General features: G+C 46.1%; 2 protein-coding genes across 2 annotated transcripts; both read right to left on the reverse strand.

Moving 5' to 3' along the window:
* Positions 1 to 1,755: 1,755 nt before the first annotated feature.
* GJD3 (gap junction protein delta 3) lies at positions 1,756 to 16,680 on the reverse strand. Its single transcript, XM_030221387.1, has 2 exons — positions 16,649 to 16,680; positions 1,756 to 3,143 (listed from the first exon to the last, which is right to left on the reverse strand). The coding sequence occupies exon 2, from the start codon at positions 3,119 to 3,121 to the stop codon at positions 2,234 to 2,236; it is 888 nt and encodes a 295-aa protein (XP_030077247.1). The 5' UTR covers positions 3,122 to 3,143; positions 16,649 to 16,680; the 3' UTR covers positions 1,756 to 2,233.
* A 6,553-nt stretch (positions 16,681 to 23,233) lies between these two features.
* Positions 23,234 to 93,050, reverse strand: TOP2A (DNA topoisomerase II alpha). The gene is made up of 35 exons (XM_030221053.1): positions 92,964 to 93,050; positions 82,726 to 82,878; positions 71,433 to 71,523; positions 71,232 to 71,295; positions 70,023 to 70,168; positions 69,774 to 69,871; positions 69,350 to 69,562; positions 68,899 to 69,072; positions 67,787 to 67,888; positions 67,138 to 67,275; positions 65,295 to 65,433; positions 56,088 to 56,245; positions 55,232 to 55,357; positions 53,749 to 53,859; positions 52,840 to 52,945; positions 52,048 to 52,157; positions 50,429 to 50,521; positions 49,499 to 49,613; positions 49,271 to 49,392; positions 48,558 to 48,706; positions 48,211 to 48,442; positions 47,867 to 48,001; positions 46,868 to 47,068; positions 39,810 to 40,005; positions 39,453 to 39,544; positions 31,505 to 31,651; positions 31,204 to 31,287; positions 30,801 to 30,998; positions 29,901 to 30,027; positions 29,430 to 29,594; positions 27,632 to 27,785; positions 27,090 to 27,157; positions 26,493 to 26,630; positions 25,296 to 25,534; positions 23,234 to 25,042 (listed from the first exon to the last, which is right to left on the reverse strand). The coding sequence occupies exons 1-35, from the start codon at positions 92,982 to 92,984 to the stop codon at positions 24,899 to 24,901; spliced, it is 4,749 nt and encodes a 1,582-aa protein (XP_030076913.1). The 5' UTR covers positions 92,985 to 93,050; the 3' UTR covers positions 23,234 to 24,898.
* Between the last annotated feature and the right edge of the window lie 40,829 nt (positions 93,051 to 133,879).

A 133,879-nucleotide genomic window follows, 5' to 3' on the forward strand; every position in this document is an offset into this window, starting at 1 on the left:
TGTGGTCTGTTAAGCCAGCAGCACATCGTAGGCATGGAACCTCTTCAGTATACGCATCATGGGGTGCTGACCAATGACAGGGCAACATTGACAATGACCAGTGACATCACAATATGCTCTAGTTTTCTGCAAAAATCAAAGCAGTCAAATCACATCGTGGGCATGGAACCTCTTCAGTGTACGCATCATGGGGTGCTGACCAATGACAGGGCAACATTGACAATGACCAGTGACATCACAATATGCTCTAGTTTTCTGCAAAAATCAAAGCAGTCAAACATTGGGGGAAAGGTGGCAAGAGGGAAAAAGAACAATTAAAGTTAATTTCTGATATTTATCTTTAAAAAATATGTAAATCAGAGTTTTCCTATTGGTCCTAGAAAATGTGAACAGTGCAACAAGCCAGCTTAGGGGTCCTTTTACTAAGCTGTGGTAACAAATGTCCTTAGCGCACCCCTTATACGGGTCATTCCTGCGTGCTAAGGCCATTTTAACCATAGCCATAAAAAAACCCTCAGATTTTCTATTTATTTCATTAATGGCCATGTGCTAATGTTACAATTGACGCAAGGCCATTTAAAAAAATTACTGTGGGAACATTTACCGCCACCTATTTTGTAGATGGTAAGGGTTGCCGCATTATCTGTGCATTATCTGATTAGACACTCCACAAAATTTAGGGAAAACTTCAGCTAACAAAAATCATAGTACATAAACACAAAATCAAAGCTGAAAATGTTCTCAACTAACTGCGCATTGAATAATAAAATTATTTTTTTTAATTTTCATATAAAAGGGGAAAAAGACCTGAAAAGTCAGCTGTGACACTTTAATTGTACCAGGGGGTGGCGTTCAGGATAACATAGCAAGCCATTTTGTATGCAAAGAAAGCGTCAAGAGTGAAAAATATGGTGATTTTAGTTCTCCTGAAGAAGCTTGAAATAAGTGAAACAGTGATCTCCGTCGAGACCTTAACTATTATGCTAAGTGCTTGCTCCTTCCCCAACTCTTTTGGTGCGCATTGTTTATTAAAAAATAATAAAACATTTTTTTATGATCAATGCTAGTAACGGAGTCAAGCCTATGCTGACACATTGATGACATGATACAATTAAAGTGTCACAGCTCACTTTTGAGGCCTTTTCCCCCCTTTATATGAAAATTAAAAAATCGTTTTATTATGCAATGTGCTGTTAGTTGAGAATATTTTCACTGACTGATTAGTGCACGAATGCCCGCTCTCCGCCCCTGGCACGCCCCCTCAAAAACTACACCCCATAACTAATGCAGAACACATTAGCACAATCCACGTTAGACTTTTTTTTGCTATGCTAGGTACACGTTAGCGCCTAACGCAGCTTAGTAAAAGGACCCCTTACAAACCGCACTGCTGAATTTCCAGTTACTCACTCATATGCTGCAGGCACCATACAAGACACCCCAGGCATGTACAAAAATCCTTCTACATATATTGTTGTGAGCTCCTTAGTCCCATGTGGATTCCATGATCTAAAGGCAGCCTCACATCACTGCTTGCACTGAACGCTTTTCGATTTAAGAATTTGGCCTGGAAGGGGCTGGTGGCATTTGTGCTATTGGACTAAGAGGGATGACAAATGTATGTGGCCAAAAGCAGGCCTCTGATTCATCTTGGAGACAGCGGGTGGGGGGGGGGGGGGGGGGAGTGGGTGGAATTCTATTCTCTGAATATTAACCTTGGAGGGGGGCAGTGGGAAAGTGGTCAGAAACAAAGAAAAACCTGGGAAAACCCTCATTCCCCCCAAAATTAGTAACACAGCACAGCATGAGAGAAGAGGGATTTGGCTTCTCCTTCCCAAAGCCCCAAAAAGCAATCATGTCAACATGCTGTTCTGTAACATCAGCAGGCAGGAGCAGGGCAGCCCTCTGTCACCCACACATGACTCCAGTTACCTGCAGTCATGGGTACATTGTTGTTCCCTGCATACTGGAAAAATAATAACTTTGCAGAATCAGAACTTTAATTTTTACTTCAAACACGTCCCAGGTTAGGAAAACTTGAAAAGTCTGTTCCATCAGGCAAGAGTCCTTGGTGCCTGGACTAGAGAGCTTAGGATGCAGAGAAGGCTCTGTTCAACCAGGCTAGAGGTTATAACCCCTGGCAGAATTACTGCCCCCATTGCCTTGCTAAACCCTCCCCATGAAACCTGCACATCCAGGTGCTGAATGCCAGAAGCAGCAGGAGAATACTGGGCTACACTGTCAAGTCTCCTCTGGCTATGGACCTAGAAGATTTGTTGCTGCTGATAGCAGTGGTCTTTGGCTTTCCATGGAGCACAGCACTGGGGCTGTAGTGATTTGACAAGGTGTGGCTTTCTCCAGGTCTTCCTGGGCGTGCCTGCAGCAGATACTGGCAGGATTTCTCCTGCTCCCTGTTGGACCAGTTCTCTTGTTCATAAGTGGCTGATGTCCGCTTCTTGCACCTGTCCTTGAAGAGGAGGTGGGCGAGCTCAGCGAGACTCAGGACAGCTGAGACGATCCCCACCACAAAGTAAAATTGGACAAAGATAGTTTTTTCAGTGGGCCTGGAGACAAAGCAGTCTACTGTGTGTGGGCAGGGCTCAGTCTCGCAGATAAATTTGGGTTCCACCCAGAACCCATAAAGCATCCATTGGCCCACCAGAAAGCCTGCCTCTGCCAGGATGCGCAGAAGCACATTGACGATGTAGAAGTTACGGATGTGCTGGAGTCGTTGGTTTGGCTGCAGCATAGGGCAAGGGAGACCTTTTTTTTGGTTCTCCTCTTCCGGAACAGCCCTCCCCTGCTCCTGGGCAATTTTAGTGTTCTGATGCATGGAGTAAATGACAAACAGCACAGCAGGGGCTGAGAGCAGCACGATGTGGAAGACCCAGAAACGGTAGTGGGAGATGGGGAAAGCCTTGTTGTAGCACACCTGTCGGCAGCCTGGCTGCAACGTGTTGCACACAAACTCCTCCTGCTCATCTTCAAAGACGTCGCTCCCCACGGTTGCCAGGATTAGGATACGGAAGATCAGCATCACCACCAGCCAGAAGCGACCCACCATGGGCGAGTGCTCCTGCACAGAGTCCAGCAAGGAGCTGAGGAAACTCCACTCCCCCATGGTAGATCCACCTTGAGCCCCCCTGCAAAGGAAAGAAAGCATCAATGAGACTGGCACTGCTCGGACCTGAAGGCAGGACAAGGGGAAGCCCATAACTACACTAACAAGGAAAAACAGCAGCATGTCCAAGAAACGCAGGAGAACATGATGTGCAGAGCAAGGGGCAGTGAGGCACCCTGGAACAGCCTAGGGTTACTAGAAACTATAACATAAGCAGCCGAGACCCCTCGGGCCTGCCGGGGATTTGTAATGTTGAAATAATAACAGGACTCACAGTATTTGTTAACATGGCACAACTTGGCTGCAGCTTTATTTTAATACAAACACAGTTACACTGGGCATACCCAAGCCAACCAACCTTCCGGCTTACTAGCCAACACAGTCCGCCGCCATTAGCAAGACTGACCAATCATATACAGAGCTCCCCGCCGCACAGCAAGGGAGCTCAACCATAAGCGCAGCTGTCCCAGCTGCCTAGCTTACTCCCTCAAGCTTGGGTACCCCGCCAAAGCTGCAACATAATACAGATATGTTCGTGTGCTCATTATTTCGGGAGGGGGGGGGGGGGCTGGGTGCAGGCAGATGCCCAGACACCAGAAGAGGACGTCTGGGCTCCGCCCGAGGGTTATAAACCCCTTCTGCTTCCCCACCCATCCCAGCGGGGAGCTGCTGTGCGGCGGGAAAAATTCCCCCGCACTCAGCTCCCACCCCACTGTCTCACGCATGCCCGTTGGGGCACAGCGCCATGTTAATGATGGCTCCGTGCACCTGGGGGCACTGCGCCTTGTTTGAAGCACTGAGCAGAGCTACTGGAAGCATCAGGCACTGAGTACCACACAGAGACAACAGCAAAAACCAATGGGCTCAACAAAGATCAAGCACTGAGAGGCAATGGGTACAGATGACATAAGAACAGGTGAACAGTTCTGCTAAAAGAGGGGCTGATGCAGAAAGCAACCAAGCGGTTATCCACGAGGTTACCATGAGTTGAATGAATGGTAACCTCGCAATGCAGAGTGGAATTGTGCGTGGGTGGGTGTTAGCCCATGCGGGAAGACACAGCACAGGTTGTGTTAAAATGTATGCTAACAGGCTAATGAAGATATCTCGTGCAATGCCAAGAATACGCCACTCACATTTGACATGTGCACAGTTCTGGGGCTGTGTGGTAGGTTTTGCAAAGAGGATTTCTTATCGATCTCTCACATTCAAGTGTTGGCTTTGTCTTGTTGTGCAAGCAGAAGGAAGCCCGTGCAAGTTTTAAATGTGGATGGTACGCAACCAACATGTGTACATGTCCAAGCACAACCTAAAGTGTCAATACACATTGACACCAGTTCTTCTACACTTTAAATATGAGCCTTTCAAAAATTTCAAATGCAAACTTTGAGAGGCTCATATTTAGGGGCAGAAGAACAGGTACCGATGTGTGCTGATGCTTTCCATTTTGGTTCAGACATGTGCACTAGAAGCTGTACTTACTGCAAAACCTCGTGCATATGTGTCCAGCATACTCCCCCCACTTGCTGCAGGATTTCTGTGCATAAAATTTGCATATAATTAACTTACAATACCCACAGCTGGAAAACTTTTTTCTGCAACTAGGGCCCTGTTTACTAAGCCATGCTAGAGGTGCATTAGCATTTTTAGCTTGCGCTGTGTCGGTGCCCACAATAGTCCTATGGGTGCCTACACAGTTAGCGTGTGCTAATTTTGTGCATGTGCTAAAAACGCTAGTGCACCTTAGTAAACAGGGCCCTTAGGAAATAAATATTGAAGTTATTAATTGTGCTCAGGAAGTGCCAAAGAGACCAACATGGGCTCGCTGACCATAGGCTTGAAGGCTCCTGACCTTTCAATCATTGCACATTCAGGGGTCCTTTTACTAAGCTGCGGGAAAAAGGGCCCTGCGGTAGTGACAGGTGTCGTTTTTCGGGCCCTTTTTACCGTAATGGGTAAAAAGCCCCTAAAAAAATGGCCATGCAGTGAGTATTCTTACCACATGTCCATGTGGGGGGGGGGGGGGGGGGGGACACCTACTGCCACCCAGAGGCGTAGCCAGACTTCGGCGGGAGGGGTATCCACAGCCCGAGGTGAGGGGGCACATTTTAGCCCCCCCCCCCCGCCATTTTTGACCTCCCTGCTACCACCACTAACTTTAACCCCCCCTGCCCATGACCCTCTCGACCCCCCTCCCGCTGCCAACCCTTCCCCGCCGCTGCCACCGTCGCCTACCTTTGCTGGCGGGGGACCTCAAACCCCGCCAGCCGAGGTCCTCTTCTTCCGGCTCAAGGCTTCGTTCTGTTTCTGTGAGTCTGACGTCCTGCACGTCCTGCAGAAACAGAACGAAGCCTTGCAGATCAGCCAACAGCCATGTTGCTGGCTGATCTGCAAGGCTTCGTTCTGTTTTTGCAGGACGTGCAGGACGTCAGACTCAGAAACAGAACGAAGCCTTGAGCCAGAAGAAGAGGACCTCGGCTGGCGGGGGCTGGGGACCCTGCCAGTAAAGGTAGCAGACGGCAGGAGGGGGGCCAAATCTAGGGGGGTCCAGGCCTCCGTGGTCCCACGTAGCTACGCCCCTGCTGCCACCCATTAACGTGGCGGTAAGGGCTCCTGCAGTAACCCAGTGGTAACTGGGCAGCACACAGCCTATGCCTAATTACTGCTGGGTTAGTGCCGCACTATTAAATTAAAAAATATTTTCCGGCCCGCCGGAAGTGGCGCACACTCAGGCAGGAACTACCGGCGGTAGTTCTGGGATAGTATGTGCCTACTAAATGTGAATATTCTCAAATTAATGGTCAAAACTCTTAAATTGCTTCACATCACATGTATATAAGTAATCTTTGAAACAAACTGAAGGGACTCTTCAGTTTGTTTGAAAGATAAGTATTTATAACTTCAATATTTATTTACTAATTGTAGAAAGTGTTTTTTTTTCCAGCTGTGGGTTTACTTTTGTTTATTGTGATAGTTTTTACTATTCAGTGTTCTTTTTATAAATATCCCCAGATTGTTTTTTGGGTATAATTTTACTGCCTTCTGCGGTTATTAGACTCGTGATAGAAGCCACATGCTCAGATATCCGCACATGGTTCTACTGTGAGCCTTTCCGCATTAGCCCCAGAATTTGAGTGGGAAGCAGCATTTGATTTTAAATTGTACTTCTGAGAATGTAGATGTATGTTTTGAATTTTGGTAAGGTACTACAGAGTTGAATAAGAGAGCTGAATTATGTTTCTTTAAATGGAAAAAAGGAGAAAAATATGAATCCCATAAGGCTTTGAGATCTACCTGTGTTTTATTTTATAATACTGTGGTTTTATTGTTGGTTGTTTTAATTTATTGGGAGTTTGTTTTCTTGCTCAGAATGGTAGATGATGTGGTTACAAGTTTTTCAAACAAAATAAATATATTACCTAAAATGTTCCATAACATGCAGCCTGAAGGGATTCATAACAAAGAAGAGAAATTAAAATGCTAAACTACTGGTGAATCCAAAAACCATTCACAACTGTAGTAGTCACTTCCAAATAAAACTGGATGATTTCAGTGCCAGTTTTCTTATCTGGAACCATCTGAGGGGCCCTTTTACTAAGCCACGGTAAAAAGTAGCCTGCGCTAGTTTGGACGCGTGGAATTCATGCGTGCTGGCCCATTTTTTACCATGGCAGGTAAAAGGCCTTTTTTTAATGGGGCGGTAAATGGCCGTGAACTAATATTAAAAGTAGTGCACGGCCACTGACTGCCTGAGCACTTAATGCCACCTATTTACTTGGCGGTAAGGGCTCACATGCTATGCCTGTCGTAGAAAATAGAAAATGATTTTCTGGCACGGGAAACAGAGCATGCTAACTTCGAAACTACCATAGGGTGTCTGTGCTACCCTGGCAGTAGTGTCGATCTAGCGCAGGCTACCCGCGCATTAGCTCTACTGCGGCTTAGTAAAAGGGCCCCTGAATATTTACACTGGGAAAAGGGCAGTTTGAGGAAGGCTCTGCTCTGTGCTCTACAGTCCTCACCGACCTATAAGAACATAAGATTGTGCCATACTGGGTCAGACCAAAAGTCCATCAGACTCAGCATCCTGTTTCCAACAGCGCTCAATTGAAGTCACAAGTGGCCTGCAGGATCCCAAGATCCAGGAGCATAGCCAGACTTCGGCGGGAGGGGGGTCCAGAGCCCAAGGTGAGAGGGCACATTTTAGCCCCCCCTCGGCGCCGCCAACCCCTCCATTGCCGACACCCACCCCCTCGCCATTGCCGACTTTGCCCCACCCCTGTCGCCGACCCTCTCGACCCCCCCCCCCCCCCACCCGCTGCCAACCCGCCGTCGCCTGCCTTTGCTGGCAGGGGACCCCAACCCCCGCCAGCCGAGGTCCTCTTCTTCTCGCAAAAGGCTTCCTTCTGTTTCTGACGTCCTGCACGTTGTATGTGCAGGACATCAGACTCACAGAACGAAGCCTTGCAGATCAGCTGATCTGCAAGGCTTTGTTGTATGTGCAGGACGTCAGAAACAGAAGGAAGCCTTTTGCGAGAAGAAGAGGACCTCGGCTGGCGGGGGTTGGGGTCCCCCGCCAGCAAAGGCAGGTGACGACGATGGTGGGCTGGCGCCGGGAGGGGGGGTTGGGTGGGTCGTCGGCAGGGGGCCCAGGCCCCCTGGCCCCACGTAGCTACGCCACTGCCAAGATCCACTCCTTATGAAAAACTTTAAAAATCTGGTGCAGTGGTTCTCAACCCAGTCCTTGGGACACATCTAGTCAGTCAGGGATTCAGGTTACTCACAATGAATATGCATTCTTTGAGTGCCCTTGGATGCATGCCATCCAGCCCAGGTGATTTACTACTCTTTAACTAGTTGATTTGACTCAGTACGTCTTCTAGGTTCACCGAGATTTCTTTCAGTTCCTCCCAATCATCACCCTTGAAAACCATTTCTGGAACAGGTAGATCTCTTAGATCTTCTTCATATTTCCCCTCATCCGTCTCTTTTCCAAGCTGAAGCCTTTCCTCATACGAGAGGAGTTCCATCCCCTTTATCATTTTGGTCGCTCTTCTTTGAACCTTTTCTAATTCCACTATATCATTTTTGAGATACAGTGACCGTAACTGAACACAGTTCTCAAGGTGAAGTTGCACCATGGAGGAATACAGAGGCATTATAATATTTTCAGTATTATTTACCATCTCTTTCCTAATAATTCCTAACATCCTGCTTGCTTTTTTTGGCTGCTGCCGCCACACACTGAGCAGAAGATTTCAGTGTATTATCTACAATGACACCTAGATCTTTTTCTTGGGTGCAGACCCCCAAGGTGGACCTTAGCATCAGGTAACTATGATTCGGACTATTCTTTCCCTTTTTTTTTTTAAATTTATTACAAATGTTTAACAAGTACAATACTTGAAAAGTAATACAGGCGTATTAATTGACTAATAAATGAGTCAATAAGAAAATTAGTAAAGGAAAAATATAAGCCTTCTTTAGACCACAACTGTGAGGGAAGGAGATACATTTTCAGGAGAGAATTTAAGGAATATTGGTTGTATATAGTTTAACACACAATGCACCCGAATCTTTATACATTTAAATCAATCCATAAGATGCACTATCAAGCTGAAACCAACTTTTTTTGATTAACAAAGGCATTTAGTTGTTCTGGTAAAAGAAAATATATTTAAGCCCTAAATATTTAATCACACATTTGCAAGGATAATTTAAATAGAAGGAGGCTCCTACCTCTAGGGCTTCCTTCCTTAGGGCTAGAAATTCTCTTCTTTTTTCCTGAGTTTGTCTTGTATCATCCGGGTACATCCATATCTTTTTCCCATAAAATAAAGATTGTGATTTTTTGAAAAATAAACGTTTAACTGCTTCCAAATCCTGTTCAAACATAAAGGATACCAACAAAATCTTTCTTTCAGAGTTTTCTGATATGGATGGTTCAAGAATCTCAGTTAAATTTAAGTTCAATTGTTTTTCATTTCCTTGGAGTTTGAGATTCCATCTCTAATTGAAGTTCTGGGGACTTTTTATTTGGTGCATAAATATGCGATTTAATGGAGGAAGAAAGTCAGAGGAATATCCCAGAATTTCTATTAGGTACTTTTTAAAAGCATCAATGGAAAAATCCCAATCGAGTACGGAAAATTCAAAAAGCGAAGATTCATTCGACGATTATAATTTTCTCTTTGTTCTATTTTTCTGTGAATCAAAGTCTTATCTTTAGTAGTTGTTGTAGCAAAGTCTTGAAGTTTTTTCACTTCCTCATTTAAGACTGTCATTTGATTCATAGAGTCTGCTTTTAAGGTTTCAAAGGAGTTTGAAAGAAGTTCAACTGTATTTACTAATGTTGACATTTCTGTAGTAGAGTTGGTTAGTTTTACATCTAGCTTCTGGAGAGCATCCCAAATGCTCTTCAGCGTTACTGTCTCTGTCTCTGGTCTAGTTGACAAAGATCTCATTGTCTGCAGGCCCTGAGGCCACAGACCTCGGTGAGTTGAATTTTCTCTAGAGCCCCTAGTCCAGGGTCCTGCATCTTCCATAAAGACTATGGCCTTGTCCTCCCTGAGTGTCCCTTTTGCTCCTTCATGATCTAACAGCCCCATGGATTCCCTCGCAGACTTTCTGCTTTTGATGTTATAAACATTATGGACTCTTTTTACTCAGCCGCGGTAGTGATTCCCGTGTAGCAAATGCAACAAAGCCCTAATTCCTAACTCCTATTTATTTATTTATTTATTACATTTGTATCCCACATTTTCCTACCTATTTGTAGGCTCAATGTGTTCAGTACCCATGTCTGTTTTATCATTCCCTCCTTAAGTAATTCCCTTATCCCTTATTAGTCCTATTTGTCTGTCTTGATTAGATTGTAAACTCTGTGGAACAGGGACTGTCTCTTACATGTTCAGTGTACAGTGCTGTGTACGTCTAGTAGCACTATAGAAATGTTAAGTAGTAGTAACAGCTTTTAACTGAGGTCTTTTTCCTTCCATATCTTATATAATAAAACTCACCCTCAATGTTCTGAGGACACTGAAGTCACTTCCGTCATCAAAACGGGTTCGAAGGGTTTGTGGTGGTGAAGCCACTGAAATCGCCGTCTCGAGGCCCCGCTCTCAGGTCAAACGTGATGACGTCAAGGGCGGAGCAATGGCGTCACACAACGAGGGCGGAGCAAAGGCGTACGGTGCGTTCAGGAGCTGCGGAGCAATGGCGTCAGAACGACGAAGGGGTCGGTAGGTAGGTAGGTAGGGAGAAGGGGGGTGTTGGGGAGGAAAACCTTGCTAGCGCCTGTTTCATTTGCTCCAGAAACGGGCCTCTTTTACTAGTATATATATAAAACCATGAGCTCAATTAAGATGAATTTATTGCTTAACTTGGACTATTTGGGAATCATTCCCCGAGTTTTGGTTTAAATATCACAGTGTGATTTTTTCCTTTCCCGGCATTTAAAAAGGAGCTAGAGCAGCTTTTAAACTAGAAACGGGGGGAAGGCCGACAGTCGCTCAAAAGCGCATGGTTCGGGATAAGGTATCTTTCAAAGATATCACCAAAACAGGGAAGATAGGGTATCCTGATAGTGAGGTTGCAAAAGAGACTGTAGTAGATCAGGTGTCCTTAAATAAAAATCAGACAAAAGATTGCAAATTAATACTGTCACGTACTAAGCATGATGTAAATAGGAACAACAAACATGAAATGTCTATATGTGAATGCCAGGAGCCTAAGAAATAAGATGGGAGAGTTAGAATATATTGCACTAAATGAAAAATTAGATATAATAGGCATCTCTGAGACCTTGCGGAAGGAGGCTAACCAGTGGGACACTGTCATACCGGGGTACAAATTATATCGTAGTGATAGGGTGGATCAAATTGGTGGAGGAGTAGCATTGTATATTAAGGAGAGCCTTGAATCAAATAGATTGAAAATTCTGCAGGAAACAAAACACTTCTTGGAATCACTATGGATTGAAATTCCATGTGTAAAGGGGAAAAGGATAGTGATAGGAGTGTACTACTGTCCACCTGGCCAGGATGAACAGACTGATGCAGAAATGTTAAAGGAAATTAGGGATGCAAACAAACTGGGCAACACAATAATAATGGGTGATTTCAAATACCCTGATATCGACTGGGTAAATGTAACATCGGGACACGCTAGGGAGGTAAAATTCCTTGATGAAAAGGAATGGAAAACAAAAATTAGGATGTTATAATGCCTTTGTATCGCTCCATGGTGCGACCGCACCTCGAATATTGTGCTCAATTCTGGTCGCCGCATCTCAAAAAAGATATAAAGGAATTAGAGAAGGTGCAGAGAAGGGCGACGAAAATGATAAAGGGAATGAAACGACTCCCTATGAGGAAAGGCTGAGAAGGTTAGGGCTCTTCAGCTTGGAGAAAAGGCGGCTGAGGGGTGATATGATAGAAGTCTACAAGATAATGAGCGGATTAGAGCGGACAGATGTGAAGCGTTTGTTCACGCTTTCCAAAAATACTAGGACTAGGGGGCATGCGATGAAGCTACAATGTAGTAAATTTAAAACAAATCGGAGAAAATATTTCTTCACTCGACGTGTAATTAAACTCTGGAATTAATTGCCAGAGAATGTGGTAAAGGCGGTTAGCTTAGCGGAGTTTAAAAATGGTTTGGACGGCTTCCTAAAGGAAAAGTCCATAGACCGTTATTAAATGGACTTGGGGAAAATCCACTATTTCTGGGATAAGCAGTATAAAATGTTTTGTACATTTTTGGGATCTTGCCGGGATTTTTGTGACCTGGATTGGCCACTGTTGGAAACAGGGTGCTGGGCTCGATGGACTTTTGGTCTTTCCCAGTATGGCAATACTTATGTACTTGTTATTTGGTTACAATTTTGGGAAGATGACACCCACACCCGACAAATTAGTCACAGTTATTCAAGTGATCAGGTAAGCAGATTTTAAATATGACCTTCTTTATTAGAAAATGAAACAGGAACTCAATGGACAGACATTTTGAATAATTAAAAAGGTTGGAAAATATGCAGCTGATGAGATATATTGATAAATGCTTCCACATTGAAGATTTTGAAACTCAGTGAAGATGGGCATTACTTAAACATTGCCCAAAGGGCCATCAAGCCCAGCATCCTGTATTCAACAGTGGCTAATCCAGGTCAAAAGTCCCTGGCAGGAACCAAAACAAGTAAAACAGAGTTCATGCTTCTTATCCCAGAAACAAGTCATGGATTTCCCCAAGACCCTTTTAATAATGATTTATGGACTTCTCTTCCAGGACCTCATCCAAACCTAAACACTTTCACCATATTCTCTGGCAATGAATTCCAGAGCTTAATTATATGACGAGTGAGCAAATATTATCTCGGATTTGTTTTAAATTTACTACTTAGTAACTTCATTGTGGGCACCCCAGTGGCATTCCTAGCCTGGATGGCACCCAGGGCGGATCGCTGATGCACCCCCCCCCCCCGCGCAAAATGACACCCCCCGGGTGCACACCGCTGGGGGGGGGGGGGTGCCGCGGCGAGCGCCTGTCAGCTCCGAAAAGTTAGCTAACTTCACTTATTCGCTGCAGCTCCCTCTGCCCCGGAACAGGAAGTAACCTGTTCCGGGGCAGAGGGAGCTGCAGTGAACGAGCGAAGATAGCGAACTCGGAGCCGACAGGCACGCGCCGCAGCACCCCCCAGCGGCGTGCACCCGGGGCGGACCACCCCCACTTGGTACGCCACTGGGGCACCCTAGTCCTTGTATTTTTGGAGAGAGTAAACGAGTGACTGTTCCATTCCACTCAGGATTTTATAGGTCTCTATCATATCTCCTTTCAGCCATCTCATCTCCAAGCTGAAGAGCCCTAACCTCTTTAGCCTTTCCTCAAAGCAGTCATTCCACCCCCTTTAGCATCTTGGTCTCCCTTCTCTGTATCTTTTCTAATTTCACTATGGGGCTCATTTTCCAAACAGAAAAACTTCCAAAAATGCCACAAAGTGGCACATGGAATTTTTTTTCACAAAAACATCCAAATTGCTATTTTCAAAACATATTTTAAGATGTTTCTCTTAACTATGCAGTTTGTCTAAATCTCAAGGGGGCATGTTGGAGGTGTGTTTTGGGCGGGACTAGGGTGGCCTTATGAATTGGATGTTTTTCTGCAGTAATAGAATATTGTGAAAATGTCTAGGGCAAAAAAAAAAAAGGATGTTTTTGGCTAGATCTGTTTCAATAAGTGCCAAAAAAGTGCCCAAACTGACTAGGGAAATAAGCATGACCCTCCCCTTAATCTCCCACTGACTCCTCCCACCCCCCGCCGCTCCCGCCCCCCTCCGTATCGGGCCCCCTGCACTGACCTGACAGCGCCTCTCACCTCCGTGTGGTTGCGCTGCAGGCAGCAGCAGAGCGATCTGTTGCTGCCTGCAGCGCTTTCACACGGAGGTGAGAGGTGCTGTCAGGTAAGTGCAGGGGATCTGGCACAGAGGGGGGAGGGAGGGAGCGGCGGCGAGGAGGGTAGCTGGACATGGGGGGAGGGCAGGGGGGAGAGGGCATGGCTGCTGGACATGGGGGGAGGGGGGAGGCCAAGGGAAAGAGGAGGGTTGCTGGATATGGGGGGGAGGATCGGTGGACGGGGTGAGGCCAGGGGAGAGAGGAGGGCTGCAATACTCGCCCGTTTTTACGGGCTTAACGGCTAGTATAATATAAGGGGGTTATGATATGATATGTATCTGGGACCTTTTATGTGATGTTCACTGCACTGCCCTTTAGGCTGCCCCACTGCTCTGCTGGAATGTCTACGTGGCCAGACTAGTAAGACTGCTGGCCCCCAGATATCCCAATGGCTTGTTTTTGTGCGTTTTCCCCTTGGACATTTTTGGTTTGAAAATGTCCCTTAAAGAAAGATGCACTGACCACAAAAACATCTAACATAGGGTGACTTTCAAACAAAAAAGATGTTTTTCTGGCTCGAAAATGACCATGTTTGCCACTGGATTTCTGGATGCTTTTTGCAAAAAGTCTAAAATCGGATTTGGATGGCATATTGAAAATGCCCTTCTATACCTTTTTTCAGACGTGGTGACTAGAACAGTAGTTGATGTGTGGTCACACCATGGAGCAGTTCAAGGGTATTATAATATCTGTTTTATTCTCCTTTTCCTAATGTTAGGAATTATGTGCTTTCTTGGCCTAACACTGCACACGGAGCAGAGAATTTCAAGGCATCATCAAAGATGACACTTAGACCCTATTCTTGGGTGGTGACTCCTAATGTCGAACCTTGCAGTGGGGCTCCTCTTTCTCACATGCATCATTTTGAACTTGCTCACATTGAATTTCACCTGCCATTTGGAGGCCCAGTCGCTCAGTCTCGGAAGGTCTTCTTGCAATTTTTCACAATCATCTTGTGACTTAATGAATTTGAATAACTTTCTATCAGCAAATTTGATCATCCCAATCATTATTCCTGTTTCCAGGTCATTTATTCACAATGTTAAAAAGCAACAGTCCCAGCACAGATTCTGGGGAACCCCATTAATTACCCATCTCCATTGAAAATATTGGCCATTTAACCCTACTACTACTTAACATTTCTAGAGCGCTACTAGGGTTACGCAGTGCTGTACAGTTTAACAAAGAAGGACAGTCCCTGCTCAAAGGAGCTTACAATCTAAAGGACGAAATGTCAAGTTGGGGCAGTCTGTTTAAAAAAAAAAAAAATCTTTTAACTAGTTCTTAATCCATAACCATAACAGGACATTACCTCTTATCCCATGACTTTTTAATTTCCTCAGGAATCATTAATGAGGTATTATGTCCAATGCTATCTGAAAATTCAGGTATAAAATATCAGCAGGCTCACCATCCATATATGTATGACAAACTACCTGTGATTTTGTAAGTTATTTAAAGCAAAAATGGAACAAATTTTTAGGGAGGATTTTTCTAACCACTGATTTCGTCAAAACAAAGCATAATATTTGTAAAGTGACCTTCATAAATGAGGTGTTTCTAATTCCCATCTGCAGAAATTTAAGATGTATTCATTACTAAATTTGGACTATTTGGGAATCACTTCCCGAGTTTTGGTTTAAATCACACAGTGTGATTTTTCACTTTCTCACATTGGTTGTATTTCATTACCTTATAGACTAAAACCAATTTATTGAGGCATAAGCTTTTGAGGACAAGGGTGCTGCCTGCCTCTGTCAATTCCATTTCATGTAGTTCCTACCCAGAGATAAGTCTACATGGTCAGGGCCAATGCAAGGGTAATGGGTATTTGAAAACTGAGCACTCTTCCTGCAGGCAAAAATCTGCATTGCTGATTCCTTTTGTCTGTCAGCACCTGTGTTTGATTTCAGTACAGCTGCTCACTGCTGCCCCCCTTCCCTGGAAGCTACTGCTCAAGGACACCTCCTAGTTTTGCCTAATGGCTGGACCAGCCCTGTACCTGGCTGCTAATAATAGCTTATGGAAGAGTTTCACAAACTGTGGGTTGCCCCCAAATGGTTTCACAAACCCCCACCTTTGGGGCTGCGACCTGAGCAGGTGCTCCACAGGATGTTATTGTCCTGCACCGCCTGGGGGTCGTTATCCTTTCCATGGCCACACAATTGGGATCATGGCTGCTGAAAGATTGGGGATTGCTGGTTTATAGACATTTCCTCCAGGAACTTGTGCAAACCTTTTTTTAAACCCTGCTATGCTAACTGCCTTGACCACTTTTTCCTGCAGCAAATTCCACAATCTTTTCTACTGATCCAAGAAAAGACATCATATCCTCCAGGAACTCAGGGTTTCTCCAGGATGAACAAGCCCACTGGTTCCAGACTGGAGGATTTATTGCTTTGGTACCATTTCCTCACCACCCATTGCTTAAATAATATTTTATGATCAGGGTAACTTTGTGTAGACTTGAACTTTGCGTGCTTTTCAAGTCAGAGCTCTACCACTTTCGCTTTCATGTGGACAGATGTTTGTCTGCCCCTTCCTTCCTCTTCCCTAGCCCTTTTCCTTTGCTTTATCCCCAAATGCTCCGTTTGTACTTTACTGCATAGCCGAGATGGGATCGTTTATTTCTATATTTAACATGGTTGCCTGGATCTCAGGGAGTCAAACTTCAAGGGTGACCGAGCAAATGAAGCAGCTCTGGGGCAGGGCGGGGATCCACCGGGGAGACAGAGTTTTACTGGAGTCTGGAAACAAACTTGAATCCCAGCTGTGCTTTGCAGATTCTGAGACGTTCGGTTGGGAGATGTGCATTGCCTTTAGAGGGTAGCAGAGTGGAGTGGGAGGATCCTTGGAACTGGAGGTGCCCCCCCTTACCCCAAGTGAAAGGATGGGGGGGGGGGGATCCTCTTCCTGGCAAAATTTCAGGTGATGGAAATGTGAAAGGTGATGCTATCCAGCTCAGCGCTCCGTGTCTAGTACATAAAAGAGGAGAACCCAGGAGACCCTTTCATCCCCCAAACTGTTTCAATAGCATATCTGAGCCAGAGGGTTCCAGTCCCCTCCCTATCCATCTTACCTGCACGGCAGAGCCCGGAATCCGGCCGCTGGGTCCGCTTCCCTCGACTGCAGTTTTCCTTTCGCTTTCTTTCCCTCTTCCCCTCAGAATCAGCAATTGGGATTTTTCCCTGTCCTTAACTCCGCCTGAGGGGGCCTCCAAGTGTCATTAAAAGGCCAGCGACTCTGGACCCCAGCGATGCCTCCACCCCACCCCGAAACTTCCCTTCCACTGACAAGCACGAAGTGGCCGAAACGACTCTCGTTCATGCCGGGGAAGAAGAAATGTACACAGTAATGTGTCAAGCTAGGACTGGAGTTTCCCTTCCGTTGATGTGCCTGACCTTGTATCAGTCGCTTCACTTCACCTCCCCGCTCCCCCCCCCCCCCCCCCGGTTTTTATTACCCGCGGGGGGGGGGGGGGGGAGCTCACTGCTCTGTCGCCTGTAAAGTTTGAATGATCTGGAAGAGACAGTCCTAGTTCTCTAATCAGGGCTCATCTACAAATCTTAATCCCTAAAGTTAAACATTACTTCCCGCTATCAGCTCCTTCAAGGAAACGACAGATTATTGCCCCTTTTCTTGGAGGGGGGGGGAGGGAGGGAGGTGGCCGAGGCAGGCAGTGACACTTACTGGCATTATATACGTGTCTGGAGGCGCAGATCGGGAAATGCACGCGACGCGAGCCCAGGCAGCAGCAGCAGTCCAGAGAAAGTGCAGAAGCTGCAAGGAGGCAGGGAGGGGCTCTGGGACCCCACCAGGGATCGATCTCCTCCCCCAACCCTTCTTCCTAGGTGCATTCCTTACATACACAGGCTGCTGCTGATAAATGCATTATCTATTTGCCTGCGGCAAGGCTCACTGCGAGCAGTGCCCTAAACCGAACTTTTTCCACGCTGCAGGGCCCGAAAGAACTGGCCAGAGCCGAAACTGGCACGGATCGCTGTACACTACAATGAAAGGAATACGCAAAATCTACTAGAAAATATTCCTCCTCTACGTGAAGCCTCTCCTCGCATTTCCCACTTTTATTTATATATATTTTTAAAAGCAGGAAGCCATTCTGCATCGTCTCTGACCCCATCTTTACCTAGCAAGTTCTCATCAGGAAACCAGGTGCGCAGTTCTGCTCCTCTGCTGCCACGTGAAATAGGATGCAATGCCCCGTGGAGCCATCCCCTCTCTACGGTTGTAAAATCCTTGAGGTTACAAAGGTCAGTAACTGCGAAAGGGCTTTGGAATCTATGTAAGATGCATCGCATATATATTGCGCCTTTCTGTGATACAACCAAAGCGGTTTACGTATTACTGTCTAGTCAGGTACTTTTTTTTTTGTCCCTAGTGGACTCACCAAGCAACCCACGCAGAGTCCCAAAGAACCGCAGTGGGATTCAAAGTCAGTTGCCCAGGCCCACTGCACTCTGTTTGTGGCTCTAGGAACTAAGCGCCCAAAATAGACTGCTGCCAAGTGACAGTGATGCTGAGCAGAGCCCATGACCCTTCCCAGACAATGAAGAAGAAGAAAAAAAAATCTGACAGCTCTTTCCGCACTTGACTCCCTTCCAATAATCACTTCAGGAGCACTGATTAAAAGCTCCCAACCACACAACTGGGAGCAGGAGCAAAACTTTGAATAGAATCTGCACTCCTAGAAGACGGAATAGGTAGTCGAATACGAGTCAGGAACACAGTGAGAATGTGTTATTTAAAAAAAAAAAAAGTCACGATTACCAGCTTTTTATGCCTCTCCAAACTGTGCACAAGTAACAAGAGAAAGTAGCATTGGGATGTTTCCCATTTACTTATGACACTAAGGATGAGCATAATGGATCCTTATTTATTTGTTACATTTGTATCCCACATTTTCCCACCTATTTGCAGGCTCAATGTGGCTTACATAGTACCGTAAGGCATTCGCCAACTCCGGTATAAACAGTTAAAGAAGTCGATACTGGTCCACACTGCAGACATTATAAGAGCCTAATGCACAACCCAGAATAATAAAGCCCATGTTACTGAATGTGAGGACTATATGCTCTGAAAAATTACAATCAAGAGCCTAGTGGTTAGGGTGGTGGACTTTGGTCCTGGGGAACTGAGTTCAATTCCCACTTCAAGCACAGGCAGCTCCTTGTGACTCTGGGCAAGTCACTTAACCCTCCATTACCCCATGTAAGCCGCATTGAGCCTGTCATGAGTGGGAAAGCGCAGAGTACAAATGTAACAAAAATAAAATAGATACTATTGGAGATTCTACATGGAATGTTGCTACTATTTGAGATTCTACATGGAATGTTGCTATTCCACTAGCAACATTCCATGTAGAAGCCTGCGCAGCCACATTGGTGATCTGCAAGGGCCGACTTCTACATGGAATGTTGCTGGTGGAATAGCAACATTCCATGTAGAATCTCAAATAGTAGCAACAGTGGAGGAGTGGCCTAGTGGTTAGGGTGGCGGACTTTGGTCCTGGGGAACTGAAGGCGATTCCCACTTCAGGCAAAGGGAGCTCCTTGTGACTCTGGGCAAGTCACTTAACCCTCCATTGCCCCAGGTACAAATAAGTACCTGTATATAATATGTAAGCCACATTGAACCTGCCATGAGTGGGGAAAGTGCGGGGTACAAATGTAACAAAAATAAAAAAAAAAATAATATATAAATGCCATTTGATTGCGTTTCCCTACTAACACTACAAGCTGACCAGTACTCATGCTTCAAAACAATCACGGCAACTTGCTCTGATAGGATCTAGCTTCCCCAAAGTTTGATTAAAATGCCTGCATCTTCATAATAACCAGCAGAGCCTGGAAATTCTTTTACCACCAGCCAAATAGTACCCAAGCAGGTCACCTGAAAACCCAAAGAAGCAACTTCAAAGGATTGCCAGGCATTTTCAATGTTCCTGCCCTGAAGGTCCTTGAGTGCAATCCCATCTTCCGGGGGGGGGGGGGGGGGGGGGGGGGGGGGGAAGAAGGTGGTTGTCTTAATCATCACTGTCACCAGAGAAGCCACTTGAGGAAGCTTGAATTTCTTCCTCTTTCATGCACTAGAGTGTAGGCGAGCCATGGCTCTCCCTACCCTAAATCCAGCACTGGTTGTGACCCACTCTGCCAAGATTAGGTCCCGAATACTGGGGTGCATAAGAAATACCTTTGATGGATCCCAAAGGCCCTTTATAATAGATGAACCTTGAGGTGGCTGCTGAAGGGTCTTCACTAGACAGGACAGCCAAAGCCGCAGAAAATCAGAGAGCTGAGCTCCTCCTATGAAAAGAGCCAGAGCACTTTTGGGTCATCCCCCTCCTCAGGGGGCAGTTCTTCTTCAAGAGGCTCCCTGAAGGATTGCTCTACTGAAGCCACCTTGGACTGAGAACCTAGCTCAGTCAGAATGCACAGAAATGAAACCTGCGAGATAGGCTGACCCTGCTTCCATAAGTAGACCTGATGTTAACAGGACAAATTCAGGGGGAAACACAGCCTCTGCATCTACAAAATGGTGACTGTTCTTGTGCTCTAAGAGTTGGCTAGGTTGAACAGAAGACACTGAACTGAGCAGCAAACCTGCCTGAGAAGAGCTCTCCCCTACTTTATCTGGCATTTCTCTGGACTGTCTCGGCTTGCATACCTAACAGCAGGCCGAGGACTGATGCTGCACTCACTCTGCAACGGGAGGATGTCTTGAAAGACTGCACTGGATCAGCCATATCACCAACACCCACACTGCTGCACCCCTGACAATAACTGTGTGCAATCTGTCCCCTTAATCCAAATATCCTTCTGTCCCAAATTGGCACCAACAGAAATAACAAGTCAGACTTACCACTGCTGACTGGTTTCCCCACAGCACTGTCTGCTCAGAGTAGCAATAAAAGGCTGATCATCTCCTCCCAGCAGAACTAAAGTTGTCTGTCACTGGTTTTTTTTTTTTTAATTCAAAGGTGCTGTGTGCTAGGGGCGTAGCCAGACCTCAGTGGGAGGGGGTCCAGAGTCCAAGGTGGGGGTGGGAGGCACATTTTAGCCCACTTCCCCCAGCCGCCGCTCCCCCCTCCCACTTTTGACCGCCGCCGCAAGGTACTTTTGCATCTTCAGCGCCAGTCTCTGGCACGTTCGCTCACTTCGTTGATCTCTGCGAGTCCTGATACACAGCACAGATCAGCGAAGTGAGTGAACACGCTGGAGACCGGCACTGAAGAAGACTAAGGCTGGCGGGGGTTGGGGACCCCCGTCAGCAAAAGTACCTTGCGGGGGGGGGGGGGGGGGGGGGGGGGGGGGGGGAGTGGAGGGGGCCAGGACTAAATCTGTGGGGGCCCATGCCTCCACCTAGCTACACCCCTGCTGTGTGCCACTTGCTGGAGTGAGGGGGAACTGCAGGCTGCCAGAGTCAATCTGAAGACTTGCAGATTTGTCCTCCCAGGAGCCAAAAACACCCATCTGCTCAACGGTGAGCCAGCTGACAAACCAGGAGTACACTATCCAGAACCTAAGGCTGTAAGTATGACCATCCACCCATCAGAGATAATAAATACTGAAGGGCTGCGGAGCCTGACAGAGGTCTCAGATGCAAACAAGGACACTAGAGAGGCCATTGGCATTGGACTAGCACCCACATTTGCCAGCGTACCACTGCGGGGAATAACAAGTGCACCAAGGATTAGTGCAATAGGATGCAAATCGTAGTCAAGAATATGCAAATAAAGGGTACTACCTATTCCCTCCAATGCTCAGCATGCAGCGAGGCAAAAGGAGGGCACCCTTACTGCTGGAAACCCTATGCCAGCTCTGAGTTGGCAGTAGTGTGTCCAAACAGGCAACTCGTGGCCCCAGACCTTGGCGGCAGCTGCTCCCTCTGCACAGCACAGCCCTCCTTCCTGGCTGCCGGGCTCTTCAAAAAGAGCAACTCTCAGCCCCTGGGTCATGCGAGACCAAACAGCGGAGAATAGCCCAGTGGCCAAGAGGAGGGCTGTAGATAAGAATCCAAAGCATCTCTTCTGTGAACTAAGGCTGTCAAGCTCAGTCTTGGGGTGTTGGAGGACTTACCTCAAAGTTTTCTTCATACATGCAGTGGCCAGTGGAGAACCCCAGTGCCTTTGCACAGGTCTTGTACACATGTGCTGGGCACGGCCCCCCCCCCCCCCCCCCCCCCCCCCTCATTTACCAATGCTGAGTGCTAACAGCGAACATCAAATTTTTATGCCATTAGCACTGAGCTTCAGGAAGTACTTTGCTGCGCTGTAACAGCGGTACATTTCAGCACGGTTCTGTACAGCACCAGAGAGTTTTGAGCATCTGGCCAAGAGGGTTATATGCCACAGCTCAGTTCAGCGATATCTATCTCCACCTGCTGGTTGATGGGCATAACTATCCCACAAGCTCTGGAACAGTGAAGGGACACTACAGAAAGAGGCATTCCTTTCGAAGCTCTCAGGGAATGAAGGATGGTGCTAAGGGACAGTTTAACTTCTAAGAAAACAGTTTCTTTTACATAAACCATTCACAGCTCAAATCCTGTTGGAAGAACCTTACCATAGTAGATGACGGCAGAAAAAGACCTGCACGGTCCATCCAGTCTGCCCAACAAGATAAACTCATATGTGCTACTTTTTGTGTATACCCTACCTTGATTTGTACCTGTCCTTTTCAGGGCACAGACCGTATAAGTCTGCCCAGCACTATCCCCGCCTCCCACCACCCAACTCAAACATTTCTTAAAATGTCTTGCCATAAGCTCCACCCCTTACTTTCCCCTCTTTATCCGTACACAGCAGGACCAGCGAAGATTTCTCAGACCTCCTTCTCCCCCAGAAAGGTGAATGTTTCCCCATATTCTAGTTTGGCCACAGATTAACTTCTCCTTACTGCAACACTAGGCAACTTTGCCCTGGGCTGCGAGACTGCCAAGCTTCTCTGTTCAAACCTGCAGAGTCCAATACATTGAAATCCAAAATTAAAGTTGTTGGCAAAAAGATTCAAACAGGCGAGGTTTTGTTCAATAATCAGTGAAAAACATTTATTACAAAACATTCAAAAAGACATTATAAAACTATTGAGCAAATATTTACAAATACAAAAAAGAGTTAAAGATAGCACAGGGAGCATGAAAGGTCTGGAAAACAATTTCATATTTACAGCAGTTTGGGGGAGGGGCTAGGAAGTGCTTGATACAAGGGGAAGCCACCACAGGGTGCATTTGGGGAGGGGGAGCAAAGAACGAATAAGCCAAGATCAAAACTCTCACTGATAAGGGCATGTGTTTGACATCAGTAAGACAGTCCAGCAGGGAAAAGTACAATTATTCAGGCCACATGTACCAGAACTATTTTCCCCATCCTGTATTGAAACCTTCCTGCTTGGTCTGGGCTGAGACACAGAATAAAAATACACAAAGAAAAATGGAAATAAATACAATATGAACCTCTAGTAGAGGCAGAATCATGTAAAATGAGTGTGTTACATTTAACACAGAGAGAGGAATGTATTTCTGGTCCTCTCTTTCCAAGTTGGGGGGAGGGGGGCTAAAGGAGTCACAGTAAACTTCCAGAGAAGGCATTCTGGTGGAGTACGGCCAAAGGCCTAGGAAAAGTCTGAAGATGGTGGAGGATTTTTTTTTGGGGGGGGGGGGGGAGAAGAGAAAGGAGCTCTACCTATCATGAACTGCTAAGAAAACCAGGAATAAGCCTTGAGCAGCTCAGGGAAAGCAACCCACTATTAGATGGGCCCCTTCAGGAAAAGAAAGCTTATGAGGTTCTCCCCCCCTCAAACATCTGTTTTCTTTTTATAAAGAAAAAGTCGTCTTTACAACCAGCAGCTGGACACTAGTCAGCAGCTGTGAGTAAAGAAGATCCTGATGCAAACTGACCCCTCTCCTTTCTAACCCCCAAACTGCCCCTTTTCTATCCACCCATCAATCCTGTTTGCAACAGGAACACCATACGAGCCGAAATATATGCAAAACAAACAAACAAAAAAAAGATTAAACATATAGTCCTATGCTATAAAAACAGAGGGGCAAACATTTTCCCCTCCCCACTGACCATGCAAGTTCAGGACAAAAAAAACCCAACCATTCCCTCCCTCCCTGCTCAGGCAAGTGCTTACACCGCCAGCCACAGCACTGTAGGGGGCTCTAGAGAAGAGAAACCCCCCTCCCCCTCCTTACCAGAGGAAGGAAAGAGGACCAACACCCACCCTCTCTCAAAAACAGTAATGATAAAAGCACAAAATGAGATCTTTTGGTATCCATAACCTGACCTCTCATTGTCCCAAGCATGAATGTTATCTGGGGTGGATGTACACTTAGTGTAAATTCTCTAAACCTAGAAGACAACCAGTGGCAGTGACCTCATAGCATGAAAAGGCAGCGTGTGGTTCCCAGAAGGAAACAAGCAGGAAGCTACGGTTAATCTGCCTTATAGTAAGGCGACACTCAGATCAGAGACATAGCAAGGGGGGAGGGGGGGGGGGGGTTGCCAGGGGAGCAACTGGTCCCCCAAACGGACTTCTAATGGTGCCCATGCCTATTAAAATGAACAGCAGCAGCAGTCTGCTCCCCACACGCCTTCAACGTGGATATGCTTCTGACTCAGATGACTCAAAGACAAGTCTGACCTTGGCTCTCTAGATCTTCCACTGGGGCTACAGAATCATACGATTCCATTGGCTGTTATGCCAGTTGCCTCCCACCATTTTTATCCACCCCCCCCCCCCCCAAATGTAACCAGCAATCTACTGCACTGTTCTTAACCAGAAACCACAACTTGCACCCCAAAGCTTGGTCAACTGGTCCTACTGTTGGTGCAGGAACACCTCTGCAGATTCCCCAGGTCTTTCCAACTTGAAGAGCAGGACCTGGATGCAGGGATCAAACTTGGATATCCCCCATAACAGTGCTATCATTGAACAAACTGGTCCAGCCTAAAAACTTGCTTTAATATTACAAGTTCTGAACCTCATGTTTTTCTCCTATCTACTCTTGGAAACTCCTGGTATAAAAATCCCAAGGGCCACATGTGCTTCAACAGGCCCATTTCTCTAAGGAATCTAAAGTTACAGAAGTCTCATTAAAAAAGCTAATTATTGTGTCAAGTCTTAACTCGGGGAGGGAGAGAAAATTAAGAATTGTATATTTTAAAAAGCTTAAGGACACTAGTCTTTCGCTGATAAAAAGTGATGTGCTTCAACTCCCAGTCTGGGAAGTGAAGGGGTTGAGTGGAGAAGCCTCTACGAGCAGATGGACTACCACTACTCCCGTAAAAAGTGGAAAGAGATGTCAATTAAAACATGTCATCATCTGATTCTTCCAGGTACTGAATTGGTTTCCTGATGCGCTGCGGCTGTGCTCGGGGGGCCATGGCCAAGCTCGTATCAGAATCAGAGTCCAGGTTGAAATGAAAGCTCTCATCTGCCCGTTTGGTTTTCTGAAAAGGGAAAAGCAGGAGATAAGCCACTCTAAATAATTCAAGTGACAAGCATGTGGTGAACTTCAGTGATTAAAAACCCAAAAGACAATGGTAGCTCTAGCATTCAGCCGCGTTGTGGCTTTTAAGACCTGCTCGTTCATACTGCTTAAAAATAAATGATCACTTAAACATTAGGAGTCCTTATACTGAAAATCCCCACACTGTAAAGTACAAAAAGAGCCTGTTCAATGTGAAATGGGCAGGTCTTTACCTTAATGGCTGTTGTCTTCTTCAGCCCAAAATCTGAGTCAGAATCTTCTGAATCTGAGGTCTTCCTCTTGCGCACTTTCTTCACCTTGGCGGGAGCAGCTTTCTTTGGGCCCAGTGCCTCAGCGTCAGAGTCCATGGAATTGGCTTTTGGAGCTGTAGCCTTGCTGGTTGTGGCCTTGCTTGGCTTCACTGCTGCCTTGGGCTTGGACAGGGCCTCCAAGATGGACGGCTGTTGCTTACCTGAAACAGCAACAAAGTAGCACTTCAAGTCCTCTGCTACTCTCTCCTGCTGCCTCTTGTGAACGTGGTCTCAATATGCTGCTCCAATCACATCATCAGAGCAGCCACAAAACCTCCTACTAAAAAGTATTGCAGGTATACAGAACTAGAGGCCCAAGAGAAGGGTGAGGCTGCCATCTTTTGGCATAGACTGGAGGTGAAGTGGCTTATAAAGACCGCTTGTCTACTTTAGCCCCTGACGCAGCCCTTATGTGGGCGAAACATGGTCAGTGTCGGACTTTTTTTTTTTTTTTTAAACAGACCCCACATGAATAAAGTATTTCTCAAAGGACCTTCTCCTGTGTGATGTGCTCCTTTCATACTGCCATCCTTTCTTGAATTCAGAATCTGACTCCACCACTCCACACACCCACCACTCTTCATAAAGGAATATTTTCTTAAAATTACTCCCAAGCCTGAACGGGAGGATAGTGGGAGGAGGAGGGGTGGGGGGGAAGGGTTGGGTAGGGGGAAAAATACAATGTTGATTATGTATTACAGTTGAGTTTGAGGAATTTTGGAGAGTTGGTAGCCTTGTGGCTGCAGTTAAGTGTATTGTATGATTTTCTTTATTGAAATGTTGAATAAAAACAATCAAATTAAAAAAAAAAATTACTCTCAAGCCTACCGTCTTTCACCTTCATGTGATGACCCCTCATTCCAGAGCTTCCTTTCAAATGGAAGAGGACTGCCTCCTGTGCATTTATGCAAGGGAGGTATTTAAAACGTGTCTCTCTCCTCTCCCTCAGCACTCACTGTAAACAGCTGCATGAGGTGTTGCAGATGTTCATTTTATCACGCTGGCCAAGGAAGCTGAAGCGCTGATCAGATTTCATATTTGCTGCTCTGTTAGACTGACACCACATCTCAAATCTACCGTTACCTTCCACCCACAAAAACAAGACAAGCCAAATCTTACCCTGTTTGCTGGTGGCACTTGCTGTGGTCTTTTTGCCAAGTACACGCTTCTTAGGGGCCGGTTTCTCGCTGGGCACAACAGAGGCCGAAGGTGGTGCAACAGGTACCCTGTTCTCACTGTCGCTGTCTAGGATTTCAACTGTGAAAACACGAGCAGTCAGGAAAAAGCTGCAGTGCTTACAATCAAAGCAGTTTACATAGTATATACACAGGTACTTATTTGTACACGGGGCAATGGAGGGTTAAGTGACTTGCCCAGAGTCACAAGGAGCTGCAGTGGGAATCAAACTCAGTTCCCCAGGATCAAAGTCCACTGCACTAACCACTAGGCTACTCCTCCAAACATTCCATGTAGAAGCCTGCCCTTGCAGATCAGCAACGCGGCTGCGCAGGCTTCTGTTTCTGCGAGTCTGACGTCCTGCACGTATGTGCAGGACGTCAGACTCACAGAAACAGAAGCCTGCGCAGCCGCGTTGCTGATCTGCAAGGGCAGGCTTCTACTGCTACTATACATGGAATGTTGCTAGTGGAATATCAACATTCCATCTAGAATCTCCAATAGTAGCAACATTCCATGCAGGACACTTGGCATACGTACTGGTGGATGCGGTCACAGCTGGGGCAGCCTCTGCTCTGCGTTCTTTTGAAGTTTCTTCTTTCTTTTTCCTGCAGGATAAAAGTAACTGTTGGGCTTGACACAAAAGCCATCAACACCCACCTCTTCCTTTTCCCCCCCCATGGCAATTCCAAAACTTTGGCTTGGGACCCTAATTGGGGTCACAGAATGAGAGCTACTCCCCCCCCCTCCCTCATTGTGATCTGTGCCCAACAGTGGCAGTCAACATGGGGCCTTTGAGTCAGTAAATGTTCAGAGACCCTGCTCCCGTCCCTCCTATGTGGGCCTAGTAGAAATCACACAGCACCGGGGTCTGTGTTAACTGCTGCTGCCTTCATTCCTTGGATAAGTATGAGGAGGGGGAGGGATGCGGGTCCTACTATTTCATCATCTGGTATCATATGATAAGTGCTAAAATAGGGTCCTACTGGATAAAAATTTGAGCAGCACTACCTTACAGGCACCTCATCCTCCCACCTTAGCACTGAAAAGTTGCTCCATGCCCCACAGCATGCTCTACTCACTTGGGGGCCGCTTTGGGTTTAGTGACGGGGATGGTGGGCTCTAAGGTATCTACTGGCGTGGGGATGTACTCGTCCTCACTCAGCTCCTTATGGCAAGGTTCCTTGTCTTCATCGGAGTCCTCTTCATCTGAGCTGAGCACATATGTGGCTTTTGCTGTAAGGAGTGAGTGGAAGGCGCTTTAAGTATTATCAGAGCAGATCCTTCAAAAACACTCACGCTCTACTGCACCAGGCGCACTCCCCATTCAAAGAAGAGACCTGGGTGGATTTCCTATCTATTAAACAGGAATCAATTACATCTAGAAGATCAGACCTAAAGACACATACTGTCACAGTCCTCAGAGCCACAAACATATTGGATGCCAAAACAAGCTAAAGCGATTAGATTATAGCTTCTGTCTCTATTTGCATTTTCAACCAGATTGTGAAATTTGGCGTTATGCCTTCCTCTTATTAAGATCGTGTGTTTTTCTAAAATTGCTTATATTGTGGCGAAACAGGGAATTTTCCTGCTTGTAAATTGTATAGCTATTTTTTTTTATAATGTGCATTTCCCTTGTTTGGCCAGCAGATGGTGTCTGCCCTTTGTTTATAAAGTTGTTACAGAAGTGACTGTTTTCTACTTCCCGCCTAAGCTGAGAAGTAATCTGCGTTGCTATTGGTCAGAAGCTCCCCTGTGTTTATGCTCTGGGCTCTGATTGAATAAGCTGGAAATCTTCAGTCTCAGTATGGGAGAAGAGACGTAAACATCTCTGTCCTGAGACCCTGTTCAAGGCTTGTGAGCAGTTAATTTCCTGAAGTTTCCCAGGCGCTACCCAGGTAATGACAAAGTGTTTAGACAGTTTTAACATTGATCCCAATTCAGTTACCTGTTATTGTCTGTTACTTTTCCATGTTTCACTATTCTAATTTTGTGACAATGAACCTTGTTACTTTATTAGCTCTGTTGCCCTGGACTAAGAATCCTGGTGGTTTATGGTTTAGGTATGTGGGGTGTTTTCTAGAACTGTAAGACTCGAGTGTGGCCCAAGTACCTACAAATCACCGGGGAATAACTTGAGAATGGGAGACTCGCCCATAGGCAAGCAAGACCCAGTCAGTGGTGAGGAGGGTGCTTGTACAGAGCACAAGTGGTGTAGCCAGACCTGAGAAGTGCTGGAGACAGACTCTCCAGGTGGCTGCAGGGTTAGCCCCAGGTGAGTGTGCTAGGCCTTCTGTGGCATATATTTTCAGTTAAGGGGTGTCACTATGGAATTCTTTAACATCTTTCAATTAGAACAGAAACAAGTTATCTAAAATTCAGAAAGAAGTAAAAAACTTACTTGTTCCCCGGAGATTCTTTAGTTAGGTGGATATGACTGTTTGTTGATTTATAACTAAAATGTATTGATGTAGTATATTGTAATATTAGGCAACTTAGTTTGTTGCTGAATATTTTTTCTATTGTAAACTGTACCAGACCTGAAAGGTATATTGTGTGTTGCTGGTTTTGTTTTTATGTGCCACTGTAAATCGCATTGAACCCTGAAAAAGGGGAGTTTATCAGTCTATAAAAATAAATTTGATACTGATATTATATGAAAGCACATGATAAAAGGTGTAATACAAGTGTGAAAATAAAAATGTATATTAACTTGTTTTTCATCTAGTTACTTATTGTTCTACAGTATTCCCAGTTATGGCCTGGCTGTTTTAAAGTGAACATGAGGCATCAACATGAAATCCCTGCAGGCTTCACTTTGCCCCAGATAGCTATCAGCACAGTTGTGCAAGGAAAGCATATATAAGTGGTTCTGACCTGCTGCCCGACGGGGAACGTGTTCCCGTGATGCCACCTCAATTGCATTTAGTTCATCACTGTCCACGGACTCGCTGTCTGATCCAGACCAGAGGTTGTGTTTCTCTTTTTTCACTGGTTTGAATGGCAGCTTGGCCTGTTTTTTCCCCTTGGTACCTTTTGCACCTGAGGACAGTAAAGCATCAGTTAGGTCATGTCACCTGCAGCAGCTACTCTGTAACAAAGCTTAGTTACTATGATATAACTAATTCTACCCTCCTCTGTTTTTTTTAAACATTGTATCTGTGTCTCATCCTGTTCATCAGGAGTCAACTATTTTGGGCCCAGCAGTTTCAGTCTTTAAAACAAAATGCTTAACGTGCCCAAATAGAGAGATCTGGTTTCCTTTTGGGCCCCTCCCACTCTTTTCCGATGATGCACAAGTCTCCAGGAAAGAGGGGAGGGGGGCGGGGGACAGCAAATGACACTTACTTGCATCAGTCTTTGCATTCTTAGATAACCGTTCAGCCAGGCTCAAGGGTTCCCGATTGCTCTGCTCTGGGGAGCTTCCCTCAACTTCCTCTCCGAACTCCATTTTTATTGCAATGGGATCTTCGCCCTAATAGAGAGGACAGAAACTTTATCTTTTTTGGTCAGCATGTAAGTTGCAACAGCCACCCAGTGCAGGTTGAGGAAAAAGCCACACCAGAAGCCTTTTGCCACTCAGCCTGAAGCTTAAAAAGCCACCTTTGCACATCAACAAGGGACAAAAGTGTTAGGTTTGGGGAGATGGTGTGTGGAATATAGATAGTTTGATAGAACTACTGTATTTTTTTATGCTTATAATGCTCATATGTTTTTACAAGCCACACCTACCCCATGAGCAATATGCTTAAGTACACTATACCAGTGTATTTTTACTAAGAACTGCTAATTGCAAAATTAGTGCATTTGTTAGGGTTTTTTTTTCTTTTTTGGCAAATTTTGTGCACCAAACTTGCAAAAACCTAAAATGAAAAACCCTTAAACACAAATGCTTTAATTATGCAATTAGCACGCCTCAGTAAAAAAACTAGAACAGCGCACATTATGAGTATTTTTACATAGACATGCAATTTACATGCATTGTGTGCGTACATTATATGTGTAAAAATACAGTAGTTCCTGGTGTCTGCAGATCCATCTTTCAGAAGTAGGACAAGGCGATAGCAAAATAATTCCAAACAGATGCAGTGAGACACATACAGCTCCCTGAAGGCCTACATGCAATTTCTAGGCTTCAGGATCAAGGGACCTTGACAGAAAGCAGAGCAGTGCTTTTTCTGGGGGTGGGAAGTTTGAAAGGGGGTAAAGTGAAAGGGCAGAGACAGTTGATCAGCCTGGCCACTTTACCTTGAGTCTCTTCTTGACCTTTTTGGTTGCCTCAGCCTTCATGGCAGTGGTGACTCGCGGTATCACACGCCTCCCGTGCGGTGACGGCATCGTCTCCTGCAGCTGTAGCTTCTTCAGTTTTGGCTTCCCTACTTTGCCCTTGATGGGCTTCCCAGACATACCCACCAGCTCATCCTCTCGCTCTCGGGCTTCCAATTGCTGGAAACAGAAAGGCAGAACAAATCAGAGGGGAAGACAACACTGTGGGCCAGTCATGCTAAGCTGTCTGATTGAGTCACAGCATAATATAAAACACAAATAAAAAAAAAAAAAAAAATGGATGATGCCAATTTAAAGTTCAAAATGAAAACTAGTAAACACTAAAGAGAGAGACAAGGAAACGACATGTCAAGAACATACATACCTCCAGCTGTTCGACAAACAAAGCCAGATCTTCCTTCCAAAGGTCTGCTGGATTCTTCTGCTTGATATCCAGCAGTTGTTCTTCCTAATACCCCCCCACCCCAGCACAAAAACAAAATCAGGAACACATTAGCCAGAGCATTCGCACAAAATCTGCTAGTCTTTTTTTTTTTAAATCTTAATTTTGTTTAGTTCCTGCTTTCAGAAAGTTAGTGTGTGATCAGAACAGACATGGATGGAGAAGTGAGTGTGAAGCAGGAAGGGCTTCTGTCACCACACAGTTAAAACCTGTCTGCATATACCTTGGCGTCTCTCTGCTTACACAGTTCATCCTTCTTTTCTTTGGTCAGGTACCAGAGGGGCATCCCCAGCAGGTAGTTGAAATCTGGACCGGATGAAGTGGCTGTGGATTCCTCCTCCTCTTCTTCTGTCATCTCGCCTTCATTTTCCTGCAGATGGAATAAGATGAACTTTGATGCAGCTGCTAACACTTAGTGTGATCAGGCACTCTTCCCGAGTAGGAGAGAGATCGCAAGTACTATGGTTAAAACAGGAGCACGGGAATATAAATTTCTCTCCATTGGTTGAAACATGCAGTACAGTGTTTCACAAGCATTAACCTGCTCCTCAGAGATCAGCATTCTCACATGTGGTTAAAGTAGAATACTGAGAACCAGGGAAGCCAGAGTTGAATTTTCTATTAGTAATTCCAGTCAAGACAGTCCACATAAAATAAAAACACGAAAGATACACATATAATTTGCTAGATTAATCTTTAAGGAGAAGGAAACAAACCCCTTAAGAGCTTTTCTAAAATGAAAAGTTCTTGCTTTTAACACCTTAGTTCAAATCTTATTTCTCCACTGATGCTTTAAAAAAAAAAAAAAAAAAAAATTATTTACGCATTTCAAATTTTTTTTACAAGATTATCTCTTGAACAACAAACAGAGTCATACTATATAATAAACAACTTAGAAAATTATACAATGATTAAAGGGCTCATCTTAGTCATGAGAAAACTTCATAGGGGACCCTGGAGCTACAGACCCCACCCCCTCCCCGAGTCCAAATCTTCCAGGTCTGTTCTGCTAACCACACAACTTTTCTTGGTCTCTGAGGACCCCTTCAGCTCCTGGGCCCCAAAGACATCCACCTAAGCTGGGGGAGGTAATCTGTTCTTGAGACAGAATGCCCAATGTAACAGTAAAAAGAGGAAAATAGCGATTCTGAGGTCTTTGAATTCCGGGGACCCAGCATAGGCAGTTCCCTCAATAACTGCAGGCCATGGCAACGGCATCCAACATGGTGGACATTCCCCTGCAGACCTCTGACCAGAGTCCCCCGCAGAAGTCTGTATCTGTGGGGCCGCCTGCATGGCTTAGCTGCCTCCGAACGGGGTCCTGAGGATCCCAAAGCCTTCCTAGATGTGGCAGAGACCGCTAGGAGGATGAATGTAACAAGAGAATTCAACGAGCTTTCTCTGGTGGAGCCAGCATGCCTGGTGCCCAGAAATCCCAGGCTTCCCAACACACCAATGGCTGCTCTTCTCAGCTCCCAGCCCCAACGGAGGAGGCAGCCTTGACACAGTTCTGCAAAGAGGACTGGGGGGGGGAGGGAACCTGAAGCTTCAGCATATGCACTCCCAGGCTAGAGCCCACACGGTCAAAGACCGTACTTCCAAGCAGCCAGAGATACCTAAAGAGGTAAAAGTTACTAGCAAGAGCAAGTAAGCTGCTTCTTTTTGTTTTCTTTTTTCAACACTTGTGAGAGGATCAAATCAGCACACCCTAAACACTGTCTACCAAACCAGTCACTGGGCCACCAAAAGTGCTCACCTACCATCTGCTGGAGATACTGAGGAATACTAACTGGGGCTGGGCTAAAATACACAGGACCCATCAGTGTATCTCAGTCTCCCATTTGCTGGTAGGAGAGCATATACCCATTCATCAAGACTGGTCTAGAATGGCGGAAAGGAAATTAACAGGTATGACTAAATTTCATATTCCTTAGCATTTCAGCTACATGAATCTGTATAAATGGGAGGTACCTAAGCAGACTCACACTCAGAGCAGCAAGATAAGGGCCCCCTGAATTACTGCCCAGCTGAAGACCAAGCAGTCTCTGGCTAACACATTGTTACTGTAATATTTCACAAAAGGAGTGAAAAGACAAAGATGCCACCATGCAAATATTTTTGGCTGCAACTTCAGATCCCTCAGAACAGGTTTGTTTGGATAAAGGTACATTACTTTGATAGCGACTTTGGTCCAGCTCACTATAGTAGCCTTGGAAGCTACCAAACCCTCCTTCAGTCTATGAAAACTACATACATAAAAATCTTTAGTCTCCTACAAGTAGCAGAGCAATGCCTGCCACACATCCAGACTGTGGAGCTTTCTGGACCATCTATTCCTCGTACCTCAAAAGCAGGAAGATAAATCTTCTGGTCAACATGAAATGGAGAAGTCACTTTTGGCAGAAAGGCTGGACAGTGTTGCTAGAAACAGCCCCGTCTAAGGAGAATGGGCCCGTACAAGATGAAGCTTGTAACTTTAAGCCCTAAAGCAATGGTGTCCAGAAAGACAGTCTTCATTGTAAGGTCCTTCAAGGATATGCATGTAATACCTCAAACAGGACATTCAGCACAAGGTTCAAATCCTATGAATGCAGTGAAAGATGTATTGGGGGGGGGGGGGGGGGGGGGGGGGGCGGTGAGGGTTGTCAGCTACACCACTTTCAGAAACCATCCAAACACCTGGGTTCACAATCAGTGAAAGGCCACCCAGCTTCCCTATGATGCTGACACCTGAACCTTCAATGGAGCTGACAGCAGGTCATGCCATCCTCAGTGCAAAAGCAGTTAAAGCAAGTAAAGTGGGAACGGCTGCATCACTATTTGGGCACGCCCACCCAGGCAAGTTCAACCTGATACCACCTGCATTTCTCCCTAAAGCTGCTCAAGAGAATAAGCAAATCAGCTGAACCGGAACCAAGGGCTTAAAAACAGCTTAATATGCAGCATACCATGTGAAAAATGAATTGGGGGGGGGGGGGGGGGGGTGGGGGGGGGGGTGTTGCTTGTGAAAAAATCAAATATTAAAAAGCTTGTCTCCTAAAATGTCAGCTCAGCAGACTTGAAATAGAGAAATATTTTATTGCTAGGAAAGGTCCCTACAGGGTGGCAATCTGGATTCATCTGCTGTGAATGAAAGGAAAGAAAATTATCAGGTAAGACAATTTTTCCTTCCTTGTCATCAGCAGCAGATGAACCCAAAGACTTGTGGGATATAGCAAAGCTGTCCGTAAGTAGAGTGGGAACAAGACACAGCTGTGGAAAGAACAGATGCCCCGAAGGATGCCTTAAACATATCTAAAACCATCAACCGGACAAGGTCTGGCAAAATGCGTCACAAGGACCACAGGGTACCTTTATAGAAGGGAATGAAGAGGAGTCATGACCAGAGAACATATGCCTAAGCAACAGGCATCCGACTCCAATGATCTATGGCTACATATGAGGCTGCATTGCCCCGATTGGGTCCCACCGGTAGCAGGAAGGGAGACTCCAGACATCCACTGGTGGCCTGAAGGTACCAGAAAGGTCCACAGCAATTGTGATACAGTGCCATGAACAGGCCAGCAAAGATGCTACATGCTGTCTTCTGCTGCTGATCAGCAGCAACAAAACAGAAGGCTGCGACCTGGGGGCATCCCACCTGGCACCTACTCTACGTCACAAGGCTACAGTCGCCCGAAGGTCAATAGTGCACGAGCTAAATAATATGAAGGGCAAATGCCCGTGCTGGAACAGCCCCAAGGTGCAGAGAGCTGCAAGGCAGAAATGCCAACACTACACAAGAAGTCTGCAAATGCAATTGGGAGCTGAAGGCCTTAGGGAGGCCATGCCAGGATGACCGATGTGCCAAAAAGGTGACTGATGAAGCAGTGCACCACTAGGTGCTCGTGTGGACACAGGCCACCAGCTGACCCCGCCACTGGAGATGAGAAAAAAAAAACAAAAAAAAAAAACAAACAGTCCAAGTGGCATAGAGCCACAGCTACCAATAAGGAACTCAACAATCCAGTACCTGGAGTAAATGTAGCAGAGGGCTGCAAACCATGAGATGTTGCCCCTTAGCTTGAGGTGAGAAGAAAATACATTCCCCCAGGAAAAGAGGGCAGCACAAGCCAGCATAGCCAAGGCCTCTAAAAAAGAATTGAGCTGCAGAATGAAAACGTAGCAGGGAGTAGTAGCCTGGAGAAGGCTACAAGGGCTACTGAGAGTGGACCTGGAAGCAGCAAGGTCTAGGCTTCGTATGTGGGAATTTGCCATGCGAGGAGCCAAGACCCGAAACCACAAAGGCAGACAAAAAAAAAACCCTCCGCCAGCCAAGAGAACTGGTGCATCAGAATGGCCTGAAAGCTGCAAAGACAGAAAAAGAGAACGAGCAATTATGGCAACCTGTGACCAAAAAAGGCTGTTGCTGACTGGAGAGGTACTGTGATAAAGCACACTAAAATCACTCCCACATTGGCCCAATAGTACTGTCCTGAAAACACAGGCGAACTCCCACAAAGGCTGCTCAAAGAGAAAAAATAGTGTACTGCCACAGGAGCACTAACCCAAACCTGACAGAGGGGAAGAATGAAAATTCATACAATTTTTATGGCGTTATCAGGAATCAGTACTCACAGGCCTTCTGATGCCAATCAGGTGGCTGAATCCAGACAGTGCACAGAGACACCCCCTCTCCTCCAGAACACCACATATGCAGAAATCTGCTTTTCCCAGCAGTAATATATTTTTTTTGGCTTTTCAAAGTTCTGTGAGTATGAAGCAGCAGGAGAGGGGGTACCCCAAGTCAGGCACCTCTACTGGCCTAGACATCCCCAAGCTCAACTGAACTAGGGAACCCAGAACAGGAGCCACCGAAACAGAAGAAACCAGGAGTTTGTGAGAGACCATCCACCCCCTCCTGGAGATAGAGAATACTGACTGAACAAGGGAGCATATCATTCTATGTGGCAGAGTTCAGTTTGGTACGATCTCCACCTGCTGGTAGATGGTCATAACCTACAAGTCTCTGGATTTGTCTGCTGCTGCTAAGGAATGGAGGAAGAATCAACTTTGATCTCCCCAGCTGGCTTGACAGGGGAGGGGACCCAAACTCCTCCAGATATCCCTCAACACTCAGATGCTCTGAATAATTCTTTAGCCAGTTAAGCTCAATTGGTTGACCAGTTTTCTAGTTGGGCTCAAGAACTACCTCACTAGCCCAGTCCAGAGCTCAATGGAACGTTTGCCACCACATACTCGAGACAGAGCATACCGAGGCTGATGAACTGCGAGGTCTTCCCCATAGCAGGCATCACACAGGCACAGCTCAAGTCTATATCCACTACATGTTCTGGCAGAGGCAGACTGACCATTGGGACAGTGCCCAAGGACCCATTCTACTTTAGCCTCCATCTAGTTTAATCCTTTTTGATAGGCGGTTAGGGGCCCATGACCCTTATTGCCCAGATCACTGTCAGTCTGCACCTGAGTTCTGGTTAGGACATAAAGGGAGTCACTCTGTCCTCTACTGCTCTAGGTACCAGGTTAGATATCTAGCCATGCCACTGATTGTATGGCTTGCTATTCAGCACAATTTTGAATAGGTTGTAAACTGTGCAGGCAACTACTTCTGGGGGCCTGGCAGCAAAATTTTGGCATCTGAACTGGGTGTCTGCTTCCAAAGGGGCAAGGAACCAGGTGTTTATTACTACTCGCAGTGCCCTTCAACTGCATTTTGGGTAAAGGTAGGCCACAGGGAGGTAAGGGCCTGATTCAGTAAATGGTGCTGGAAAGATCCGTATTAAAATCCGCATTCAATAAAGGCGCTCCGCACCAAGCGCCCTTTATAGAAAAGCAACGTGGTGTCAAGCCCAGTGCCCAGGAAGGACTTACAATGCCGAAACCTGGTGTAAATCCTGGCATGCAAGTTGGGCGTGCAACCTACATATTCTATAACACTGCCTAAATTGTTGGGATGCCCCTGACCTGTGAGACACTTTGGGCACACAGCGTTTGTTTATTTATTTAGATTTTGCTCACACCTTTTTCAGTAGTAGCTCAAGGTGAGTTACATTCAGGTACTCTGGATATTTCTCTGTCCCAGGAGGGCTGACAATCTAAGTTTGTACCTGAGGCAATGGAGGGTTAAGTGAGTTGCCCAAGATCACAAGGAGCAGCAGTGGGATTTGAACTGGCCACCTCTGGATTGCAAGACTGGTGCTCTAACCACTAGGCCTGTACCCTTTTATCCCCACCTCTTTAATTCCATTTAGTTGTTCTGTTTGTCCTATTTAGAGTGTGAGCTTTTGAGCAGGGACTGTCTTTTCATGTATGGTGTACAGCGCTGCGTATGCCTTGCAGCGCTATAGAAGTGATAAGTAGTAGTAGTAGTAGTAGAAGGAACCTCTCTCTCTCTGCACTTGGGTTGCAATTCTTCAAACCTGAGCTCAAAAAGATAAGGTGATTAAATCTAAGATCTAAATCCAAATACAGTGGTGGAAATAAGTATTTGATCCCTTGCTGATTTTGTAAGTTTGCCCACTGACAAAGACATGAGCAGCCCATAATTGAAGGGTAGGTTATTGGTAACAGTGAGAGATAGCACATCACAAATTAAATCCGGAAAATCACATTGGGAAAGTATATGAATTTATTTGCATTCTGCAGAGGGAAATAAGTATTTAATCCCTCTGGCAAACAAGACCTAATACTTGGTGGCAAAACCCTTGTTGGCAAGCACAGCGGTCAGACGTCTTCTGTAGTTGATGATGAGGTTTGCACACATGTCAGGAGGAATTTTGGTCCACTCCTCTTTGCAGATCATCTCTAAATCATTAAGAGTTCTGGGCTGTCGCTTGGCAACTCGCAGCTTCAGCTCCCTCCATAAGTTTTCAATGGGATTAAGGTCTGGTGACTGGCTAGGCCACTCCATGACCCTAATGTGCTTCTTCCTGAGCCACTCCTTTGTTGCCTTGGCTGTATGTTTTGGGTCATTGTCGTGCTGGAAGACCCAGCCACGACCCATTTTTAAGGCCCTGGCGGAGGGAAGGAGGTTGTCACTCAGAATTGTACGGTACATGGCCCCATCCATTCTCCCATTGATGCGGTGAAGTAGTCCTGTGCCCTTAGCAGAGAAACACCCCCAAAACATAACATTTCCACCTCCATGCTTGACAGTGGGGACGGTGTTCTTTGGGTCATAGGCAGCATTTCTCTTCCTCCAAACACGGCGAGTTGAGTTCATGCCAAAGAGCTCAATTTTGTCTAATCTGACCACAGCACCTTCTCCCAATCACTCTCGGCATCATCCAGGTGTTCACTGGCAAACTTCAGACGGGCCGTCACATGTGCCTTCCGGAGCAGGGGGACCTTGCGGGCACTGCAGGATTGCAATCCGTTATGTCGTAATGTGTTACCAATGGTTTTCGTGGTGACAGTGGTCCCAGCTGCCTTGAGATCATTGACAAGTTCCCCCCTTGTAGTTGTAGGCTGATTTCTAACCTTCCTCATGATCAAGGATACCCCACGAGGTGAGATTTTGCGTGGAGCCCCAGATCTTTGTCGATTGACAGTCATTTTGTACTTCTTCCATTTTCTTACTATGGCACCAACAGTTGTCTCCTTCTCGCCCAGCGTCTTACTGATGGTTTTGTAGCCCATTCCAGCCTTGTGCAGGTGTATGATCTTGTCCCTGACATCCTTAGACAGCTCCTTGCTCTTGGCCATTTGTAGAGGTTAGAGTCTGACTGATTCACTGAGTCTGTGGACAAGTGTCTTTCATACAGGTGACCATTGCCGACAGCTGTCTGTCATGCAGGTAACGAGTTGATTTGGAGCATCTACCTGGTCTGTAGGGGCCAGATCTCTTACTGGTTGGTGGGGGATCAAATACTTATTTCCCTCTGCAGAATGCAAATAAATTCATATACTTTCCACAATGTGATTTTCCGGATTTAATTTGTGATGTGCTATCTCTCACTGTTACCAATAACCTACCCTTCAATTATGGGCTGCTCATGTCTTTGTCAGTGGGCAAACTTACAAAATCAGCAAGGGATCAAATACTTATTTCCACCACTGTATAAGCACCATTCAACCCAAATCTAGACTTGTCTGATTATAGGGGGGGGGGGGGGGAAAGAGAGAAACAAAAAACCTCCTCCTCTCCTTTCTGGGAACTGCACACCCACCTTCTCCTGGGTCACTTTCCAGGCTTTCACGGGATCAGAATCATACCCTCTCTGGATCAGAACCTGGATCAGCTCCTTCTTAGGTTTGTTTTCTGCAAGAGAGAAAATTTTTGATTGCTCAAGAAACCTGAAAGATATTGCTTCTCATGCACAGTGAACACCCTAAACCCAGCTGCCTACCTGCCTTATATAAGGCAAGAAAAAGATAAGACTAGAAAGTGACATGAGGTTCATTACCATCCCTAACATGAAGGCGGAAAGTAAAGGGTTAATACAAAGTAAAATGTTTAGTATAGGTGCCATGTGAACATCTGTACTTCTCTTACAGGACACAAAATCCAGCACCCTCCCACTTACCAATAATTATTATTCCTTCTATCTTTTCCAGGATAAAACGGGCTTGGTTGTTCAGCTTCAAGGACTCTGCAGACAACATCCCAACCAGCCACTCCTTCCTCAAGCTGTAATAGCGGAGTCGGAGGTCAAAGAATTCCTTCAGGATATCCTGCACGCTTTCATACTTCTTCAGGCACCCCATGTGGTCAAAGAGCACCTGGTCAGGAAACCCATGTTAAAAAGGACACAGCAAGGAAGCTGCACATTACACAGGCTGCTGTTCGGCTGGTATATCACCGAGCTCCACTCTGCTTAGCATTATACCTTGTGATTAGTATATTTTGCATTTAAAAATAAAGCTTCCTGAAAAATGAGAAATTAGATCTTATCTGCTAAATTTGCTTTCCTTTAGTCCCTCCAGACCAGCACAGCAGGGTTATGCACTCCAACCAGTAGATGGAGACCAGGAACCACCAACACTTCAGAATAGAGAGTTGCACGGGGACAGAAATCCTACCCATCCCCGCCCGTCCCTGCTGGAATCTTACCCGTCCCCACCCATCCCCGCTGGAATCTTACCCATCCCCACCCATCCCCGCAAAAATTTAAACCATCCCAACCCGTCCCCACCCGTCCCCGCAAGAATTTAACCCATCCCCACCCATCCCCGTAAGAATTTAATAGTACATAAAAGAAAGTTCCAGTCAGCTCCCTTTCTGGATTTGAGCCACAGCACTGTAGGCAAGGAAGGAACGGAAGTTGGAACTTGGAACACTCTGGTGCGCACATGTAAGATTTGTCTCTGATTCACTGGCAGTGTGTGCTGAAAGGTCGCCACATGCACGCGCCAGTAGGTCAGGTGACATCTGATTCTCGTGCCTGTGTCAGAGCTGAGGTCTGTGCACCAGCCTGGGAGCAAAGAGGATTAATAGTAACATAGTAAGTGACAGCAAATAGACCTGAACGGTCCATCCACTCTGCCCAATAGTCACACTCATGATCAATTCATCATTAAATCAACGAGTGTGATATTATATACTTGATTATGGTCTTTCTTTCGTGTTTCTGGAACAAAGACCACAGGAGTCTATCTGGCCCCATCCTTATGTTCCAACTGCTGGAGTTGCCATCAAAGCCCACTCCAGCCTATTCATGTTCTCATTTGTGGAACACAGACCGTAAAAGTCTGTCCAGCACTGTCCTCATGTTCCAGCCACTGAAGTTGCTGTCTAAGCCCTTTCCAGCCCATCTTACACCAGATTGCCATGTATGAGACACAGAACATACAAGTCTGTCAGGTATCAGCTCTAGTTCATCACAGCCAGAGTCGCCATCTAAGTGTCACTTGAGATATCCACACACATGCAGCCATTTAAAGTTAGCTTTTATATAACTTCCATTTTCTAATTAGAGATCCTCTGTGTTCATCCCACGCCTTTTTGAATTCCGTCATCATTTGTGACTCTACCACCTCCTTAATGGAAGACTTTCCACATTTATGCTGTTAAAGCAAGGAAGAAGAGGAGGAGGAGACAGCACTCAAATAAATTGGTATTCGGTAGATGAGAGGCTAGTGCAGGTGCAGCTTACACTTCCACGGGAACCCCGCAGAACTGCTTCCATCCCCGCGGGAACCCCGCAGAACCGCTTCCGTCCCCGCGGGAACCCCGCAGAACCGCTTCCATCCCCGCGGGAACCCCGCAGGAACTGCCTCCGTCCCCGCGGGAATCCCGCGGGTTCCGCGGGATTCCCGCGGGGACGGAAGCCGTGCAGCTCTCTACTTCAGAACACCTATAACTGTACTATGCAACTACCTGCGAGTCAGTAATTGAATAGCAAAGCAGAACCCCCCCCCCCCCCCCCCAAAAAAAAAAAAAATGCTTCCTCTCAGAACTGGAGCACTGGACTATTTAAAAAAAAAAAAAAAAAAAAAGTAGCCTGCTGTGCTGCTGCAGCTCTGAAATCTTCCTCATGAAAGAAATAACCGTTTTCAAGGAGATCCATCAGAGAACATGTTGCCAACAGCTCAAAAAAGCACAGACACCAACATTTGTAGAATCAGGTCGAGATGAAGGCCGAACCGGAGGATGAATAAAAGCCCCCCCCCCCCCCCCCCCCCCCCCCCCCCCCAGTGAAAACGAACCATGTCCAGATGTGATGCCAAAGCCCTTCCCTTGATCTGGCCTTGAAAACACGCCAAGGCCGTGACCTGACCAGGCCCTTCTCCAGCCCGTCCCGCAGGAATTCCAGCAGCTGTGGGACTGAAGAGTGAACTACTACTACTAATCATTTCTATAGCATTACTTGACGTATGCAGCGCTGTACACTTTGAGGCATATTTTTAAAGCACTTAGCCTTCCAAAGTTCCATAGAAACCTATGGAACTTTGGAAGGCTAAGTGCTTTGAAAATATGCCTATTTATATGCAGGTACTTTCTCAGTCCCTAGAGGGCTCACTAATCTGTTTTTGTACCTGGGGCAATGGAGGGTTAAGTGATTTACCCAAGGTCACAAAGAGATGCAGTGGGAACTGAACCCAGGTCACTTGCCTCAAAGCCCACTGCACTAACCAACAGGCTACTCCTCCACTCCGTCGAGTGAAGGAGAAATTGATGCTCTGAACACCGGGCCTTAAAAGTGCTCCGCTTACACATATGCAAGGGATGTAAATCTCTTCTTGGAATGCAGGAGCAATGCTATGACCCTGCCAGAGAATCCTCACTTCTTCAAGGGTGACTGCTCAAGAGCCAACTGTAAGACAGACGGGTTGGACAAACACTGGACCCTCCCACAACAAGCCCGGTGCTCCCTGAAACCGAAGCAGATGATCCAACGCCAGCCTCCTCAGATTGCTGCTGTACCACAGCCTCCACTGCCAATTTAGAGCCACTACCACCACTTGACCCTAGTGACTTTCAATTTTCTGAACGACTGTCAGAGGTCAGAGGAGGAGAAGAGAATATATAGGAAACAGAATAACGGTCAACCCTGCACCTGCGCATCAACTCCCTCCACCCTGCAATCTTGCCTGCAGCTGAAAAACCTTTGGCATTGCAGGAAGTTGCTATCAGACCCATCTCCGGTAGACTTGTCTACCAACAGACCTAAAGCCTCGTTGCTTAGACTCCATTCTCTGGGATCCAGAGCATTCCTGCTGAGAAAGTTCACCTGCACATTCGACGCCCTCCCCCCCCCATGTGGGCTGCCAAGAGATCTTGCAGATATTGCTCCATCCAAGATAAGAGCCGCTTCCTCCGCAAGAGCTCTTGGTATCGCTCAGATTTCACATAGGCCACCGCCGTGGCATTCTCTAACAGAATCTGCTTTGCCTTCTCCACTAGCAGCCCCGGAACTGCTCTTGTCCTACAGCAGATTGATCGCTGGCTCAGACAGCGGAGCTCCCCAGTCGAAGAGACTGGTGCCTGTCGAGAATCCAAACTCTAGCCCGCAGACAGATTCCGTGTCCACAACCAGCACTGCAGACTGTGCCTTGCCTGGACGCTCAGCACCCACCACTGCGGACTGTGCCTTGCCTGGCTGCCCAGCACAAGACAAACCTCCAATGACTGGAGCTAGGGAGACCACCTGGACAACACTTCTTGAAGCAGCTCAATGAACCTGTGCTCATTGAACCACCAACGATGTCACTACGGACTCCACCACCTGCAAGTAATCCTTGGCCCAGGGACATTGACGGCTCAACAGAAGTCACATCTGGGGCTGGAGCTTCAAGATCTGAGCCTCGGGGAGAAACACCCTGCCTACCCAAATATCAAAGTGCATTCCCAGAAACTCCAAGGACTGAGATGGTACTAGATGACTCTTTGCTAAGTTCGCCACGCAGCTCAACGACTGCAACATCAGAACCACCTGTGCCGTGGCCGTAAGACTCTCCTGAAAGAATTTTGCTTGAATCAACCAATTGTCCAGGTACGGATGAACTAAAATGCCATCCTGTTGCAGAGCTGCTGCCACAAGTACCACCTTGGAAAACGTTTGCAGCACCGTAGCCAGCCCAAAAGGGAGCACATAGAACTGATAATGCTCGCCTAAAATTGTAAAGCAGAGGATGACTCTGTAGAATAGGCAAGTGCAGTTAAGCCTCTGTCAGACCCAGCGAAGTTGGAAAGTCCTTGGACTGCACCGCCAAAATGCCGACCAGTGTCTCCATATGAAACTCGGCACCTGGAGATCCCAGTTCATTCCTTTCAAATCTAGAAAAGGCCGGAATGAGCCCTCCTTCTTGGGCACCACAAAATAGATAGAATACCAACATGTACGTTACTCCATGGTGGGCACAGAACTGCCCAAAGGCGGATCAACCTGTCCAGAGTCTCCCTAATCACAGCTGCCTTCCGTTCGGCTCAGCAGGGGGATGGGCGAATTCTAGGGTGTAAGTCTTGAACTACCTCACGGACCCACTGGATCTGTAATAATCTGGGTCCACCTCTAGTAGAAGTCTCGTAATCTTGCCCCTACAAGAACTGGAGGGTTGGACCCCAACACCTTCATCAGAAGCTACATCTGGGCTGTACTGAAGCCTGATTCCAGAGGTGCCCCCTGCCATGAAAGGGCTGCGCTCTCTGAAAAAAAACTACTATGCAGAGCCCTGCCACCTCTGCCATGACAATAGCAACACGAATCTTGAAAGCAACCTGAAACCAAAGAACCATGCCCCGAAGCTTTAGGCCTATCCTCCAGCAACCGGGGAAACCTTCGTCTCCTCCAAACTCTTCACCAGCTTATCAAGCTCCTCACCAAACAAGAGGGAACTTCAAAAGAGAAACTTACCAAGCTTCGACTTAGAAATTGCATTCGATGAGCAACACTACAGCCATAGGGACCACAGAGCTCCCACACTGAGGGCCATAGACTTGGCCGAAACCTGAAGACGATCATATAGGATGTTGCAAAGAAAAGAAGAGCCCATCTCGAGCTTGGCCACCTCCTGGTCAACCAGAGCCCAATTGTAGGAGAAGCAGTCAAGAACCCTCTCAGACCAGCGAAAAAAGGTTCTAGCTACCAGACCACCACAAATAGCTGCCTGCACCGTAACAGTGGTCACATCAAAGGACTGCTTCAAGAAAGATTCCATCTAATGATCCTGCAGATCTTGCAAAGCTGTACCTCCGTCCACTGGCACAGTATTCTTCTGAGTGACTGAAGACACCACAGCATCCACCACTAGAGGCTGGAGTGTCCGGCACATTCCACTGGCATTGAATAATGTCCCTGATCCTGGTGCATAGAAAAAGATCGGAAGGACTTCCAATTGTCCTTCAGCAATGGATCATTTGCTTTCTCCTCAAATTGCAACACTGAAAAAAACCTGGCTAATCCGCTCCTGCAGCTCTTCCCTATGAAGGCAAGAACCACTGGGGAATCCTCCCCCAGGAGGCAATTCTGCCATCCAAAAGTCCCCTTTCTACTTTGTTCTCTATTTGCATCTGATCCTCATCTGACCATCTGGGGACCTCCTCATCCCCCAGGAAAAAAAAGTCTCCAACACGTCCTTCCTCCCCCCAGACGTTTAGGTCACATGGAAGAGGGAGGTGACTGGCCAAGCAGTTCCCCTGGGGCTGAAGGAGCTAAGACCCCGGCCTGGCGCGTGCAAAAAACCTTGTATGTAGCAAGTACAAATTCTGGGGGGAAATCCAGAGAAGAAACTCTCAGAGAATCCCTGACTGCTGCCTGGCCCTCCTCGGAAACTATCAGATCCAGGCATGGGAACTGATTGCAGTTCGACTGAGATGACAAGATGGTGGCGGTTCGTACTGAAGGCACTGCCAGCATCGCCTACCTCAGAAGCATCTCCACGGTCCTCCTGCTATTCAACATGAAGGCGGATGCCACCCCCCCCCCCCCAAACACAATACTTGCAAGCTTCCATCGTCAAGGGCGCTCACAGGAAACTCCCCCCTCCCCAAAAAACAAACGAAGCAACGTGACCAGCACACTGCAAGGGGAACACCTCAATTAAACAGAGCTTAAAAAGAAGCACACCTGTCCTCTTTTTTTTTTTTTTTTAAATCAAACTCTAGTGGCAGACCTCGCTGCTCTCAAGCTGTCTGCACCAAAGCACAGCTGAGGCAAATGCTTCCCAAAGACCCCAAAGGGGATGTGAAGGAGGAACCCGGATGCGGCATCCCAGGGGCTAAGTGAGGCCCCATTGGACCTCAGTCCCAGTATGACAGACGGCACTGGCAGTACAGAGGGGACACTTTTTTTTTTTTAATCAATAACCCAAAATTGAAAGAGACTCCAACCTCAGAACTGGGTCTGCACAGGTTGAGCACAACCACCAACTGCTAGAGACTGAGAACTACCGACTCAGGGGACTGCACAGTACTTATAGGTGTTCTGAAGAGTTGGTGGTTCTCAGTCTCCATCTGTTGGTTGGAGTGCATAACCCTACTGTGCTGGTCTGGAGGAATGCTATGGAAAAGCCTGTGTGTGAAAATTGAGATAGTTGATAAAAATTGATGAGCAGTGGCCTATCACATTGCCCTCAATCTCCAACCCCTGCTATGATTCTGGGGCATGGGGGAAGTGAGGCATACTCCTCTAGCTGAATTTTGGACAAGGATTTCAGTATATCAAGGTAGTGCAGTTTTCATGGCTAAAGAAGAGGCATACTTATCAAGCTTCAAATTGATTGTCCTTTGTTCAGCATTTTTTTTGCCCTTCAATGCATTTGTTCCTTTCAAATCGTACTTGGATCCCTCCCTTCTCTGTACTCTTCTTCTCTCATCTTGGACTACTGTAACTCTCTATATGCTGGCCTTTCCCTATACTCCATCAAACATCTCCAGCTTATTCAAGCAACTGCAGTTAAACTTCTTCACTCTGCCTATCGTTTTGACCACGTCACACCCCTCCTCTGTTTTGAGCACTTGTTCCCAGTTTCAGCACGCATAAAGATTAAAATCATTTGTCGTGTCTTTAAATCACATCTCCCATCTGCCCTAAATAAACCCTCTTCAATCTACACCAGCCTTAACCTAGAAACCAATGACTAGAGCCTAATGGAGATGGTAAACCAGCACATGTGGCAAGTACTCAGTGAAGCATAAACATACCATAGAATTACAGGTCAGGGAGGTCTGGAGTTTGAAGACTTTGTGCAGTCCCACAGCTTCAGCCTCTACCAGCTTCTGCTCTGTCATGGTCACCAGGAAGCGGACAGTGGTATCTGTGTGGTATTCCTTGTAGTCTGTGATGAGGGGCGGTGTCTTCTCACTCCCATTCAGCATGGGCTCCAGCACCTGCTCTTTGTATGTCTACAGGAATAGGAGGGGTATTATTCCTATGACAACTAAGTGGAATTTTCTATCCAGCCAAACACAAAAATCCAATTAAACAACCAACTTCAAGCATCTAAAAGATTTTTTTTTTTTTTAGCAGTTCACACAACAGCTTAGCATGGTTATAGCTTTTAACAAAATTTAAAACAGATGAATTTTTCTTCCAAAACTGACAAAATTAAAAAAATGATTTTCTTTGATTACAGATACATTTCCTGACAGATTTAGCCCTAAGCATTTTATTTATTTAGATTTTGCTCACACCTTTTTCAGTAGTAGCTCAAGGTGAGTTACATTCAGGTTCTCTGGATATTTCTCTGTCCCAGAAGGGCTCACAGTCTAAGTTTGTACTTGAGCCAATGGAGGTTTAAGTGACTTGCCTAAGATCAGAAGGAGCAGCAGCAGGATTTGAACCAGCCACCTCTGGATTGCAAGACTGGTGTTCTAACCACTAGACCATTCTAACCCTTCAGCTCGTTAGAATCCAAAGTGGTGCCAGGTTAAAAATTAATGAAGATAGCTGATGTGTCAGAGTCTTATTAAAAAAAAAAAAAAAAAAGGCCCAGTTTACTAAGCTGCGCTAGAGGCGTTATATTAGCATGCGCTAACCGTATAGATGCCCATAATATTCCTATGGGCGTCTACATGGTTAACGCATGCTAAAAACACTAGCGTGCCTTAGTAAACAGGCCCTAAGAGTGGAAAGAGAAAAAGCTTCACCCTGCCACAACAGCAGAGAATCGAACATGGTCTCCTACTGGGATCACTCTTTACCTGAGTCCAGGTCTTGATGGGAAGCTCAGAGATCTCAATGGTGGTTGCATCCAGCACACACACTTCCCCACTTATTAGGTACTGATTTGGGCCCAGATCCATAATTGTTCCCTTGAAGTTCTTATAACTGGGAAGCTTAACAAGGGAAAGAAAGGCACATTAGGCATTCATACTAAAGACAAAGTCTCCCAAGCAGAAAACAGTTGCTAAGCAGAAAGACAGCCTGTACTTATATCCAGGTATCACCAACCCAAAGACTGAAGCAACTCTGCATTTTTCAAACAAACTCAGCTCTAGATTTGTACAAGAGATAACCAACTCCAGAACCATCTTTCACATCTTACCATGGGCAGAGGTTCCTCCCCCTCAAGCATACGACGTATATTGTTCACAATTTCTCGTGGGTCATAGTTGGGGATCTTGCAGGCCCAACCTGTGCCAATGCCCTCAGCACCGTTCACTAGTACCAGAGGGATGATCGGTATATACCATTCAGGCTCCACCCGCTGGTTGTCATCATAGAGGAATTTCAACACATTGTCATCCATGGGTGGATACAGCAACCGTGCAAGAGAGCTGAAAAGAAAAACCAGAGGCAGCCAGTGGCTAGTTAAGGTGAAGGACATGTGGCCCAAGACTTTATGCACACCTCAGTCTTATGCCTCACACACAGAGAGAAGCAGGTACCAACCTCAGCATGGTGAAGATGTATCGAGGACTGGCTGCATCTTTACCTCCATGCAACCTTGTGCCAAATTGACCAATAGGCTGTAGAAGGTTGATGTTATTGCTGCCCACAAAGTTCTGAGCCAAGTTAATTATAGTCATCATGAGAGATTGCTGAAAAATAAAGCCAGGATATTTTTGTTAACCTGACAGTACAAATATTGCATGTTCAAGATGGCTACAAATCTTGTCCCTTTCTAACTACATATTTATATAATACCTACAAACTACAGTAGTGCCTCCCATTTGTGTACAAAAATCAGAGGAGAAACCATAAAATTAGTATGGACATCCCAACTCCTCTGCTGAAGTTCATATACCCCGCAGCAATAAAGGCTCATTAAATCCCAGCCTCTCCAAAATGGTAAGAGTCCTGGCCTCAGCCTACTATAAACCTCGCTGCTGGTCTTACTTTTGGGTATTTAAACCCTGTCCATCTTTGTCATGCTACAGACATTGAACAGGTGTCAACAGAACTCCGTAATAGCAAAGAACACTACCTGGATAGAACTTCTAGTACACCTAATTTCTGGCCTTCACCATCCATCAGGGTACAGAGAAAGGGAGTTGAAACATGGACTAGCCTAAGAAAACAATCCAGTCACACACACTGACCCCATCAAACCTGACATTTTGTTAAAAGCTATTTGGATAGTAATGCAGCCCTTGGGTTTTTACCTCACCATGGTGATAAGCTGACATCTCAGCAACAGAACCAGCCAGCTGAGCTACCTTCACCTCTCGCTTGTCAGCTCTTCTGAAGCAAGTATACAGGACTTTCCTCTGACCTGGTTTCATGCCTAGCACCAAAGAGAAGTTTGTATAACAGTGTAGGTGAGTGAAGGTGCTCATTAACATGCCTCACATTGTATCTCTCCCCCCCCTCACCACCTCAGAGAGGCTTACCGTCAACCAGGGATGGGATTGAACGCTCATTGTCAGAATTTGAGAACAGAATCAGCTCCTTGTTGATAAAATCGTTGAATGTCAGATTCTTTGTGGCTTTTCCATACAGATATTCCTGTAGAAGGCAGGGTAATTATTGGGTCGAATTGCAAATGGCAAGTTTTAAGGCCAACAGGTTTATTTTGATAATAAATGCTTGAATGTTGTGGTCAGCAGATAATTGTCTGTTTTGAATATTTTCTAACTACGTATTTCATCATTGTTGTGTTTATATGATTAAGTCTGTCTGAATTGGGATATGCAGAACATAAACGCTTTAAATAAATCATGATTTAACACATCAACTATCTGCCCTACCTTATTACACAGACACACTATCTTGGGGGCCCTTTTACTAAACTGCGTAAGCATCTACACATGCCCAAATGGAGTTACCGCATGGCTCTTGTGGTAATTTCTTTTTTGGCATGCATCCGACACGCGCGCCTGAAAAATATTTTTTATTCTCAGGCACGTGTAATGGATGCTCGCTTGCCAAATGGCATTTGATGCGCTTAGGTCATTACCGCCCAGATTTTTTACCACTAGGTCAATGGCTGGCGGTAAGATCTCTGACCCAAAATGGACACAGCAATTTTGATTTTGCCGCACGTCCATGTTCATCCAAAAAAAAAAAAAAAAATACAGATGCACTAAAAAAAATGGATCAGCGCACACCCCAAACCCGTGACTACACTACCACAAGCCATTTTTCATTGCAAAAAGGACCCCTTGGTGTTTTGCATTCTATCCAAAATATATCTGGCTCCAAATGTTTCTAGCTCTCCTGCACCCCCATCCTCCCATATTAAGAGAAAAATGTACTGGGTGCAGAATAATTTTGGAATTTGGCTCTCAAAAGGAAACAGGCAGTTGCTCAGCTTCCCTCACCTCTGGTAGGCCATGCAGCCTCCTCTGCCTTCGGTCTTCCATGAAATTTGTCAACCATTCCTTCCGGTCATCAACCTTCTTTTTGCTAAAGGCCTGGAAAGTTACAGATAAGAGAGGCTCAAGCACCAAACCATTTCCTTTTCTTTGTATCATTAGGGTAATCTGAGCAAGACACAGGTCATTAACCTAGTCAGTAATCTTCTAAAACTTAACAGAGGTTAATATTCAGCCTGTAAGCTATGACCTGAACTAACCCTGGATATTCAATGCAGGGGTACGCACGACTCCGAAAGTTAAAACCGGGCACTGGCCAATATTCAGACTGGTGTCCTGTTAACTCTGTGTATAAAGTTAGGACAGCCTTTTTGTCCTAAGTGTTTAGCTGGTTAGCGAATCGATTATCGCCACTGGCACTGTTCTGGCTCTGAGCAAACTCCGCCTCCAGACTGCCCTCATCTAGCTGGTTAGAGCCGATATTCAGTGGCACTACCTGGTTAAGTTCTGCTGAATATCCAAGCATGGTCAGCTCAGCGGGGTTTAATCAGGCAGGGGCCTCTCCTGCTCAGTTAAACCCCTCTGAATTTTGGACCCAACAAAGATAAGAAATTTTTTTTATGGCAGAATTTTATCATTAGAATCACTACTCTGTGAAACTAACTACAGGAGGTATTTGCTTTCTTCTAGAAAAGTCTTTAAAGATCATAGGTGCCTGACTAGATCCTACTTTGATCTTTTCAACACAAATAAAAAGTTTAATTACCAAAGTTTTTATCATTTTAAGGGAGGTTCGTAGAGAAGACATGGTTTTGAATTTGAAAAAAATTTAGAATTTTGGTTCAGGCTTTGATTCTCAGCTAGATTACTGCAATGTGATTTATATGGGCTGCTCAAAAACTATGCAAAGAAAAGTTCAAAACATTACAAAATACAACAGCCAGAATGCTATGTTTGGCTCAGAGGTTTGATAGAGCAGCTCCATGGTTATTAAGTTATATTGGTCACCAACAGAAATTTGCTGTAATGTGATTAAGATTCTGTATGGTCAGGGCTCCAGAGTACATGGTTCATATGTGGAGTCTAATTATCAACATTTAAGAGGACAGTTTCAGAACTTAAATATTATAGTTCTCAAACCCAAAGGAAGGGGGATATGTTAAGAGAGAGTCTTTGACCTATCCCTTCCCTACCAAATAACTAGTTTCTTCTGATATTAGGCACATTGAGAACTGTTATTCAGGAATACACTAAACTGTTGTGTAGTTTCTTGATTCTAAAAAAATATATTTTAAATTAAATTAGTTATGTGTAGCTTGAGAATCATGTATTCACTAGCTTCTTGGTTTGTGTTCCATATGGAACTGATCTGGCATTTGTCTTGCACACTGAGCAGATACAGGACAGCTGGGTACACATGCCCTTCCCAGGCAGACTTCTTTGCCCTTACCATGCAACTCCCAGCCCTGAACCTGGTTCATTACAAGACACCACCTAGACCAGCATTGGGATAAACAAAGACGGTAGAAGAGTCATAGCTCATCCCTATGTAAGGGGCATGGTAAATTATGACAATCTCTGGTCTTGAATTACATGTGGCAGAGAAAGGGTCAGAGTAAGGTTACCAGACTAATCGCAGCATCGTCAGCAGGGCCAGAGTATGTGAAAGGGATCCGATGTCTCTTCATATCTGCAAAATACTCTTTGGCCTCTTTTGAAGTGCTGGTGCCCAGACCTGTAGGAAGAATAGGGTACACAGATGCGGTTACTGCTCATTCAGCCCCCAAAGTTCTGAAGCGGTAGGATTCATGTAGGGGTTTGACAGAATGACAATAGCATGCACAGGGCACGTTTATACAAAACTGTTCTAAAATTACCAGCCATTTACCTAGAATGACAGACTATGGGCATCATTCTTTATTGTATGGACCTAGCCAGTTTCTCCCAGTCCTTTGGTCTTTCAGTTCAAATCAAAGCTGGCCTCTGTTGGGCTAGGACACCATGAACCTTTAGTCACAATTACACACAGGGTTTACCCTCCATTTCATACCCCCCCTTCAGCCATTACAGAAACAGTGCCTTGCTGGGGACCATAGATCAGTTCCCACAGGAATGCAGTCCATCTGCACCCTAGGTCTGATCAGCAGCAGTCACCACTGGCTGAGACTCCCTGCCTTCCACAGAATAACCTTTGCAGCAAAGAAGCTGAGCCTACGAACTTAACTCTATGTAAGTGTACAGCTGTGTTTCTGGTGTCACTGAGCTGGTTCCAATTTCTCTACTTTAGTCTGCATTGCTATCACTTGTGGCAGAGGATACTTGTAGAGAAAGATCTGGAGTGTAGTATGATCACTCCCTGCAAGTGGGATCTTACATGGACATGTTGTGTTCACTACCACAGATATCTCAGAACAAACCTTTGTAATACTTTACTTTCCAGGGTTTGAGGTTTCCTGTAATGTTCTTCCATTCTTCAAATTCTGGGATACTGTAGAAGGAGATCTCCTGTTTACTCTTGGAAGCCTAAAGAATGGAAGATAAAAATCTTGTAAGAACAAGGACACTTCTTAAAAGTCTGACAAGGAGTCAGTGGCTGAGCATGAATCCCAGAGCACTCATGAATGGTACTGCTTAAGCCTATGGGGCTGGGGTGGGGTAATATAGCGGCCTCACTCAGGAGAGAGAATACCAGGCAGACTCACGTGCAGACCCCTCTCACGCATTTTCTGTGAGCTCGCACTACAAGTGAATATGTAAATGAGTTTATCTTGTTGGGCAGACTGGATGGACCGTACAGGTCTTTCTCTGCTGTTATTTACTATGTATATATATGTAATATCTTATGGACAAGTAGGCTAACCCTCGATTTTGCCAACTTGCAGCTTTTTGGATCTAGTGCATGACATCAGTATTTACTTATGGACGTAGACTAGACTAAGTGCCAATGAATTTCATGTGTGATTGAACAGGCTACCCCCATTGGCCATATGGACAACTAGGACAACCACCTCAGGTGTGAAAAATGAGTTAGTCCTCTTGTCCAGCCAATTATGCCTATATAAAGTTATTTTGCTAAAATTCCAATATTAAACTTTAAAACACAGCACAAGAAAAGCAAACAGGTTTCCGGTAGGGTGTCCAGGGTTACAAGTTGGTTTCCGATCAGTAGAAGAGTTGGAAGCAAAGACATCTTGCTTCTCAGGGGCATGCTATGAAAACTTCTAGTATCATTCAAAAATGAAAACCTTCTGCTGAGAACGCTGAAGCAATGTCACAAAACACACAACAGTGTGAAACCATTTCACAGGAAAAGGGCATCTACTTACCTTAATAATAGGCGTGATGAATTCCTCCAGGAAGCTGTGTCTCAGGAGAGAGGGCCAGTTGTGGTGGATGAAATTAATAAGCAAGCCTTTGATGTGTGAGCCATCTTGATCCTGGAATAAGAAACGTCCTCTAGAGTTAGTGCAAACTTCTCCCTTTCCCCTAAGCAGAATAAGTGCAAGCACCAGAGCTCAAGTCACACCTCAAAACAAACACATAGTCGCATTATGGGCAGCAGTAAAGTAATAAATGTGGCGATTCAAAATTATTTAAAATAGTACATTTTACTTGCTGTGTAGTAATATAGTGATTTAGTAATATAGGGAGCCCTTTTACTAAGCCATGTAAGCATCTATGCATGCCCAAATGAAGTTACCACTGGCTCTTGTAAACTCATTTTTGGCATAGGTCATTACCGCCCGGTTACCGTGTGAGACTTTACTACTAGGTCAATGGCTGGTGGTAAGGTTGCAGACCCAAAATGGACGTGCAATTTTGATTTTGCTGCACATCTATTTTCGGCAAAAATTGTAAAAAAGGCTTTTACAGACGAGCTGAAAAATGGATCGGTGCACACCCAAAACCCGCACCTACACTACTGCAAGCCATTTTTCAGCACACCTTAGTATGTCTAGGTTTAAAACTAACATCTTTATCCAACGCATTTGAAAGCTGTATGGTTCATTCAGTTGGTTTTTTTTTTTTTTTTTAATTGTATTATATGATGCAGGTAGTTGTGCTGAAACACGACACCCATGTCAAGTCCACTGTTTTGGGAAATTTGTTTACTCAGACCTGTTGGCCTTATTATAATAAACTGTTTTGTCATTCTTTGACTCCTAGGTTCCTCTTTGTTGGTCTCCCTTACTACTTTTTCTTACGGTATGGGTCATGCATTTGATATTCTTGGTAATGAGGACATTAGGTAAATTTGAGCAGTTTACTTGTTGCAATAGAACTGTGGATTTTCTGAAGACGAGACCTCTTAATTGTCTTGAGCTGACCATAAGATCCACCGAGTAGCTAATGTCTTTTTTTTTTAAATACAATTTATAATCCACCTTTATCCAAGGCAGAGTACAACTAATACATACATAATAAAAAACAATATTTAACAGATCAAAACCACATCTATACAGCATATGCAGAAATCTGTAGTAATCTGCAAATGTACACATGCATTATGCAACATGCTTGGACAAATTCTTAGAATGGTTCAACATTTAATATCCTAGCCCACAAAACCAAATCTTTTCTTCAACTGTAACAAAAACATCTTGGCTCAGAATTAAACCTTCCACTGGCCACTGAATCCTACTACATCAGTGATGGTAAAATCCAGATCTGATTTTTGGCTCATCTGCCCAAGGGTATCCATCACCTGCATGTAGGGGACCTGCTTCAGTACCTGGTTAAATCTTTATACGTCCAAATTTTAAAAGCCAGTCATCTACAGCCACAGGTCAGTCAGGCTGAAGATCTCACCTGATCTGTCATGATCATGATCTTTCCATAACGCAGACTGCGAAGTGACTCATTGTCATCATAAGTCTTCTTGTACTGGAGCCCCACGATCTTAATGATATTGTTTATTTCTGCATTTTCCATGATCTGAAAGAAAAAAAAAAACTCAGTGGTAAGAAAATCCAGATGAAGCGCCAAGACAGGGGCAGTCTCAAGAGTAACATTACAGCACCTCTCACAGAAAAGGTTAGTGGGTTCAGAGAATAGTGAACAGGGTCAAAAAAGCCTAGGATAAGCCCAGAAGACCCTTAGCTCTCTGGTGCAGGAAGGAAGCTAGAGGTCAGCTGGGATCTTCAACACTGCAGGAATGAGTCTGTAGCAAAGACTCCTGAAAAAAAACAAGTGAACACTCACCCCCAGGAATGGGATAAAGACAAGTCAGTGGTAAAAAAGTATCATGCATGCTCAGATTTGATGTCACCTTCCCCACCTTTCCGCGAATAGAAGGGAGACTGCCATCAATATGGAGTGGAGTGGAGGAGTGGCCTAGTGGTTAGGGTGGTGGACTTTGGTCCTGGGGAACTGAGTTCAATTCCCACTTCAGGCACAGGCAGCTCCTTGTGACTCTGGGCAAGTCACTTAACCCTCCATTGCCCCAGGTACAAATAAGTATCTGTATACAATATGTAAGCCATATTGAGCCTGCCATGAGTGGGAAAGCGTGGGGTACAAAAAAAAATTAATATGAAATGCCATTTTTAATAAATGCAATATACTGTGCATATTTAACCTTTGTAGATGTAGGTGGATGAGTTTTTCAGGTTGTTACATAACATCCTTAGCAGCCATTTCTGATGCTCAGAGGGAAAGAACTTACTTGCTTGTGGGAAGCTTCCCGCACGTTGAGCATTTTGCCTCGAAGAGGGAACACCCCGAAACGATCCCTTCCGATCACACCAAGGCCAGACACAGCCAACGTTTTGGCCGAGTCTCCCTCAGTCAGGATAAGCGTACAGTCCTGAGAATTTCTGCTGCCTGGAAAAAAATGAAGCTCATAAGGTATCAAAACACTTCTATAAACTATCCATTGTCTTCACACATGCCAAATTCAATGCTCTGCTGCATAAGTGAAGCTTTAAACCATGCAGCAGTTTGCAAAGAAAAGGTACCATCCAGGCCCATGCCCTCAAGGGCAATGTAGCCCCACAATTAGAGTCTCTCCAGTTCCAGTGAGGAAGGGTTTTGGGGGAGAAAATCCTAAGCTCCCCCAATTCACTATCATGCAGGAAAGCGAATGCTACATACCTGTAGAAGGTATTCTCCGAGGACAGCATGCTGATTGTTCTCACTGATGGGGTGACGTCCACGGCAGCCCCTCCAATCGGAACACTTTTCTAGCAAAGTCCTTTGCTAGTCCTCGCGCACCGCGCATGCGCGGCAGTCTTCCCGCCCGAACCGGCTCGTGCCGGCCAGTCTCATATGTAGCAAGACAAAGAGAAGGGAAGACACAACTCCAAAGGGGAGGCGGGCGGGTTTGTGAGAACAATCAGCCTGCTGTCCTCGGAGAATACCTTCTACAGGTATGTAGCATTCGCTTTCTCCGAGGACAATCAGGCTGCTTGTTCTCACTGATGGGGTATCCCTAGCCCCCAGGCTCACTCAAAACAACAACCATGGTCAATTGGGCCTCGCAACTGCGAGGACATAACTGAGATTGACCTAAAAAAATTTACCAACTAACTGAGAGTGCAGCCTGGAACAGAACAAGCATGGGCCTAGGGGGGTGGAGTTGGATCCTAAACCCCGAACAGATTCTGAAGCACTGACTGCCCGAACCGACTGTCGCGTCTGGTATCCTGCTGCAGGCAGTAATGAGATGTGAATGTGTGGACAGATGACCACGTCTCAGCTTTGCAAATCTCTTCAATAGTGGCTGACTTCAAGTGGGCCACTGACGCAGCCATGGCTCTAACATTATGAGCAGTGACATGACCCTCAAGAGCCAGCCCAGCCTGGGCGTAAGTGAAGGAAATGCAATCTGCTAGCCAATTGGATATGGTGCGTTTCCCCACAGCCACTCCCCTCCTGTTGGGATCAAAAGAAACAAACAATTGGGCGGACTGTCTGTTGGGCTGTGTCCGCTCTAGATAGAAGGCCGATGCTCTCTTGCAGTCCAATGTGTGCAGCTGACGTTCAGCAGGGCAGGAATGAGGACGGGGAAAGAAAGTTGGCAAGACAACTGACTGGTTCAGATGGAACTCCGACACAACCTTTGGCAAGAACTTAGGGTGAGTGTGGAGGAGTACTCTGTTGTGATGAAATTTGGTGTAAGGGGCCTGGGCTACCAGGGCCTGAAGCTCACTGACTCTACGAGCTGAAGTAACTGCCACCAAGAAAATGACCTTCCAGGTCAAGTACTTCAGATGGCAGGAATTCAGTGGCTCAAAAGGAGGTTTCATCAGCAGGGTGAGAACGACATTGAGATCCCATGACACTGTAGGAGGCTTGACAGGGGGCTTTGACAAAAGCAAACCTCTCATGAAGCGAACTAAAGGCTGTCCTGAGATCGGCTTACCTTCCACACGGTAATGGTATGCACTGATTGCACTAAGGTGAACTCTTACACAGTTGGTCTTGAGACCAGACTCAGACAAGTGCAGAAGGTATTCAAGCAGGGTCTGTGTAGGACAAGAGCAAGGATCTAGGGACTTGCTGTCACACCAGACGGCAAACCTCCTCCACAGAAAGAAGTAACTCCTCTTAGTGGAGTCTTTCCTGGAAGCAAGCAAGATGCGGGAGACACCCTCTGACAGACCCAAAGAGGCAAAGTCTACGCTCTCAACATCCAGGCCATGAGAGCCAGGGACCGGAGGTTGGGATGCAGAAGCGCCCCTTCATCCTGAGTGATGAGGGTCAGAAAACACTCCAATCTCCACGGTTCTTCGGAGGACAACTCCAGAAGAAGAGGGAACCAGATCTGACGCGGCCAAAAAGGAGCAATCAGAATCATGGTGCCTCGGTCTTGCTTGAGTTTCAACAAAGTCTTCCCCACCAGAGGTATGGGAGGATAAGCATACAGCAGACCCTCCCCCCAGTCGAGAAGGAAGGCATCCGATGCCAGGCTGCCGTGGGCCTGAAGCCTGGAACAGAACTGAGGGACTTTGTGGTTGGCTCGAGATGCGAAGAGATCTACCAAGGGGGTGCCCCACACCTGGAAGATCTGTCGCACTACACGGGAACTGAGCGACCACTCGTGAGGTTGCATAATCCTGCTCAACCTGTCGGCCAGACTGTTGTTTACGCCTGCCAGATATGTGGCTTGGAGCACCATGCCGTGACGGCTAGCCCAGAGCCACATGCTGACGGCTTCCTGACACAGGGGGCGAGATCCAGTGTCCCCCTGCTTGTTGATGTAATACATGGCAACCTGGTTGTCTGTCTGAATTTGGATAATTTGGTGGGACAGCCGATCTCTGAAAGCCTTCAGAGCGTTCCAGACCGCTCGTAACTCCAGGAGATTGATCTGCAGATCGCGTTCCTGGAGGGACCAGCTTCCTTGGGTGTGAAGCCCATCGACATGAACTCCCCACCCCAGGAGAGACGCATCCGTAGTCAGCACTTTTTGTGGCTGAGGAATTTGGAAAGGACGTCCCAGAGTCAAATTGGACCAAATCGTCCACCAATGCAGGGATTTGAGAAAACTCGTGGACAGGTGGATCACGTCTTCTAGATCCCCAGCAGCCTGAAACCACTGGGAAGCTAGGGTCCATTGGGCAGATCTCATGTGAAGGCGGGCCATGGGAGTCACATGAACTGTGGAGGCCATGTGGCCCAGCAATCTCAACATCTGCCGAGCTGTGATCTGCTGGGACGCTCGCACCCGCGAGACGAGGGACAACAAGTTGTTGGCTCTCGTCTCTGGGAGATAGGCGTGAGCCGTCTGGGAATCCAGCAGAGCTCCTATGAATTCGAGTTTCTGCACTGGGAGAAGATGGGACTTTGGATAATTTATCACAAACCCCAGTAGCTCCAGGAGGCGAATAGTCATCTGCATGGACTGCAGAGCTCCTGCCTCAGATGTGTTCTTCACCAGCCAATCGTCGAGATATGGGAACACGTGCACCCCCAGTCTGCGAAGTGCCGCTGCTACTACAGCCAAGCACTTTGTGAACACTCTGGGCGCAGAGACGAGCCCAAAGGGAAGCACACAGTACTGGAAGTGACGTGTGACCAACTGAAATCGCAGATACTGTCTGTGAGCTGGCAGTGTGTGTAGGCGTCCTTCAAGTCCAGAGAGCATAGCCAATCGTTTTCCTGAATCATGGGGAGAAGGGTGCCCAGGGAAAGCATCCTGAACTTTTCTTTGACCAGATGCTTGTTCAGGGCCCTTAGGTCTAGGATGGGACGCATCCCCCCTGTTTTCTTTTCCACAAGGAAGTACCTGGAATAGAATCCCAGCCCTTCTTGCCCGGATGGCACGGGCTCGACCGCATTGGCGCTGAGAAGGGCGGAGAGTTCCTCTGCAAGTACCTGCTTGTGCTGGAAGCTGTACGACTGAGCTCCCGGTGGACAATTTGGAGGTTTTGAGGCCAAATTGAGGGTGTATCCTTGCCGGACTATTTGAAGAACCCACTGATCGGAGGTTATGAGAGGCCACCTTATGTGAAAAGCTTTCAACCTCCCTCCGACTGGCAGGTCGCCCGGCACTGACACTTGGATGTCGGCTATGCTCTGCTGGAGCCAGTCAAAAGCTCGTCCCTTGCTTTTGCTGGGGAGCCGAGGGGCCTTGCTGAGGCACACGCTGCTGACGAGAGCGAGCGCGCTGGGGCTTAGCCTGGGCCGCAGGCTGTCGAGAAGGAGGATTGTACCTACGCTTGCCAGAAGAGTAGGGAACAGTCTTCCTTCCCCCAAAAAATCTTCTACCTGTAGAGGTAGAGGCTGAAGGCTGCCGGCGGGAGAACTTGTCGAAAGCGGTATCCCGCTGGTGGAGCTGCTTTACCACCTGCTCGACTTTCTCTCCAAAAATATTATCTGCACGGCAAGGCGAGTCCGCAATCCGCTGCTGGATTCTATTCTCCAGGTCGGAGACACGCAGCCATGAGAGTCTGCGCATCACCACACCTTGAGCAGCGGCCCTGGACGCAACATCAAAGGTGTCATACACCCCTCTGGCCAGGAATTTTCTGCACGCCTTCAGCTGCCTGACCACCTCCTGAAATGGCTTGGCTTGCTCAGGGGGGAGCTTGTCCGCCAAGCCCGCCAACTGCCGCACATTGTTCCGCATGTGTATGCTCGTGTAGAGCTGGTAGGACTGAATTTTGGCCACGAGCATAGAAGAATGGTAGGCCTTCCTCCCAAAGGAGTCCAAGGTTCTAGAGTCCTTGCCCGGGGGCACCGAAGCATGCTCCCTAGAACTCTTGGCCTTCTTTAGGGCCAAATCCACAACTCCAGAGTCGTGAGGCAACTGAGTGCGCATCAGCTCTGGGTCCCCATGGATCCGGTACTGGGACTCGATCTTCTTGGGAATGTGGGGATTAGTCCAGTTGCTTGGTCCAGTTCGCCAGCAATGTCTTTTTTAGGACATGGTGCATGGGTACTGTGGACCCTTCCTTAGGCGGAGGAGGATAGTCCAGGAGCTCAAACATTTCAGCCCTGGGCTCGTCCTCCACAACCACCGGGAAGGGGATGGCCGTAGACATCTCCAGGACAAAGGAAGCGAAAGACAGGCTCTCGGGAGGAGAAAGCTGCCTTTCAGGAGAGGGAGTGGGATCAGAAGGAAGACCCTCAGACTCCTCGTCAGAGAAATATCTGATGTCTTCTTCCTACGAGGCCTCACCATCGGTGTCAGACACAAGTTCACGAACCTGTGTCTGAAGCCGTGCCCGGCTTGACTCCGTGGAACCAAGGCCACGGTGGGAGCGTCGAGAGGTAGACTCCCTCGCCCGCACCGGCGAAGCTCCCTCCGCCGACGTAGTCGGGGAGCCTTCCTGGGAGGCTACCGAAGTCGGTACCGCACGCGGCACCGATGTCGGAGACCTCACCCTGGGCAATGGGCCAGCTGGCGCCTTGCTCGATGGTACCGGAGGCGCAAGCACCCCCGGGTACCAGAGGGGTAGGGCGCAACAGCTCTCCCAGGATCTCTGGGAGAACGGCCCGGAGACTCTCATTCAGAGCGGCTGTGGAAAAAGGCATGGAAGCCGATGCAGGCGTCGGTGTCAGAGTCTGTTCTGGGCGTGGAGGCTGTTCCGGGCTGTCCAAAGGGGAGCGCATCGACACCTCTTGAACAGAGGGCGAGCGTTCCTCTTGGTGCCGATGCCTACTGGGTGCCGACTCCCTCGGCGACCCAGAGCTCTCGGTGCCGACACGGGAAGGGGACCGGTGACGATGCTTCTTCGACTTCTTGGGACGAAGCATGTCACCGGAGCTTCCCGGCACCGACGAGGACGTAGAATCCAGCCGTCGCTTCCTCGGGGCCGAGGCCGAAGGAGGTCGGTCTCGGGGGGGCTGTACCGCAGGAGCCCTCAGGGTAGGGGGAGACCCACCCGAAGGCTCACCGCCACCAGCAGGGGAATGGACAGCCCTCACCTGCACTCCAGACGAAGCACCACCGTCCGACGACATCAGCAGACGAGGAGGTCTCGGTACCACCGACGCAGCCCTCCGATGTCTCGGCCCCGATGCAGAGGGTCGATGCCTCGATGCAATCGGGGGCGAGGATGAAGGTCCGGGCGCCGACGACGTCGAAGCAGTCGATACTCCCGATGCCGACGAAGAGCCCGATAACAAAACGTTCCACTGGGCCAATCTCGCTACCCGAGTCCGCTTTTGCAAAAGAGAACACGGACTACAGGCCTGTGGGCGGTGCCCAGCCCCCAGACACTGAAGACACGACGCGTGCCTGTCAGTGAGCGAGATTACCCGGGCGCACTGGGTGCACTTCTTGAAGCCGCTGGGAGACTTCAATGTCATGGGCGGAAAAATCGCGCCGGCGAGATCAAAACTCGAAATGGCGAAAATGGCACCACAAAACAGGGGGAAGAAAAAACTTCGAACCGAGGCCTAAATAGGGCCTACCCCGACGACGAAAGAAAACTTACCGGGGCAAAACTAGAGATACCGGAAGGGGAACAGACAGAAAAGGTCTCCTTCCGAACACCTTTTTTTTTTTTTTTTTTGAGTGAAGTCAAAACGACGCGCGAGGTCAACTTTCAGGGCGCGAACGGCGAAACACGACCGTACCGAGCGCGGACAAAAGAAGACTGGCCGGCACGAGCCAGTTCGGGCGGGAAGACGGCCGCGCATGCGCGGTGCACATCGGCGCGCGAGGACTAGCAAAGGACTTTGCTAGAAAAGTGTTCCGATTGGAGGGGCTGCCATGGACGTCACCCCATCAGTGAGAACAAGCAGCCTGCTTGTCCTCGGAGAATTAAAGATTAACAAAACATGTAGAAAGGGGATACTTTATTGGACTAAATACAGTGGTGGAAATAAGTATTTGATCCCTTGCTGATTTTGTAAGTTTGCCCACTGACAAAGACATGAGCAGCCCATAATTGAAGGGTAGGTTATTAGTAACAGTGAGAGATAGCACATCACAAATTAAATCCGGAAAATCACATTGTGGAAAGTATATGAATTTATTTGCATTCTGCAGAGGGAAATAAGTATTTAATCCCTCTGGCAAACAAGACCTAATACTTGGTGGCAAAACCCTTGTTGGCAAGCACAGCGGTCAGACGTCTTCTGTAGTTGATGATGAGGTTTGCACACATGTCAGGAGGAATTTTGGTCCACTCCTCTTTGCAGATCATCTCTAAATCATTAAGAGTTCTGGGCTGTCGCTTGGCAACTCGCAGCTTCAGCTCCCTCCATAAGTTTTCAATGGGATTAAGGTCTGGTGACTGGCTAGGCCACTCCATGACCCTAATGTGCTTCTTCCTGAGCCACTCCTTTGTTGCCTTGGCTGTATGTTTTGGGTCATTGTCGTGCTGGAAGACCCAGCCACGACCCATTTTTAAGGCCCTGGCGGAGGGAAGGAGGTTGTCACTCAGAATTGTACGGTACATGGCCCCATCCATTCTCCCATTGATGCGGTGAAGTAGTCCTGTGCCCTTAGCAGAGAAACACCCCCAAAACATAACATTTCCACCTCCATGCTTGACAGTGGGAACGGTGTTCTTTGGGTCATAGGCAGCATTTCTCTTCCTCCAAACACGGCGAGTTGAGTTCATGCCAAAGAGCTCAATTTTTGTCTCATCTGACCACAGCACCTTCTCCCAATCACTCTCGGCATCATCCAGGTGTTCACTGGCAAACTTCAGACGGGCCGTCACATGTGCCTTCCGGAGCAGGGGGACCTTGCGGGCACTGCAGGATTGCAATCCGTTATGTCGTAATGTGTTACCAATGGTTTTCGTGGTGACAGTGGTCCCAGCTGCCTTGAGATCATTGACAAGTTCCCCCCTTGTAGTTGTAGGCTGATTTCTAACCTTCCTCATGATCAAGGATACCCCACGAGGTGAGATTTTGCGTGGAGCCCCAGATCTTTGTCGATTGACAGTCATTTTGTACTTCTTCCATTTTCTTACTATGGCACCAACAGTTGTCTCCTTCTCGCCCAGCGTCTTACTGATGGTTTTGTAGCCCATTCCAGCCTTGTGCAGGTGTATGATCTTGTCCCTGACATCCTTAGACAGCTCCTTGCTCTTGGCCATTTTGTAGAGGTTAGAGTCTGACTGATTCACTGAGTCTGTGGACAGGTGTCTTTCATACAGGTGACCATTGCCGACAGCTGTCTGTCATGCAGGTAACGAGTTGATTTGGAGCATCTACCTGGTCTGTAGGGGCCAGATCTCTTACTGGTTGGTGGGGGATCAAATACTTATTTCCCTCTGCAGAATGCAAATAAATTCATATACTTTCCACAATGTGATTTTCCGGATTTAATTTGTGATGTGCTATCTCTCACTGTTACCAATAACCTACCCTTCAATTATGGGCTGCTCATGTCTTTGTCAGTGGGCAAACTTACAAAATCAGCAAGGGATCAAATACTTATTTCCACCACTGTATATTTCTGGACTAGCTTTCAGGAGCTCAACAGTTCTTTCCTTATGTCGAAATTTTATTTCCAAAAATTTGATATACTGCCATTTGCAAAACAGTAGCAAGGCAAGTTTAAATAAAATAAGCCAGCTGGTACCACTTTCTAATCTGCTGCTGAAATGATTTTATAGTTGAGTTGGGGCTGATGAATACCTGTTATCAGACTGAACTGTGTTTTTGCAGTCATTCACGACAAGAGCGAGGCCATTCGTTTTCACAACGCTTACTCTCCTACTCCTTTATATCCTATCATTCATTAAGTGCTCTTTGATGTTTCAGGACTGAGTAATAATTCTAGGGTTAATCTCTCACCTTACTTTCAAAAAAATCAAATTAATGCCACTGTTAAAGCTTTCTTCTTCGCCCTCCACTGCATACTTGCTGCTCGTGCCTATTTTTCTCTTTCATCTATTTGCTCTCTGATTCTGTGTCTTGTAATTACTCATCTGGATTATTGTAATTCCCTTTATGCTGGTCTACCTCTGTATTCATTAAAGTAACTCCAACTTGTTTAATCCATCGCTGTTCATCTCTTGGATCATGCCAAACCTTTTGACCACTCGCCCCACTGCTCTGTCAGGAACATTGACTACCCCTCTTTGCATTTTCAAATTTCTGATGTTGGTATTGAAATCACTACTTCCGTTAGCCCCAGACTATCTTTCCCGCCTCATTTTCTATAACCCCATCTCGCTCCCTTCTCTCCTCCACTGCTGCTCACTGTCTACTCCCCCCCCCCCCCCCCCCTCCGGTGATCCAATATTGACTCTCTCTCTATTAGTTATGCTGGTCCTAAACTTTGGAATTCACTCCCTTCTCACCCTTCCCACCATTATTTCAAATCAGCTCTTCAGCCTATTTTGTTACTCACCGACTTCTCTTTCTAGCAGCTAATTTTCTTGTAAACCTCTTCGAAGCAATGTTTTGGCCTATGGGGTATATCAAATTTTTGTAAATAAATTGTAAATAAAACACGTACCAGCATCGTTTGCATCATCCAGTTTGGGAATGCCTTTAATCTTGGTATGCTTGACTGCTGAGCACTTCTTGTTCAGCTGATTCTGTGCTTTGAACTTCACCCAGTTTAAGATGCTTTCTACAATGCCACAGCCTGTTGCCTGTGAAGTGGGGGTGGGGAGACAGGAGAGAGAGAGAGATCAGATCTGGGTCATGACTAAAGGTACAGGAATTTGGGCCACAGGCCATCAGATCTTTCCTTCGTACAGTAAAGGACGAAACCAATACCAATGCCACAACCTGCCTTGTGCAAAGTGCTTAACAATCTATTTCAGCTACTAGACATCTTAATACCGACTGCAACTCAGGAATGGGCAAACAAACTTTGCCTGAACTCAAATAAAACAGAGATTCTTTGGGTACCACAGTGATCCATGCCATGATACCATCACGACTAGACTACTGTAAAGCACTGGCCAAACCAAAAGAGTTTGCATCAGCTCCAACTAATTCAGAATGCTGAAGCAAGACTGATAGAAGGCTGCAAGTGGCGTACCCACATCACACCCTTCCTGCAAGAGCTACACTGGCTACCAGTACCTTACAGGGCTAAAATTTAAAACTACAGGGCAAGAGTACTTAAAGAATAAGTTAGCCCTTTACACACCTTTAAGACCTCTAAGGATCATCACTATCTGTACCCTCGTCAAAAGAAATTGTACGATGTGATACCTGCCAGCGAGCCTTCTCAGAAGTAGCTCTCACGCTCTTGAATTTATTCCCAGAGGGGCTATGTATTAACTCGAGACTACTTCTATTTCAGGAAGCAGGTGAAAGCCTGGCTCGTCTCCCAAGCCTTTAAATACACTCATTCTGCACCAGGACTAACTTGCTACACACACTAACTTAGATCAGTTCCTTATCTTTTGCTTAACTACACAAAGAACATGCCTTGCATTTAGTAAACCATCAAATTATTCCAACTGACTCTGTACCGCACATCTTGTTCCCATCATATATCTGCTCATGGTCCCTCAGCTACATGGTTAGCTGTATTGTAGAAAATCTTTAGCATTATATTTTAGTTGAATGCTCTAATGCATGCTTATTAGGTGTATGATTAGTATTATGCTAACATTCTACTATATCTCTGGTTTTTGAATTCCAGTGCTGTTAAATGTGTATATTTTTGATACCGTTTCACAGTAGTTCTATTAGGTTTCAATTTACTTTTCAGGTTTACCTCATTTACTGTATTTATGTTTATTCTTGGTTATTTTACTGTTAACAAAATTGTAAGTTTTATATTAAACTGTACCTTCTGTACACCGCACTGCCTTGGGTGAATATACTAGATTCTGCAAAATCCTCAAATTGTTCCTATTCAAACAAACCTTCAGAAGCAACAACCATACCTCAAACAACTAATTATTACCTGAATTGGTTATTTTTGTATTTACCACTAACTTTCTCTTTGCTTCACGTACAATTTCTCATTGATAATAGATTTTCTAAATGTTAAACATCCATAGTTATCCCAGTATGTTTATGATACTGTATTGTAAAACTGGATTCTTCCAACAAATTACTTTCTTATGCATTATTCTTTGTTATGTATCTTATACTGTTTATTGTAAGCCACATTGAACTCAAACTTGTTTGGGATAATGTGGGATATAAATTTCACAAATAAAGGCCATTAATAAAGCCCAAATTAAATTAAATACAATACATCACAGGAGTGTAACACTGGTGATAATAGGGCTCCAAAAGGAATATTCCAGCAGCCCTGAAAATGTGTGCAAACAGTGCCCACCCCCACCAGAAGACACACAAAAAAGGTGCATTGCTCTGTAATGACTTACTGCCTTGATGAATTTCTCAGAGAGGGGGCAGGTCGAGCCAAAACTCTTTGGCTGCAGAGTCATGTTCTCCTTGGTCTGGGAGTCAAAGGTCGGGTTCTCAATCAGTGAATTCACAAACAGCCACATATGATTCTTCACCTGAAGAAAGAAGATGGACAGCAGTATGTGAACCATCCTGGCTAGTTGGAAACCATAATTGAAAATCTCAGCAATCAGCACTCTGACCCCTCTGATATCTGGAAGCTTGTTAAAATTGCCTGTTTCATCAGTAGTCACCCATCCCAAACACTTATCATATTGAAAATGCATCACAATAAAGATATATTCCAAACACTTAAAAAAAAGTTCCTCCTTGTTTTAATTACCAGCAGAGATTCCCAAGGCAAAGAGTTAATTTCCTCCACAGTGAAAAGTATTAACTGATCGGAGTGAGCAGATAAGAAGTCTAATGCTAAGAACTAACCACCAGATGGTACCCAAGAGCAGCAAAGCCCACATCTGGGAGACTCGGTTCAAGCCAGCTCTAACTCTAGACAAAGCACTGCTGGGAGTTTTCAGCTGAACTCGGTTGTTACTTCTAATGCCCTAACAAGACCACTGGATAGTTTCTGTTCCCCCACAGACAGTATGAGGTTGGATAGATTTATACCTGAAAAGGTTTCACTGCGATACCCCCTTTATTCTTCTTCTTCACAACTTCAATGAGTTTATTCACAATCTGGTCAGCGACGTAATCAACATGTCTCCCACCCTGGAAAGGAGCAGTGCACAGGTAAGGGTATACAGGAGCAGCACCCCCCCCCCTTCCCAGTATAACACTGGGATAACAAAAGAGCATATGGGCATGGTTTCCATAAATCCGATAGAAGCTTTTTACATGCACAGGTAGGAAGTTTACCGGGCAGCTACCACCCAAGGGTTTTCATATCCTGCTCAGGTGGGAGGTATGGCTGAATACGATGAAAGGATTTACTATTATAAGGAGAAGAGAATGAAAAGGGCCATTCTAATGGCTGCAGACAAGTGTTTTATGACCAAGCCTTCAAAATAACTGAAACCAAGTTATTGTGCGAGGTTAGGACAGCTATTATAAAATATATACCAGGGCATAAAAACCATGGCTGCTCTGTGTGAAGAAAAACAAAAAGTTATGAACAAGCTACAGACTCACTCAAAAGCAATTAGCATATTGGGAACAGTGGTGTGCTAACTCATAGCAGAGTTAAATCTCAAACTGGAAATGTGAATGTATATTATAAAATCCATTAGGACTATAATACTACACTTACGAGGAAAAGGTTTACCTCCTATAGCAATTTTCTTCAATGCAAGGCCCAGGAGCCAGTGGTGGACTCCATCATTCTAGGTTTTTTTTTCCCCCCTTCACTATTTTCTGCTTCTCTTCCCAAGCTCATGAAAGAAAGCATGAAATGGATGAGTGAAGGGCCGCATGCTTGAAGGATAAGGCATTTCTCAACAGAAGATAGGCATTACATGTACCCACTTGAGGATACTCCCAACAGCCTGGATTGGCTGCTGTCAGAGACAGGATGCTGGGCTTAATGGACCCTTGGTCTTTCCCAGTATGACAGTCCTTATGTAGGCTACTCCACCACAATCAATGAACTACAAGGTATCCTCTCTCTGGCCTGGGTTGTAATGGTGCTGTTTTTGTCAGAGCTCTTATAAAGAAAACTAAACTTTCAGAAGCCTACCAAGCCAAAAGAAGAATTTGAGTGTTACAAGGTGTGGACATGTTACCTTGGTGGTAGCAATGCTATTAACAAAGCTAATTTGCTGGAAGCCCTTCTCACTCATCGTCAGGCACACCTCCCAGCGATGGTTCACCACCTCATGGATGATTTTCAATGGATTGCCTGTTTCATCTACTTTATCCTTTGAGTAAAGTTCCACATAGCTACGGAATCCATTCACCTGTGCAAAGACCACAACAACAGATTATACCTTGGGCAACAAGAAGGGGGAGGGGCTTTACACTCATTCAGGGCACCTTTCATTGGTAGCTGATAAGGACCCATTCTGTGCAATTCAAATACATCCACAGCCCCTAACAGAATAAGCGATACATTACACCAATTTTTCACATTTTTCTTTTTGTATTTGGCTCAACGTAGAAAAACAGATAAAGACTGGGTAAAACAAGTAATTTTCATAATCTCTGACTTTTCTTAACCCCGCCCCTTATACTGACCGGCAGCCTTTTCCCATTGAGAAAGACCTTCACTCCTTGACTGGAGCCCGCCACATCATATGCCCTCCGGGACATCAAGGCAATGATATCCTTGTCCAGGGTTTGCATCTTGAACTTGGTGAGGTCAGGCTGGAAGGTGATGCAGGTGTAGTCGTCCCCATCAAATGGTTTCAGCTTACATTCACCCGCTTTTGACATGTTATTTGTCCAAGTCTGACCAGAAAGGGAAAGAGGCTCCAGGTTACAAGTGCCACAAAAAGAAAGGTTTAAAAAGAATGTACAAATAGAACACTGGTGACAGGCATTCCTTTTTAGCTGGGTCTGTACCAAGAGGCTCTGAAGCCTCAGGACAAAGATCTTGAAACTCAGCCTGTTCTTTTGTTGGACAGCAGTTTACTTCCATAAGTTTTCACACCCATCTTACCTGCTTAAAGAGCTTCTTGTACTCCCTGCATGCCGTCTCCACAGTGAACTTACTGCTGAAGATGTTGCAGAGTTTGGCTCCATAACCATTTCTCCCACCTACAATTACAAGAGAGTTTAGACTTGTAGACCATGTGCAGCTACTTCCATTCTATTGCCATCTCAGTGGTCACACAAATCCACCCACTCATCCAATTTGAGGCACAGCTATCCCCCTTCCTTCCCCAGTCAAGGATGAGCACTTTCTTACCAGTGACCTTCTTCTGGTCATCATCATAGTTACTGGAAGTCAACAGCTGTCCAAAGATAAGAGCTGGAACATAGACTTTCTCCACCTTGTGTTCCACGACAGGGATCCCCTTCCCGTTATTCCACACACTGATTGTGTTGTTCTCTCTAGAGACAAAAAACACACTCACAGGCTAAGTCTGCAAACCAGAAGCAAAAGGAAAGCTAAGACAGAGCAAAAACTGTTCTATATCACTAACAGCATATGGTTGTTCTGTTGTTCCCTACTGATGATACAACACTGATCACTCATCAAAATCCTCCACTTTCCCCTTCAGACTGAAGCATTGTATTGTTACTCAACGTTTGTCGGAACTGGAAATTATAATTCACTGTAATGCAATCCCTTTCATTCAACAATAAAGATACATTTTCTCTATTTTAAACTAAATATCACCGGAATGCTTTTCTTTCATCTGTTGCTCGTTCCAAGTGGAGAGAAGAGGGTGTTAACTCCTGAAAGCTGGTCAAGAAATTTTTTAAGTTACTAAAAAAATATAATATCACCTTATATTTTTGTGGTGCTTTGTTAATGTACTTGAATGCACTTAAAACAAAGGTTAACATAGCAACTGTGCTACCACATCCAGAGCTGAAAGACTGCTTTCAAAGAGAACATCCTTTTTCTTAAATAGTTTATGAAGAAATTAAGTCTTATTTGATCATTTTCTTTCCATTAGTTCTTCACACTATTCTAGGACACGTGGGACCAGACCATCAAGCAGCAGGTGGAGATAGAGAATATAGAGCTGAGCCATAGCCTATATACCCAGTCTACTAGCTCAGTACCTCAGTATCTACTAAACAAGCAGTAGAAACCCAGACATGGAACCTATTTAACTGGAACTACGTATATTTCTTCATAAGCACCCTAGAGCACTGCTCAAAAAAAAAATCCCCCCAAAATTCTGCTATCTACTGGGGCTCACTGAGATGCTATACTCAGGTCACATTTTATCCAGGGGACCTGAGAAAACGTTACAACTGCACAAAAACTAGTCACCTTCCTCAAACCAAGGAGTAAGAGGAAGGTGCTTCATAATCAAAGTTTTCTTAATAACGGAGGAACCAAAACCATCCCACAGAAGTCCTGAGCTGCCAGCACATTGCATCAAGCATGTGGTTTAAGCAGCGAGATCACTGGCATGAAGTCAGGAAACAAATAACTTACGCATCGATTGTCACTTTGATACAGGACATGCTTTTATCCCTTTGCTTGTTGTCCGCAGCATTCACTACATATGAAAGATTTGAAAATAAGTTAGAATAACAACGGTAATTTGGGGGAAGAGGCAGCAAGCCCACCAGAATAAACAACACTTTGGCACTTAGGATTTCAAAGCATCACCTCCAAGAGGACAATGACACTTACCAAGAATTTCATCAAAGATCTTATACAAGCCAGGAACAAAAGTCACATCTCTGCAGTTGAGTCCTTCTTCTTGATCATAAACCCACATTTGCTAGAAAAAAAATCAATACAAGTTACACTTCAGTGTATGAAGCTTGAGAATTCCTCTGCTATCAAGATGACAAAGTGCAGTGAACAACTTAAGGTTCATTAGGGCATTTCCCCATCAGGCTTCAGAGTCTGACACTGCTGCATCCAGTCTGTACAGACAGCAGCAGAGCAGAGGCATGAAGAACCTGCCCTGTACCACCACAGGCAACACTTCCAAATAGTAGCTTAAAATTTCCATGATTAATCCTGAGCATCTTCCACCACCATCTTTATCTATTCTTTGAGAACAGAAACATATTGGAGGGTTAACCAGTTTTAGTAAGGGACACTTAACAAAATTAGCTAACAGGAATCAACAATTTTCTCACTCTCCACCTGCTGGTAGGCGAGCACAACCCATCAGTCCAATCGTGGGCCGGTCCGGAGGGATGCTAAGGAAATGAGGATTTTTTTTTTTTTTTTTTAAACCAAAGCTGAAAGGCTCAGCTGCAAAAGTTACCATTTTGGAAGCACAGACCAGATGTATTCCACACATTAATAAAGATGGAAAGAAGAGCAAATGACAGCCAGCATGGTTAAAAGGGAAAACTGAAAGATACTGAGCCAAAAGAACACGTTTCAGAATATGGAAAAAAAGATCCAAAGAAAAGACGCAACATGAGCACTGGCAAGTTCGATGCAAAGCCCTGCCGTGGGAGGCAAATTTTTTTTGGGGGTGGGGAAGCAGACCCTACCTGCGCTTTAGACTGGCTGTCTGCCCAGTGGCAGAGAAGCCCAACTGAGGCACACAACCAAGCTGTCTCAAAGGGACTTGTGAGAAGGAGGGAGGGAGGGAGGGGACCCCCCCCCCCCACCGGGCTTCAAACCCTGTCCACCGCTTACCACCACAGAAATACCCCTGAGAGGGAAGACACTTTTCTAAACTAAAGACCCTAATAGACCTAAACCCAAGTACCTGACCAGGACTTCATGTCAACCACCTGCTGGAGATTGAGTTATACTAGGTTTCTGAGGGGCTGCACAGTAGGTTTATAGCCAACGCTCAGAATTGAGTGGCTCGGTCAGACTGTACATACCCATCTGTGCTAGTCTGGAGGGACGAAATAGAAACAGAGGGAGGGTTAAAGGAGAAATTATATCTTACCTATTTGCTTTCCTCGAGTCTCTCCAGACTATTCCTGATGAGTGGGTAATATGCACTCCTACCAGCAGAGGGGGGACTAAGAACTACCGAGTAGTGACACCTGTATAAGGGACTGTGCAACACTGACCTGCTCAGTATTTCGCATAGCCAAGCACAACAGAAAGAATCACAATTCCCAGAAACAGAAAACATAAAATAACTTAACTCCCTTCAGGTACCCCGGAAGGAAGAGAGCACCAGTCAGTTAACCAAACATGAAGACAAAAATCACAGTAGCTGCTTGCAGCTCTAAAGCATCAGGTACCCCACTAAAGTGACACATTCCCCCTGGGTAGGGTTCGGGAATGGTCTTGACAGACTCAAGGAAAGTAAATTAGCAGGTAAGATCTAATTTCTCCTTCATTATTGTCTGCTCTAGACCATTCCCGGCGAGCGGGAAGTACCAAAGCAGTACTCACATAGGGTGGGAAATTCCCCGGACCAACACAGAAGTGTCCTGCCAGGACTGAACATCCAAACGGTAATGCTAGACAAAAGAATGAAGAGAGAGGACTGAGTTGCTGCCCAGCAAATGTCCTGTGGAGGAATAAGAGAATGCTCCACTCAAGAGGAAGCCTGAGCACTTATAGAATGTGCCCGCAACACAGCAGGCGTATCTATCACGCAATAGATAAGCGGATGTAACAGCTTCCTTAAACCAGTGAGCCTTCGACAACGCCTCCCCTTTCTGCTGGCCGCCAAACAAAAGATGACCCAACTTACGAATCCGCCATCTGGCGAACATAACACTTCAGTGCCCTATGGGCATCAAGCCTATACAAAAGGAGATTCCGCCCGCAAAAAGGATAGTAAGGAAATAGACTGATTAACAAGAAAAGGAGAAATCACTTTAGGCAAAAAGGATGGAACTGGCTGCAAAGAAACCTCTAAAGAAGACCAGAAAAGTCTCCCAACATGACAGAACCTGCAACTCTGAAATATGCCACACTGACATGACAGCGACCAAAAACACCACCTTGAAAGAAAGATCCTTAAGGGAGGCTTGCTGAAGAGGTTCAAATGGGGGCCAAGGCCGAAAGCACCAAATTCAAATCAAGGAGGAACTGGCTGATCTGGAGGCCTCAACCGTTTGACTCCCTGGAAAACATCCAGATGGAGAGCCAACAACATCCTCTCAATCAGGCTCCGAAAACAATCCAGAGCTCCCAGCTGCACCCGAAGGGAAGACGACAACAACCCTTTCTCCAAACCACACTAAAGGAAATCCAAAATGTTTCCAACCGAAGCCCGCAGGGGAAGCGAATCTCTTTTACACTAAGCCTCACAAATACACCATACTCGTATGTAGGCCAAGAAGGTGGAACACTTCCTAGAACTCAAGAGGACCACCTCACCCGCTCAACAGCCAAGCCAAAAGCGAGGACTGAGCCATATCAGGCATGAGAACTGAATCCTGCTGCAGCAGACCACCCTCTAAGGGAAAATGAATCTGATTGCAAACTTGCAACCGAACCAGATTGGCATACCTTGGCTGGCGCAGCCAGTCGAGTGCCACCAGAACTACTCAACCATAACCCTGAATGCGCAGAACTCGACAGATGAGTGGCCACGGAGGGAACACAAACAGCAGTCCCCAACATGGCCAGGGCTGAGCCAATGCATCCAGACCCTCGGACGGCACCTTTCGACGACTGAAAAATCTTGGGGCCTTGGCATTTTCAGCTGTAGCCATGATGTCCATGATCAGAAGACCCCACCTGTCAACAATGAACTAAAACGCGAAGGAAGCCAAACTCCACTTCCCCGGATCCAGATGATGTCAACCGAGATAATCCGCCTCCAGACTGGCAGAGCCAACCACATGCGCCACTACAGCAACCGTAGATTCTGCTCTACCCAGGCTGTGATCAGGGCTGCTTCTCATGCCAACAGAAGACTCTTTGTACCCCCCCCCCCCCCCCGGCGATTTGCATAAGCAACCACAGTCACATTGTCTGAGAGAACACGAACATCCCAGAAGCGAAGCAACTGTTGAAAGGCCAACAGGCTAGACGTTATCGCCCATCTCCATACGGTTGATCGACCAGTGGCACTGGGCCATTTGCTCAGACAATGGGCTCCGCACCCGGAGAGACTAGCCTCTAAAGTCAGCAGCACCCAGTCCAGAGGGTCCAGAGGCATGCCCCGACTCAGACACTGCTGATCCTGCCACCACTGAAGGCTGAGGCGAACTATTCTGCGAAGCTACACCCTGCAACAACGCATCTGACTGTGGGGACCAACACGTCAAGAGGGCAGACTAAAGAGGCCTCATGTAAGCCCTCGCCCACAGAATCACCCCGATAGCTGCCACCATGAAACTGAGAACCTGGAGTATCGCCCATACAGACGGGTCTTGACTGTGAGAAGTCGATGAATCTGCGACTGAATATTCAGGTATTCCAAACCTGTCTAGCCAGATATCCAAAATGTAATGGCAGATTTGTAGGTAATCTGACTTCCTGCAATGTTACTCTTTCTAGTCTTGACCAAGTGAATTTCACTAGCTTCACTCGTACCCGAACAGATGTATGGTGGTATTGTGGAACCAATGCCCTATACCATACATTAAATTTAAGATGAAAGGGAAGGTGTGCCCTGGTTAAATTGGTAATTTCACTTACCATTGCCTCCCTGCACCCTCCTCATGCCTCACAGAGCAAAAAGAAGCACATCACCCTCAGGCTCCTTTGATGACCATGTCTATATAGACGCAATTGGTGTTCCAAGAGGGGTTCCTGATAAATTTAAGGCCCGTAATCAGACTGCTGCTGAATTTGAATCTGTGTTCTTTTGGTGGTCCACAATAAACAAAAATGTAGATTTGATAAATTACATATATTACAACCAACAGAGATTTGTCAATTACACCAGAGATGCAGTTCAGGGGATAGCAGCCCAATTAGATGCCACCAGTAGAATGACCCTTGAGAACCGGATGGCGCTTGATATGTTACTAGCGTCAGAAGGGGGCGTGTACAAAAAAAAATAGATACCCAATGTTGCACCTTTATCCCCAACAATACTGCTCCAGATGGGTCTATCACCAGAGCATTACAAGGCCTCATTTAGCTTTCCGAGGAACTGGCTACCAACTCTGGTGTTGACACGTCCTGGACCGGATGGATGGATAGAGCCTTTGGTAAATGGAAGACATTTATCACCTCAGCAGCAACCACTATCATAGTTGTGGTAGCCATCTTTGTACTTGTAGAATGCTGTATTATACCCTGCGCTAGAGGATTAGTAGAACGCATAATTGAAACTGCTATAAGCCAGAAAGTACCTGCAGGACAATATGTCTTGTATGAAAATCTCATGACAATCTAATGTTTCTGTCCCTTCAGCAACTTTTCTCTCTCTATGCACTTTTCAAAACTCTTTGCAGCAGAAGGACCTGCTACCATTTAGTAGTGTTATACTCATGATTAAGTGCTAAACGATGCTAGTTAATATGTAACTTGCAATAATATGTATTAGCCAACTGCAGGCAAAAATGTTATATTCAGATAAAGATTTTATAAGTATATTAATCACATATATTTCATATGTAATCAAGCTTATTGGTTAAAAGATTTTTATAGGCAGACCCATTTGCATATCTCTCTGCAGGTTTGACAGGGCCCCAAGAGGGGGCGAGTGTAGATATCACCTTGGGTTGGTTAGTATAAGGGGGTACCCCATAAAACTAGGCTTATACATACTGATACTGAATCTTCTCGTTGTGGCTTAGTCCACCCCAATGCCAAATCCTTGAACGCTATAATCTAAACCCTACCTCTTAAGTGCTATCCGGAATGGATGGCTATTAGATAGAGGTCCAACTACTTGTGCTGGCCCCATCTATGGGCCCAGCAAGAGGGGAGATGTAGAAAAGTGATGCAGGTTGCTGCCTTTTGGGGGAAAGACAGGCCAAGAAAGGCTTGATCTTAATCAGCAGGCCCTCAATAAAAATCCAAAAGGCATATATAACTCAAGAGATTATAACAGATTGCAACAACATGTTTGTGACAGTTACAGTTGTTGAAACTAGGGGCTGATGAAAGAATGGACAAACAAGATGCAAAATACCAGGTGCAGGCCAAAGCGAGAAGTTGGCGGTTAAATGGATGTCAGAAGGCCAGGTGCAGAGGGAAAAACAGGGGCTTTTGGGGAATTTGTGAAACCTGCGGTCAGGGATGCAATAAACAGTCAGAAAAATTAGATGTAAACATGTTTATCCTAAGTGAAGCTAATGATTTTCAATGGTAGAAAAAGAGTATTTAAGATGCTGCTCTGCACCATAGAAATGGAGAACTCTGTATAGCTTTGATTGGCTTGTCATGCTGTCGGATATCTCCCGTAAGAGAAAATGATTCTATATCTATACTGATGAAAATCATATGACTGATTTGTAATTGCTTTCGGGTAAGTTAAATAAAAATACTTTGTCATTCCTTTGATCTCTTGGTCTGTCTTCTGGTTAACTGCAGAGCAGGTGCACAGCTCTGTCAGATTTAAGGAGTCAGTAAACTTTAGAAGCAGCCTGGGGTTTCCATTCCTCATTACTTGTAGCTGGACTGTGGTATTTAGAGGCTTGGAAATAACCCAAATTTTGAACAATACGCACTTCCAGAAGGCACACCATGCCATCCCTTGTGTCAAACCCCCCCCCCCCCCCCCAGATATTCCAGTTACTAACCGGGGAAAAGAGAAATCTTGGCCACATTGACAATCCAACCCAGCTGCTGAAGCAGCTGGATCATTCGAGACGTGGCTGTCTGGCTCTTGATAAGACTTCGCTTGTATTAGCCAGTCATCCAAGTAGGGGCACACCAGAATACCATCCTGCCTGAGGCGAGTTGCCACCACCACCATCGAGAAGGTCCATGGCGCCGTAGCCAAGCCAAAGGGCACTGCCCGAAACCGATGGTGTTCCCCCAACACTGCAAACTGGAGAAACCGTTGATGATCGTGAAGAACTGGAATATGAAGGTATGACTCCGACAGATCCAGGGAGGCCAGGAACTCTCCTGGCTGTACAGCTACTAACACTGAATGCAAAGTCTCCTTGCGAAAGGGAGAAAAACGCTGAAGGCCCGATTCACCCACTCATCTCCAGTAAAACAGCTGAAGTTGCCGCCAATGGGTGGGTCCCCACACCATCATGTGAAGCCCTGGTACCTCCAGCACCCCTGGAAGCCCCATCGCGACCACCCCGCCTATTGCCCCGAAAGGAAAGGCTATGCTGGGAACCGGCTCCTCGATCTGGCCGATACCTTCACAGCTCCTTAAAGCGTCCCCAGCCTGCTGAACAGGAAGGCTGAGCGGGACCTGTCTTCTGGAAGCAGAAGCATCTTGGATTCTCCCAAGTTCTTCACCAGCTTCTCCAACTCATCCCCAAAGAGCAACTTGCCCTGGAATGGAAGCTGACTCAAACAAACCTTGGAGGCCACTTCTGCCAAAAAAATTCTGGAGCCATAAAAATCGCCGTTCCGCTACCACCAGAGCCAGGTTCTTTGCAGATATGTGAACTAAGTCATACAGGACATCCGAGAGAAAGGCTGTGCCCAACTCTAAATTAATGACATCCGAAGACACCTGTGAGGAGCATGCCAACAGAATGTCTGGGAGGCGCTCATCCACCAAAAGCAGTCCCACGCCATGTAACCCCCCCCCCCTCACATACAAATGGCTGCCTGGAGCACCAAGGCTGATACCTCAAAGGATCGCTTCAGAAGAGCCTCCGTTCTACGATCTTAAGGGTCCTTAAGGGCAGCCCCACCCTCAACAGGAACAGCTGTCTTCTTGGTGACCTTAGGGACCCAGAAAGGCTCCAGGTCCGTCATAGGTAGCTGATAAATCAAGCCATCGCCTGACCAACGCACAAGGGTGAATCCAGCCTCTGCCACTCACTATCCACCAGCTCCCGCAAATCCTTGTGATATGGAAGTGTCTGGGGCAGCCGGTGCACCCCCTTTAACAGCGGGTTACCTTCTGAGACAACGGGAAGGGGGGTTGTCTTTCGAGGATTTGATAGCCCACAGGATCTCCGCCACTACAGCTGCCTAAAAATCCGAACTGAAGGATTCTCCTCCATAGGAACCTGAGAAGGCTCTCTGCATCTCAGGGATCCCCCTGATCAACATCCTCAGAGTGGGAGCTCTGACCTGAGGGAAAACCTCCTTGAAGTCCTTCCCAGGAGCAAAAAAGGCCTTCTTGGCCCCAAGGGCAACCCCAGGAGCCCAAGTGACCCATCCGGGACCCTGGTTGCCAGGGGATCCCCCTCTTCAGGCAATAAGCCTGATGAAATAAGAGGACAAAGACCACAGAGGCATCATGTCTGGCAAGAATCAGCAGTCCCTCCCGAGTCTAGCCCCGTAGCACTCAAATGGTGCCTGGAGCACCACGCGCCGGGAGCGCAGTCTCACCGAGAATAGCCTCCTTACTCAGCCGGGGGGGTTTTCAGTCAGCGCCCATCGCTGACTTTGTCTCCTCGCACACGCACCTTCTCTGCCTCGGAGGCCATGCCCTGCCATACCATAGCAGTGTCCAGCCACAAGCTTCCCATGACAAGAAACACTCCCTCACCTGATAGCCCGTAGCAACCAGCCTGTCCTTTCTTTTTTTCTTCTTCTGACCAGCAGCAGAGACAACAAATCTGCTCCAGGCCACCTCTGAAGAAATCCCTTTATTATTTTATTTAAAAAATTGTTTTAAATTGGGCCATAATGGAACACTTAACCAAAGAGCAGGGCTGCACAGACTCATCTACCTCTGCTGGGTGACTAATACTGAGGTCTGGGTTGCACAGCCACTTAGAGGAAGATGCACTAAAGTCGTCAGTAATTCCCGTTCCCTACTGATTCCATAGCGAATAGGTAGGGAACGGGAATTCACTAAGGAAAGGGAATGCAAATGAGCTACTCGTTGTAGCTCCGTTGCATTCACTATTACCTTGGTAGCCAGTCGGAGAATCGGGACGTCCCATTCAGTTATGCTCCTCTTCTTGGGTCTCTTCAGCCAATCAAAGCGCATCTAGCTTGCTGGTGTCAGCTACACACACTCTGATTGGCTGAAGAGACCTGGAAGAGGAGCATAATGGAAAGGGACGTCCCGAACTCTGGATCGACTTGCAGGTCCCCGATTCCCTTCTCCTCGCTGCTACAGAAGGTGAGCAGCGCCGGAGAGACAGAAGTAAAAAAAAAAACAAAGGCGAAAAGGCGTCTCTCACAAGCGCAGGCAGAGTACGTCCATAAAGGACGCCCCTCACGTGCGCTCGCTGCTTTTTTATTTCTTTTTTTACCTATTTTTGGAGCCCTTTTCCTTTCCGATTCCCTCACAGGAGCCCTAACGAGAGGTGCAGACCTCATGTTAGGGTTTCCACAGTAAGGGAATCGGAAAAACGGTAGTGCAGCTCATTATAATAGTCTTTGGATAATTTGCAATCCGTTTTCGTTGCCTGCTACCGTGACAGGAAAAATGCCCTTGGTGCATGCCCCCGGTAAACTACTTGCGTTTTAAACTGCCTGGAACCAGTTTAAAACGCAAGTTGTGGGCTCGTTAGGTTTTGTGCATCTGGCTCTTATACAGCTGTCATTACTTAATAGGTCTGTCTCCCTCTGCTGGTAGGAGTGCACATTACCCACTCGTCAGGAATGGTCTGCAGCAGATAAGGAATGGCCAATTATCTCAGTGGAGGAGGGTGGAATGCCCCAGGGACCTGTAGCGAGATCTGTGTTATTTAACTTTTATTAATGATCTAGAAATGGGAACGAGTGAGGTGATAAAATCTGCAGACACAAAACTATTCAAACTTAAGACGCATGCATATTTGTGAAAAATCGCAGGAAGACTGGGCATCCAAATGGCAGACAAAATTTAATGTGGACAAATGCAAAGTGATGCACATTGGGAAGAATAATCCAAATCATAAGCAATTTGATGTTAAACCTAAGAAAAAGATTTAGGTGTCATTGTAGTAGACAATATGCTGAAATCTTCTGCCCAGTGTGGTGGCAGCCAAAAAATGCAAACAATGCAAGGAATTACTAGGAAAGGGATAAAAAAAAAAAATTAAAAAAAAGAATGACTCTGTATCACTCCATGGTGCGACCATACCTTGAGTAGTGTGTGCAATTCTGGTCACCGTATCTTAAAGATATAGCAGAATTAGAAAGGGTCAAAGAAGGGCGGCCAAAATGATTTAAGGGAATGGAAAGCCTCTCATATCAGGAAAGGCTTAAGAGGTTAGGACTCTTCAGCTTGTAAAAGACGACAGCTGGTGAGGTGGGGGGGGGGGGGGGGGGGGGGGGGTTGGAGGATATGATACAGGTCTACAAAATACTGAGGGCTAGATGCACAGAATTCCAGCACTGTAGGAAACAGCGCCGGAACACACTGGCTGGAACACTAACTCGGAATCACCAACCAATGTTCAATACTAACAACATGCAAAGTATATGCAAGCTGTTAGTGTTAAGCATTGGTCGGTAAAGGGGTCAGAACATTCTTGCATATGACCAGAGAGTGAACTCCTTCTGATCCCCAACCTTAAAAATTCTTCAGTGTACCCCTCCCAACCTTAAAAAAATTTTGATGGTCCAGTGGACCCCTCCTGCATCCCCCCCCCCCCCCCCAGTGGTCCAGCAAGCCCAAAGATCCCACCCAGTAGACTGACCCCCTAGTGAACACTGGTCCTGGTGGTCTAGTGAAATCCCACCCCGCCAGGCCCCTCCACAAACCTTTTAATGCAAGCTGGAACCCTACTCCCTCCTGCTTTGGGCCCACCTTCATCAAAAGGAGACACCCAGCCTTAGATCCCGGTATGCACTGTGAGAGGCCAAAATACCATATAAGGAAAAAATGGGCAAGGGCTGGGCGTCGCCATTTTGATGAGAGCAGCCCCAGAGGCGGGGAGGGAGTAGGTGTTCCTCCTGCCTCTGACGAAAGGTATGTGGATTTCACTAGACCACCAGGGCCAATGTTCACTGGGGGGGGGGGGGGGGGGGGGGGGGGGGGAAACATGGCCCAGCCTGGGGACTGCTAGGTCAGTGGAGCCGCTGGGCCATCAGGGATTCTTTTTTAAGTTGGGGTGGGGAGAGACTCAGGCTTGGGGAAGGATTTGAGGGTAAGGAGCTGCTGCGTGCTGATCTGTTGACTTTCCTGTCAGTGCCTGAGCCAAATCAGCACAGGACACTAATCAACTGCTCAAGAGCTGTTCGTCTTTTATAGCTGTTAGGGCAAGGGGGTCGGGGGTTGCGAGCTGGTTTTCAAAGGATTGAGGGAATTGCAAGCTTGTTTTAATAGTAGCGAGCACATTAGCTGACCACTTTTGGTCACTGCTGCCATGCACAGTAAAGCAGTGGCCACAAGCCTCTGTGAATTACCTGCAAAATAACTCACTTAGACTGGCTAAAACCCATCTAAATGAAATACTGCAAGCCCGGTTTGCTTTGAGCATCAGGCCCCAAGTAGTGTACAATAGGTAAACGTAAATCAAATTTTCACTCCTTACAAAAAGTACAAAGACTAGGGGACACTTAAGGAAATTGCATGGTACTATTTTTAAAAGTAAAAAGAGAAAAAGTTTAAGCTCTGGAACTCATCGCCAGAGGATGTGGTATCAGCAGTTGGTATATATGGGTTTAAAAAAGGTTTGGACAAGTTCCTACAGGAAAAGTCCATAGTCTGCTATTGAAACAGACATAGGTAAAAGCCACTGTGTTTCCCTGGGATCAGTAGAATGAATCTTGCTACTATCTGGGATTCTGTCAGGTACTGTGACCTGAATAGGACACTGTTGTAAGCAGGATATGGAGCTACATGGATTATTGGTGCGATCCAGAATGGCTATTATGTTCTTAAAACATTTGCTGTTTCTCTTGTGCACATAACAGTTAATAACCTGATGCACCCACTGCAACATGAAGAGAAAGGAGAGATGCACCCACCACCTGATCTGCAGCTCTGTTAAGTGTACAGTCAGTATTGCTGCAAAAAACACACACAGCCTGAAGAAACACAAACACCATTTTCTACCTGTGTCACAGGTTCCACAGAGCCGATATAGGTATCTGGCCGGAGCAGGATATGCTCCAGTTGCGTCTTCTTTTGATATATTTTTTCAACGGATATCTTGTTGGAGCCATCGCTTTTCTTCACCTTTTCTGCTTTCTGATTCTCAAGCAAAGGCTGTGTTAGGGAGAATCAAAAAGTCTTCAGTTATTATCTAGAAGTTTAGTAAGCAGGAAAACAATCTCCAGAGCAGCCATTCCCATCCCAGTTTTCAGGATATCTGCAATGAATATTCATGAGTTAGATTTGCATGTAAATCTCTCATTTATATTATTTGTGGATTTCCTGAAAAACAGATGTGCCAAGGTGTGTCCAGAAGCCTGGGTTGGGAATGGCTGCTCCAGAGATGCATACTGATTCTGTCAGAAGGAGCCACCTCCATACATTCCCTGCTTCCACAAGGACTAAAGAAAAAAATTGGTACAAGTTCAAGTTAAGATTAGGGGCAGGCACTGCCAAATGAACCTTTAATGTAAAATCCAGCAGCAAATTTAGGAACTGCTTAAAACATCAGATGTCACAGACAGAGTAAAGCTATGTCCTCAGAAAACAAAAGGAAGCAGCCACTTAGGTTAATATAGAGGCATATTTGCAAAGCACGTTAAAACTTACAAAGTTACATAGTAAACTATGGCAAACAAGTCTAAATGCTTTGAAAATGAGCCCCATAATGTACAGAATGGCTGCAAAAAGGAAGGGACTTTACAGACAAGTTTTACATGATTTTTTTTTTTTTTTAGATTTTATCTTCAACATAGAATACATGGTAATGCAATATGCTTATACATTCAATTTACAGCACATCATCTGATCAATACTACATTTCTCTTTAAAAAAAGGAATATTTTTCCCATTGCTTTATTTATTCTGAATTTAGGACTACAGAAGAAATCTTTTGTGATCTCTGATGAATTTACACAGCCTGCATCCTAATTCAATGTACCAGGCTTTCCACATTACGAGTAGCATAAATACTCCCAAGACTTTCCACACACCAGCCCCACCAGTTAGAGGCACTAAGAGATTCCTGCCATTTAGGATTCACAGACAGCAATGAGCACACCACTCTTTCCACTTCATTGCACTGCATGCCTGGAGTAGGCTTCCTGAACTAAGGTAAAATTATGTATCATACCTGATAATTTTCTTTCCATTAATCATAGCTGATCAATCCATAGACTGGTGGGTTGTGTCCATCTACCAGCAGGTGGAGATAGAGAGCAATCCTTTTGCCTCCCTATATGTGGTCATGTGCTGCCGGACACGCCTCAGTATGTCGATATCCAAGCTCCATCCGCAGGACTCAGCACTTAGAGAATTACACCCACAAAGGGACATTCTGCCCAGCTCACCACCGCCGAAACGGGGGAGGGGAATTAACCCAGCTCATCCCCACACAAGTGGGGGAGGGGAATCCGTCCAGCTCATCCCCGCGGAGCGGGGGAGGGACATCACCCCGCCGATGCGGGGGGATCTGGCTTATCCTGCAACCGCAACCGCGGGAGGAGCTGACTGACCCTAACACCGCCGAAGCGGGAGGGGTACAAAGCTGCCCTACAGCCGCACGAAGCGGGAGGGAGTGCCGGCAGAATTTATGTCTCAATCCAGCCCCGTAAAACGGAGGGGAGAGGAATGCAGCAGCTCACTGTAACACAAACTCGTCTCAACTCTTGAAGAATCCAATTGAAAAAACTTGAACAGGAGGTCCTCCTGAACAGGAACTGAAGACTAACCTTGAACCTGAAATGCAACCAGAATATAAACAGTACAGATATCTGGGAGGGGCTATGGATTGATCAGCTATGATTAATGGAAAGAAAATTATCAGGTATGATACATAATTTTACCTTCCATATCATCATGCTGATCAATCCATAGACTGGTGGGATGTACCGAAGCAGTACTCACCCAGGGCGGGACATTGAAATCCCTGACCGCAACACTGAAGCTCCAAACCGAGCCTCCGCCCGAGCAGCCACAGTCAAGCGGTAATGCCTGGAGAAGGTATGGGCCGATGCCCAAGTTGCCGCCTTGCAAATCTCTTCCAAGGAGACGGACCCGGCCTTTGCCATCGAGGCCGCCTGAGCGCTAGTGGAGTGAGCCTTCAGCTGGATATGCGGCACCTTCCCCGCGGCCACATAAGCCGCTGCAATGGCTTCCTTGACCCATCTTGCCACTGTAGGCTTAGCAGCCTGCAGACCCTTACGAGGATCTGCAAACAGGACAAACAGATGATCCGATTTCCGGAAATCATTGGTCACTTCCAAGTATCTGATGATGACTTGTCTCACATCCAGATATTTGAGAGCAGAGTATTCCTCTGGGTAGTCCTCCCTACGAAAGGAAGGGAGACAGAGCTGCTGATTCACATGGAAGCGAGAAACAATCTTGGGCAGGAAGGAAGGCACTGTGCGAATAGTCACTCCTGCCTCAGTGAACTGCAGAAAAGGCTCTCGACATGAGAGTGCCTGGAGCTCGGAAAATCTTCTGGCTGAAGTGATAGCCACCAAAAAGACTGCTTTCAACGTCAGGTCTTTCAGAGATGCCCTCGACAAGGGTTCAAAAGGCGGCTTCTGCAAGGCTCTTAGCACCAGGTTGAGATTCCACGCAGGCACCACTGAGTGCAGAGGAGGGCGCAGGTGATTAACTCCCTTGAGAAAACGTACCACATCTGGCTGCGAAGCCAGGGAAGCACCCTTCAGGCGGCCCCTCAAGCAAGCCAGAGCCGCTACCTGGACTTTAAGGGAACTGAGCGACAGGCCTTTCTCCAGACCTTCTTGCAGGAACGCCAGCACTGAAGAAATTGGAGCAGTGAAGGGAGAAAGTGAGCCTGCTTCACACCACGCTGCAAAGGTACGCCAAACCCTGGCGTAAGCAGTAGAAATAGAGCGCTTCCTCGCTCTCAGCATAGTGGCGATGACCTTGTCTGAGAAGCCCTTCTTCCTCAGACGCTGCCGCTCAATAGCCAGGCCGTAAGACCAAACGGGGAGGGATCCTCCATCACCACGGGACCCTGATGCAACAGGCCCTGCTCCACTGGCAGCCGCAGAGGGTCGTCCACTGAGAGCCTGATCAAGTCCGCATACCAGGGACGTCTGGGCCAGTCCGGACCCACCAGGATTATCCGGCCCGGATGCTTTGCCACCCGGTCTAGTACCCTGCCCAACATGGGCCAGGGCGGGAACACATAGAGAAGCTCTTCTGTCGGCCACTGTTGGAGAAGAGCATCTACTCCCAGAGATCGAGGGTCCCGTCCTCTGCTGAAAAAGCGCGGCACTTGGCAATTGGCCGATGACGCCATCAGATCTAGGCTCTGCTGGCCCCAGCGCTTCGTGATGTCCAAGAACGCCTGAGCCGATAACTGCCACTCTCCGGGATCCAAGGTATGGCGACTGAGAAAGTCCGCCTTGACATTCATGACTCCGGCAATGTGGGCCGCTGACAGCTGTTCCAGGTTCGCTTCCGCCCACTGGCATAGATTCATGGCTTCCTTGGCTAGAGGGGCACTCTTGGTACCTCCCTGGCGGTTGACATAGGCCACAGCCGTGGCACTGTCCGACAGGACCCGTACTGGCTTCAACGCCAGTACCGGGAGGAACTCCAAAAGCGCCAACCGAATGGCTCTGAGTTCCAGGAGGTTGATAGACCACTTTGCCTCTGCAGGAGACCAGAGCCCCTGCGCTGTCCTTCCCATGCAGTGGGCTCCCCAGCCCGTCAAAGAGGCGTCCGTCGTGACGACAATCCACTCCGGGGTCACAAGAGGCATCCCTGCAGGCAACTTGTCTGTCTTCAGCCACCAGCTCAGCGCCTTGCGCACTGCTGGGTCCAAGGGAAGGCGCACAGCATAATCCTCCGACACCGGAGTCCAGCGCTGCAGCAGAGAGTGTTGTAGTGGTCTCATATGAGCCCTGGCCCAGGGCACTACTTCCATCGTGGCCGTCATAGAGCCCAACAGCTGCACATAGTCCCAAGCCCGAAGCGGAGAGGCTACTAGGAACTGGTCCACCTGAGCCTGAAGTTTGACAATCCGATTGTCCGGCAGGAACACTCTGCCCACTTGGGTGTCGAATCGAACTCCCAGATACTCCAGGGACTGAGTCGGGCGCAGCTGGCTTTTCTCCCAGTTGATGATCCACCCCAGGGAGCTCAAAAGAGCAATCACCCGGTCCACAGCTTTGCCGCACTCTGCATAAGAGGGGGCTCGGATCAACCAGTCGTCCAGATAAGGATGGACTTGTACTCCTTCCTTTCGCAGGAAGGCCGCGATGACCACCATTACCTTGGAGAAGGTCCACGGAGCAGTAGCCAACCCGAACGGGAGGGCTCTGAACTGGAAGTGTTGGCCCAGGACTGCAAAACGCAGAAAGCGTTGATGAGGAGGCCATATGGGAATATGCAAGTACGCTTCCTTGATGTCCAAGGATGCCAGGAACTCCCCTGCCTTCACTGCCGCTATAACAGAGCGGAGAGTCTCCATGCGAAAGTGCCGAACTTTCAAGGCCCGATTGACCCCTTTGAGGTCGAGGATAGGCCGTACAGAACCTCCTTTCTTTGGTACCACAAAGTAAATGGAGTAACGTCCCTTGCCAAGCTGATTTTCTGGCACCGGAACGACCGCACCCAGGCGGATCAGATTGTCCAAGGTCTGCTGCACTGCCACAGCTTTGACCGGAGACTTGCAGGGAGAGAGTACAAACCCGTCTCTTAAGGGTCAGCAGAACTCTAGCTTGTAGCCGTCTCTGATGACTTCCAGCACCCAAGCGTCTGAAGTTACCCTGGTCCACTCGCCCAGAAACGAGGACAGGCGTCCTCCAATCTGCACTGGGCCATGGACCAGGACCCCGTCATTGGGTACGAGACCCTGGGGGAGGACCGGAGGGCGCACCTCCGGGACGGCGGTCTCTGCGAAAGGAATGCTGCTTGGGGGAGAAGTTCCTCTTGAAGGAAGAGGGGGCAGAAATGCCCAACTTGCCCGGGCAGTACCGACGGGCTTCCTGAAACCGTCCTCTGGAGATACCAGGGCGAGCCCTGGCCCGAGCCCTGACCTCTGGTAACCTCTTGCCCTTAGACGTGCCGAGATCGGTCACAATTTTGTCCAGCTCGACCCCAAAGAGCAGCTTGCCTTTAAAAGGCAACTTAGCCAGGCGGGACTTAGAGGTGTGGTCCGCAGACCAATGTTTCAGCCAAAGCCACCGCCGCGCAGAGACTGTCTGAGCCATACCTTTAGCCGAGGCTCTCAAGACATCATACAGTAAGTCTGCCAAATAAGCCAAGCCCGATTCCAGGGCCGGCCAATCAGCCCTCAAGGAAGGATCCGAGGGGGAAGCCCGCTGCACAATCGTCAGGCACGTCCTGGCCACGTAGGAGCCGCAAACTGAGGCCTGCAAACTTATGGCAGCCGCCTCGAAGGACGACCTTAAGGCCGCCTCCTATCTTCTGTCTTGGGCGTCCTTTAGGGCCGTGCCACCTTCCACCGGCAACGCCGTTTTCTTAGTCACCGCAGTGATTAAAGAATCCACGGTAGGCCAAAGAAAGGCCTCCCGTTCACTTTCAGGCAAAGGATAGAGGCGGGACATAGCCCTAGCCACTTTGAGGCTCGCTTCTGGGACATCCCATTGAACCGAAATTAAGGTGTGCATGGCATCATGCACGTGGAAGGTTCTAGGCGGGCGCTTCGTCCCCAGCATAATGGCGGAGCCAACAGGGGCTGAGGGAGAGACGTCCTCTGGAGAGGAAATCTTCAAAATGCCCATGGCCTGCGTTAACAGGTTGGGCAAATCCTCTGAGCGAAAGATCCGCGCTGCAGAGGGGGCATCCGCTCCATCCGAGCGGGAATCCGTCTCCTCCAAGGAATCCCCAAAGGACCGTTGGGAGAACTCAGATACGCTGCCCTCATCTACATCAGAAGAAACAGAGTCCTCTAAGGCCTGGGAATCCACCCGAGGGCGTTTACTTCCGGGGGCCTCAACCCCTTTATCGGACAAGGGAAAACGGGCAGCGTTTTGCATAAGGAAGGCCTGATGCAGCAGCAAAATAAACTCAGGGGAGAAACCCCCCCAGACTGTGCACTTCAGCAGCCTGGGCCACAGCCCTAGACGCACCCTCAACCGGCGCTCGCAAGAGCGGGGGAGAAACATGCTGCGCATCCAAGATGGCGTCCGGCGCGACACTCCGCGAAGGAGCTGCGCGGGAAGAACAGCGTTTAACTTTAGCCGCTTTTTTCCGTCGCCCAAATCAAGGGCGGCCATGGCATTAACGTCTCCCAGCTCAAGGGCGGCCCAAGAAGAAGCCGTCCGAACAGAGTGGCCGGCCAAGATGGCGGAGGCGAGCAGCGGGGGATGGGCGTTTATGGCGGGAAAAACCGCCGCACCGGAGGAAGACCCGGAACACTGACCGGCCTCCGAACTGACACCCAACAAGGGCGAATCAGACTTTAAGACCCCCGCATCCCTGTTAGAAGCGCACACGCGGTCCGGGGTGCGATTTTTCGCGCCCTCGCCCTCCGACGCCATAGGCCACGTGGAGATCAATCGGGGAACCCCCTGCCCGCTATAAAAAGGTAAAAATTACCTGCTTCTCGCTCCGAGCTGTAACGACCTGGTGTCCCAGTGAGTAGCTGCAATAAACGTTTAAATAAACGTCGAAATAAACGCCCTTAAGGACGTCCAAATTTTTTTTTTCTTTTTTAACGGAGCCAGCGGGAGGGGGGAGAAAAGGAGGGACCTGGCGCCACCAGGTTTGCACTTGCTCAAGAAGAGCCCTCAACCCCAGGTACTCAACAAAACCTAAAAATTAGGCTTGGAGACCTAGCCAGAGCTGCTGCTGTGTGTGACCACCACCTGCTGAGATAGAGAACATACTGGGGAGTTTCCGGCAGCACATGACCACATATAGGGAGGCAAAAGGATTGCTCTCTATCTCCACCTGCTGGTAGATGGACACAACCCACCAGTCTATGGATTGATCAGCATGATGATATGGAACATCAGTTTTTGTGTTTCCTGTCAGACTATTAAGTCCAACCTAAGAACATTTTAGAGCAGGGGTTAACCTTTTATTGGTTCCCACATTCCTTTAACTGATCAACGAAACCCTTGCAACCCCTTCCTAAATTATGTTAGTCAACCTTGACAGCTATATATATTGCTAAAATTCAGTACTACAGATATACTACAATTACTGCCTTCACTCTGTCTAGAAAGTTTCAATAAATTGCCTCAGATTTTAAAGACCCTTCTCTGCGCCCCTGGTTAAGAGACTGCTTTTACATCTTAAATCCTGGCTCTCCCTGCGCAGAGTCTTGCCGAGTATAGTCATATTCCCTTCAACAAAGAAAATGAGGTGAAGTCACATGCGCAAGACCAGATGGTAAGTTCTGGACAAAAGGAACCAGCTCACTTCTGAACAGCTCTGTGGATATGCACTAGTCCTCTAGCAAAAAGTAGCTTCAACAGCTGAGGTTAGATACACCAACCCCAAAGTGGCTAGTCAGGAGTCAAGCTAACATCACAGAACTGTAAGTGAGGTGATCAAATTGGCAAACAACATATTGTATGCAGACTATGAGAACTACTTACCTCACCAACCCATTCAGTTATGCAAGCCCACCTTCTATAATTACCCTAATCACTCCCTTCCTTCCTTCTTTCCTCCCTTACTTAATCTCTGCACAATACTAACTTGTATCTGATATCCTGGAATGTCAATGTTAACAAAACTATGTAAGCCACATTGAACCTGCAAATAGGTGGGAAAATGTGGGATACAAGTGCAATAAATAAATAAATTTACAGGACCCACCATGCAAGACTGGGAATCAACTGACAAACGAAATTTAACATGGATGCACATAGTAGGGGAATTCTACAAATTACAATCAAAATGGGCACCAGAAATGATTGGCACTAAGTGCTATTCTGTAAAGGGCATGAGCCCTTTATAGAATAATGCTCAGTGCCAGCTCCCATGCCCAACTCTGGGTGCCAGACTTACACCTGCTGAAACCTGAGGCAAATCCCAGCATTCAGGTTGGGCATAGAAACCTAATATTCTATAACACCGCACACAACATTTTGGAATGCCCATGCCCCTTCTATGGCCACACCCCCTTTTGGGGAGGGGGGATGCTAAGAGATTTATGTGCCCAGCATTATAGAACAGTGTGCAGCCAGATGTGTATATTATTGATGTTAACAGTTTATTAGCCAATCAAGTTGTGCACATATCTTGAAGTGCACCATATATAGAATCTAGGGTTACAGAGAATAAGCGAAATTATAGCTGCACAACATTAACAGTGACCACCCAGAAAAAGAATCCCGACATCATCAAGGGATTACACTGAAATTCCTAATGCGCAGCAGAAACAAAATAAATAAATTAGGAATAAATAAATATATATAAATGAGGAAAGGGTAAAGAGCTTGGGCCTCTTCAGCTTTGAAAACAGACATGATGGAGATCTATAAAACCATGAGTGGGACAGGTAAACACAAATGAATTGTTTACTCTTTCAAAGTATACAAAGACTTGGGGGGATATGTCATAAAGTTACTAAATAGAACAGTGTTCTACGCAGCCCCCATTGCCATTCTGAGGGTTTTTCTTTTACATTTTATTTTAGCTACTTTCTGCTTCTCTACCCAAGCCTTGACAGAAACTGGGAAGTGGGTGGGGGAGCTGCATGAAGGACAAGGCATTTCTGGCAACAGAAAAAGAGAATGCATTTGGAAATGCCCAACAGGCTGGGAGTGATGTCACTGGTAAGCAGTGCCCTGGGCCATATAAATGGAGGAGTGGCCTAGTGGTTAGAGCACTGGTCTTGACATCCAGAGGTGGCCAGTTGTGATTTTGGGCAAGTCATTTAACCCTCCATTGCCTCGGGTATGAACTTAGATTGTGAGCCCTCCAGGAACAGAAATACTCAGTGTACCTGAATGTAACTCACTTTGAGCTACTACTGAAAAAGGTGTCAGCAAAATCTAAATAAATACATAAAATTTGGAAGCTCTCCTTCAGCTCACTTGGATCTGGCTCTGAATTAAAAATTAGGGAAGACCACTGACGTAGAACATTTAAAACTAATATGAGATTTTTTTTTTTTTGCACTCAGCACAAGCTCGGGAACTTGTTACCAGAGAAGGTGGTAGAAGCAGTTAGCCTAGGTGGGTTTTAAAAGAGATTTAGATAAGTTCCTAGAAGAAAAATCCATAAACCGTTATATAAAGGTAGACTTCAGGGTAAGCAGCAAATAATCACTGCTTTTGGGATCCTGCCAGATACTTGTGACCTAGATTTGTGCTGGTGGAAAAAGGAGACTGGGCTTGATGGACTTTTGGTCCGATCCAGTGCTCTTACTGACAAAAATGTATGTTTATTAAGATAAAAAAGGGTCATATAAACAGTAATACAACCATACTTTTCAAAACACAAACTTGTTTGAACAGAATTCAACCTCCCCTCAAGCCCCCCCCCCCCCCCCACAAAAGAAAATAAACCCCAGTCACCCTCCCTCCCTTTGTGTTGTGTAGCTATGCAACAGTTCTTAGGAAAAGAATTGTCCCTGGGTGCCCTATCACAGGGAATCCCAAACTTGCCTGCATTAAATACATAAGTACTGCCACACTGGTCCTGACTGAAGGTCCATCAAGCCCAGAATCCTGTTTCAACAGTGGCCAATCCAGACCACAAGTACGTGGCAAGATCCCAAAACAGTACATTTTATGCAGAAATAAGCAGTGGATTTTCCCCAAGTCTATCCTAATAATGGTTTATGGATTTTTATTTTAGGAAGCCATCCAACCCCTTTTTTAAACTGTAGACATACTTTGGGACCTCAGCATGTTTAACACCAGCCCTAAGGCCAGACAGCCTCAATTTATTACTCTCATCCAGAAGAAGCAATCAGCAGTCCCTAGTCCCAAGCATAAAACGGGAGGAAGAAACAAAGCACGATTGGTGGAGGCTGCGTTCTTGACTGCCCACCCACACTATCCAGCATTCAAAGTTATGAAAGTTTTCATGCTACTAAAGTTTCTAATGTCAAATAACACACAAAACTTAAAATCTAGAAAAGACAAAAATATTTACAAATATTAGCAAAATGCAAGAAAGAAACAGCCGGGAGAACTGCTGGGTTCTACAGCTGCTCAGGCTTTTTCGGGGGGGGGGGGGGGGGGGGGGGGTCAAAATATTATACTTACACGCAACGGCTCTACTTCCATGATAGACAAATAAACCCCAAACCCCACACGAGACTAGAGCTAAATCGGACACTTCTGACACCGGTACAACAGCACCTCCACCAGAGAGACAACTCGCGGCTCGCGCCACCTTCAAACGGCCCCAGGAGCTTAGCCAATCGCAGCACTCTGTCTGAGTAAACCGGCCAATCGCTACAAGCTAGGGTTATGAATTAGCCAATCGGGACTAAGAGGACGTGCCTATGACTCTTTTAAGACAACTGAATGGATCTGGAGTCGATTGAGGAACACGCAGCTACAAAAGTTTGTTTTTAAATTCAACCAATTAAATCTCCCTTCTGCCTACCGTGGTCGTTTTGACGGACAGGAGACTGGACTAATTATAGTGGAGCACTCCTTCAGCGTTTGCATTTAATTGGTCAAAAAACGTCAGTCTTTAGATTATTTAAAAAATTAAATGGATGCTCGCTGCTGCTACACGGGGCTGTTACTTATGGGAAACGTTATGGCGCGCGATAAGACAAAGAGAGGGGGATTGTTATTGTTTCTTTTGTTGGAATACTTGTTTGTGGGTTGTTGATACGTTGTATTAGCGTCTAACCTTGAGAAAGTACTTAAACATTTATAGTATTGATCGAAACAATTAATTTAAAGTAAAAAGCGCTTTGCTCGGTCCTGGAAATAAACTAAGAAAGCAATTTCTGAGTTGCGTATGTGTGTGTGTGTTTTTTTTTATTTAAATATACAATAGGTCCTTCCCACCTTATTTTATCTCCGATTATCGACCTTGTCTTCTGAGCGGCTGCTGAACAATCCCCCTATTTCGCAGGTTTACCTGTCCTTTATAGTTTAAGACAGCGAGGTGGCCTTGTGCCCTCGAACGCTGTATTTAGTCGTAAATGTGACGGTAGTGACTGGGACGAGCCTTTGTCACAGTGACTACGGAGAATAATTGGTAAATGGTTTCATTGTTTTCCTTATTGCCGCCATCGCAGAATAAGAATGGTGTGTGGGGTACTGTGTATTTTACAATCTACAACAGCAAAACAGAGCTGTTGGATTTGGCTTTATACAGGTATCTTGTCTGGTCCAGACCAAAGGAATGGCCTGGCCTTACAAAATTACAATCCTTGAACTCGTCGCGTGGCTAGTTTTGCAGGAAGCATGAGGTTACGTATAGAATAGGGTTTGAAACGGTGCTCCACGATGATAGACTGTTATGTTAAGCTACCAACACTGTGGATTATATTATAGGAGGATGACAAGACAATGTCATTCTGACGATCTCAAGGATGTGTGTTTTGTTTTATTTGTGTGGATTTAATTATCGCCTTAAAAAAAACATTCACCCAAGGTGGTGTAATTTGTTGCCCATGTTCAACTTATTCTTGCTTGCTTTATAATTAAAATCATCAAATATTTTAAAAACATTTGATTATACCGCCCTGTTTGTCATGGAGTATAATGTTGAAATATAAAAATATTCGACTGACATTGTAATGTAACATAATACGCACTGTTAATACAATTTACAATAAAACATATTAACATATTAGATGACGGCAGAAAAAGACCTGCATGGTCCATCCAGTCTGCCCAACAAGATAACTCATATTTGCTGCTTTTTGTGTATACCCTACTTTGATTTGTACCTGTGCTCTTCAGGGCACAGACTGTATAAGTCTGCCCAGCACTATCCCCGCCTCCCAACCACCGGCTCTGGCACAGACCGTATAAGTCTGCCCAGCACTATCCTCACATCTTAGCATATAAAATTATCTTGTAAGAGTATAGAGAATAGTAAATTTGAGAGACTGAGGCCAAGATGCACTAACCAAAATGTTGAAGCCCTTCCCTTACCGATTAGCGAATCGGTAAGGAACGGGCATGCATTAAGGAAATTGCATGCAAATGAGCTGGTCGCTGCTAGCTCATTTGCATGGGATTTCCTTCCAAGCCAGGTGGCCAGCTGAGCATGCACAGAGCCAAGCGTTATGCTGGCTGCTCTGCACATGCCAAAGACGTCCAAAAAGGATGCCCCTGACGAGCACTTGTCAGAGCTGCGGGCCGGAGTGCAAGCTGCAGCCGCCGGTACAGCCGGTGATCACTCTACAGATTCTGTTTCGCTCCAACGCCGATTATGATTCAAATATGGAACAAATGGAGCGCGTTCGTGCATCTAAGCCCGGGCTTCCTGATTGGCGCTGATTGGTGCAGTCTGGCCGCGGTGGATCTTCCCAGCTCCGTGGCCAATGGTTGTGGGTAGCAGGGGGGCGAAGGAGATAGGGCTAGGGCTATACTTGGGACAGGAAACTATAAAAGTTAAAGTGCAAGGACGTCCAAATCAAAAAACTATTTGGACATCCCTTTTGATTATGCCCTGCCCTGCCTCCACAGTGCGTTTAGCTAACTGGTGATTGGCTGAGAGAGACCTGGAGGAGGGGCATAATCGAAAGGGACGTCCCCACACGTCCTGATCCGGCGGTGGTCATTCGGGCACTGAGGACACCCATCACAAAAAAAGTCTGGGGGAAAAAACCGTCCAAGTGCTCGTCAGGGACGTCCTTTTTTTTTGGGGGGGGGGGGGGGGGGAGGTTTGAGTGAAGGATGTCCCTGAACATTTTTTTTTTCCTCCTTCTGATTCCCTCACAGCAGCCCCAATGAGAAATGCAGACCTCCCGTTAGGTTTTCCACGGTGAGGGGATTGGAAACTGCTTATCCCAGAAATAGTGGATTTTCCCCAAGTCCATTTAATAATGGTCTATGGACTTTTCCTTTAGGAAGCCGTCCAAATCTTTTTAAAACTCCGCTAAGCCAACCGCCTCCACCACACTCTCTAGCAACGAATTCCAGAGCCCAACCACATGTTGAGTGAAGAAAAATTTTATCCGATTTGTTTTAAATGAATACTATTTCCTGTCATCATTATCCAGCTAGTTTTCTGCTCTGTTCTGGTGGTGTAGGTTCAGTGATGTGCTGGTAAATGTTTAACAACAGGCTCTCTCCCCCATCCCCCTCTGCCCCCCCCCCCCAAATTGCAGAGATGGCTATAGCCAGGGAGAGAGCCTGGGGGGGGGGGCAATGCATTACTCCAGGGAAAAAAATTTAATGATCCCAGGTTCTAATCTAATTCATGTTTAATATGTGATAAAATGCCATAATTAAGTAAATAAATATAAACTTTTAATGTTGAGCACCTGATTCTCAAAGTGAACATATTCCAAACACTATAATGAAAATAAAATGATTTTTTCTACCTTTGTTGTCTGGTGACTTTGTTTTTCTGATCATGCTGGCCCAGTATCCGATTCTGCTGCTATCTGTCCTCTTAACTCCGTTTCCAGGGCTTCCTTTCCATTTATTTCTTTCCTTTACTCCTTTCTTTTTCATTTCTGGCCCTTCGCAGACTTGACTTGTGGATCCAGCTTCTGCCTATTTTCTTCATCCATGTGCAGTTTTTCTTCTCTCTTCCTTTTCCCCTCATCTCATCTCCTTCCTCACTCTTCCCTCCCCTCCATCCATGTCCAGCATTTCTTCTCTCGCCCCTGGCCGCCCTCTATCCATGTCCAGTGACCCTCCTCTCCCCTCCATCCACCCATGTCCAGCGACCCTTCTCTCCCCTGCCCTCCATCCACCCACCCATGTCCAGCAACCCTCCTCTCTCCCCTGCCCCCCTCCAGCCACCCATGCCTAGCGACTCCCTTCTCTCTCCTGCCCCATCCAGCCACCCATGCCCAGCGGCCCTCCCCTCCATCCACCCACCCATGTCCAGCGACCCTCCTCTCCCCTGCCCTCCCCTTCATCCACCTACATATGTCCAGCGACTCCCTTCTCTCCCCTGCCCCCTCCTCCAGCCACCCATGTCCAGTGACTCCCTTCTCTCCCCTGCCCCCCTCCTCCAGCCACCCATGTCCAGCGACTCCCTTCTCTCCCCTGCCCCCCCTCCTCCAGCCACCCATGTCCAGCGACTCCCTTCTCTCCCCCTGCCCCCCTCCTCCAGCCACCCATGTCCAGCGACTCCCTTCTCTCCCCTGCCCCCCTCCTCCAACCACCCATGTCCAGTGACTCCCTTCTCTCCCCTGCCCCCCTCCTCCATCCACCCATGTCCAGCGACTCCCTTCTCTCCCCTGCCCCCTCCTCCAGCCACCCATGTCCAGCGACTCCCTTCTCTCCCCTGCCCCCCCTCCAGCCACCGAGGTTGTCCAACGGATGCTTCAGGGCAGGCAGGAAAGATCCCCAGTCTTTCCTGCCCACTGCCGGCGCTGACTCTCCCCTGCTGCTGGATTGCTATTCAAAATGGCCACTGAGACTTACAAGGGCTGCCTCCAAGACTTCAGCAGAAGTCTCGGCTGCCATTTTTAAAGAGCGATCTGGCAGCGAGCAGGCAAGACTGCCTGCCCCGAAGAATTCGCTGGACAAGGGAGGGAGCGGACCCTGTAGGAGGGAGGGAGGAGGGAGAGCCGGCTTGCCCTCAGGAACAACTGGCTCGCAAGTCGGTAAAAAATTTACAGCCGGCTCCAGCACACCACTGTGTAGGTTCTGCGCTGTTGGCTTTACTGCGAGCGTTCTGAGCATTGGCCCATATGTTAATAAAAGGGAAGTATGGCATTGGGAGGGGGAATCAAAAGTGGTGGGGGAGGGTCGGCGGCAGGGTGGGGTTGAAAGTAGAGGGGGCCAGGGCTAAATCTGTGGGGGCCCATGCCCCCGTGGCCCCACCTAGCTATGCCGATGGGGCTTACTGCTCGGCTATCTAGAACTACCACTGGCCCAATGCGAGCGATGGTGGTAATTTCACTCCCAGCGTGCGGCATTGCGGCTGAATAACACTAATGCCTTTGTCACTGGTGTAACCTCAGGACCACTAAGTGCCCTAGTGTTAAGCAGGGGCGTATCTGCGTGGGGCCACAGGGGCCTGGGCCCCCGCAGAGTTTGCCCTGGACCCCCCCTACCGCCGTCAACCCTTTCCCCGCCTACCGCCGTCACCTACCCCCGAGGTCCGCTTCCTCCTGCCGGTTTTTTAAAATATTACTTCAGCTGGCGGGGGACCCCCAACCCCCGCCAGCCCAGCTGAGGTCTTCTTTAACTTCTTCATCCTCGTGCTGTGAAAGCTGCATCCTTCCAGTTGGACGGAGTACAACGTGCTGCGACGTCAGACTCCGTCCAACTGGAAGGATGCAGCTTTCACAGCACGAGGATGAAGAAGTTAAAGAAGACCTCGGCTGGGCTGGCGGGGGTTGGGGTCCCCCGCCAGCTGAAGCAATATTTTAAAAAACCAGCAGGAGGAAGCGGACCTCGGGGGTAGGTGATGGCGGTAGGCGGGGGAGGGTTAACGGCAGTATGGGGGGATGGTTGACAGCGGTAGGGGGGGACGGCGGTAGGGGAGGCGGCGGCCAGGGGGGCTATAATGTGCCCCCTCACTCTAGCCCCTGCCCCCCCCCCTACTGCCGAACCTCAGATACGCCCCTGGTGTTAAGCAGTATTTGGTGAAATGTTTTGTTTCTGAAACATATTGGGTTATTACATTGTCTCTGTATATTGATATAATGAGAACATTTCTAGCTGGCCAGGGGAGGAGCTAAAGATGCAGCAGTTAGTACGAGGGAGTGTTTTGAAGGGAAATTTGTTGTTTTCCTTCCCCTTTTCCTGCCTCTTAGAAGCAGGTTCAGTGTCCAGCAGCCAAAGGGCTCAGGCCTTATGGAGAGTGGATTTCCTGTCTTGGGGTAAATATAAAAAAGTGATCCCAGGGAGACCCCAGAGTGGGACGTTTAAGAGAGAAGAGTGATCTAAGTGTGATTCAAAGGGTCAGACCCCTTAGTCCTACTCTTTTCCTAGATCCAGAGCTTTTCCTAGTCACTGGGAACCTGTGGCGCTGACAAAGGCCCAGGATGTAGAGGAAAGCTAAGTGAGATACAGGATATGGGTCTTTCTCCTTTCACCCGTAACAAAAGTTGGAAGAAATTACCCCCTCCCCCTCCCCACAATATTCATCCCAGGGCTGTCAGTAGATGTTAAAAGCACTGATTACCATGGACTGAATCTGACCCAAGTAATTAATACTGGGCCATGTCCAGGCAGCGGCATTGGATATCCAGGTCTCAGCGGACATGGACTTTAGGTGGGTGCCGGCCAGTGTTCAGTGCCAGGACTCCCAAACCTACCCAGGCACAGATAAAACTGTTTTTTATGCACCACGACTGAGTATCGTCTTTACTCAAATAACTTCCAGGTCTGCATCGACTCCACCTCCGCAGGATTGTGCCAAGGAGGTCAGAGCTTTTCCTACATAAGCACACAACTATGGAACGCATTACCAAAAGCCATGAAAACAACTTATGATCACCTAAACTTCTGGAAATCATTAAAAACTAACCTGTTCAAAAAGGCATTCCCTACCAACCCAACTTAAATGCCTGCACCCTGCAACACAACGAAACCAAAGCTCGTAATGGACATATAATAACTCTTCCTCTCTACGATTCCCTAATGTGTCTGTACACATGAACCTTATTCTACCACAACATTACTGTATTTGTTCATACCGGAATTGGCGAACGCCTTTACGGTACCATGTAAGCCACATTGAGCCTGCAAATAGGTGGGAAAATGTGGGATAAAAATGTAACAAATAAATAAATAAATATTTATTCCCTGACCTGTGTTTTCTTTGTAGTGGATGTTTTCAACTGCTGTCTTTCAAGAGTATTGCAGGAAGGGGATCCTGAGAGTGTGTGAATCCTCCATTCACTTAGTCCCTTTAGTAACATTCTCATTAACCAGTTCTAGTTGATTCTTCAGTGGCAGCTTTCCTGTACTTTTGCTTCCCATCACCACTTTTGGTCTTATTCCTAGGACTCCTTTTCCTTTTTGTTCCAGTATTTCATTGCTCACATTTTCACAATATATATATATATTTTTTTAATTAGCTCACACCTTTTCAGTAGAAGCTCAAGATGAGTTACACTTCAGCAAATGTGAATTTAGTGTTTATTTTTTTTAATTTGAATTTTCCTTATTAAAAATGATCTCACTCTTAGCAGCTCAAAGCCATTTTCAATAGGCTAGACTAGCCTATGATTTATTTCTGTTTATTACAGTAGGAAAAAATATCTTTTTTATTGGATTGACAATACATTTTTGACTGGCTTTTTAAGGTAATACCCTTCATCTTCAGGCCAGAAATAAGCAAAAGATGATAAACATCAGACTATATATAAATGAAACATTATTATTATTATTAACATTTGTATAGCGCTACCAGACGCACGCAGCATAAAAGCATTCAATCTCTGTATTAACTCTGATTTATTTTGGATGTACTACATGGTAACTTCATCGTATGCCTCCAAGTCCTCGTACTTTTGGAAAGAATAAACCAGCAATTCGGGCTATCTGTTCCACTCCACTCATTATTTTGTGAACTTCTATCATGTCTCCCCTCAGTCTTCACGTCTTAAAGCTGAACAGCCCTGTCTTTTATAGTGTTTATGTGTGTACTTTAGATAAAAAATGGGGGTAATTTGTATATGTTGAGAAGTAGAATTACATGTAAGTAATAAATTTCCTGGGGCAATTTTCAAAGGTGAAGTGTATGCGTATTTCCATTTGATAATTTGCCAACACGCAAAGAGGAAATGTGTGTTCTTTTGTACTTTTTATGCAAACACACATTTGAATGTGTAGAAGAGCATTTTACACACTGACTCATTTAGGCATTTTTAAAAGTGTCCGGGAGTATATGCATGTAAAAGTCAGCACTGCCAACACACAGCATGCACATTTACATGGTGGCTGTAGCAGGGCTGGATTTGCAATATGCACACACGTGGGTATAAGGTTGTGGCCATGGGACTGAATGGACTTGGCTCATTACCATTAATAGCACCATTTTCAAAGCGGGCAAAAATGATTTGCCTGTGGAAGGTAGCGGTCTAAAAGTTTCCTTCCTTCATTGTGGGCAAAAGTCATTATGAAGCGCTACAATGTACGAAATGCCTAGCACCCACCTAGGGTTAACCCTGAGGCCACCTGGAGAGTCTGTCCCTGGCACTGCTCAGGCCCACCTGCACCTGGGCACGTGCTCTATACTAGCACCCTCCTCTCACTGACTAGTCACTGACTTGCCTCTGGGCTAGTCCCCCACTCTCAGGTTATTCTCCAGTGATTTCTAGGATACTAGTACCACACCCCAGGGAGTCTCACAGTTCCTAGAAAGCACCCACAGACCCAAAAAGAGACAAACCATGATTCTTAGTCCTGGAGACCTGAGTCAATAAACTAAAAAAAGGTTTATTGTCATAGAACGTGAGCAGTGAACAGAAAAAGGTGAAAACAGCAAACAATAACAGGTAACTGAATATGGATCAATTATAAAACTAAACATTTGTAAAGTACCAGGGGAGGTCAGGAAATATAGCTGCTCACAGGTTATCAAATATAACTGCTCACAGGGCCTCAGTAAAGCGATCCTTCTCTCTACACTTCCTGGCTGAGACTGGGAGTACCTTCAGGCTAGATTTGAAATCCAGGGCCAATCAGAGCCCAGTGCATCAATTTTGAAAGTAGCTGCCCAATGGTTCAGCAGATTGCCTTTCCATAAGCTTAACTGGAAAATAGAGTCTTTTTCTGCAACAGCTTTAAAACTCAAAACAAGTGCCATCTGCTGGTCATTTGGGAGAAATACACATCATGAAATAATACAGTTTTCAAGCTTAGAAACCCACTGTTTTGTCACACCACTGTTGGAAACAGGATGCTGTGCTTGATGGGCCTTCGGTCTGTCCCATTATGGTAATGCTTATGTTCTTAAGCTGCTACAGAGTGACCACAGCTTTTGCTTAATTTCTGTATCATATTCACAGCTTATCGTCTTTCCACCAAAACCCACTTCTTCTCCTCTTCCTCCACTTTCTATCTCAGTTGATAACACCCTCATCCTCCCCGTCTCATCTGCCCGCAACCTCGGAGTCATCTTTGACTCCTCTCTCTCCTTCTCTGCGCATATCCAGCAGATAGCCAAGACCTGTCGCTTCTTCCTCTTTAACATCAGCAAAATTCGCCCTTTCCTCTCTGAACACACCACCCGAACTCTCGTCCACGCTCTCATTACCTCTCGCCTGGACTACTGCAACTTACTCCTCACCGGCCTCCCACTTAGCCATCTATCCCCCCTTCAGTCTGTTCAGAACTCTGCTGCACGTCTCATATTCCGCCAGAACCGATATACTCATATCACCCCTCTCCTCAGGTCACTTCACTGGCTTCCGATCAGATACCGCATTCAATTCAAGCTTCTCCTTCTTACCTACAAATGCACTCAGTCTGCTGCCCCTCACTACCTCTCTACCCTCATCTCCCCTTACGTTCCCGCCCGTAACCTCCGTTCACAGGATAAATCCCTCCTCTCAGTACCCTTCTCCACCACCGCCAACTCCAGGCTCCGCTCATTCTGCCTCGCCTCACCCTATGCTTGGAACAACCTTCCTGAACCCTTACGCCAAGCCCCCTCCCTGCCCGTCTTCAAGTCTTTGCTTAAAGCCCACCTCTTCAATGCTGCGTTCGGCACCTAACTCTTACCGTTCAGTGAATCCAGACTGCCCCAATTTGACTGCCCCTATCGGACCGACCGTTCACTTGTCTATTAGATTGTAAGCTCTTTGAGCAGGGACTGTCTCTCTTTGTTAAATTGTACAGCGCTGCGTAACCCTAGTAGCGCTCTAGAAATGTTAAGTAGTAGTAGTAGTAGTAGGTTTCCTTTATTTTTAGCTTGAATATATTTTGTTTTATGTATTTTACAGCTTAACATAAAATGATACCATATCAAATGACAGCAGACAGGGTTTTGAGAGGAGGTGTTTCATTTTGTTAATTTCTAAAATTGAGAGAGAGAAGAGCAAGGAGAGTTTTTGTACCATTCGTTTTTCTCATGTATATATGAGTTTTTGCGATTGGAGTTTTTCTCTCTTTTTTCTTCTCCTTATTGGAACCAGTGATAGTATTTTACTCCTGAAGAAAATAGTGGAAGGTGCAATTTTTTTGCTGAGTATTCCCTATTAGGAGGTTTGAGGTTCCTAGTTGATTTATTTAAAAACATTATGGTTATTTAACCTTGGAAATTGCAAAGTGAGACACCCATAAAACCTATATTTCAAACTTTTAGAGATTTAGAATTTGAATTAAGATACTTTGAAATTCCCAGGTTTAAATTTAGAGCAGATAGGTTGGACCATCCAATCTCCCCAGCTGAGATTATTCTCTGGTTCTTTACCACTTTGGGTAAATGAGCAGATTCCCATAGTTAAACCAGCATCCTAATCTCTTTTAACTGACCTCTCGTCTCTGTTCCTACCACTGCCCTCTCTACATCTGTCCATAGTATGCATAATCTTGTTAAGTGCTGCACAGGACTCTGAAGAAGCTTTTCTCTTCAGCTGTCCGTGCTGTATTCTTGCTGCTTTGCATGTATCAGTATGACACCTGCACAGGGCTCTGCTAAAGTGTTATTCTTTAGTTGTCTATGCTGTATTCTCGCTTTATGGGGGAGATTTTCAGCAGCTGCTGGCAGCTTGCAGGGTCACTGTTCAAAGGAAAGATGACCGTGGAATTTCTGTTTGAAAATCCACTGATGCCCAGGAGTTTTATAACTGGGCGCTTCTTTCCAATTAATATTTCCTTGTAAATGTACGTTTGAGTTTTAAGCAGTAAATAACGTGCTCTTTGAACCTTTATATCTTTCAGTCTTTCTAGACATCAAACAGCTTTCAGTGACTGCCTCAGCTATTACTCCTTAGAGTGCTCTTAAGTTAACCTTGAGCCTTTCGAATGTCATTCTGCTTCCTTGTTATTGCTTTACTGGTAATGTGTGTTTCCTCTCAGTTACTTCCAAGTGAATTGGAGCCCCTCACTCTAATATTAGACTTAAAAGTATTCATAGCTAACTTGTTTTCTTCTTTCCTTTTATTGAATTGTTTGTGTTATCATAGATGACTTGCTTTCTGTACAAGTATATTTACTTGGTGGCTATGTACGATTTATAAAGTGTGTGGAGGAGTGGCCTGGTGGCTAGAGCACCGGTCTTGCAATCCAGAGGTGGCCGGTTCAAATCCCGCTGCTGCTCCTTGTGACCTTGGGCAAGTCACTTAACCCTCCATTGCCTCAGGTACAAACTTAGATTGTGAGTCCTCCTGGGACAGAGAAATATCCAGAGTACCTGAACGTAACTCACCTTGAGCTACTACTGAAAAAGGTGTGAGCAAAATGGAAATAAAAATAAAATAAATAAATATAAAAATAAAATCTACAGACAAGCTCATAACATGGGCACAGGCGCCAACATTTCAAAGTGACTGGGGTGCCAAACACAATACAATGAATAGCAGTGCTCACTACCATGGATGGCAGCAGCCACTGGCACCGTCAGAGCTGGTCCATATGAACATAGGGAGTATTTAAGCTGTATATTTTGTAGGTTTAAAGTGTGAGAGTAAACCCAGTGAAAGCAGGTCTAGGAGTTTCAAAATGCAAGCCCCCATTTGCCTTTCTGGACTTGCTTCAGCCTCCCCCCCCCAACATGGTTTCTTTTCACAGCTTTTACCATGGGAAATACTTTGAAAATTGCCTCCTATATGATCAGGTAAATAAGAGAGAGACATTTCCCATAAAAAAAGAATAAAGCAGTGCAGCCAAGGTCTGGAAGGTTTTTTGGCCAATGATGAAGAGAGGATCAAGTTGATCTGGTTAGCTCTTTTAGAGATATACTATCCAGGAGCTCTTTGAGGCTTTTTTCCTTTCTGAAATAGGACCTAGTTGGACAGGCATGTGCATATGTGTAGTCTGGGCTGGGACTTGTCCAGTTTGTGGGAGTTTGTTGAAGTTCCGTATTTTATCGATTTGTTTTCCCACCCCCAACGTTTTTGAAATTTTTGTGGATTCTACAGACTTGGGGACCTGTTTGAAAATGACCTCACAACCTCAAACGTAGTCTTGGAAGACTGGTCACAGTTTCTCCTCAGAACATGTTGGTGATACGTTAAAGGGTGTCTCCCTATTACAACTGGATCCTTCACTGAATTCTGACATTTCCTGGATAGCTCTATCGTCCAAAAACAATTTGGGCTCCTTAGAGATCCTTAAGCCTCGTGGTATAAGCTCTTTCTTGCAATATTCTATAAGAGTGGTACTATGGAGCTCAGATTTCACCAATCTTTTCATCGCATTAGATAGAGCTATCCAGGAAATGTCAGAAAATTGGCAGGCATTCTTAACAAATGCTCGCTAGATTTGATGGTCCTTATCATAGATAAAACCACTGAGGTTTCAACATCTATCAAGACGGAATTGGACACTATCAGTGAAGGATTGAAAGTTAAAGAATCCCTAGAGGCGTTCCAGCAGCAACATGATGATCTTAACTACAAAACTGAGCAATTTCGCTCTGACTTGCAGAAAATGAAGATTAGGAAGTTCCGCAGAGACGAAAAAGATTATGAGGCGAAGAATGTGTATCCGTGGTTGGAATCTAGTAATGAGAATGTGCTTCAGCCATTTGAGGAAGATGAAAGTAGCATTTTAGACGATAGTTCCTCTGGTCCTGAGAGACCTTTTTTAGGCAAAGGAAGAGGAAGACGAGGAAGATTTCGTGGGTGCAGACAATGGTGAGGGAGATGAGCAGGAGATTTTTCAGATCCACCCCCGGTGCAACCAGAGCATCCAGTCACATGCTCGCGCCAACAGTAGACGACTCGGTCATAGTGAACCTCTCCCTACATACACTAACGGCTGGTGAGTGTCAACTGCTTTCTAAGGGTTTGTTGTTTGTTCCAACTAGTCGACTTGACCCTTTTCAAATTAGGGTTGAGTTAGAGAAATTCCTAAGAATTCTGCATCTGAAGATTTTTTTCTCTGACAGTGGTGGAGATAACCCCGACTTGTCATGCATGAAGAGGAAATCATGTTGGTCCCCTCCTGGACCCTTGGACCCTGTTCTGGCCTCCTTTCACCTGTTGGTGTTAAAAGAGTTTGAGAATCTGGAAACCGCTTCATGGAAGAACAGTAGATGCAATTTGACTAAGACCGAAGCGGCAGCATTGGACTCTATGAGACTCAACACCTCGATTGTGATAAGCAGAGCAGATAAAGGTGGGGCAATTGTGATACAAGAGAGGGATGAATACATTGCTGAAATTCTTAGGCAGCTGCACGTTAGTTCCGGTTATAGAGAACTTGCAGTTGACCCAACGCCAGAATTGCAAGTACGAATTTTTCATCTCACCAGCGGAGTGTATGCTGAAGGAATACTAACTCAGAAGGAATTCCACTTCCTCAACACCCCCCATCCTAAAATCCCTGTGTTTTACACTCTTTCTAAAATCCACAAAACTTTGGTTCAGTCCCCTGGCAGACCTATCATCTTGAGCCGTGGTTCAGTTTTGGAGCCTCTTTCAATGTTTGTGGATTGCTTTCTGCAGCCTTTGGTTAGTGGAGGAGAGTCTTATTTGAAAGATACTACCCATTTTCTCCAAATACTTGTGTCACAGGAGTCTAAAGCCCATAGTTCAATCATGGCAACTTTAGATGTAACTGCACTTTACACAGTCATTCCACAAGATGAAGCTCTGGAAGTTCTACAAGCTCTTTTAGACATCAGGGCACCGAGCCGGGTTCCCACCTCTTTCATTTTGGCTCTGGAGGGCTTGGCTATGAAGAAAAAGTTTTTTCTATTTGGAAACACACTGTACCAGCAGATCTCCGGGGTCGCGATGGGAGCCCTCGGTGGCCAATTTGTATATGCAGGCATTTGAACAGAAATTCGTCTACACCGCTGCACTGTTCAAAAATGTAGGCTTATGGGTTCGCTTTATAGATGACATATTTTTGTTGTGGACAGGAGAGGAACCTGATTTGCATCAATTTGTCTCTCAGTTAAACACTTTTCATCCTCGTATCCATTTCACTCTACACACGGGATCCCTGTGAGATATCTTTTCTAGATGTACTGATCAAGAACATGGGGTATAGCTTCACGACAACTATTTTTCAGGAGACGGACAGAAATACTTTTTTATATTATGAGAACTGTCACCCTAGTGCACTGAAGAATAGTCTACCCTTTTCCCAATTTTTAAGGCACCGTTATGTATGTTCCAGGGACCAAGACTTCAAGCAGCAATCGAAAGATCTGACAAACAAGTTGCTAGCATGAGGATATCCAGAAAAAGTTGTGCTCACTGCATACCGCCGGGCGCATTTCAATCACCGTGAATCACTACTTTTACCTAAATCCAAGACAACATTGCGAGGGGACGATGTATTGACATATGTGATGCAATATAATTCCGCTTCACCACAAGTAGCATCTATTTTAAGGAAGCACTGGTCATTAATATGCACCATGCCCTTGTTCAAAGATACCCGGATCCGTTTTGCCTACAGCAGAACTAAGAACCTGAAAGAATTTCTGAGTCCTGCTGTATTGCCTGATCCAGCCATAGCCAAGAGACAGCCTACAAGTAACTTGGGCCATTCTAAATGTGGCAACTGCTCTTTTTGTTCAATCATGGAAGAGACCTCTTCATTTGCTAACCCCGTTGATGGGAGAAAGTACGTCCTGAGAGCGAGCACTTCATGCAAATCAACCCATGTTATTTATTGCCTCATTTGCCCATGTAATAAATTATACGTGGGCCAGACCTCTAGGAAGCTCTCAGTCCTTCTGGCAGAGCACAAGAGCGCCATACAGACAGAGAGGATCAGGGTGCCCTTGGTAACACACTGTACTCTGCAACAACACCTCTTTTCAGACTTTAAATGTTTAGTACTGCAAGCGGTGTTTTGCTCCTCGAGAGGAGGAGATTTTCGACGTATCTTACTTCAGCAGGAGCAGAAATGGATATACAAATTACGCTCCCTGGAGCCGATAGGCTTGAACTCGCGCTTAGAATGGTGCCATTTTTTTCTAATCAAAGGCATTGCTTGTGATTAGCTAGAAGTTTGACAGTGTCTGACGTCATGACTAACTTGTTGCTTCTGGAATTACCTGAAAGACAGAAGAGACAGTCATTATTTGAAGTAAAATGTAACATGAGTTTAGTGGTGAAACCCAGCCACATGGCTATCTCTTCCCTTTCAGCTTGTAGAAAAGTCCCCACCAAGACCTTTTGTGTTGACCAGGGCTGCTGCATGGCTATTAGGAGCCCTAGACCATAGGTTCCTAACACACAGAACGTGTACCCCAAGGGATACATGAGACTTCAGCAGGGATACGTAGTACCTGGTTGGTGCCCAACCACTGCCTTCCCCCTCCCTGCCACCTCTTGCTAGTCTGCAGGGCCATTGCCTTCTCGTGTTTGCAGCAGCATCAAGAAATAGAAGCTGTGTCCTTCCCATCCCTACTGCCTACCCATTTGCTCACCCTCTACCTCCTCAACTCCATGACTGCATGCTGCAAGCAAGCCTAAACCAGGCATGGGGCCATAGCCTTTTGTGCATCACTGGTGGCTATTGCTGGTGCAGCATCTATGATGAAACTTTCTGTTTCAGAGGGACAGGATCGACAAGAGCCACCAGCAGCATGCACAAGGCTATGGTCCTGTGGCTGGTTTTGGTTTGCTTGCAGAATGCAGCTACAGAGTTGGGGAGGTAGCAGGTGAGCAAACAGCTGGCAGGGAGGGGAAGGATGAGTTTCTATTTCTTCTTACCACTGTAGACACTAGAAGGCAGTAGACCTACAGGTGAGCATGAGGCAGCAGGTAGAGGAGGGCATTGGCGAATGGGTGAGCGAAGGGGTGGATGGAGATGTCAGTGAAGGAATGAGTGAGTGGGAGTGGGGAAGGAAAGAGAGAGAGAGATGGAGCAATGTTGGTAGTGGAGGGAGGAGGAAAGAGAGAATTGGCCGAGGGTGGTGGTTAATGAGAGGGAACCAATGAGAGGGAACCAATGAGAGGGGGAGAGATGGGGCAATGCAGGATGTTGGGGTGAGGGGAAGAGATGAGGCAATGCTGTGTAGTGGTTCATGGGAGGAAAAAGAGATAGGACAATGGAGGAAGGGGAGAGAGGCAGAGGGGCAATGTTGGATGGGAGAAGAGAGAGGCAATGTTGGATAGTGGGATGGGAGGTGAGAAAGACAGAGGGGCTATGTTGGGTGGGGAAAGGAGAGAGAGAGAGAGAGAGGCAAAGATGAGATCCTGGTTGGCCATGGTAGGGTGGGGGGAGAGAAATAGAGCGCCAATGTTGGATAGCAGGGAGTGGGGGAGACAGAGAGGAGAAGGTTGTGGGGAGAGGCAAGAGACAGAGAGGAGAGACTTGTTGGGGGGGGGAGACAGGGAGGAGATGCTGCATGGTGGGGACAGAGAACAGAGTGAGGGGAAGGGGAAGAGACAGAGAGGACAGGCTTAGGTGGGGGGGGGGGGGGGGGGAGACAGAGAGGAGATGCTGCATGGGGGGAGAGAGTGGATCAGCAAGGGTTCCACCATAGCCCCATCTATAGCAAATTTATATATGGCTGAATTTGAAAAGAAGCTTTTATTTAATCACTTGTATTCTGACCATCTATTAACTTGGAAAAGGTATATAGATGATATTTTCTTGACTTGGAGAGGTACCAGAGACCAACTAGTAGAATTTTATGAATGGATGAATAATCTAGATATGAACTTGAGTTTTAAACTAGAAATGAGTGAGAAAGAAATTCCACTGGGCTATTTTATAAAAGCATTTTAAGTTCACCTCCTGTGATCTACTCTAGACAAGCCTTGGGCCCTCAATTACCTTAATCCGTTTAGCTCCCAGCAATCATGATCAGTCCTCCCAGAATAATCTGGGTGAATGGACTACTTAAAAATTGCCCACTTTCCCTGGTGGTAGAAGTGCCCTGTTCCTTGAGTTTGTGTGGCTGTCAGGATCTATTGTTTTGCTTTGACTGTAGCAGCTCTTTGCTGCCCTCCAGCGGCTGCAGCCTTAGATGACTGCCTATTCCTTCCTAATGTCTGGGATGGTCCTGTTGTTGACCTCACTCTTGATCCATTGCATTTAACTGGTGGTATCCACCATCCAGCTATAGAGAACTTCTATCATGTGACCCTTCACTTTCCAGTAAGTGTTTACTTCCTTGGGTGCAGTTCAGAACACACCCTACCTTGGGCCATTAGAACAGATGAAAAGAATGAAACATTCATAATTGTGTAGACCAAGTTAACATCTCTTTAATTTTCTGTTCCTTTAACAAAACCCCTTCAAATATGTCAAAGTATCTTTTGCAAGGGGCAATTAGTGTGACTTAGAAAGCTTTTTCAACACTGATGTCCTCTCCAATTTAAAATGTATCCTCTCTGGTAGTGCCTGGGACCTTGGGGAGGTTGGTACCCTTTGGAATTGTCTTTCAGAATGAACAGACGTATCTTACAGAACGCCACTAGCACTTTCTAAGTGCTTGAACTTATTTCAATTACCGCTATCCTTGCTGTTTGCTGCCAGGCCCAGGCGTTTTCTCTCACTTTGATATGGATTATAAATTGTGTAAGGGCAGCTCCTTTGTTTATACCCAGAGACTGTATGGTGGGACCCCTCATATAAAGACTCTATTTGATTTGGGACCAGGGCTGGGACTGACAGATGTTGGGAGGCCATAGGCAGTCCACACATGCAGCATTCTCCACACAGTCAATAAGCCAGACCAGTCCTGCATTGGTCTTCTGAACCAACAAATTTACTTTTGAAGTCTTTTAGAAAAATAACTAGGACAACAACAGCAAAGGCAGTAATTAAACAGTGTTTACAAAGCCTCTATCTCCTTTGTAACCTTTCCTCCTTGTGAGAATATATTTTTTATTTTTGTTACATTTGTACCCCGCGCTTTTTCACTCATGGCAGGCTCAATGCGGCTTACATGGGGCAATGGAGGGTTACGTGACTTGCCCAGAGTCACAAGGAGCTGCGCTGTGCTTGAAGTGGGAATCGAACTCAGTTCCTCAGGACCAAAGTCCACCACCCCTAACCATTAGGCCACTCCTCCACTGTTGCTACTATTTGAGATTCTACATGGAATGTTGCTATTCCACTAGCAACATTCTATGTAGAAGTTGGCCCTTGCAGACCACCAATGTGGCCACGTAGGGCTTCTGCTTCTGTGAGTCTGACGTCCTGCATGTACGTGCAGGACGTCAGACTCACAGAAACAGAAGCCTGCGCAGCCTTCTACATGGAATGTTGCTAGTGGAATAGCAACATTCCATGTAGAATCTCCAATAGTGGAACACGAACAGAGCAGATCGTTTAACAAACACAAATGGATTTATTAATTGAAAAACAAATTGCACAATATGTATACACACAAACAGCCCGACACAGGCCGTGTTTCGCCCAACAGGGCTGCTTCAGGGGCTATAAAACACACTCTTTCTGTAGAGTGTGGTGAATATATGTTGAATGTACTCGTATTAAATATAAGGGAGCTCGCTTTGATATGAAAAAAACAGCTTGATCAGGGATGCCGAAAATCAAAATGCTGACTCGGAGTCAATCCGACAGTCACATATCTCTGATCACGCGTGATCATATGTGATATGTGACTGTCGGATTGACTCCGAGTCAGCATTTTGATTTTCGGCATCCCTGATCAAGCTGTTTTTTTCATATCAAAGCGAGCTCCCTTATATTTAATACGAGTACATTCAATATATATTCACCACACTCTACAGAAAGAGTGTGTTTTATAGCCCCTGAAGCAGCCCTGTTGGGCGAAACACGGCCTGTGTCGGGCTGTTTGTGTGTATACATATTGTGCAATTTGTTTTTCAATTAATAAATCCATTTGTGTTTGTTAAACGATCTGCTCTGTTCGTGTTCCATCTTGGAGTTTGCAGACCGTCTGCCTTTGTGCTTTCTTGGAATCTCCAATAGTAGCAACATTCCATGTAGAATCTCCAATACTATCTATTTTATTTTTGTTACATTTGTACCCCGCGCTTTCCCACTCATGGCAGGCTCAATGCGGCTTACATGGGGCAATGGAGGGTTAAGTGACTTGCCCAGAGTCACAAGGAGCTGCCTGTGCCTGAAGTGGGAATCGAACTCAGTTCCTCAGTTCCCCAGGACCAAAGTCCACCACCTTAACCACTAGGCCAATCCTCTACTAAATTTAAATATCCTCTCCTCAACTCTCCTTAATAGCAGTATAGAAGATAGTATAAGTATGTTTGTTTTTTTTTAAATGGCCATTTACAGTCTTTGTTGCCAGAGATGCTAAGAGACTTGAGGTCCCAAACTGCTTTCAGTGGCTTGGTCCTGATGGGAAGAGGGATGTTCCCCAGGAGACTTGTTGCTGTAAGTGGTTCTTGTTTTTTTCAGCCTCTAGAGCTGTTCCAAGAACCTATGTAGATGACATGTGGTCCAGGCTGACTTATTGGAAATACACAACTATGCCCAGCTTCTCCTTTACATGCCAGGAGTGGGTGCAACAGGTTCCCTGTTCCCACTAGTTGTGTATATCAGGGCACCTCGAACATATTTGAGTGGAAGTTGGGAGGTGTCTGGTTCGAGATCGCTCCCGCTTTTTTTCAACATTTGAGAAATACATTCCCTTGAGAATGCCATGAAGGTGAAACGTGGCTCCACGTTGGGAAGAAGGACTGAACCATAATTTTAATCACGGAAGCACATGAGGGTGAAGGAGACCAGCAGCTACAACGCTAGCCCTGATATACACAACTAGTCTGACCTCCAGAAAGATAAGTGATTTATTCCCTTGTTTAAAGAGATTTTCCAACGTAACCACAATTGAGCTGCAGACAATAAAATAAGATAGGAGGCAGGCAGGACTAGTGCAATGATGTTTTGTTGCCACTGGCCCACTCCATGGCATATGGTATAGGGTACACTAGCACGTTCTGAGCACTGCATATATAAAATAAAAAAATATTATTTACTAATAGAGGTAGTACTGGTGGAATTGCTATATGATATTTATTATCCCACATCAGTTCAAATCCAAGTGATCCCAAATCCTTAAGTAATGCAAATAATTTAGCCAAAGAGGCAAAGACAAGAATTTGAGTTGTGCACAAGGATTTATATCCCAGGGAAGTCTCCTCCCATGATTATAATACCGGACAAAGGGGAAACTCCTCCTCTGTAGCAACCAGTGATGTCACAATAAAATAAAATTATGCTATTTTAGTAGAGCACCTGCAAAATAGAGCCCTAGAGCAGGGGTGCTCAATGTTGGTCCTCAAGGGCCACAACCCAGCTGGGTTTTCAGGATTTCCAGAATGAATATGCATGTGATCTACTTGCATACAATGGAGGCAGGGCATGCAAATAGCTCTCATGCATATTCATTGGGGAAATCCTGAAAACCTGACTGGGATGCAGCCCTCAAGGACTGACATTGAGCGCCCCTGCCCTAGGATCTCGGTTTCAATTGCTTAAGACCACACACACTGCTTTCTTGATTTAGACTTAGACTTCTCCTGGTACAAAACTCTTTGACTGAATTATCCTAGTTTTCAATGGGACCGAGGCAGGTTGAATTGCCATAAGAGTTGTTTGTGAACATTCCCTATGAAGAGCAAAGGTGCTGTGGGTTTCCAGCTGCAGAATATTCCTGGAGCTGGAGTGAACTTTGAATAGGGGACAGTTAGTTGCAGAAGATAAAGTCCCAGTGGCAGTAAGAGGAGGAAGCAGTGAGAGACATCTTCGTTTTTAGAGTGCTCCTTTCAGAAATTCAAAGCCGGGTTCAAAGACGTTTGTTTTTCAGGATGCATTTAGCCTATACATATGCTACATCCTTCCTTCACTGCCATCTGGGGAATATCTTGGTTGATGTGTCTGCCAGACTGGTCTCACATGACGATTGTTTTTTTTTATCCTTCACCGTACTTTATGAAGATTGCAACTTCCTTATCCTTGATGTATTTTTAATTGATGCATGCAAACTGCTTAGAAGAGCTTCCAATTGGGCAGTATATCAAATATTTAATAAACTTGAATCTTAGAGGAGCAAATAAGGAAATACTAAGCTGGTGGGGGAGGGGAAGAATACAACTTGGCTTCCAGAACTTCTGTCCTCAAAAGTTCTAGCTGTGTACATCAGGTGCAGACAGTAGGGTTAAGCAATGGGGTAAGATGTGAATCCAGGCTCCTGCTCCTCTACGTCTGAGAGCTGTGCTTGACCTCTTTCCAAAAGTGAATTGCACAGAAATTAGAGTGGGCAATTAAGCCCAGAAGAGAAAGGTTGCCAAGAGTAGGTCTGAGTACACTGGAGGAATGTTCCAGGGGAGGGGGTAACATCAGGAGAGGTGGTGTCACTTTCTGGCTATTCCAGTCTCAGTTGGATTGTGGCTTGTAGATTTGGGGCCAAGATAGGAGCCAGATGAAAATATTTTGAGTGAAAACAGGGCTATGTGGAATCAGCAGCACTGAGATGCTTATAGAAACTGTAACAACTGAACCAACCTTGGGACTTTGGTTAATATTTACAAAGTACGATGGATTATCAGTAGTCCAAGCTGCACTATCCGCTATCAGGCAGTAGATATAAGAAAGGTACCCAGTGTTAGCTTACTTTGGATTGAAGTCTGAGCTCAATAAACACATGGTTCCTTCAGACCTCTATCTGTTTTGAGTGCCTGACAGTTTAAAACACTCCTACATATACACACAACCCCCTCCGCCACCACCACAGATATGCTCCATGGGTGCACAATCCTACATGCATACATTTGTACACATACTATACATATATATCTACAGTCCCATGCATGCACACACATATCACACATGTACACACAGCTCCATAAAACACACACTAACAGGGAAATAATTAAAGCCATTTCTCTGGGTAAAAGGCTGTTTTGTCTGTGGGAATGGACTCTTGGATTACTACATGGACCAGCCAATATTCAGCCCGCGGAAGGCAGGCTGGCTAAGTCCTGCAATTGGCACCGAGCCCGGATATTCAGTGCCGGGCAATTTCCAGTGACTGGCATTGAATATGCGTTTTTTCCCCCCGGCCGGTTTAAACTTAACCAGCCAAGTCAATATAGTAACATAGTAACCTAGTAGATGACGGCAGAAAAAGACCTGCACAGTCCATCCAGTCTGCCCAACAAGATAACTCATATGTGCCACATTTTGTGTATACCTTACCTTGATTTGTACCTGTCTTTTTCAGGGCACAGACGTATAAGTCTGCCCAGCACTATCCCCGCCTCCCACTACCAGCTCTTGCCACCCAATCTATATTCAGCACTATTCGGTTAAGTTTATAGCAGCCAAAGATAGGACTGCTATTTAGGTGTCCGATTTGGCTGTTAAGTGCTGAATATTCACTGCTAGCCAGTTACATTGCGTGATATAGTCAGTTAGCTGATATGTGCTAACCATGAATATTCAGCAGAGATAACAGATTTTTTTTTTTGTGGGGGTCATAATATAAATGGGCCCTGTGGCAGATACCACATATTAACACCATGAGCATTCACTAACAATGTTAGCAAACAACCCCTTAGTGATTTCATATTATGTATTCGTATTTCTAGGGGGAGTATGATTTCCTTTTCTGCAACTGTGTTTATTTCATTTCATTTATAACTTCCTTTATATAGACAAATTAAGGAAGTTTATAAATGGAACATATTTTTTTTTCATCTTCTGTGAAGGAAAGAGACTGCTACTGACTGGCGAGTGTTCCCTGTGGTTGCAACATCTCCACAATTCATCTCTCTCTATCAAGAGACATTTCTCCTGTAAGATTAACCCTGCTTCTGTGTGAGTGTGTGATAACAGCTGCTGTATATTGCAACAGCTCCACCATTCATGTCTCCCTATCCAGAGACATTTCTCCTGTAAGATCAGCCCTGCTTGTGTGAAGTGAAATGGAACTTGATATACCGCCTTTCTGAGGTTTTTGCAACTACATTCAAAGCAGTTTACATATATTCAGGTACTTATTTTGTACCAGGGGCAATGGAGGGTTAAGTGACTTGCCCAGAGTCACAAGGAGCTGCAGTGGGAATCGAACTCAGTTCCCCAGGATCAAAGGGTGTGTGTGTGGGGGGGGGGGGGGGGGGGGGGGTAACAGCTGCTGTATATTGCAGCAGCTCCACCAGTGATAAGTGATGGCTCACACAGAGCGTAATAACATCCATATTACATATCCCGGCAACAGGGAAAAAGTTGATTATTGATATTTGGCCTATATTTCTACATATCTAAAAGGACAAACAGAATGAGCTCTGTAAGGTTTCTGTTTCATCATGCATATGAAAGCGGTGTGATTGCTAGGCTGACATAAATCCAAAATGTGAGGGCCAGCCCTGCACTGCATACTGCCATGCAAATGTTATCAATAGAAAACAAACAAAATAAAACATGGAAAAGAAAATAAGATGATACCTTTTTTATTGGACATAACTTAATACATTTCTTGATTAGCTTTCGAAGGTTGCCCTTCTTCGTCAGATCGGAAATAAGCAAATGTGCTAGCTGACAGTGTATATAAGTGAAAACATTCAAGCATTACTATGACAGTCTGACAGGGTGGGAGGATGGGGGTGGGTAGGAGGTATGCATGGGGACATCAAAGCATATCATTGATATTCTAACAGGATTGGTGTGGATAGGTGAGGGGTGGGGTGATCAACAGAGAAATACAGCTTTATGGTTTATAATGGGCTAAGAACCCCAGATCCTTGTTAAGTCCTTTCTGTTGGGTGTTAAAATATTCAATCATTCTGACTTCAAAGGTCTTACATTCTTGTATGGTTTTAAAGTTACCTTTCAGGATTCTCACTGTGAAGTCACTGGTACAGTGTCCTGGTCCTGTAAAATGCTGACCAACAGGGGTGGAGCCCTACTGGCACCAGTATTGTTCATGTGATGTCTATGTAAATTGAATCTTGTTTTAAGCATCTGGCCTGTTTCTCCAATATAGCATCCTTCGTTACATTTTTTACACTGAATGATATATACCACATTGGAAGATGAGCAAGTGAAAGATTCCTTTATGTTGAATATCTTTCCTTTGTGGATGACGTGCCAATAGGGCTCCCACCCCTGTTGGTCAGCATTTTACAGGACCAGGACACTGTAGCAGTGACTTCACAGTGAGAATCCTGAAAGGTAACTTTAAAACCATACAAGAACGTAAGACCTTTGAAGTCAGAATGATTGAATATTTTAACACCCAACAGAAAGGACTTAACAAGGATCTGGGGTTCCTAGCCCATTATAAACCATAAAGCTGTATTTCTCTGTTGATCACCCCACCCCTCACCTATCCACACCCATCCTGTTAGAATATCAATGATATGCTTTGATGTCCCCATGCATACCTCCTACCCACCCCCATCCTCCCACCCTGTCAGACTGTCATAGTAATGCTTGAATGTTTTCACTTATATACACTGTCAGCTAGCACATTTGCTCATTTCCGATCTGATGAAGAAGGGCAACCTTCGAAAGCTAATCAAGAAATGTATTAAGTTATGTCCAATAAAAAAGGTATCATCTTATTTTCTTTTCCATGTTTTATTTTGTTTGATTTCTATTGATAACCTTAAGAGTGGACTAACACGGCTACCACACTCCTCTGCCATGCAAAAGAAGCTGGGTTCGATTCTTGGCTCAAGTATTCTTCTTTCTGGGTGGGCTGGCGCTGGAGATGCCTCAGAGGCAGAAGAAACCATGGTAACTGCAAACCAGTAACACCTAATGGTCAGACACAGGGGGTCCAATTTCATCAGGTTCCAGAGAGAGCCACAGATTGTGGTCCCTGGCCAAGGACTTATCAGTGGATGGGCTGTGTTGGTAGTTGATATAACTTAGGGGAACTGTGAAATAAGGTTCTTGGTGTTAAGTTCAGTCAATGCAGATCAGATCAATTGAGCTAGGGTTGCTAGCTAGATCCAGTTTCATCTGACGGGGTTGATCCAGGTCCTGGGCTTACCCCAATTCATGCAGGGACTGGTAGCTTTGCTTTTCTTAGGGAATCCAATGGGAAAATCAGAACTCCTGCATGCAATGGGCGAATCTGGAAATTTTTTTTTTTAGGTATATTAAAAGCAGGAAGCTGGCAAAAGAATTGGTTGGACCGCTAGATGACCGAGGAGTAAAAGGGGCGATCAGGGAAAACAAAGTCGTAGTGGAGAGATTAAATGAATTCTTTGCTTCGGTCTTCACCGAGGAAGATTTGAGAGTGATACCGGTGCCGGAAATGGTATTTGAAGCTGACGAATCGGAGAAACTTAATGAATTCTCAATAAACCTGGAGGATGTAATGGGGCAGTTCTACAAACTGAAGAGTAGCAAATCTCCTGGACCGGATGGTATTCATCCCAGAGTACTGATAGAACTGAAAAATGAACTTGCGGAGCTATTGTTAGAAATATGTAATTTATCCTTAAAATCGAGTGTGCTACCAGAAGACTGGAGGGTGGCCAATGTAACGCCGATTTTTAAAAAAGGTTCCCTTAATATTCCCTTATCTCTTGTTTGTCCTGTTTGTCTGGCCTAATTAGATTGTAAGCTCTGTCGAGCAGGGACTGTCTCTTCATGTTCAAGTGTACAGCGCTGCGTACATCTAGTAGCGCTATAGAAATGATAAGTAGTAGTAGTAGTCTTGGGATTCCGGAATCTTGCTACTCTTTGGGATTCTGCACAGAATCTTGCTACCATGGGATTCCGGAATCTTGCTACTCTTTGTCCTTATCCCTTATTTGTTCTGTTTGTCTGTCCTGATTAGATTGTAAGCTCTGTCGAGCAGGGACTGTCTCTTCATGTTCAAGTGTACAGCGCTGCGTACGTCTAGTAGCGCTATAGAAATGATAAGTAGTAGTAGTAGTAGTAGTAGATCTAGTTGGCAACCCTAAATTGAGCTGGGAGCCCAAAACAGGTAGAGGAACCTGATATTGAAACATATTGCTTGTTTTTAGAGTATGCAGTACTGTTATTTTATTTTGCATTTTTTATGGTGATTGTCTCTTTAAAAACTGTTTGGCTGGGCTTGCTGGTAGTTTCTCTGAAAGGGGTGGTCCCAAGGAGGTTTGATTGAGAACAGGAGACAGTTTGACCTCAAAAAGTTGAAGTCACTTTTAGGTTAGTCTATGTTTCCCCTTCCCCGCGCAACTGTTGTTCAGCATACAGTCAACACAAAGCAAACAAATCTATAAGCAGCTGCATCCACATTGTTGTTCTTTATTGTTGGCAGCATTTTTATTTAATCTCACTTATATTTTCAAACATGCCATCTTACGCAGCATATGGATGTACACAGAGGAAGTATAATAATGGAATAATTTTTCATAGGTAGAGCAGTACTTTGTTATAAATCGCAATCAGTGTGTCATTTGGAGGGGCTGGTTATAGGGACATCCTAGCACAAGTTATATTCGTGCAGAGATTTTTTTCCCCCCGATAAAGGGCCACTAAATGAGAATCAGGTGCTCAACATTCAGAGTTTCTATTTATTTATTTACTTATTTATGACCTGGGAGCATTTAAAATCTTTTTTTTTCTGTGCCTAGATCAAAAGAGAAAGATGGTTTGTGGGAACTTGCTCCTTTTGTTTTGTGGAATTCATTTCTACATATCTACTATAATAAAACTCACCCTCAACGTTCTGAAGACAACGTTCTGAAGTCACTCAGTCACTCCCTGAGGTTCATGGATTCATGGTGGTGAAGCCAGAACACTGACCATGTCTCTCTGCCCCGCCCTCGCATGATGGACCAATCAGAAAAAACACCCTCAACATTCTGAAACACAAAGGACCATCATAACACCGTTCCCAGGCAACACTAGGCAATGTAAGACGGACCAATCAGAGGAAACTACGTGACAATAAGGGAGGAGCATTCCCCAGCCGAATGGCTCATTATCTGTGCAGCACGGAGAGCATGGAACCACCGCTGGAACAAGAGAAGAATATTCCTGCTGTGGGTATGTGCAAAAATAGACCGGGGGGGGGGGGGGGGGGAGAAATTTTTAAATGCCTAATGCCAGTACTGAAGAGTGCCAGAGGGGCCTATAGCACAGACTATATTTGGGATCGCTTGACATGGAGTCAGAGGAGCCGGAAAACAACGTGCCCATCACCAACAGGGACGTGGGCGCACAGGACAAGCTGCGGCCCAGCTGGAAGGATTACCCGCGACCCAGCCAGCAGCAAACAGCGACCAAGGACAGCACAGCACATCCCCCAACCCCCAACCCCCAAGCAAAAAACAAAACAAAACAAAAAAAGACACACATCAACAACCTGCACACACACCGCACCCTCACACACACACACACAAAATAACTCTGTGACACATACACACACACAAAAAAAGCCACATGCTAGCGCCCGTTTCATTGGTTTCGGAAACGGGCCTTTTTTACTAGTATTATAAAAATACACTTAATATTGTTTATTACTACTATTAATAAGTTTTGGATGTTACTGAATTCTATTATTCTGTCTCACTGTATTTCCAGTTTTGGCATATTATAAGTCATTACAAGGACAAAATATAAGAAAACCAATGGTCTGCATTAGGGGCTTATAGCCCATTTAGTTATGTTTAAACAAATAAGAGCTCTGCATGAAAAAAAATTATATTTATTATTTTGACTTGTGAAAACCACTTGCCCCCGAAACATGATCAAAACAGAATAATCCATTTGTACAAAAGTGATGAGGTGAAGATGTAATTCCATGTACCCGAATGAAAGGAGTTTAATTTTACTTCCAATCTTTACAACACCAGGCTTCCCAAGGCAGATTACAACAACAGATAAGATGAACCCATCAGAAAACGGGATATCCTCACTGAAATTTGGCCATGTATTACTGTATTGTATAGAACAGTGTAGAAAAATGAGCACAAAATACAGCCTTTATTAGTGCTGTTTCCACCAGCTACAATAATATTTGAAGCTGTTTTAGTGATATTCAGTTTTTATTTCATGACATTTATATCAAGGATCAACCACCAGGGTGGAGAAACCGGATCCGCTACGAGAACAACAGAGGAGTAGCGTGATCAACAGGACTCTTCCAAAAAAGCCAAGGAGACGGAGTGTAAAAAAAATATTGTTTTTTTGTAGATAGGATGACACTTGACATGGCATCGTGTTTTGGCAACAATGTCTGCCTCAGGAGTCTGTATACGATGGTAACTTGAAGGTGAAATCGAACGATTATGCGAGGAAGAACATACCAAATCAAGTCTTTAAAAAGACTAATGATAAAAACTGTCACAGAGAAACTCAGCTTGAGGTCCACTCTACCTCGCCGAAAAATTTCCAGTTGTTTTTTTTAGAGTATCCATCGTTTTTTCTAAATCAGTAAGTCTACTACGTGACTTTTATGTTTTCGGCTCTTTAACGTTTTGTTGATGCATCTGGCCCTCAGTGCCTGGCTTAGTAAACAGGGGAGTTAGAAAGTTGCACTTGTGAATTCTAATTAGTGCCAATTACAGCTGATAATTGCTTGTTAGCCAATTTGCTGATTAGCTTGTTAAACAATTAAGTTGCACACACCAGTGTAAGTAGTAGGTGCTTGAGGCAAATCTTTATCCTTGTGCATCCTGTTATGATTGTGGTCATAACCCCTCTCAAACTTACCTTTTTCCTGGTGGTCAGCTTAGCTGGCTTCTGTTTCGTTTGTCTGTCCTGTCTGAGCTGGCTCGCTCTCTCTGTGCTGGCAGCTTCCAGCAGCATGACTCTAATTGTCTCTCTTTACTGCAGCTGTTGGTGTTGCCTGAGTTGCTCTACCTCTCTTTGGGTGTACTGGCTTCAAGTGCTTCACGGTGCTGCATTGGTGTGGGTTGGGCCTCTATGGGTTTCAGTGTGCTCTCTGGGTCAGTGTGCTGTTGCCTGGGGCTAGGAAGTGTGACATCATCTGGGAGGGCCTTGATAAGGAAGTGGTGTTCTTTCCTTCAAGGCCTTTGCAACGGTTGTGTTTGCTTTAGGTAGGGTGGTGCAGTGTGCACTACTGACTTTGTGTCTAGTTTCCCTGCTTGCTTTTGCTAAGGTCCAGGTTAGTGTTAGTGCAGTGTGCACTGGTGACTGTGTGTTTAGCTTTCCTCCTTTTCCCTTGTAGCTCCCCTGCTTTCCCTTTGGGTGTGGTTAGAAGCACCTTGCTAGTTTTGTGTCTAGCTTGCCAGAGTAGTGCTTAGGAAGCACCTTGTTAGTTTTGTGTTTGGCTTGTTAGTAGTGCTTAGGAAGCACCTTGTTAGTTTTGTATCTAGCTTGCCAGAGTAGTGCTTAGGAAGCACTTTGTTAGTTTTGTGTTTGGCTTGTTAGTAGTGCTTAGGAAGCACCTCGTTAGTTTTGTGTCTAGCTTCCTAGAGTGGTGCTTAGGAAGCACCTTGTTAGTTTTATATCTAGCTTGCTAGAGTAGGGCTTAGGAAGCACCTTGTTAGTTTTGTGTCTAGCTTGCTAGGGTAGTGCTTAGGAAGCGCCTTGTTAGTTTTGTATCTAGCTTGCTAGAGTAGTGCTTAGAAAGCTTGTTAGTTTTGTGTTTAGCTTGTTAGTATAGGGCTTAGGAAGTCCTTTTGTTAGTGTAGGCCTAGGAGTGCCCTGGTTAGTCCAGTTCCTTGGAGCACTACTGTCTCTTCTGTTTCCAGTCCTGGTCCTTGTGTCATCCGGTATCTGGTAAGTCCTGCCGGCCACTCGAACCCAAGGGCTCAACCCTTGGGGGGGGGGGGGGGTAGTGGCCAAGTGCAGGTGAAGCTGTACGGACCAGTCCAGTGTGTTCCGGTCCGGTGTGGGTTCCAGTCCTGTGTCCTCCAGTCCAGGGGATTGCAGTCTAGTGTTCCAGTCCTGTGTCCTCCAGTCCGGGGGATTCCAGTCCATGTGTTCCGGTTCACTGGGCAGTGCCTGCAGTCCCTGCCGGTGTGCTTGCCCAGTGTTGGTTCGTGGGTTTTGCCTGCTGCTGTCGCTCCTTGGCAGCAGCCCAAGGGCTTACGTTTGCTCCAGAGCCCGGCCCCGCGGGCTCTGAACCTGAGAACCTGACACATCCCCTCCCAATAAACTTTTAGGCCCCTTGCTCCTCCCCCCAACAATCAATCCACCCCAAAACCACCCCTCATAGAATAATCTGGGTTGTTTGAAGACTGTCACCCTCTCTAGTGTAGAAGCACTCCCTGATTCTTTGAAGGGTTCTTTTACAAAGGCAATGCTAACGTTTTTAGTGCATGCTAAAAATAAGCATGTGCTAAGTGCTAGAGATGCCCATATATTCCTATGTAAATTAGCAAAATGTCCCAAACATTTGAACTTGCCACACAAATTTCATATAACTGCAATGCCAACCTATTTTTGTTTAGTTTTTATTATGGGGATCATCAGATCTAACTGCATCTCACACCATATGAACAATCATGTTCTTTCTTCATGGGAAAAAATGGTTGTGGTGCAAATCTTCATAGGATCACCCTTATTTTCTGTTTTCTTTTCTTATTATTTTACATCTAGTTATATGCCATAGCTGTCCAGTATACCAGTGTTGTTTAAGTAAAGCAGATGTGCATTTTAGCACAAACTTATCTTTGAAAAGCAGCACAAGGAGCAGCAGCAGGATTTGAACTGGCCACCTCTGGATTTCAAGACCATTGCTCTAACCACTATGCCACTCCTCCATGCACCTATGCGTGCCCAACGTACGTCAGTTTTGAGTTACCACCCAGCTACCGCGTGGCCCTTGCAAGTCATTTCATTTTTGACGTGCGTCACTAGGCACGCCAGAGAATAATTTTTATTTTCTGGCACGTGGCAAAAACTGGGTGGTAATCGTCATTCCACGAGCGTAGACGATTACTGCACAGTTAACGCACGAGACCCTTACCATTAAGTCAATGGCTGGCGGTAAGATCTCAGACCCAAAATGGACGCATGCCAATTTTTATTTTGCCACATGTCCATTTTCAGCAAAAATAAACAAAAGGCATTTTTTACAGGCACGCTGAAAAATGGATCTGCACTTACCCAAAACAAGCGCCTACGCTAGCACAGCCCAATTTTCAGCGCGCCTGTAAAAAATGCCTTTTGTTTATTTTTGCTGAAAATGGACGTGCGGCAAAATAAAAATTGGCATGCGTCCATTTTGGGTCTGAGACCTTACCGCCAGCCATTGACTTAATGGTAAGGGTCTCGTGCGTTAACTGTGCAGCAATCGTCTATGCTCGTGGAATGACGATTACCACCCAGTTTTTGCCACGTGCCAGAAAATAAAAATTATTCTCTGGCGTGCGTAGTGACGCACGTCAAAAATGAAATTACTGCAAGGGCCATGTGGTAGCTGGGTGGTAACTCAAAAATGACGTACATTGGGCACGCATAGGTGCACGTAGGAGTGGAGGAGTGGCATAGTGGTTAGAGCAATGGTCTTGAAATCCAGAGGTGGCCAGTTCAAATCCTGCTGCTGCTCCTTGTGATCTTGGGCAAGTCACTTAACCCTCCATTGCCTCAGGTACAAACTTAGACTGTGAGCCCTCCTGGGACAGAGAAATATCCAGTGTACCTGAATGTAACTCACCTTGAGCTACTACTGAAAAAGGTGTGATCAAAATCTAAATAAATAACCTAGTGGTAACTGGGCAGCGATTACTGCCAATTAAGTTCCGGTGCATAAATGGCGTACGCTAGGGGTGGGAACTACTGCCGGGCTCCTGTGGTAGTCTGGCGGTAGTGCTGGATTGGCACACGGCAAGCCCACAGTGGGCTACTGCTGCTTAGTAAAAGGGCTCTTGAGTGAACAGCTTCCTTGTTTTTGCTGGCCAAGTCTCTAGGTGGCAGCACACGCTCACCATTGCTTTCCAATTTTCTTCATCAGCTCGAGGACAAGAGGGGAAATGGAAAGCGGGGAAACTCAGCTGGAACAGGAGGAAAGAGCACAAATCACTCTAGGTTTTACAGAGGGGCTCATTCCCAGCACCTCAGAATTTGAAAGAATAGTTGGACATGGACATTTCTGCAGTTAATATATATATATATATATATATATATATATATATATATATATATATATATATATATATATATATATATATATATATATACTGCTGTTGCAGCTTGGAGTATTCAAACTAAACAAACAAAAATAGTGAAAATAAAGGAGTATTTGTGCTGTTTATTATTTATGTATTTACAAAACTTAAAACCTGCCAAATCACCATGGTCAAGGCGGGGTACAAACATTTGCTATCAACAATAACATAATAATGTACAATCTCAGAAGAAACAGATGATAAATTAACAAAAGGTTAACAAAAATAAACATTTGTAAATAGGCCTTTAAAAACATACAGAAATTCCCAACATCTTTTGTACTGCTAGCAATAGTCTCACGTGACTACCCTGGGAGCACCATTTTGTGGCCAGCGCTGGACTGGGCAGGAGCAAATGGGCATTGCTCCCGTCCAAATACCCCCCTGGACCACCAGTGGTTACAAAGGTAGCCCTTTTAAGGGGTTGAGGGCTATCTGGGAAGTGGAGAATTGGGTGGGGGATCTTGTACCTTTTGGGGGCATGGCTTGAGCCAGGAGCATGTATGGTCTTTGGTGGTGGTGGGGGGATGGGACCGTATGCCAGGAGGGATCCTACTCTGCTGCCCACAGCTTGGCGGCCTGATGCTCCTGGACCGCTGGAATAGCACTGCTTGTGAGGTGGCTCGCAAGCACGTTATTCTTTTAAAATGGGATTCAGCAACCTGCAGGACTGAGATACTGCAGGTTGCTGACTCCCACTGTATATTAAGGTGCGGTAAAAGCTGATCTTTTACTGTGCCTTGATAACTTCCCCCCTTAGTGTTTGTAGATGATCACTAGAACTGTAGAGCTTTAAGCCAACAATTAGTGGAACCAGGGCCGCTGAGAAGAAGAACGGGAGGGGAGGGCAAAATTCCCCTGGCCCGGTGCCAAGGTCTCTCTCTCTCTCTCTCTCCTGCCCCTGATGGGACCCGAGTGATCATGTCCTGACAGGAGCAGGAGAGAGAAAACTCCGATACCGGGCCCCCCTTGGAGGCTGGGGAGGACCCGGAGCTTCCTCCAGCGCTGCTTTTCTGCCCATTGTTGAGCGGCTGCTTTTTCTCTCCGGTGTGCATGCTCAGTTTTGAAACCGTGCATGCCCTGAGAGGAAAAGCAGCCACAGGGGCAGGCAGTCAGCTCTGGAGGAAGAAGATGTCCTGCTGGTGGGGACTGGGAACCAGTGGCGTACCAAGGGGGGGGCGGTGGGGGCGGTCCGCCCCGGGTGCATGCCGCTGGGGGGGGGGGGGTGCCGCGCGCCTCTCGGCTCTTCATTTTCATGCTCCCTCTGCCCCGGAACAGGTTACTTCCTGTTCCGGGGCAGAGGGAGCATGGAAACGAAGAGCCGACAGGCACGCGGCACCCCCCCCCCCAGCGGCATGCACCCGGGGGTTCTTTCGCTGGGGGGGTCGCGCTGCACCCGGGGGGGGGGGTTATTTCGTGGGGGGGGGGGGGGTCACGCTGTTCTGGGGGGGCGCTGCACCGGCGATCCGCCCTGGGTGTCAGCACCCCTAGGAACGCCACTGCTGGGAACCCCACTAGCCAAAGTACTTCAATTCTGTGTTGCGGCAGCAATGGGGGGTTGGGGGTGGGGGTGGCAGCAGCGGCCCTGAGTAGAACAACTCCATATATTGAAAAGCTTCTTAAACAACATCAAGATGATTTTTGATATGGACAAATGTGCTAGAGTAAACTTCCTTAGCGGAAAATTGAGCAGAACTGAAAACATCTTTCTGACAGATGACTGTGATATAATGGAACTTGAACAGGAAAATGTATACAGATACCTAGAAGAAGAAGCAGCAGAAACAATCAAGCATAATTTATTTATTTATTTATTGCATTTGTATCCCACGTTTTCCCACCTCTTTGCAGGCTCAATGTGGCTTACAATACATCATGGATACTGGAAATAAGAAGAGGATATACATTTGGTTTTACAGAAGGATTTTGGGTTACATGGTCATGAAATACAAGATAGTGGTATTACAGAAGACATTATCAGACATTAGAAATACAAGATAGTGGTGTAGCAGAGACATTATAAGACATTAGACGCGTTACTACGTTTCTGGGTATATTTGGAGATTTTTACATGTTTTGATCTTTGTGGTATATCTTTTCAAAGAGATGAGTCTTTAGTAGTTTACGGAAGTTGGCTAGTTCATAGTTTTGGCATTGTAGGCTGGCTTCTTAAAAATCTTGAAAAGCTGGATGTATGAACAAGGAAACTCCTTCATGCCTATGAGATAATTTATAAGAATCCAGTGTATGCCAGGACTGTACATTCTCCGAGTGGGAGAAGGAATGGGCCTCATAGAAATAGATTATAGCTACAGAGCTACTATCATAGAACTCAAGGTCTGAACAGTATCATCAGATCCAAATGTGTAAAAAATGTGTTGAAATATGAAAGCAAACATCCAGAATCTGTCTTCCATCATCAAACTTGGACAAGCATTCTGACAAGTAAAAGGAAAGAGTAAGAGTCAGTCCACCAGGGCAGGTAGCAAAGGAAGCAACAGAGTTTGCAAGACAAGAGAAAAAAAACTCAGCGAATGATAGGAAACAAGCTAAAAATGCACAAATTCAATGTGTTACTCTAGGAACCATTCATTGATCAAAACAAGATACATGAATGGTTAAGGAGAGGCGAATTGAAACCTAAGGATGAGTGATTGGTAGTTGCAACCAAGGGTAGCAAATTACAGAGATGAGAGAATTCACAGTAAGTGTAGAAAAACACTGGTACAACAGACAGATGTAGACTATGTAAGGAAGAACTGAAATCGGTTACTTATAGCTGGCCGCAAAGTTCTGATGATAGAAAATTTCAATACAGAAAGGCATAATAAGTTGACACATCTCAACCATTGGAAATTTTGTAAACATTACAGCATTGCTGTACTGGTTAACACTGCGGTCATGATCCTATGAGAATTATAGATGACGAAGAAGAGGGTATGATCACTGGATACCAGGTGCGTAGACAGACCTCAAATTTTGGGGGTGCCAGAGCACAAGGTAGGGGGGGGGGGGTCACAAGGTTTTGACTCACCCTACTACATGTGTGTGAGAGCCCCGCCCCCTGTTCATGCTCAGTTTAGTAAAAACTGAGTATGCGTGGTGGGGAGAAGCTTGCCACTGCAGCAATGGTGGTCGCGAGTGGAGGAACACTTCCACTGGCAAGGCATGGAGACCTGTGTCAGCCAGGGGTCCCAAACAGAAACTGGGGGCCTGTAGTCTCCCAAGGCCCCTCTGTGGAAGCTTTGCCCCTGCCTGGTACGTTCCAACTGATAAAAAGTTCAGCTCAACAAAACCATACATAGTTTTAAAGAAGAAAAAAAACACAAGAACAGTATTGATAATAGAGGGTATCAGTGGCAAGTGATGAGTCCACGGATTGTGTGGAGAGAAAGATCACTTAATCCTCCATTGCCTACTGTAACTAACCTTGAGATACTACTGGAAAAGGCATGAGTCAAATACAATGTAATACATGTGAGGGAAATGCCTTTGAAGTCTATTGATAGTTTATCACTCCTAAGCAGGGCCACTGAGAGGGGGGGCAGGGGGGACAAAATTCCCCGGGCCTCCAAGGGGGGCTCGGCGCCGCAGTCCCATCTACCCACCCCCCTCCGCCCACCACCGGGCCGGGCCCCCCTGAATTCAAATCATAGCACCTCACTTCGACCTCACTCCATGTGAAAGAAGCGCAGCAGCGGCAGTCTGCAGATCGCCTCCCTTTGGTCCTTCCCTCCCTGTGTCCTGCCCTCGTCTGACGTAACTTGCGCAAGGGCAGGACACAGGGAGGGAAGGCCTGAAGGAAGGTGATCTGCAGACTGCTGCTGCTGCACTTCTTTCATACGGGTTGAGGTGAGGCGCTATGATTTGAATTCAGGGGGGCCCGGCCCGGTGGTGGACGGAGATGGGGGGGCCCCGGGGGCGGCCCTACCCCGGGCCTGGCCCAGTATCTCGGCACCCTGCTGCTAAGATACTTATGGGGAACAGGGCTGTTTCACCTATGGGCAAAAGAGCCCTATATAACAGGTGTCCCATATGTAACAGCAGCCATGATGTGATTTGTCTCTTTGCCAACCCCCCCCTCCCCCAGTTTTTAGGTTGGATTCTTCTGCATCCCAACATGAGAAAGCAAAAGTTTAAAGATGATTGTGCCTTGGGAGAGGCAATCTGAAAAGAATACTTGATACCTGAGGCTGATATTGTATTCATTATATAAGGGCCTTACGGTAAAAGACCTTCACCGTTTACAACTAATTCAAAATACAGCTATTCACCTCATAACTGAAACTGGGAGGTTTGAGTTGAGGAGTGGCCTAGTGGTTAGGGTGGTGGACTTTGGTACTGGGGAACTGAGGAAGTGAGTTCAATTCCCAGCACAGGCAGCTCCTTGTGACTCTGGGCAAGTCACTTAACCCTCCATTGCCTGCCGCCATGAGTGGGAAAGCGTGGGGTACAAATGTAACAAAAATAAAATAAAAATATTACGCCTCTCCTGAAATATGCGCACTGGCTGCCTCTTGCACACCAGAATGTCTACAAAATCCTCCTTTTAGTATAAAATTCACACCTCTGGAAAGCCAACATATCTTTACCAACAGCATTAAAAAGAGTAGTGATGCACCATTGTTAAAAGAAAAACAACATTGACCAGGTCAAACTTTAAAGTTACCGGCCAGTATCCAACATCCCATTTCTAGGAAAACTTATAGAACAAACAGTCTGTGTTCAACTCAGTGGTTGGCTAGAAGACAGAAACGATCCTCGTATCCCTACTAGATGATCTTCACAGAAACTGAGACAGGGGATTTGCCTCAGCTTTTGACCCTGTGGACCATGATATCATGCTAACACAACTGACAGAAGCAGGTATTAATGGAATAGTACTTGCTTGGTTCAGATCCTATTTATCAGACAGGCCACAGTCCAGTTTGGCAGCACCTCATCGCCACCATGGGCACTGACCTGTGGGGTACCACAAGGATCAATACTGTCTCCTATTCTGTACAATATCTACTTCAAGCCACTAGCCGAGCTGATTCAGTCGATGGACACTCAGTTCTACATCTACGCGGAAGATGTGCAGCTTCTCATACCCATTGAACCTGACTTAGCTACAGCCCTGAATAAACATTACCTGTCTAACATCAATTCAAGAATGGGCTAAACACAATACATTTTGCCTGAACCCAAGCTTGTCTGGGTCCCTAACACAAGTAGACACATACCTGACATAAAAACCTCTTTTGGGAAGTATGAGCTCCCCCTCAAATCAAAAGTCAGAAACCTTGGAATTCAACACTTACTCTGATTCCCCAAATCCAAGCAATCTTCAAGAGCTGCTTCTACTATTTGCTGCCTCTCTCCGTACATTGCAAATCTTATCCCAGTTGTGCACGCCATGATAACATCATGATTGGATTACTGCAATGCACTATACAATGGTCTGACTACAAAGGGTCTGCACCAGCTCCGATTGGTTCAGAATTCTGCAGCAAGACTAATAGAAGGTTGCAAGCGATGTGACCACATCACACCATTTTTGCAAAAACTTCACTGGCTACCAGTACAATACAGGGCTACATTTAAAACTCTCTGTCTGACCTTCAAGGCCCTTAAATGAAATGGCCCTGAGTGCATGAAGAACACCCTCTACACACCTCCAAAGACACCAAGGTCCTCCTAAGGAGTATCCATAACCATACCCTCTCCAAAAGACATTACACGATGTGATATCCGCAACTGAGCCTTCTTTGAAGTAGCCCCCACACTCTGGAATGGACTCCCTGAAAGGCTCCGCTCAACACAAGGCTACCGCTATTTCAGGAAGCAGGTGAAAGTTTGGCTCTTCAACCAGGCTTTTAATGGAAGAAGTAACTAACTTGTTAGTCTCACAGACACATACAAGGAGTGACATGGGCTGTACATACTGCAGCAGGACATGTTTATCCACTCCTACCCTAGATGAAATAATATTTAATCACCTCTCTGACCTCATGTGCAACTTTTTTCTTTAAATTAGTTCCCTTATTTTCTAACTCTTCTTACTCTCTTACATAAGTACATAAGCATTGCCATGCTGGGACAGACTAAGGGTCCATCGAGCCCAGCACTCTGTCACCGACAGTGGCCAAAAGAACAAGCAATTTGTCCCGCCCATTCTAGAAATACTGTATTCCCTCGTCCATTCAATAACATTCTATGGCTTTTTCCTCCAGGAAGCCGTCCAACCCTTTTTTTGAAGTCCGCTAAGTTAACCGCCTTAACCACCTTTTCCGGCAGTGAATTCCACAGTTTAACTACTCATTGAGTGAAGAAATATTTCCTCCAATTCGTTTTAAATTTACCACACTGCAGCTTCATCGCATGCCCCCTTGTCCTAGTATTTTTGGAAAGCATAAACAGACGTTCCACATCGACCTATTCCATTCCACTCATTATCTTATAGACCTCTATCATATCAGCCGCCTTTTCTCCAGGCTGAAGAGCCCCAGCCTCTTCAGCCTATCCTGATAGGGAAGTCGTCCCATCCCCTGTATCATCTTTGTCGCCCTTCTCTGCACCTTTTCCAATTCCACTATGTCTTTTTTCAGGTGCGCTGACCAGGATTGAACACAATACTCGAGGTGCGGTCGCACCATGGAGCGATACAACGGCAGAATAATATCCTTATTTTTGTTTTCAATCCATTTCCTAATGATACCCAACATTCTATTTGCTTTCCTAGCTGCAGCAGCACATTGAGCAGAAGTTTTCAATGTATCATCTACGATGACACCTTGATCCCTTTCTTGGTCTGTGACTCCCAACGCTAAACCTTGCATGACGTAGTTATAGTTTGGTTTCCTCTTTCCCACATGCATCACTTTGCACTTGTTCACATTAAATGTCATCTGCCATTTAGTTGCCCAGTCTCCCAGTCTCGTAAGGTCTTGAGATGGCCGGCCATCTCCTGAAGCCGGTGAAATCGGTATTATGGAAAGCTGATTTTGGCTGGCTCCAACTGCTTTCCATCGCAGAGCCGGCCAAAGTTAAAGGGGGCGTTTCGGAACAGTATGGGAGGCGGGACGGGGGCATGCTTATGAGATGGCCGGCTTCGGCCGATAATGGAAAAAAGATGGCCGGCTCTGATGAGCATTTCGCCGGCTTCACTTGGTCTATTTATTTTACGACCAAGCCTCAAAAAAGTGCCCCAATTGACCAGAGGACCACCATAGGGAATCGGAGATCACCTCCCCTTACTCCCCCAGTGGTCACCAACCCCCTCCCACCCCAAAAAAAAAGTAAAAAACTTTTTTTTGCCATCCTGAAATGCCATACCCTTGACAGCAGTATGCAGGCCCCTGGAGCAGTTTTTAGTGGGTGAAGTGCACTTCAGGCAGGTGGACCCAGGCCCATCCCCCCCTACCTGTTACAATTGTGGTGGTAAATGGGAGCCCTCCAACCCCCCCCAAAACCCACTGTACCCACATGTAGGAGCCCCCCTTCACCCATAAGGGCTATGGTAATGGTGTAGAATTGTGGGAAGTGGGTTTTGGGGGGGATTTGGGGGGCTCAGCACCAAAGGTAAGGGAGCTATGCAACTGGGAGCTATTTTTTTTTTAATTTTTAGAAGTGCCCCCTAGGGTACCCGGTTGGTGTCCTGGCATGTCAGGGGGACCAGTGCACTACGAATGCTAGCTCCTCCCACAACCAAATGCCTTGGATTTGGCCGGGTTTGAGATGGCCGGCCTCGGTTTCCATTATCGGCAAAAACCGATGCCGGCCATCTCTGACATTTGGCCGGCCCCAACCGTATTATCGAAATGAAAGATGGCCAGCCATCTTTTTTGATAATACGGTTTGGGACCGCCTTTTGCCTTTTGATGGCCACCGGCGTTTGATTATGCCCCTCAATGTGTTTTTTCTGCGTTGAGTTTTAGTTGAAATGCATCCGCTCATGAGTTCATGATTTGCAGGCTGAGTTTGATTTTGTTTGTGATTTCTGTTAGATCATGTTTGAATGGGATGTATTTCGTGACATTGTCTGCATAGATGTAGGGGTTAAGGCCTTGGTTGGATAGGGATTTGGCTAGTGGGGTCATCATTAGGTTGAAGAGGGTCGGTGATAGTGGTGAACCTTGGGGTACACCGCATTCTGGTTTCCATAGTGGTGAAATATTCGATTTTGATGTCACTTGGTATGTTCTTTTGGTCAGGAAACCCTTGATCCAACTAAGTACCTTTCCACCGATTCTGAAGTATTCTAGGGTGTTTAGTAATATTTTATGGTTTACCATGTCGAATGCACTAGACATGTCGAATTGTAGGAGGAGTACATTTTTGCCTGTTGCAATTTCTTGTTTGAATTTGGTTAGGAGAGTGATTATTACTGTTTCGGTGCTGTGGTTGGAACGAAATCCTTATTGTGACTCGTGTAATACTGAGAATTTGTTTAAGTAGTCGGTAAGTTGTTTGGTTACCATGCTTTCCAGCAGTTTGAGTACCAGAGGGATGGATGCTACCGGGCGGTAGTTGGTGATTTCATTTGCTTTTTTCTTTGAATCTTTAGGTATTGGGGTGAGTAGTATGTTGCCTTTGTCCTTAGGAAAGAGTCCATGTTGCAGCATGCAGTTTAGGTGTGATGTGAGGTCTGCTATGAAGTGTTGAGGGGCTGATTTTATTAGGTAGTTGGGGCATGTATCCAGTTTACAGTGGGATTTGGCGAACCTGTTAATCGCTTGGGCTATGATTTCCTCGGTAAGGAAAGCGAAGTTTGTCCAGATTCGGTCTGCTGGGTATTCACCGAGGATTGGGTCCAAACAGTCCATGAATTTTTCGATGTCAGTAGTGTTCTGTGGTAGCGTGGTGCGTAGGTTTGCAATTTTCTCATTGAAGATTTAGCAAGTTTGTCTGCAG

Source organism: Microcaecilia unicolor, chromosome 12 (genome assembly GCF_901765095.1).
Source record: "Microcaecilia unicolor chromosome 12, aMicUni1.1, whole genome shotgun sequence".
Taxonomy (NCBI): Eukaryota; Metazoa; Chordata; class Amphibia; order Gymnophiona; family Siphonopidae; genus Microcaecilia; species Microcaecilia unicolor.

Coding starts and splice junctions, on each gene's coding strand:
- TOP2A (XM_030221053.1), bottom strand. CDS start 92,984: ATGGAAGTAGAGCCGTTGCGT. Junction 48,002..48,210: donor GGGAGGAACCTCTGCCCATG/GTAAGATGTGAA, acceptor TCCCTTGTTAAG/CTTCCCAGTTATAAGAACTT. Junction 39,545..39,809: donor AGAAGGAATAATAATTATTG/GTAAGTGGGAGG, acceptor TCTCTCTTGCAG/AAAACAAACCTAAGAAGGAG.
- GJD3 (XM_030221387.1), bottom strand. CDS start 3,121: ATGGGGGAGTGGAGTTTCCTCAGCTCCTTGCTGGACTCTGTGCAGGAG.